The 109,664-nt window shown below is 31.2% G+C and overlaps 5 protein-coding genes across 6 annotated transcripts; 2 read left to right on the plus strand and 3 right to left on the minus strand.

Annotated features, from left to right (window-relative positions):
- Nucleotides 1-33,422: 33,422 nt before the first annotated feature.
- On the plus strand, nucleotides 33,423-37,751 carry LOC148313306 (CCAAT/enhancer-binding protein gamma-like). The gene is made up of 2 exons (XM_088263839.1): nucleotides 33,423-33,719; nucleotides 35,866-37,751. Exons 1-2 carry the CDS (start codon nucleotides 33,603-33,605, stop codon nucleotides 36,106-36,108), a joined length of 360 nt encoding a protein of 119 aa, XP_088119965.1. The 5' UTR covers nucleotides 33,423-33,602; the 3' UTR covers nucleotides 36,109-37,751.
- Nucleotides 37,752-41,174: 3,423 nt separating this feature from the next.
- Nucleotides 41,175-49,110, minus strand: LOC148313307 (stromal membrane-associated protein 1-like). The gene is made up of 5 exons (XM_088263828.1): nucleotides 48,933-49,110; nucleotides 47,343-47,473; nucleotides 45,034-45,212; nucleotides 44,165-44,276; nucleotides 41,175-43,826 (listed from the first exon to the last, which is right to left on the minus strand). Exons 1-5 carry the CDS (start codon nucleotides 49,048-49,050, stop codon nucleotides 42,846-42,848), a joined length of 1,521 nt encoding a protein of 506 aa, XP_088119954.1. The 5' UTR covers nucleotides 49,051-49,110; the 3' UTR covers nucleotides 41,175-42,845.
- Nucleotides 49,111-49,414: 304 nt separating this feature from the next.
- Nucleotides 49,415-64,943, plus strand: LOC148313308 (sister chromatid cohesion protein DCC1-like). 2 transcript variants are annotated; one of them, XM_088263850.1, is made up of 5 exons: nucleotides 49,415-49,528; nucleotides 59,823-60,013; nucleotides 60,422-61,233; nucleotides 62,693-62,856; nucleotides 64,709-64,937. In XM_088263850.1, the coding sequence occupies exons 1-5, from the start codon at nucleotides 49,512-49,514 to the stop codon at nucleotides 64,812-64,814; spliced, it is 1,290 nt and encodes a 429-aa protein (XP_088119976.1). In that variant the 5' UTR covers nucleotides 49,415-49,511; the 3' UTR covers nucleotides 64,815-64,937. The 2 variants fall into 2 exon arrangements, with proteins under 2 accessions (XP_088119976.1, XP_088119984.1); XM_088263858.1 differs by lacking the exon at nucleotides 49,415-49,528 and adding an exon at nucleotides 56,791-58,463 and having other exon boundaries at nucleotides 64,709-64,943.
- On the minus strand, nucleotides 52,917-58,908 carry LOC148313309 (mitochondrial import inner membrane translocase subunit Tim23-like). The gene is made up of 3 exons (XM_088263869.1): nucleotides 58,498-58,908; nucleotides 56,602-56,709; nucleotides 52,917-55,453 (listed from the first exon to the last, which is right to left on the minus strand). The coding sequence occupies exons 1-3, from the start codon at nucleotides 58,745-58,747 to the stop codon at nucleotides 55,188-55,190; spliced, it is 624 nt and encodes a 207-aa protein (XP_088119995.1). The 5' UTR covers nucleotides 58,748-58,908; the 3' UTR covers nucleotides 52,917-55,187.
- Nucleotides 64,944-65,243: 300 nt separating the features above from the next.
- Nucleotides 65,244-76,493, minus strand: LOC148313310 (phosphoenolpyruvate carboxykinase [GTP]-like). The gene is made up of 14 exons (XM_088263880.1): nucleotides 76,235-76,493; nucleotides 75,763-75,874; nucleotides 72,973-73,118; nucleotides 72,097-72,278; nucleotides 71,210-71,332; nucleotides 70,736-70,874; nucleotides 70,382-70,514; nucleotides 70,154-70,267; nucleotides 69,664-69,763; nucleotides 68,955-69,156; nucleotides 68,225-68,423; nucleotides 67,783-67,938; nucleotides 67,373-67,573; nucleotides 65,244-66,774 (listed from the first exon to the last, which is right to left on the minus strand). Exons 1-14 carry the CDS (start codon nucleotides 76,267-76,269, stop codon nucleotides 66,673-66,675), a joined length of 1,944 nt encoding a protein of 647 aa, XP_088120006.1. The 5' UTR covers nucleotides 76,270-76,493; the 3' UTR covers nucleotides 65,244-66,672.
- Nucleotides 76,494-109,664: the final 33,171 nt, after the last annotated feature.

Raw genomic sequence — 109,664 nt, forward strand, 5'->3', positions numbered from 1 at the left:
TGTCAATCATGGGTAGAATGGTGAATGTTACACGTGTGTAAAGTGTTAACTTAACGAGTTGTAAGCCCTGTAAATACCATGATATTCATATTCTTTTTTATCTGTGCTCAGATAAAATGTAAAAACTACTTCTATGAAAGTGAACAACGTTTTGTTAACAACGATTTGGACACACCTTTATTGTTTATTTATTTTGTAGGATGGTTGTGATTTAAATAAAAATAACTTATAACCCTTATCCGCACCCAATGGTGCATAGGGCACTGCATCGAATTGATGCAGTGTTATCTTGATCATTACTTACATGAAGGCAAGGTAATCACTCTTGCGCTTCAGGAACCAGTCCAGGGTAATATTAAATTAATATTACAGTGTAAAATCACTAATATTTATTTTCACCCCCCCTGGGAATCGAACCCGGGACCTCCAGCACGGTAGCTAAACACGCTGACCATTACACCACGGAAGCGGACACAAAAATAAAAAATAAACTTGGAAAATACCATTTTTTAAATAACTAATGTAAACGAGACTAGTTTTGAGAACTACAGATATTTATACAAATAGTTTTTGAAACCATACGTGTTTACTCAGAAAAGTGTTTTTTTATTTATTCAATTCAATAAAACACCAGCTTTTGCCAGAAAGAACTCCAAGTTTTCAGAATATCGATAACATATGGTAGTCAACATTTTAACCACGTAGCCAAGCTAACTTTTACATTGTTCTTTGTTTTATATTTTGCCTGTGTTATGTTTGTTAATTTTTTTTCTTTTTTAGTTTCTTATTTGTGCTTCAGCCATGTTCAAAATATAAGTGTAAATTACTTATTAATGGAAATTACTTATCGGGAATGTGACACTTACGTATGTGTCGGGTTGTGGTCCCGTGGTTAGTGTCGCGGACTCTTGAGTTAGAGTTTCACGGTTCGAGCCCACTCTACTACAATTTGATACCTATTTCTAATAATGAGCTGCGTAGGCTCACAGAAATAGTTTGAAATCGAAATATTTATGTTAATTATAAAACATACAAATATTCCTCTTTTTTTTAAAAAAAACTTCCAAGAATTTGTGTAGTGTGGTTGTCAATCATGGGTAGAATCGGTGAATGTTACACGTGTATAAAGTGATCACATAAACCAGCTTTTGACTGTCGTAAGCCCCGTAAATGCACAGACTTCTGTATTCTTTTTTATCTTTATTGGGATATCAAAAAATAATATGAAATACAAGTTTTGTTGAAATGAAATTAAAGTATATTAGTAAATAATAAAAACACAAATATTTCTTGTAATTAAAATGTAAAATAACAAAATTAGTACTTCAAATATAAATTAAACAAATATTTCTCTTTATATTAAAAAAGAAGTTTGTATTTTTTTATAAATAAAATTAAAACAAAACTTAAATTTAAATCTACTTCTATTCGGTTAAAAACAAAAATCAATTTTATAAAATTCAACGACTTTGATTATAACTTTGTGACGTAATTTTAGCCCCAGTCTTCTTTAATGATTTGAAGTGTTCTACCAAAACTTCATTTTCGAAACGTCTGCTATAGAAATTCAGACTGCACTTGACATATTTTCAGATTGCAAAATGCATCACTAATTTGATATTGGGAGCCGTCCGGAAACCCACAAAGGAGAATAGAAAGATACTTACATACAACTTGTAGTATACATTCAGGCTTTAAAGGCAAAGGGTGATGAAGTTTGATTGAACTTTCATTACAATATCCAAACAGGGATCTTTAATATTCGAGTATCCAACTCTCAAAACGCTATCAGATTTTTAATGAAATATCTATGAAAATAGAGTATATATTTTTAGCTTTTCTACTTTATTTTTATTTGACCAGCGACCGGGTTTCGTCGTCTGGGTGACCAGTCTGATGATGTCGGTAGCGACGAAACCCGGTCGCTGGTCAAATAAAAATAAAGTGGAAAAGCTAAAAATATTGGTTTAAATCTAATAATATATTAAAAATGCAATTCCATCACGAAGTGTCAGTGGATAATATATATATATATATATATATATATATATATATATATATATATATATATATATATATATATATATATATATATATATATATATATATATATATATATATATATATATATATATATATATATATATATATATATATATATATATATATATATATATATATATATATATATATCTTATATATATATATATAAGCTTGTCATAGGGTATCAAAAATCTTAACACACACACACATACATATATATATATATATATATATATATATATATATATATATATATATATATATATATATATATATATATATATATATATATATATATATATATATATATATATATATATATATATATATATATATATATATATATATATATATATATATATATATATATATATATATATATATATATATATATATAAATATATATATATATATATATATATATATATATATATATATATATATATATATATATAGGGTAGTTTTTTGATTTATGACGTTCTCGAAAGGAGTGAGCGATATGTGTCTACGTATTTTTATATGTACATATCTTAATGTAAGAAAGTGGTCAGGTTAGGAGTCGTAACAATCGGCGGGTATGTATGAGGAGATGCATGACCGTGGAAGAGGCGAAGAATGTTTGCAAGGACAGAGTGGTGTGGCGCTCTATTCTCTCTTCCTACCCCTACGGGTAAGCGGCGTGATGGTTAAGTTAGTTAGTTAGTTGTAGTAGTATGTACTTTAATAACCAGTCACATTTAAAGAAATTTCCGGGGAAATGGAGGTTGTCTACATAAATTATACTAACAATATTACAAATTGTAATTTTTACGGCCGACCATTTTTTACTTAATACATTTTTAAAATAATTATGTGAATACAAAAAGCACTTCTCTTTGATTAACTTGTGGTTAGTATCATGGTAGAATAAACCAGTTACAAAATATTACTGAAAACGTTCTTAACAAAATCCTCAGCATAAGAAGACTATCAAGTATTTCAAATACCTGAAAGCGGTCAGGAATAATTGGCATGTTTGTATGAGTAGATGCGTGAATGCAGAAGAGGTCAGAAATATTTGCAAGGACAGAGTGGTGTGCTTTATATTATCTCTGCCTACCCCAGCGGAGTTAGTTAGTTCATAAAAAACACTATATTGTTTAAACTTTTATTTGCGTTTATTCAAAGTACAAGTGGTAATGGGCAGGGCATGTTGCAAGTCAAGACCCCACAATGGACAACTTAAATTTTAAAATGGATACCTTGGGAGCATAAGAGAGGCGTCAGAAAACCTAAAAAAATATGGTCCGTCGACATGCCGCAATTTGATACCTATTTCTAATAATGAGCAGCTTAGGCTCACAGAAATAGTATGAAATTGAAATATTTATGTAAATAATAATAACACAAATATTCCTCTTTTAAAAAAAAACTTCCAAGAATTTGTGTAGTGTAGTTGTCAATTATGGGTTGAATTAGTGAATGTTACACGTGTGTAAAGTGATCACATAAACCAGCCTTTGACTGTCGTAAGCCCCGTAAATGCACTGACTTCTGTATTCTTTTTATCTTTTTTGAGATATCAAAAAATAATATGAAACACAAGTTTTGTTGGGTAATATATCCAAAATTACACAAGACATTATTTAACACTCAAACGTTTTGAGTGCTTGATAATGTCTTGATAAGACGAAACGCGTCACGTATTATACGCCTTGAATATTGTTTGTTGTGTATATATTATTTTTTTATTGAATAAATTGAATTAAAATTGAATTGAAATAAATTGAAATTGAAAATGAACATACACATAAATAAATGTAGAATTCAAATCCAATAAATCTTATTTTATTAAAATTAAACTCTTGAATATACCACTTTAATGAGTTTTATTTTATTTACGACTAGTTTCGAAAACAACAGATGTTTTCATCTTCTGGTACAAATTAAAACCAATGTTTAAATTAATTAATAACCGATGTTGAAATTTGTACCAGAAGATGAAAACATCTGTCGTTTTCGAAACTAGTCGTAAATAAAATAAAACTCATTAAATTGGTATATTCAAGTGTTTAATTTTAATAAAATAATCATGTCATTCCACAAAGTTAATGCCGAATAAATAAATAATTCAATAAACCTTGTTTAATTTTGGATATATTACCCAACAATTCAATATGGAATTCTACCAACTGTCTGCAGTTACAATAAATAATACAAGTTTTGTTGTACGAAACTTCTGTTGACATAATTTCATTTCGATGAAAACATTTTCTCTGTCGGCTTATCATTTTTAAGTTAATAAACCAATTACTGAGTTTGCTAACAAAGGGTCGAGGAGGATTGTGGGATTAATAATAAGAGCGCGGTTAAAATTAAGATGAATTAAGTTGATCGGACCGATATTGCGATATTCCACTGTTTCAGAGTGGCTGTTTAAATGATTAAATTCGCTCAAATTCCGATGCCACCCTCTCGAGTCTCGAGGTAGGCGCGGCGGGCAAGGGTTGGGGTAATTTCTTCCCCCTTTGAAGATTTGGCTTATCTCATTACGCCAGTGGCTGCTGTGGGACTTGGACGTCTAGATGAATTTATTACGTTTTACCCTCCTCCCCTTCTGCTCTCCTGGTGTCCTCGCGGATTCTTATATTGCATTCTTCATAAATAAGTAATGAAGCATATATTAAAAATTCCAGACCAGTCTATCGTTTACTGTTAATAGAGTCGTCTTTAATAATATGGTATTATCATAGACAGAAGGTTGAATCAAATAGTTTGAAATAAAAACGTTGTGATAGTTTATATGCTATTATTTATGTTATATTTTAGGCAAGAATAAGGGTGTCTACTTAAAAGAACTCAAAAAATATTGCAATTTAAGAAATATATATAGTTCACTTTCCCATACAAATTTTAACAACAAAATCATGAATTATCAAAACGATTCACAATACACACATACACACACGCACACACACACACATATATGTATATATATATATATATATATATATATATATATATATATATATATATATATATATATATATATATATATATATATATATATATGTATGTGTTTGTGTTAAGATTTTTGATACCCTTTGACAAGCTGCTTGAAGTTTATAGAGAATTTTAATTATATTCTTTATAATTTTTTGTAAAATGTGATACATAAAGATTATTTTTAACACGATAAAAAAATAGTTTTATGAAGAAAAAAACTCATTTCTGTTATGTCAGTCGTCTTCGGTTCATCATTTTGCTAAAAAATCCTCAATTTGTAGTATAGGTATCGCGTGTGCTTGGCGTATTAAGAGTAAAATGGCATTTCTGTCAATCATGTCAGAATGGTGAATGTCACGCAGTGTGTCATGTGTGAATGGCTAGACTTCCATATTCTCACATATACAGTTATTCCTTTCCATATATGTACAGAGAATCACTAAAGTGATTTAAAAAAGAAAACTTACTGAATAAAAATATTACTTTAAAAATTTAGATTCCCTAATGTCAATACTATTTTTAAATGTTTGCAATTCTTAAAAATAATTTATCAATTTTAAAAATTTAAATTTAAATCAATCCAGCAAAATTACGAATATTTGAGAATTAAATATTTGATTGACCTCCTATGGATATAAAAAATATAGAAGGTATAAAACAGTTAGCCTTCACCTGAGGAGTACAAAGTGGTTTCCTTCCAGTAATGAGTAAATGCTGAGACGTTCCTGATAAGCCCACACTAGATTATCCCTCCTTTTCCCGAAACAGATTTAAATAAAACATCTTTACTTAGTAATAAAATCAACTTTATAATCTATAAGCCTTGTACACAATAAGCAAGGTAAATAATAAATGCAATTACCATCTTTAAAAAAATTAAAAAAAACGGAAGCTTCTACCACCAAGACAGGTCGTAAGCCACATGACTCAGTAGGTCTTGAGAGTGAGCTATGACACAGAGGGATTAGTTACAATAAACTTAATATGGTCACAGTGACATAAGGGATCCCTTGACCTGTTATAAAAAGCACAAAAGTGTGTATATATATATATATATATATGTAGTCTTATTAGAATTCGAAACATACTGAACATCGACAACCTAAAAAGAGTTTACTATGCTGTTGTACACTCACTACTACAGTATGGCATTGTTGGATGGTAAGGTAACATACTGAATAGTACAAAAAACAATAATTAAAGTTATTTAAAAAATATATATATATATACATCCAATAAAATTATTATTTCAAGTCCCAAACATAGCAATCATTTTTTAAAAAAACCGCCGTTTTTCAATTACTGAAGGGTGACAAATATTTGAATTTTATAAAAAAGTTTATCTTCGAGATTCTTATATGATTTTTCAATTCCAAAATGGAATACTAAACAATTTCAAGAAAACTTCAAATATCTGGGAATTAAATATTTCAATAAACTCCCAAAAGAAATTAAAAAAATAGAAGATGTAAAAATTCCTGAGATTAATGCCCATTACTTATAAATCTTGGAAAAAATAAAAAAAATACTATTATTTCATTAATTATATAAAACATTAAACCTTGAGTGTAAGTCCCTCCCCAAGCACAAGAGCTCAGTCTCTTTTTTGGAGAGGCACAGCGAATCTAAAACATTAAGTTTGACATATGTATAAATGTTTAGACATATGTATAAATGTTGTACTTAAAAACGTAACAATATTTAAGAAATAAATAAAAATAAAATAAAAATATATATTTCGTTTGGGGCACAGCGAATACAATTTATTTTATACAAGTATTTGGACACACTTAATATGTATTTTTTATTGATTCGGTATTAACTTTGTGGAATGACATGATTATTTTATTAAAATTAAACCCTTGAATAATCCACTCTATCGAGTTTAATTTTTATTTACGACTAGTTTCGAAAACGACAATTGTTTTCATCTTCTGGTACAAATTAATACTTTAAATGTTTTAATTTGTACCAGAAGATGAAAACAATTGTCGTTTTCGAAACTAGTCGTAAATAAAAATAAAACTCAATAAAGTGGATTAATCAAGTGTTTAATTTTAATAAAATACACGTAATATGTTGTATCTAAATAGGTAATTGCTAAAACTTTTGACAATCACCTTGGTACAAAATGGTGATTTCGCTAAAAATCCACCCTCACCCAATTATACTTCTGCTCGCTGTCCCACGTAAACAACACAATTTACTATACAAATACAAGGAAAAGATAAATTGGAAGCAAACCCTCATAAAGTTTCTGCGAGCGGAAAGGTAGACTTTTTGGTCTCTATTTGTCTTTTTTTAATGAATATCTTATTTAAACATCCTGGACTGAGAAAATTCTTGCAGAATTAACTTGCAACGCAATAAAATATATATTTACAAATAAATGCGTTTTATTTTACACCTGTAGATGAAAACATCTGTTAGTTTCGATTTCGTCACTCCACAAAGTTAATGCCAATATAATAATATAGTAAAACCCTTATCCGCACCCCAATGGTGCATAGGGCACTGCGTCATATAAACGCAGTGTTATCTTGATCGTTTACACATGAAGGAGAGGTGATCAGCCCTCCGCTTCAAGTACCGGTCCAGGGTAATATTGAATAAATATTACAGTGAAAAAATCACTCATATTTATTCTTACCCCCCCTGGGAATCGAACCCGGGTCCTCCAGAACGGTAGCCGAGCGTGCTGACCATTACACTACGGAGGCGGACAAAATCAATAAATAATATTTACAAATATGTTTCAAATACAAATTGAAGCATACATTTAATAGAATGATAAAATCATTAATATTTCACAAAATATCATAGCTGTCTTAACTATAGGCTGCACACAGTTATTTTACCTATAGTTTTTTGGTTAATTATTTTTACTGCCAAATAAATAATTTTAAAATAAAAATAAAACTAGAGGTAAAATAACTGTGAACAGACTGTAAAGATGAATATTTTATCAATATTCTTTTATAAGCTTACTGGTAAAATTATAAGGTAAAAGTAAAAATTGAGAATCATATTTTCAAACGGTTCTCTAGTATGTGCATAAAATCCAGGATTCGGACTTTACATACAAATGGTAAGAGTCTCTGCTTAATAAGAGCCTTCCTCATTCCAACATAGATGACTGTTATGAACTCGCACATACTGTGTTACAAGTTTGATCAATATATCTAGAAGTTCCAAAATTTTGATAAGTCGCTCACTGCTTTCAACGACGTCATTTATCAAAAAATTGATTTTTCAGGAGATCGTTTTTAAAATTTAACAATAAAATAAAATGTATTAAAAATAAATATCAAGCCACTTATTGAACTTTTTAGTGTGCAACAGATCTTTTAAGGTAAAACCTGAATGTTTTTTCTCAATTTGAAAAATATTTAGTTTTAAAAAAAAATAATAAACAATACCTTTTCTTCAAAAATGCAAAACAACACTTTCTGCCCTGCAGCGGGTGAATATAAAGTTAAAAAGATGCCGCTTTTGGTGGGATATAGTACATTTTCTAGGCATTCCGAAAACATGCACAACTGAAAATTGTCAATTTTTGATATGTGACGTTGTTGAAACGAGTGAGCGAAGTGTGGTTGTCAAATATGGGTAGAATTGTTAAATATTACACGTGTGTTAAGTGATCACTTAACAACAATTAATGCAATAATAAGCAGAATGGTGAACAGGAGATGAAATAGTGATCACTTAAGCCAGCCATATTAGTTCGTATAACAACCATAGATGCTTTTTCTCAAGTAAAAGACATCTACACTTCATATTTTTTAAAGAGAGTTGTTTAATGTCGACAAAAAATAACCAGAGAGCTTTTTTTACCCTAAGACGACACCAAGGTCTTATCAAAACCATATTTCACTATTTTTAAAGTATACTTAATTAGTAAAAATGTAATAAAAATGGTACAGTATTACATTTGAAGGATGTATACAAACACGTACATAGGCTGTATGCGTCACGGCGTGAATGTAATACGTACTCTATAACAATATTCACTCCTTTTAAGATAAAAAAAGGTTATAAAAGACGTTCAAAGAATCCTTTTACGTTCAGTATCTCGCAAATGAACGACATCATTTTATCCTCTCTAGATAAATATGTGACCTTTTCTCCTATATATTTCCTTTCACCCTAAATCAATTCATCCCCATAAAACAGGCCACATCGAGCTCCTTGCGAATGCTTTCCCGGAATAATATGATTATGTGTTATTGATTTTATCTAATAATCCGAAAAGTTCCTGGAAAAATCATTGATAATACATTTCAACCCTTTGAGAAGTTTTGATCATTCAATTTTTTCAATACTTCCCTTACTAAATACTAGTACTTATTTTAAATTTAGTTTGGCACGTGTTTCGATGCATTCCGCATAATTTTAAAACTATGTTTAGCTAAGTCTAAATTTTTAATAGGATGTTGAAGGTCGAGGAACCCTTTTTGTAAAAAAAAAACTGGTTTCTTTTACGTGATCACTTCATTTACATTAAACACTTACTATTGTACCCATGACTGACAACCATAATTCTTTAATTTTGGAAGCCATATTTATACTTCAATCGAAAAAAAAAATTATGTGCTACTTCTTTGGCAATGCTTGTGGTTAAAATTAGTTCGTTGTAAAATGAATTGAGAACAAATTTACAGTTATTTTATGAAGGTTGTTTAAATTAATTTCGAAAATGTATATGCCAAATGAAACAAAGAAGCTTCCACATATTTTTCAGTACATTATTTTTTTCACGGAACAAAAGCTTTTGGAGTTACGTGAATGTTACATGTGTGTAAAGTGATCACTCAAACCAGCCTATGAAGTTAGTCAGCCCCGTAAATGCCCAGACTTACATATTATTTTTCATCTTTAATGAGATGTCAAAAAATAATGTGAATAATATATACAATTGATCAATAAATACTCTACAATAAATAATAAAATAAATAAATTCAATTAACAGTTTGCTTTAAAATAAATACTGTAATAATTAAAGTATTTGAATTATAATTAAACCACAAAAATTACATACGATATTCTGAATTTCTAAAGCCAAAGAGTGGCATGAGGAACTTGACCAAACTTTCTCCAAAAGCTTTTGTTCCGTGACTAATTACAAACTTTCAATTCCAATTAGTTTTTAATCGGAGCTTTTAACAAAAGACAACAGCTTTTGACATAAATATAAAACATTAATAATCATCACAGATTACTACTTAACATTAGTTTCAAATGAGAAAACCTTGATCTTTCAAAAAACCGTGTCTTTAATAATTTGTTATTTATAAAACAAAGTAAATAAACATAAAAAGTGTATGTTTTCTCTGCGATATTCGTAACGTTATATACTTAGAACCTTATCTCCCATATACTGTAAAAATAATAATAATTTTACCAAGGTCAAATAAATAGGCGTTTCTCTCCCTCTTTTAGGAATTTTTATATGAACGCTCTGTGTCAAGGTCTTCTCGGAATAGTGATGTACCACCTATAAAAAATACGGATACTGAGTCGGGAATGTTGTTAAAATTTAGATAATTAATTTAATATATGTTTTCAGAATTTTTCATCGGCATTTTATGATTCTCGCGAAATAAAAGGGTTCTCTCTCATTATTAACGTTTTTAGATGACAAAATATTTACATTTAATGACATAATTATACAAGTTTTTCTTTAAAAAAGAAAACAGATCTATCTCTTTTGAATATATGAAGAAAATATATTTCATGTGCTGTTCCTATACATATTTTTTTCTTGCTAAGCGCATAATTTTCCGCGTCATTTATGAGTCTAAACTTTGGAGTTATGACCTTAGGACGTTGAAGTGTGAAAATAATATCAATTCGAAAAGTCAAAAGCTGCAACATTTTGAAATAATATATGCTTATTCATAAAAAGATTTCTTTTTAAAATAAAACAAAAATTATATTTTGAATATTGAAAGCATTTACTTTTGTGGATCAAAGTGATATATTATTTAGAGAAATCAAAAGACTTTGTATTTTGATCCACTCACATTTTTACTAACAACCAACTAGTTTCGGCAACAACCTGTTGCCCTCTTCAGTGTTTATTTTATAACTTAACTCAGTGAAAATAGTACAGAAAACAATAATTAAAATTACAAAAGTCTTAAACATAGAAACCATTAATAAAAAAACGATATTTTTCAAATACCAAAAGATGACAAATATTTGAATTTAAAAAAAAAAACAGTTTATCTTCGAGATTTTAAAATGATTTTTCAACTCCAAAATGCAATACTAAGCAATTTCAACAAGATATCGCATATTTGGGAATTAAGTATTTCAATTAACTCCCTGAAGAAATTTAAAAAATAGAAGATGTAATCATTTCTTAAGAAAAAAATTAATGCCCATTACACGTAAATCTTGAAAAAATATAAAAAAAAGACTATCATACCATTGATTATAATAAAACATTAAACCATGAGTGTAAGTCCCTCTCCAAGCACAAGAGCTCAGTCTCTTCTTTGGAGAGGCGAATCTAAAACTAATAGTTTGCCATATGTATAAATGTTTAGTAAATGTATTATGTTGTACTTAAAAATGTAACTATATTAAATAAATTTAAAAATATAATAAAAAAATTTAAAAAATACTAGCACAAAGTGACTGCCAAATCAATTAATGAAAGTATTGTTGGATTTTAGAGCAGCAAAAAAATCCGGGTACCGGGCAATATCCGAATAGTCGGCACATCACTACTGGAGAGACATAGGAATTTCCGCTTGGCTAACCAAGGAGGAATAAATCAAATAAAAATTATTTACATTATATCATATCTGAAAACAAAGAAAACTGTTAAAAATAAACTATATTATCAAGTAAAGAAAAAGGGGTGATTTAATGCAGGCATTTAAAAAGCGAAGCTTCGCTCGAAAGCCGACTCGTAAAACAAAAGAACCGTTAAGTATTTTTTCTGTTAATTTCTCTACGCAATGATACGTGCTTTTCGAAAGCTCCGTAGTGTAATGGTTACCATATTTCTTCATCCAGCATTGTATTTTTGTACTTTTTTTATTCTTCTAACATTTCAAACCTACTTGTGAATGTGTTGAGACGTCATCACAAGATGTCGCTCATTTAGTTGGGTATTTCTAATTTTTTAAAATAAATATTTAATTTGGAAATAGAATGGGCAAAAGAAGGTATACAGTTGACAAAAATATATGAGGCAATAGGACATACGAATCTATGAGATTTAGTGGTGTCTGATTTAGAAAATATGACAAGACGAATAAGGAGAAATAAATGAGCTACATATATAATAAATCTTGATTCATTCATTATAAAGATATTGAATGAAAAATTTGGACACATACAAATAGCAAAATTATTATTCTTCTAACCCTTATCCGCACCCAATGATGCAGAGGGCAGTATATTGTATTGACGCAGTTTCATCTTGATCGTTACTTCCATGAAGACAAGGTGATCACTCCTGCACTTCAGGAACCAGTCTGGGGTAATATAATATCAAGTAAATATTAGAGTGTAAAATCACTAGTTTTTATTTTCAACCCCCTCCCCCCTGGAAATCGATCCCGGGAGCTCCAGCATGGTAGCTAAACACCCTTACCAATTACCACGAAGGCGGATAAATGTTTAAAGTATTATTACAAGTAGAAAAAGGAGTATGTTATAAAAAAACAAGATGCAAATAAGAGATATAAGTTTAAAAAAAGGAAGATTTATTTGCACTTAAGGAAATAAAAAAATAAGAGAAACTCGAATCATTATTGTAATTTTTTCCCACCTTTTTTTGAAACATAACAGCTGAAAAATTATAATCAATGAAGTTGAAACTCGAAGAAAAAGTACTAACGAAACTCGTCTATATAAATCGTAACAAAAATATTAAATTTTAAATATGTATGTAAAAAAAACATGGTATTGTCTTTGTCACGAAAACAAATTTACACATGAACGAATTCTAGAATTATTATCCGTGTTTTGAATTTAATCGCTCATTTTCAAAGAGGGATTATCCATATTTTAACGAAATTGTTATTTTTATCAAATTTTGTTTTTCTGTAGAAAGCTATAAAAACTCATTCCAATTTTTGCCCGAGTTTTGCGTTCGTAAAATGTATTAAAAATATTAATTATTATATCATTTTATACAACCTTTTCTTCCAAGCGGAATTAAGAGTATTGTCTTAACAACTAATCAACTTATAAAGAAAAAAAGAACTTACTAAGTAACTAACTAAGCAGAGAGAATAGAACGCCACACCACTCTGTCTTTGCAAACATTCTTCGCCTCTTCCACGTTCATGAATTTCCTCATACATACCCAACGATTATTACGACTCTCAAGTATTGGTCATACCTGATCGTGCCAAATTTTTCTCGGTCTTCCTCTGCTCCTTTTTCCAATTACATTCGCCTCATGAATTTGTTTTACCGTCCTTCCCTCACTCATTCGTTCCACATGTAGAAACCGTCTCAACGCACCGTCCTTAATTTTATCGATAACAACTTTTATTTTACAACATTTTGAGTGTGTCCAAATACTTGTTCACAAAATCTGGATTATCTCCAATTACAGGAGTTATTTTCATATTATTTTTGACATCTCATCAAAGATGAAGAAGAATATGGAAGTCTGGGCATTTACGGGGCTTACGACCGTCATAGGCTGGTTTAAGTGATCACTTTACACACGTGTAACATTCACCAATTCTACCCATTATTGACAACCACACTACTCAAATTCTTGGAAGTTCTTTATATATAAACCAATTTAGAAACCTTGTTCATGAATCACTAGAACTTCACTAGAGACATCTATTGGTGAGATGTAAATAAGATGATGTAAGCCCCGTAAATGCCCAGACTTTCATATTCTTCTTCATCTTTGATGAAATGTCAAAAAATAACTTTTATTTTAGTAACCATCACGCCACTCCCCGAAGGAGTAGGCAGAGAGAAAAGAACGCCATGCCAATCTGTCTTTGCAAGCAATCTTCGTCTCTTCCATATTCATGCATCTCCTCATACATAGCAGCCGATTATTCCGACTCCAGACCTGACCACTCCCAAGCATTTGAAATCCTTTTCGATATTCATCTTCGAGGTTGCATTTCGACTGCATTCATTCCAATTTAATTTATTATTCTTCTCAATATTCACAATCCAACAAAATAAATTCATCCAAATTATATTTAAATCAAATGTGGACGCGTCTCCTTTGATTAATTATCGTTTTAAATTTGATTTTCCTTCAAAATTTAAACGAGGCCGACCTATATATTTCGTTAGACGGAAGGCGTCGCGACGCGAAACGGAAGCGTCGTTAAAGGTGTTCCCATCTGCTACGAGTGACTTGTCAATTATGATTTATTTCCTTTCATAAATGACGTATTTATTTTGAACGTGTTCTTAATTCAAATACAGCCACATCCTTAAAAGACAAATCCGAGAAAAACGGCTATAAGTTTTTTTTTTTTATTTTAGATATTAATGAAATGCAGAAATGTTATAAAGAGGTACTTTATAGGGGGGAGTATGTGGTCTGCGATATATCGCAGAAAAATATATCGTTTTTTTTAACTCCTTACCTTTCATTAACTAATTTTTTTCAAAATCATATATTTAGTCAAGAACAAAAACGAAATTCATTCGAAACAAAAACGGTGTTTTAAGAAAATAAGAAAAACAATGACGTTAAATGTTACCTGGGTTTAATGAAAATTTTTGTTGAGGGCTATTGATATATACATATATATATATATATATATATATATATATATATATATATATATATATATATATATATATATATATAAATATATATATATGTTTATATATATATATATATATATATATATATATATATATATATATATATATATATATATATATATATATATATATATATATATTATATATATATATATATATATATATATATATATATATATATATATATATATATATATATATATATATATATATATATATATATATATATACATACATATATATATATATATATATATATATATATATATATATATATATATATATATATATATATAAATTGTAAATATTTCTGTTTTTATAAAGTTATTGGACTATTTATATACGGTCGTTTTCACAGACGACAGATTTGTGACTTCGAACAAACCAACTATATTTATGAAAATCAATAAAAATATTTTATTTATATTCCTTCGCATATTCGTTTTACAACCGTCAAAATGAATTTATTAACGCTGCAGGCTATCTATTTTTAGAGTTTGGGTAACTTTTATAAGTTATGTCTGTAAAAGTAGTATTCCCATGATAGTGAACTCTTTGCTGGTACGTTTTGCTGCTCCAGTTTTGTGAATTTAGCCATCAAACGGTTGTGAAAATTTAAGGGAGAGAACTTTCGAGAAGTTTTATGTATTTATTTCGTTGGCCTGTATATTCTGATTGAATTGAATAACGTGTTAGTGATGTGAACATCTTGATGGTTAGTTATGTTCTTCTTCTTCTTATTTTTTTAGGACTATGTCCTGTCATTCTCCGGTCCGCTCCTGGGAGGTAGAAGACCAGCTATCAGGTCCACCGTTTAGGTGGTCTTCCTGTTGGTCTGAACCCGCTTATGTTGTTTACGTGAAATTATTAAAATTTACGTTTGAGAAATAGAATGTATATATGAAATCTTTTAAAAAATATGGACCAATGATTCCACGTGCCCATAAAACACACCAAACAGTGACTTTTCATGGATGTAAGGGTGTCTCGACAAAGGCTTCTGGGTTTTTTCCACTCCAAATTAGAAAATACTGCTTTTTGACGTAGCCATTTAATAAAAAATGTGCCTCATCGGTGAACAAAATTTTGCGTTGAAAAAGAGGATCAATTGAATATTGTTTTCGGCGCATTCACCGACCTACGACGCGCATATTAGTCATTCAATCTATTCATGGCTACAAATCAACTGTCAAATTGACAGTCTGCAGAAACAATGTTGCCAGCTTAAAACCAAAAACTGTAAAAAAAAAACATTAATGCCATAAATCCAGACTTATTTATTCGGTTATATATTTATTTTCGTATCCTTTTTTTACACGGTGCGCGTGAAACGTATCCACCGTGTAAATGGGGACTTCCGTGTATTTCTAATAATGTAAATAACAATTAACAATGATTATTAGGATGCCTCAATCTACTGGTAATATTTATTTGTCATATTGTCAATTTAGAGAGATGATTTCTGGGGCCGCTAGCATTATTCGCATGAATGTCATATGTTAGGAATTTGAACTACTACAATATGTCATATATTAATATCGAATGAGGAGCGTGTCAAAGAAACGTGTGATATCATATTTTTTAATATAAATAAAGTAAAATTATTATTTACACTCTCCTTATCATTCATCGTTCACTTTGTGTAATACCACTTTTAAAAAAAAAGTTTATGAAAAAAAATTTTTTTTTTAAAGTTGTATTACACAAAGTGAACGATAAATTATAAGGAGAGTGTTATATTACCATGCTACAAAGTTGAAAATACTTTTAAAATACAAAAAAAAAATTTTTTATCAGACACTGGATTATTTGCCCTACGGATGATATAACAATATTATAAGTGTCTCAAATTCAGATGAAACACGTATCTTTTTTTTTCTTTTATGAAAAAAATGTATGTCTGAGCATCCCAGGACTTATGACCTGGCATTTGGCTGGCTTAAGTGATCACTTTATATACTTAACGTTATGTTTACCATTCTGTTCATTATTGAAAATAAATATTTTTATTTACACTGCAATAGTCTTAAATCCTTTTCACATGCGGGTAGTATCTTCGATAGATTTGGAAGCTCGGCTTATTGAGAAATTTTTGAAGTTTAAATACAAGCAAGGGTATTTATTGGTATTGACAAATAGTGTAAATTATTTGATTTAAAATATTGCAAAAAAAATATTAAAGTAGACTGAATGCAGGCGAAATGCAATCTCATAGACGGATGTTTGGCAAAACGATGTACGATAGATGTTTGAATGGTGATATAAGAAAAAATGCAAGGCAGAGGTAAGCATAATAAATAATAATAAAACCCTTATCCCCACCCCAATGGTGCATAGGTCACTGTGTCTTATAAACGCAGTGTTATCATGATCGTTTTACACATGAAGGAAAGGTGATCAGCCCTCCGCTTCAGGTACCAGTCCATGGTAATATTGAATAAATATTACAGTGAAAAAATCACTTTTATTTTTTATTTTTACCCACCTTGGGAATCGAACCCGGGATCTCCAGAACGGTAGCCGAGCGTGCTGACCATTACACTACGGAGGCGGAGGTAAGCATTATCGATAAAAATTAAGAAAAGTGTGTTGAGATGATTTGAGCGCGTGAATCGAATGAGTGAAGAAAGAACAAAAAATATATGTGAAGAATGTAGTTGGAAATAAACGAAGAGAAAACCCCTGAAAAACTTCTTCTTTTTCTAGATCCTAAGGATCTGTTTGTGCCTCCGCTTATAGCTCTTGGGATGTTGACTCCCAGCTCTCTTTCCACCTTTTTGAAGGTCTGCCTGGGGGTCTGCGTCCTTCAGGGATTCCTTGGAGGGCGATACGTGGAAGTCTGTCTTCTGACATTCTGTTTACATGATCATTCCAGTGTCGCCTTCGTTGTCGTCCCCACCTCACGATATCCTCCGTCTTACACAACCTGAAAAACTTACCATGATAAAAAAAAAACACTTTAAAGTGAGAATAATTGGAGGGTATGTATGAGGAGATGCATGAATTAGAAAAATAAGAGGTGAAGATTGTTTGCAAGGACAAATCAGTGTGACGTTGTTTTTTCTCTGCCTACCCCTGCGGAAAAGCTGCGTAAAGGTTAGTTAGTTAATTAGTTAAGGATTTAATTAAAACTTAGTGTCATTAGCGTAAAGTATTTAATTACATTCCGCGTTTCTTCACTCACCTCTCAAACTCGAGAATCTCCATTTTAGAATATAATTATTTGTGATATTGCGAACATTTTGTTTGCTTATTTATCGCTCTGTTATTTGTTTCAGATAATAAGCACATACAACATGTATGTAAATCACTTTTATGTATTTGCCCTTCACAATTAACGTGACGTGAATATCTGTAATGTATAAATAGTTCTCGAAACTAGTCGTGTTTACATTAATAAACTCAACTATGGTATTTTACAGGGCGATTCATTATGACTTTTTTTCAAAAGAGTTTAAGAGATTATTCAGAATATGATGCTTAAATACTATGGGAATAATATTTAATATGAGAATATGATGCTTAAATACTATGAGAATAGTATAAAATATGAGAATATGATGCTTAAATACTATGAGAATATTATTAAATATGAGAATATGATGCTTAAATACGATGAGAATAGTATTAAATATGAGAATATGATGCTTAAATACGATGAGAATGGTATTAAATATGAGATATGATGCTTAAATACTATGAGAATAGTATTAAATATGAGAATATGATGCTTAAATACTATGAGAATAGTATTAAATATAAGAATATGATGCTTAAATACTATGAGAATAGTTCTAAATATGAGAATATGATGCTTAAATACCATGAGAATAGTATTAAATATGAGAATATGATGCTTAAATACTATTGTCCGCCTCCGTAGTGTAATGGTCAGCACGCTCGGCTACCGTTCTGGAGGTCCCGGGTTCGATTCCCAAGGGGGCTAAAATAAATATAAGTGATTTTTTCACTGTCATATTTATTAAATATTACCCTGGACTGGTACCTGAAGCGGAGAGCTGATCACCTTTCCTTCATGTGTAAACGATCAAGATAACACTGCGTTTATATGACGCAGTGCCCTATGCACCATTGGGGTGCGGATAAGGGTTTTATTATTATTATGATTATTATTAAATACTATGAGAATAGTATTTAAGTAAAATAAATATAATAACATACAAAACATGAGAGAAAAACCCAACTGGTTAACTATAAAAAAGAGACCTATATATAATATGCTTAATTTTATTAACGATTAATTACCCAATCATTTTAAGGATAAAAAAGTTTTAAACTATGATAAAAGTATAATTTAATATAATGTATAAGGGTTTGAAAATGTTTGATGAGATGCCTGAATGTATGAAGAATGAAGAGAGTCTGAAAGTTTATAAATAAATGTTTTGTTTACTGTAAGAAAATGTAAATGCGAATCAGACTTTGGGAAGATGCAAGGGAGCTGGCAGCCGACAGAAAAGCCTGGAGACAGTTTGTGGACTTCATGTGCTCCACCTAGGGAGCGGATATGGCATAATATAATAATATATATCGTTTTCTCGTGGCGATATAAAATTATTAATATTCTACAAATTATTTTTTGACATCTCATCAAAGATGAAGAAGAATATGGAAGTCTGGGCATTTACGAGGCTGACGACCGTCATAGGCTGGTTTAAGTGATCACTTTGCACACGTGTAACATTCACCAATTCTACCCATTATTGACAACCACACTGCTCAAATTTTTGGAAGTTCTATATATATGTATGAACCAATTTAGAAATCTTGTTCTTGAATCACTAGAACTTCACTAGAGACATCTATTGGTGAGATGTAAATAAGCTTTTTACTAAGCAGAAACTCTTATATTAGTATGTGAGGTCCGAATCCTAGATTATAATCACACACATGAGAAACGCCAGAAAATACCATTTTCATTTTTATTATTTAAGCTTATAATTTGACCAGATAATTTATTTACAACATTTTGAGTGTGTCCAAATACTTGTTCAAATTTTTTCTTTATTTATTTCGTCATCTTTGATGAGATGTCAAAAAATAATATGAAAATAACTCCTGTAATTGGAGATAATCCAGATTTTGTGAACAAGTATTTGGACACACTCAAAATGTTGTAAATATTCTACAACATAAATAGTACAAACATTGTCTTTCATTGATTTTATTGTAGCTTAAAGTAGATTCTTCTCATTAATTCTTTTAACGACTTTACAAATCGTCTTGGGATCGTTTTCCAATCCCTTGATTAACCTTTTTCTATCCGCCAACTCCACACATCTTTTCTTTTTGTTCTAGAATCTTCTACAGCGTACACTCCAGACTCCAGCACACATCCACGCCTTCCTTATCGTCTGACAATGTTCACACCATTAACCAGCCTGCTCGATTAACCGTGATCGAATTATGTTTATTTAATACACATTAGAAATGAGAGATCGAATTAAAAAAAACGATTTAACCAACGACTTCTTCAACAGAATCTGTCACTTTGTTTCTTAAATCGATCATTATTATTTCAATAAATAATTCGGCAGTCAATTTGTAGTAATATCTATCCATTTTTGACATAAGTTTGACTTACATTTTTAACATCTCAACATATATGAAGAAGGACATAGAAGTCTGGATATTTATAGGGCTTACGATCTGTCATTAACTGGTTAAGTGATCACTTTACACACGATCAACTTTCACCATTCTACCCCTGATTGACAACCACAGTACTCAATTTCTCGAAACTCCTAGATATATGATTAATTTCATGACCCAGTACAAATGAGTTCACAACTGACATAATATATTTAGCAGAGACTCTTTTATTTGAATTTATTCGAACCCCTGATTATATGTACATAAATCACTTTATATGTGTGTGTATATATATATATATATATATATATATATATATATATATATATATATATATATATATATATATATATATATATATATATATATATATATATATATATATATATATATATATATATATATATATATATATATATATATATATATATATATATATATATATATATATATATATATATATATATATATATATATATATATATATATATATATATATATATATATATATATATATATATATATATATATATATATATATATATATATATATATATATTTATATATATATATGTAAATATATATATATATATATATATATATATATATATATATATATATATATATATATATATATATATATATATATATATATATATATAAATATATATATATATATATATATATGTGTGTGTGTATAAATATATATATGTTTGTATTCTATATATTAGTACCTGACCTCAAAAAAAATCATATTTTCTAAAAATCCTTGTCATACATTAAACGACGTAAATTTTTATCTGACTAAAATTAAGAAAGGTGTGTTAAAATTAAAATACAAACCATCTCAACACTCCTTTCCTAAATATTTATCGATAAAGCTTATTATTTATTGCCTTGCATTCTTTCCTTATCTTACCATTCCAACATCTATCAAGCATCGTCTTGCCACACTAAGAGATCGCATTTAGACTGCATTCAATCTACTTTCATCCTTCTTTTGCCAACTCTATGCTTAGTGTTGGAATTTTTTTAAAATTAATACATAAATAAATAAATATATTCTATGCATAGTTCAATTACGCAGAGAATGCACTGAAATCGGCTTTCCAATCCAGGATAGTGTCTGAGAAAATAAAAATAATGAACTGCATTGAATGGAGTGGAAGTGTAGACTCCTTTCTTCAAACATTCCATGAGCTAGACTAGATTCTTGAGATAAATCGCGTTTATCTGAAGAGTCTAGTACTCTTTATAGAGATTGAAGGACTTCAAACAGAATCGTAAAATAATTTAACGTAAAAAAATACAAAAGTTATTAGAAAATACAGAGCACAAAAATTTCAAGTATTCCTATATTGACAAGAGTCCATTATTTTTACAGAGATTGTCAAAAATACACTTTGTTACTTTAAATCAGCTATTCAATTAAGATTTTGTCATCTCAGCAAAGATGAAGAAGAATATGGAAGTCTGGGTATTTACAGGGCTTATGGCTTATTTATAGATCGGTTAAGTGATCACTTTACACACGTGCAACATTCAGCATTCTGCCCATGATTGACATTTTCACTACTAAAATTTTTGAAACCCCTGGATGTATTGATCAATCTTATGACACGTACATATGAAATTAAAAGTTGGCCATCCACAATGACGAGGAGCTCAACAAGCTGCTCTCCAAGCTGCGATCATCGCTCAGGGAGACGTTCTGCCCAACACCTTGGCCATTCTCCAGCGCATGAGGATCGGAACATTGGTCTGTATGTTCCCGATAGTTACCTAAGACAGCGTCGACATAGATTGTTTCACATTCCTATATACAGGACCAACCTGCCGATGGTTATGCCTGTAGGAAGAGCTACCGCTATTTTGAACAATATTATCTGTTCCATGTGTCTGAAGGAGTTTTCCGAAACTGGATTCTTCTACACCTATATCAATAGTTCTTGCATATATTTTATTTTAATGTTTTTTTAATGCATACGATTTAAATTTTTAAAGTTTGTAATGTATATATTTATTGAAATAAATTAATTTAATTTAATTGAATTGAGAGGAAGGCGTTACAATTTGTCGGTTCATCTCTTCCCCGCTCCAGACTCAGCCCACTCGACGTCCCGACATCGATTGACGACATTTTATTTTTTTATTTTTTTGTAACTATCATTATCATCACCATTCTATTATTATCCAAGTAATAAGCGTGCGCTTATGCAAAGGTTTGAAGTAATATTTGACAAAAAAAGGCGCTAAACAAATTATCCAAATAATTATTATTATCATATCCCTCACTCCTTGCAAGAACGTCATAAATAAAAAATCGTCAATTTTCAGTAGTGCATGTTTTCGGAATGCCCAGAAAATATACTAAATCCCAGCAAAAGCGGCATATTTTTAACTTAATATTTAACACAACAGGGTAGAAAGTTTTGTTTTTGCATTTTGAAGAAAAGGTTTTGTTAATTTTTTTTTTAAATATACTAAATATTCTTCAAATGGAGAAAAAACCTTCAGGTTTTACCTTGAAAGATCTGTTGCACAGTAAAAAGTTCAATAAGTGACTTTATATTTATTTTTAATACATTGTATTATATTTTTAAACTTTAAAAACGTTCTCCTGAAAAATAAAGTTTTTTGATTTCTTACGTTCTTGAAAGGAGTGAGCGATATATCAACTGCTAGGTTTGTTTAACATCAATCTTTGAAGTTGTTAATGAGAACATCTTTTGTTAGCACTTGAGTTATGTTTATTTTATTTTAATGACTAGTTTTGGAAGCTACAGACGTTCTTGAAAGGAGTGAGCGATATGAGTTCACAAGAGCCATGTATGTTGGATTGAAAAAAGCTTTTATTAAGCAGAAACCCTTCTATTTATATGCGAGATCCGAACCCTGGATTACTTTGACATACTGGGAACGCCTGACAAATTTATTTTCTGCTGCTAATAATATGACCGTCCACCTCTGTAGTGTGATGGTAAGTGCGCTTGACTACCATGCTGGAGGCCCAGAGTTCGATTCCCAGGGAGGTCATAATAAATATGGTATATTTATTATCACCGTGGACTGGTGCAAGAAGCGCAGGGCTGATCACCTTGCCTTCATGCAATTAACGATCAAGATAACACTGCGTCGCTACGATGCAATGCCCTATGCACCATTGGATGCGGATAAAGGTTAAAAATTTATAATAATATGACCACTTAAGAGTTATTTTATACAAACATGTTTAAAAAACGTTTCGCTTTTTCGAAAAACACCTCGAGAGAGAAAACAAAATACTGGGAATAACCTCAAACAGTTTGCAGCGCGATTCGTTTTGTGCTAATTAAAACTATTGCATAACATAATATAGTTTCATTTCTTTGAAATTCACAGCTGGTTTAATTTACGAAAATGTTCATACATCGAAAATGAAACTGTTTAAAAAAAAATAGAAAAATTATGTTTTCAATTAGAGTTTATAAAAATAATTATCAACGGTTTATGAAAAAATAAATTAACATAGTTTTTACATTATTTTCAATTATTGATTAATCAAAAAGGAATCGTTAGTGTATAAAATGAAATAACAAAAAAAATTACATGTTTAAATAGTAAAACAAACATTACAATACTTTTCTTTGTATAATTTATAATTGAAGCACTAACTTTGTGATTTTCTAGTTTATAATTAAAATGTAACTTTGTTTTAAATCACTTAAAATATTTTATTTTTACTTAATCATAATTCTACCGGTTTCGAAGCTAACTGCTTCTTTATCAAGAATTATCAGTGCTTATTAATTAGTCTTGATAAAGAAGTGGATAGCTTCGAAACCGGTAGATATTATAATTAAGTTATAATAAAATATTTATAGTGATTTTAAAACAATGTTACATTTAAATTATTTTTCTTTTTAATTTTTAATAAAAACACCTGTTTGTTACCACTTGAGTTAAATTTATTTTAACGATTAGTTTTGAAAGCTGCAGATTTTTCCATCATCGACTCTGAATATAAACTTATATTAATTTAATTAAGTTTATATTCAGACCCGAAGATAAAAGCATCCGTGGCTTTTAAAACTAGTCGTAAAAATAAAAAGTGGTAAAAAACAACTGTTTTCATCTACAATTTCATCATGTCTAACCATAAAATGAATAAGGAAAAAATAAATAAAACTTTTCATAAAATTTTTGAAATTCGTTAAAAACTAATAATGAATGTCACCATTTGTGAAAAACTTTACACCTTGCAATGTTTCATTGATTTTGATATGTAATAATGACATTTTCTCAAACAAAGGATTACAGTCGATGATCCTAACTGTGACTGGTTAGACAATGGAAGATAAAACTGAAATAAAATAGCATGTGCTGGTTCTATGAGGAAATATTTCCTAGGGGAACTTTCAGGGGGAAATGTGAAAGGCTTTTGTTGGTCCGAGAACGTGAAAGCTTTACTGTAAAACGGGGATACACAGCTCAAAGCTCGTTTGAAGCAAACAATTCGAGAAATGGTGTGAAAAACAGCTTTATGTTCAATTCGTTTTTTTATATGATACTGTACAGTCCTATAAATATGTCGCGTTATAATTAGCAAAAAACACAAGCTTTGAGCAATTACTATGGATATCGTGGGTGTACTGGCAAACAACTTTAACTCGAAAATATGCAATTTTGACTTAATGATGCGTATTATAAAGTTTTCAACGTTCTATAAACTGGAAAAATACATTAAGTAGTATTAAATATCATATACAAGTGGTTTTAAGAGTAAATTCCACTTTTAATTTAAAAGCGGGTATTTTATTCAGGTTAAAACCTTTTAATAACAGGGATTTTAAAGTTATATTCACGATAAATATGTATTCATAAGGATTTCGATTTATTAATTCAATGTTTTGTATTGTTTAATATAAAGTTACGGAAAAATAAACAATTATTATAATTTTTTCAATGTAAGATGTACATGGTAAATAAAACTTTTTCTTAAATTATGTTGTGACACATGTTTTGACGCATTCCGCATCATTTTCGAACACCATATTTAATCATGACATTGTTTGAAAATGATGCGAAATGCATCAAATCACGTGTCACAGTAATATATTAAGAAATATCAGTATTTACCTAGTAAAACTTTAATTAAAAATATATATATATTGCCGCTAAGTGACTGCCGAATCAATTAATCAAATATTAGTATTATGATTCTATATTTTCGAACAGGTAGATGATTTTGTATATTTGGGAAGCGTGTTTTCTATGGATAGATAAATTGATAATTATTTGGAAAAAAAAGTGAATTTTGGGAATAGAGAGAATGGTACACTGAAATCGGCGAAAGCTTCATTGGCAGTGTACAATGAAGTCTAGCAATGTGTAAAAATAAAGCATGGACTTTGAAGTAGACTTAATGCAGTTGACATGGGATCTTTCAGTACGTTTAGATATAATTATTAGAGAAAACACTTATTTTTTACCACTTGAGTTTTATTATAGACTCCATCTTTCAGAAGTTAAACTTCCATCATTTAGGTCTGTATAGTAACTAAAATATAAAATATGAAATTGTTCTATAAATAAGAAGAGGTGAAAGTTAGGGGGAGGGGGTTAGTCAAGGGGTGGAGTTTGAAAACAAAGGAAAAATGGTAAGCAAAGGTGAAGAATTTTGAAACAATATATTTTTTAATAAATTATTATTAGAATTTAGGTTTTTTTGGATTTCTAAATTTTCAAGATAATTCATAATTTGGCCTTTATATGGAACAAGGTGTAACATGTCTTACCACGAAGTTAATGCCGAAACAATAAATAAAATACGTTTAGTTATAATGATGTATGATAGATGTTCAAAAGATGATAAAAGGAATGTATGAAAGGTTGAGATAAGCATTATCGATAAAATTAAGAAAGGTGTCTTGAGATGGTTTGGGCATGTTAACGAAAGAGTGAAAAAAGAACATTAAAACAAATTTATGAGGTGAATGTGATTCTACTCGAATGTAATAGAAGCAGAGAGAGACGAAGACCTAGGAAAACTGGGAGAGACCGGAGAAGCGGGATGATGACTAATTAAATAGTTTATTTTATTCACAGAACATATTTGAAACGAACCTTTTACTGTTTTTTAAGCAAAAGACGATGAAAGTCTGAACATTTTAGAAAAAAATAATAAAAAATATTTGAAAATCAACTGGTAATATCGTAGTTATACAGGAGAAAATGACCAAGTGCATTTTTTACAAAAACGTGATCATTAACTATTTGATATCTTACTAGCTTAATATTGCCCTTAAAACTTCCAATCGATTTTAAACTTGAAAGTATTATACTGACTTGTTAAAAATAACTAACTGCGTCGATGTTTATTTTCTTACCAAGCAAAAGTGACTTAAATGGCCCTCCTGAACATTTTACGTTTTGTTAGTTGGTCACTTTCTCCTGTACGACTACGATATAACAATAGAAGTACATTTTGACATCTCAATAAAGATAAAGATGTATAAAATTTTATTCACGTTTATTCAAAATAGCCCCAAACCCAAAACATCCCCGATACTGCAAGTTCTAGGGAATTTACGGCCTACTGAGATCTACAGCACGTTGAACGAGTCCGTTATGTGTCATTACTCGTCCGCTACACGCCGTTATGGAACGTAACGACGATTGTACTGTCGTTATGCAGTGATTGAGAAAATTTATTTACTTGTTTTCCTTCGGTTCACTTTGGCCCCTTAGATAAAATCGTTTGTACCACAAAGTAAGAAATGGCGTTCCCTTTTTGTTTCTAAGATATGTAACTAAAGATTTTATCAGCTTCAAATTGTAATCCTCTAAATCAAACCATGTTATTTTATTATAATATTTATTATTTGTTCAAGAAAATTCTACTATGTAGAAGGATTTATAGCGTATTTTGTTCATATATCTTAAAAATTATTTCTTGGCTAAATAAATAAATTATTGAAAAATTAATAAGGTTTTACTTGATGTATTAATTGTTAAATCGAACACATTTTTTTTAGTCTACTTTGTTGTATTTAATTGTTTTAAAAAAACACGTAAAATAAATAATTTGAAATTGTTTTCACCTAGTTATGGCATTTTCAAACATTCATTAGAAAATGCCATAACTAGGTGAAACAATTGTCACTTAATTAATTTTTGTGTTTTTTTAAACAATAAAAAACAACTTAGTAGACTCAAAAAATAAGTGTTTGATTTAACAATTAATACATAAATTAAAATGGAATTCTTCAAATTAAACGCCCAATTAATAAATAAGTATTACTTTTCCTGTTTTCCTACTTAAGTAGGTATTATATTCATTCAAACCCTTATCCGCATCCCAATGGTGCATAGGGCACTGCATCATATAAACGCAGTGGTATCTTAATCATTAACATGAAGGAAAGGTGATCAGCCCTCCGCTTCAGATACCAGTCCAGAGTAATATTAAATAAATATAAGAGCGAAAAAATCACTTTTATTCATTTGACCCCCCCCTGGGAATCGAACCCGGGACCTCAAGTACGGTAGCCGAGCGTGCTGACCATTACACTACGGAGGCGGACATACTATTAGGACGTACTATAATATTAGATTAAAATGTAAAAAGTGAAATGTGAAAGGTTTGTATTTAACTACTGAATTGTAAAATACTATGTTTGTACTGTATTACAAATTTCCAAATCCGAACAGGCCATAGTCCCAATTGGTTCGGATTTTCGGGGTTCTACTATACCATAATCTCGAATTGGTGCATATGAAAATTCTGCAATGAGCTTATAAATGGTTATTCATTATTTATTTATTTATTTATTTAAACTCCACGTACAGAAAATAAATAAGTACATTGGCGGGCTTATTGCTAAAAAGCAATATCTTCCTACCAACCAAAAACAGACTAGTGATATTGATCAAAACGTTTGATATGATATGTAGCAGTTTGGAATCAGAGGGTTGATGGTACTTTATTAAAATTAATATAACATTAATTACAAATTGACATTTAAAATAACATAAATTACCAAAGATGATTATAAGGAGGGCAAAGGAAAAAGGGAGTTTAGGGAAGGCGTAGAGGGAAAAACTAAGGGTGGAGGTTTGATGGACAGTTAGGATTCTAATGATAAATATTAATGTCTCAGACGTTTCTTAAAAGTTATTAGATAAGGTGCATTTTTAACAAGGAGAGGTAATTCATTCCAAAGTCTGGACCTTTTTTCAATAGTCATTATGACCTTTTTTCAATAGGATTTCTTTAACAGATCACGCTTGAGTCGTGTTGAACTGACGAAATAATTTGATTCAGTATTGTTTGAATTTTCATCACGGTAAAACTTACACCGCAACAACGTTTACAAATTATTCAATTTCAGGAACCGCTGTTTTCTATCAAAATTTTGTTCAGCGATGGCTACGTCAATAAACAAAATTGCCACATTTGGGATAATGAGCAATCAGATGAAACTCAAGAACTTCGATTTCATCCACTGTAGTTTAGTCGGTGTAGGATCGGTGGAATCATCGGTCCGTTTTCTTCAAAAACGCAGTTGCAGCCAACATTTTAAAGATATTATATTCAAAAATTAAATGCCAAAAATGCTGCAACAACTTAAAATTTCATATGCGTAAACTGTTTACAGTACCGTAACGCCCGACCATATCCGACCCGCTGCCGGATGTAAAGTCATGTGAATATTTCGCGACCATATTTCTCCAGCACGACGCTACTCCGGAACGCGCGCCCCTGTCAAACGTCGGAAGTCGACATTTACTGCCTTTAAAACAGTGTATGGAACTAGGTCCCTTTTAAATTCGCCGGTAAAAGGCTTTACGGCCCACACGATACTATAAAATAAGCCATTCGTTCCCGTTAGTGGGAATAATTCACACCGGAAAGAAAACTTCCTATCCGGCGAATACGTTATCAACAGAAAACAAACTCAATTTTATGTCCACTACTTCAAGTACAGCAAAAGTTTGTTAATTGGAACAGCAATTAAAACAATTTGGCCATATTTGGGAAAATATGGCCAAATATGGATGTATGTATATGTCGCTCACTCCTTTCAACAACGTCATAAATCAAAAAAACTTGATTTTTCAGGAGATCGTTTTTAATGTTTATGAATATAATAAAATGTATTAAAAATAAATATCAAGCCACTTATTGAACTTTTTACTGTCCAACAGATCTTTTTCGGTAAAACCTGAAGGTTTTTTCTCCATTTGAAAAATATTTAGTAGATATATTTTTTAAAAAAAAACAATACCTTTTCTTCTAAATGAAAAAACAACACTTTCTGCCCTGTAGCGGGTAAATATTAAGTTAAAAATATACCGCTTTTGCTGGGATATACTACATTTTTTGGGCAATCCGAAAACATACACAAGTGAAAATTGCCGATTTTTTATATATAACGTTTTGAAAAGAGAAAGATTATTATCTCTCTCAAGAAAGTTTTTGATCGATGTAGATTGCCAACCCGAGCCGAAACACGAAAAACTATAATATATTTACTGTAACGACACCCTTACAGTGTCTGGATAAATCCAGTGTTAAAACACTTATACATCGAATGCAACACTTAGCCATTGAATTTGTAAACTATATCGATATCTAAAAGTCTCTCCCTAGGTATAAATCCATAATAATCGCAATAGGCAGGCGCTGCGCTGTGGCGCAGTTGGGTAGACGCTCAACTGCGAAATTGGCGAAAATCGCGGATTCTATTCCCGCCAATTTCAAAATGAATTCAAGAAAGATTTAATTTCAATTGGTCTGGGTGTTTGTGATGTATTATTCTCATTTACCTTCCCTATCCTTACTATCCTACCTGCAAAGAAGCTTCTAAAATAGACGCTTTGCGAGTAGTTCGTTTAAAAAATTAAAAAATAAAAACATTAAAACAAAAACAAAAATACAATTCTTATAAGTCTAGAATATGGACTTGTGAATTCTTCGCAGCATTGGGAATTACTGCATTTCGCACATAATTTACTGCACTTCGCAGAGTAATATTTCTACCGACTTAGTATTTAATAACTCGGAGATGAGCAGCATTCTATTTCACATTTTCATCATTCTTTAGTTCGAAGTAAAAAGGGGTAAGTGAACTTACTGTGTATCGTTTATTTCCTTTGTGTGATGTTATTTATGTATTTATTTATTTAGTTATTGAACGGCTAAAACCTTTAACATAAAACATATGTACAGTATCTAATACACTAACAGAGAAACAAAAAGTCTGAAACATAATATAATTATAATATAACAAATCGCTCACTCCTTTCAAGAACGTCATAAATCAAAAATTGTCAATTTTAAGTTGTTTGTTTTCGTAATGCCCAGAAAATGTACTATATCCCAGCAAAAGCGGCATATTTTTAACTTAATATTTACCTGCTACAGGGCAGAAAGTGTTATTTTTGCATTTTGAAGAAAAGGTATTGTTTAATTATTTTTTTAAATATGCTAAATATTTTTCAAATGGAGAAAAAATATTCAGGTTTTACCTAAAAAGGTCTATTGCACAGTAAAAACTTAAATAAGTGGCTTGATATTTATTTTCAAAACATTGTATTTTATGTTTGAACTTTAAAAACGTTCTCCTGAAAAATCAAGTTTTTTGATTTATGACGTTCTTGAAAGGAGTGAGCGAAATAGTAAGCACTGGTAAATACACGTCTCCTTCACACACTATCAGCGAGCAGCGAGAGTGAAACACAACGTTTAAATTTATCCATTATAACATGTAGAAGAAATGCTGAGAAAGTACAGACTTCAAGGTGGATAACAATATATTAAATAACTCTATACTACCAAAAGCATTGGCATGTTATGTTTTATGTTATATTTTTTACATAATTAGCTACAAATAGGTCCCGATAAACCTCGATTCCCGAAACCCGTATACATTATATAGGTATGTTTATTTTATAAATGGCAACATTAATATTCCGGTTTTGTTTGATAATATTATCCAGGAGTTCAAAATTATCCAGATTTATTTGATTCAATTATTTGTAAGGCAGATTAATTATTACAATGATATGCATATTGGATTTAATGCATTCTGAATGCGTAGTACATTACCAGGAATTTTCCGAATGCATGAAGTAAATGAAAATTGAAAACTGTAGAAAATTGAGGACAATTAATTAATTGTGCAAACTAATTTCTCACAATAAAATATATGTATCTTATAATTGGATCATGTTTATACACATTTATGTATCGTGACGTGCGTTCGATTCCCAAACTCAAAATAAATTATAACAAAAAAATGGACATATATCGCTCACTCCTTTCAACAACGTCATACATCAAAAAACTTGATTTCTTCGGGAGATCGTTTTTAAAGTTTAAAAATATAATAAAACTTATTTAAAATAAATATCAAGCCACTTATTGAACTTTTTACTGTGCAACAGATCTTTTTAGGTAAAACCTAAAGGTTTTTTCTCCATTTCAAAAATATTTAGTATATTAAAAAAAAAAATTAAACAATACCTTTTCTTCAAAATGCAAAAACAACACTTTCTGCCCTGTAGAGGGTAAATATTAAGTTAAAAATATGCCTTTTGCTGCAACACAACAGAAAAATTGACGATTTTTGATATATGACGTTGAAAGGAGTGAGCGATATGTAGGTTTATTTGTTTATTTATTTTTCATCCTACATATATTTATAAATTACAATTTACAATAATGCGCCCTCGCCGAGTTTTTCCGTGCCGAGGGCACATGTTTTATATTATCAATCGAATCATATAATTATTGATCGAATTTAAATTAAGTTTTTCCACGGCTTTTTTATACAGCAAAGGTACAAGAACTCACTTCATGTCAAGCTTTTTACTTAAAAAATATATATTAAAATATTATTTAAATATACATTACAATACTTTTTTATAATTTTAACGAATCACATAAATACAGATAGTAATTACGTAAGCACAAACATTGTTTTGTCTAATTGATTTTAAAAATTAAAAAAAATATATTCCTGAAAAAGGGTGCCAGAACGCCGTTCCACCGCGTTACATTAAAAAAAAAGCCATGTGTTTATCCAATACAATTAGCACTTGTAGTAATATATAAGCTAACGCCTAAACGGTTTAAAATGAATATTATTATGAAATATCCCCCCGACTGCTGTTTTTGCCCAGAACTCCTTTAAAAAACTTATTTAAGGTTTAGTTTAATATGTTATTTATTCCATCAGGTATGTACGCATAAAAAACATACCATATTTATACTTGAACGCCATGTGAGTTATATTTAACTCATGCAACCTCTTGACCAAACACAGCATGAGTTAAATATAACTCAATCATGGATTGGATTTTACATTCTGTGAATTAAATACGCTTCACGTTTGCCATATAATGTAAATACATGCACTTTTAGTGTGCTCCCCTGGACAAATTATAGAAATTAGCTCAGATTTTTCTCTGAAAACTACTTTGCATTATAAAGTTGTGGCCCTAAAGATAGTTTTTTTTTAATTTGGCAGTCAATGTGTTAATTTTTGAGAGAATACTTAAAAATTAATACCTCTGCCTCCATGGTGTAATGGTTAGAAGTCCCGGGTTCGATTCCCAGGGAGGTAAAAATAAATATTGGTGATTTTACACTCAAATATTTATTTAATATTACCCTGGACTGCTTCCTGTAGCGCAGGAGTGATCGATCACCTTACCTTCATCTAAGAAACTATCAAGATAACACTGCGTCAAACAATCTAGTGCCCGTTGCACCATTGGGTGCGGATAAGGGTTTAGAAGACTTTAAAAAAATATATGGCAATGCAAACATATTGATTTTTAAGTAAGTACTTAAAAATTTATTTACAATGGCAATGATATTTACATTATTATATTTAGTTTGGTAACACTAAATGAAAGTTGTAATAGTAAAATAGATCATAAGTAACTCATACACAAGAGCTAAAATAGTATACCAAATTTTGCCAAATTATTTCACAACAATATAGTGTTTTGACGTCAGACGTCATAGTTGTGCGTCAGATTTTATTCTTGATAACTTGATCTGTCAAACATTTATACTACATAATAAGCAAAAACTCCGTGTGTTTGTGTGATTCTTGGATAACATTCAGTTTGTTTTCATTTAATTTCTGCGGCTGACGGTGCGTGATTTACTGTCATCTAATAATTTGATGATTAAAGACAGAGGTACCGGAATGGCTCCAAAAAAAGAGGTGAAGAAAAATGTCAGTGATGGAGAAGACTACGGAAGTGATGATTACAGAAAGAAACGAGATCGAAATAACCAGGTAAAACTTGTAAACCATTCTAAATGAAAACTATTTTTTATTGTATATTAAGAACCCTACTAACTGTCATTGTCTTAATTGAACCATTGCAATGTATTTTTCATCTAGTGATCGTAACATGTATAAGATTTTTCAGTAATTTTCCAATATGAAGGCTATACGTCCTAGGCGTTTGATACCCAGGAATACTAAATACCGAAACTTCCAACAGAAAATATTAAATCTATATAAATCTGCTTCAGAGAATATTTTTATTTATTTAATACAGTTAGTTACATTTTTAAGTACAACGTGATACATTTTCTAAACATTTATACATATGGCAAACTTTTAGTTTTAAATTCGCTGTGCCTCTCCAGAAAAGAGACTGAGCTCTTGTGCTTGGAGAGGGACTTACACTCATGGTTTAATGTTTTATATAATTAATGGTATAATAGTCTTTTTTTATATATTTTTTTAAGATTTATATATAATGGGCATTCATTTTTTTTCTTAAGAATTCTTATATCGAAATATTATTATGGCAATGCAATGTCAATTATAAACTAAAGAACTTACCATCACGCCACTTCCCCGCAGGGGTAGGCAGGGAGAATAGAGCGCCACACCACTCTATCCTTGCAAACATTCTTCGCCTCTTCCACGTTCATGCATCTCCTCATACATACCCGCCGATTGTTACGACTCCTAACCTGACCACTTTCAAGTATTTGGCATACCTGATCGTGCCATGTTTTTCTCGGCCTTCCTCTGCTTCTTTTCCCACTAACATTCGCCTCATAAATTTGTTTTACCGTTGTTCCTCACTCATTCGTTCTACATGTCCAAACCATCTCAACACACCTTTCTTAATTTTATCGATAATGCTTATCTCAGCTTTGCATTCCTTCCTTATTTCACTATTCGCACATCTATCATACATCGTTTTGTCGCACATTCTTCTGAGAGATCGCATTTCGACTGCATTCAGTCTACTGTCAATGTCAATTATAAAATATAATTAAGAATGTTTCAATGGTTTATTTAATATTTCTCCAGCTTGTGTACAAGACAATATTAGTTGGCAATAAATGACCTAGTTTGCTTATTATATTACACTTGTGAAGTTACATTATCATTTTTATATGATTTTTGATTAACACATTGTTGTCAGGCGGTTTTTTCATCAATCCCGACCCTAATTATTATACTTATTAGGGTCGTATACTAATCACAAGTACCCTCAAACCCAATTCCGTTCTATACAATGTATTTTGGCATCTCTCGCGCTCAGTAGCGTGCACAGAGAATTAATTAGGATAGGCAGTAGAGATAGGTAGTAAGGTAAGTTAGGTACTACTTACTAGGGTAGGCAGTAAGGGTAGGTAGTAAGGTAAGCTAGGTGCTACCTAAGTAGTTTCTAATAAGGGGCCACACGAGCTTAAGTACTCTCTTATGGTAGAGAAAGTCCAAAAGAAGTTTCTGAGGTATCTCTACATGAGAGAGTACGGCTATTATCCTTGACTCTACCCGACCGAGTTTCTCCAGGGTATGCTTGGCTACAATAGTTTAGAGACTAGAAGGAATGTGTATTTGATTACGCATTTTTATCCATTGTTGCGCGGTATGATCGACAATCCTGAAATTATCCGGAACATTGGTCTGTATGTTCCCGATAGTTACCTAAGACAGCGTCGGCATAGATTGTTTCACATTCCTTTACACAAGACCAACCTGCCGATGGTTATGCCTGTAGGAAGAGCTACCGCTATGTTGAACAATATCTCATTGGATATTGATCTGTTCCAAGTGCCTGAAGGAGTTTTCCGAAGCAGGATTTTTTTACACCTTTAGCAATAATTCTTGCTTATATTTTATTTTAATGTATACGCTTTAAAAAAAATTGTTTGTAATGTATATGTTAATTGAAAATTGAAATTTAATAAGGTAGGGTAGGTACTGGTTGCGCTTTTATATGTCACGCGGGTAAGTTAGGATAGGCACTGCTTTTCTGCCTTTATGGAATGCACGTCCCTGCTCGAGCTCTACCAGAAGTAAGCAAATAGAATACTTATAAGCGTCTCACAGTAAAAAGACACTTTTAAGCGTTTCCCACAAACAATGTGTAAATAAACTTTTTTTTATTTCTATTCTCCCCTTATTACAGGCAGTCAAGAGGAGCCGGTTCAAGTCCAAGCAGAAGACAATGGAGACACTCGGCAGAATCAACAAGCTGAAAAATGAAAATGAAGCTCTGGAAGACAAGGTCAAGACGTTAACTAAAGAGTTGACATTTTTGAAAGAATTATTTTTGGCTCAAGCTGCTAACGCCCCCAACGGCAAACTGGAGGCTGCCAATTTGGAGAAACTTCTTGCTGATGAACCAGAAGAAAAACCCAAAAGGAAATAGACCTTATTCTCTCGTACACATTTTTAAAAAATAAGTACAAAAAAATCTCTAGTGTGGAATTTAATTAGGTAATTAGACAAAAGGATTTATTTTTTTAAGTATACATTTTTTAGAAATTTCAGGAAGCCCTCATTCATGCTTATTTGCAGGGCTTTTTTTTAAATAAAAAAGTTCCGGAAACTCAGTTCATGTCAAGCTTTTTACTAAAAAAAAATATATACAAATATCATTTAAATATTCATTTCAATGCCACATGTTATCATTTTGATAAATATATAATTATTAATTATAATTACGTAAGCACAAACATTGTTTTGTCTAATTGATTTTGGAAATTAAAAAAGTATATATCCATGAAAAAAGGTGCCTGAACACCGATCCACCGTGTTACATGGGAAAAAAAGCCCTGCTTATTTATATTTGAGGGAAGCATTATATGGATTTTAGAATTTTTATAATAATGTTAATAAATGATAATGTATAGATAAAATAAAATGTATTTCTTTATTCCAATATGACAAAAGAGTGCAATAAACACGAATAATGTTACAATTTACTGAACTATTCATAATAATATTAGAAATAAACACATTTTTTATGCGTGAATGAAAATCTTCAAAACGCTTTGGGTGCAATGGTTCTCTGTTGCATTGTTTGCAAACGTAACCAGTTGTCGTTCTACAGCAATGAATAATATATGTATATTAATAGGGTCTCTTCACAAGGTTTTACTGTAGAAAAAATGTTTAAAATATGGTGAATATCTGAGTGACTTTATACATCTGTGTGTGTCCACCGCCTATGTGAATAATATAGTGTTCTTTATATGGCTTCCATAACTGTCTATCATATTTCTAACATTATTTTCTTTCACTTTTGTACAAATATTTCTGTGGTTTCTAAAGAAGTTATATAAGGTCATATGTATCATCCCTGACACTTTTATATTGCTTATCTTTATTCAAATGATTGTTATTATGCCTTTTGTGATCCCAGATTTTAAAGATCTTCTACATTACTATTTGCTGAAACTCAAATCACATTTTAAAGGAAGTCAAAACTATTAAATATATATTTTTTTATATTAAAAACTACCCCTTGCTTGATTAGTATTATGTATTACGCAACATCACTTTGTGTATACTAGTTAAAATACTATACACAGACAAAATGTTTATTAAAATTACTTACATTAATATGTGATATGGTTAATTGCCATTTCAAATTGTTTGAATTTGGTCAATTTAAATTCACCAAGGTAGCAAAAAAGATGCTCAAGGAAACTTCAAAAAAATGTTGTATTTTGTGAGTACAAATGTAAAATTTTTCAGTTGTTCAACTTCTTCAAAAGAAGTCATTTTCAAATTCACTTTTTGGATTCAATCGTTAAAGCCAATTACGCCAACCAGTGCACAAATTTGGTTGTGTTGCATATTTCCAGGTCCTTAATAACTTAATAACTTAAATAACTTGAGCCCAGCTCAAGTTATAAAATATTGGAAATAAGTATAAGCTGAGAAAAAGTAGCGAATACTATCCCAATCGTTTTACTCAATAAGTATGAAAACAATCAGTCACATCTCTATATTGTATACATATTTATTATGTAATGTTTTTCTTAAATAAATATATTTTTGTTTAAACGTGTTTTCTTGTTCTTTTGCTTGATCATTTACTTATCTTCTCACTTCCCTCCTATACCAAATAGTTTCATTCCTTCTGGTCCTAGGTCATGTTGAAAGCAGCATTTAACCCTACACCACGGGACTTGTTTCAATATCTTAACACATTGTTTGCGGGAAACGAAAAGCGTCTTTAACAGCGTCTATTCAATATCGTTGTTATCCAGAGTCCCGGCACGGAAGTTCCGGCTCACAAGTAAATGTCGTGAAAAAGGGACTTGCCTTTTCTCTGTAGCTCATTATATGAAACATCGCCCGTTAAGAGAGCAAATTTTTCAGATTTTTTTGCTCATGCGAAATACTCGTCTGAAGGTGGAGACTGACCGGAGCATTTCGTCGTAACATAACGTCATAACATCGCTCGCGGCGACCATCACCGAGCATCTGAAATTATGGATACAGCGCTTGGCTCGGTGCACTGACTGCCTGAATGCTCGCATCGTAACGTGTTACGTTACTACTAAATTCTCCGGTCAGTCTCCACCTTGAGAGGTGCTCATTTTGAGAGATTTCACTCAATTTCGAAACAAATAAAATAATAAAAATTTCAACAAAAAAAACAGTTTTGTTTTAATTTATTTATTTCATATTCTTGTTCACATCCGATCATTTCGTTATAATAATGCCAGACAGTTGGTACCATACAAAACATTGTTTTCTGAAACATCACATATTTATTGACTAATTTATTAACACTTCCGATTCACTTTTACGTAAAATAAAAAAAATTAATATAATCTTAAGCTCTTTTCATCAGAGTGGTGTTTTATCTTCGAAATACGCGTAAAATATTTTAAACATGATCTTTTTGTAATCTTAAGGGGTATTTAACAATACCAAATTAATCTTAGATTAAAATTAACTTGTAATGAATTCTATAGTAAAAATTTAGCCATGGACAATGACAGAAAAAAATTAAAAATTATTTTGCTAAGTACGATACAATGTTTAATGTATTAAAAAAATACTCGAGAAAATAATATTCTCAGTGTTCTAATCAGTTCAAAATATGTCAAAGATAGTTAAATAATTGAATTACTTTAAAAAAAAAAACAAATACACAATTTAATTTCATGTACATACTTTACTTATATTTTAAATACATATTAGGCCCATTTTTTATTTGGCAACATTCTTTCCGATCATTTACTTTCATTCCTATCGTATTTAAATATTATCTGTATGATATTAAATTACATTTATAGATGTATAAGGAACTTTGTAATAAAAAATATGTGTTTAATTATAATTTCTAAGGCTGTCACAAGATTGAGATAAAATAAAAATTTAATTCAATTGATTTTTATTTTAATGACAGCTGTTTCGCCCTGTAAAATAAAGATCAAGCTGTATTTAACACTAGGTATTTCTTAAATACAAAATAGAACAGCCCAGATAAAAAAATGTGTTGAATTTTACAGTAATATAACAGCAATTTAAAAGTTTGTTTATTTACCACAAAATAATGGTGCTTGATTACAATTTATTATTATAACAATGTACTCCCATTCAAACATAAAGACTTAAATAACATCAGAAAATGGAATTAATTGATTTAAACTAGTATTGGCAAGCATTTTTAACCCTTAGCACTCCTTAATTTTTAACTATTTTGTAGGTGTCTAACTAATTGATAGATTTAAAAAGGGGTCTTACATTAGTTTTTTTAAGTCAATTCTTTTTTTTTATTTATACTACACTAAAAACCCCTATAACGTTGAGATAGGTACCGCATTATCAGGTGGAATGTCGTAAGTGGTTAATTTTTTCAATTGTATTTTTGTATTTTGATCAGAGGAAAATAATGAAATGAGTCATTCAAAATTAAAATACAATTTAAAAACATTAACCCCCTACAACGTTCCCATTGATAAACGCAGTATCTATCTCAACGTTATAGGAGGGTTTACTGTATTTTAGAAATTGCGACAGAAAGTCGAACCAAAGTCAGCATCGTATTTGGCATATTAAATACGATGTTGAGCCACACTCAACATAAGAGTGCTAAGGGTTGAACCACAATACGGTCATTTATGAACTGATAGCGCAAGAATAACACACTTTATTTTATTTTTCCCACTAGAAATAGGTCATTAAAACATATTTTACTTAGCATCTCAAAGTTCAGCAATCTTACTTGGCCACCCAGATCACCCGATTTAACACCGCAGATATTTTTGTGGCGCTATCTGAAAACCAAGGTCTAAATCGATTTTACACAGAATCTTGCCAATCTGAATGCTGACAATCCAGTATTTCAACAAGAATTTAGCACGACCCAAACAAGTTGAAACTTGCACCAATGCTACTGGTGACTATTTTCCAGATATATTTCTTCAAACCCTAACAAAGCAAATTGTAATGATCTTAACACACTGGACGGGAAAGGTATTTCTACCCATTCGGTCGATTGATGCTTAAGGACGGGAAGGTTATTTTCACCTTCTGCGCCAGCCTCATTTCAAATTCAGAAAAGAAGCAATTACATATTCAATGTTTTTATATGAATATGTATTATGTACCAATCTCTTTGTTAAGGTCTTAATTATATGTACATAATTATCGAATCCCGTCGCAAGCAGTCCGCAGGCATAAAAAACACCCGTCCCAAGTGTGTTGATAAAAGATATCAATCACAATTTTCAAGATTTTTACTTTTCAAACAAGTTTTTCACTAATTTACAAAAAAAAACACCATTACACGACAGTAAATTTTTGCTTTATTTTTTAAATAATATTTGAAAATGTGTGAAAACCCTAGTGACCTAATTTAACAAAAGGTGACCAGTAAAAAATATAAAACAGCATTTTTTTTAACATAAATATTTTTATCGTAAAATTAATGGACGAAATGAACACAATTGCATTGCAGAAACAAATAAAATACATTTATATATTTATTGCACACTCCTTTTATGGATTTGATGTGTAAATTTTAATTTTAAAACTATATATTTAATGTTAATTAGTGGAACTAATATCATTAAACTAATAAAAAGAAAAATACATGATAAAAATGACAATATTTTTATATACTAAAGGCAAAATATACATATTAAAGTGATCTATCTATATCTGTGGTTTTTCAACCAAAGGCTTGCGAACTGACAGTTTTTTTCTTAGCAGTCTGCGAGAAAAATCCTATTTTCAATATTAGGAGACAAAGATATGCGTATGTGAGGAGAATGGAACCATCCAGACTCCCCCACATTGCACTGTACGGCCAACCCCAAGGTAGACAACTCTCGGGCAGACCACCAAAGAGATGGATCGACATCGCAGGAGCCTAATCCCTCTTAAAAACAGGCCACAAGGTTTACACCAAGCAGAAGAAGAAGAAGATATTAATATGTAAAATAAAAATAAAATATTTTATTTCATACATTTTTGTGTACTTTCCTGGTTCATGGAATATGGAGTAAATATTATGTTTAATTTTAAGATCGGTGGATTCCTATAAATATATTTTTAAAGCAATTTAAAAATAAAGTTTTTTTGCCACGGCAACATTATTTGGCTGAACAAATAAAAAATGTAAAAGAAAATGTCTCTGCGAATTACGTTGGTGTATACACGACATGAAATAAATTACAAAAATAATTATTATTCATATCAGGAGAGGTGTTTTGCAAACCACAATTAAGAATTTAATGGTTGTACAATCAAACAAGACCTCATACATTCCGCATGAATCTTCTATCCACTTCACTATGGACAATTGACAACATTTTTAATATATCAACTGACCAAAAATACAAAATAAAAAAAAATGTGGTGGGAAATGGTTAAAACAATTTTTTCCACTTGCAACACTGATGCTAAATGTCAAATTCAAATTTCTGTTTTGCATTTTCCGTGGAAAATAATGCCAAAAACAATTCAAACCTGCAAAAAGGCAGTTGAAAGTGAAATTGAAATTAAAAATAAAATAGAAAATTATAACCCATTCTACAGATAAGCTTGTCAGAATGTTTTTTATATTTGTCGTTTTGAACACATTTTATTGACGTCTTAAAGAATGTGAGGCAAATTTTCATATATTTTTGGTCATTCTTATTTTTTATCCGAAAATGAATGTATCTCGTTCTATTAATTTTAGGATAATGTTGTCATTCGTGGCATGGATTTCCAACTACCCTTGGAGGAGTTGGAGAAGCACTATATCATCACTTTTACATCAACCGAACTTACATATTTAATACCCCTTCCCACCCATTCTGGCACTTTTGCATCTAAAACACAGATGAAATTTTAATATGTGTCATCTTGCGTAAAAAGTATTCAAAAAGTAACATGTATTATAAATAATAACCATGAAATCAATTGAAATACACATACATGGCCATCACACATACACACACACATCGTCACGAATTGAATTACATATCTAATTAATTCTAAGAATTATCAATAAGTTTTCTAAATATTAAAAACTAAAAATCACGGCTTTTTAAAAATTAAAATCATTGTTTAACCTCTCGGGAAGCGAGTTATTGCGAACAAATTGTATTTTATCCGAATAGTGAGTCTTAAATGAACCAAAAATTAACTGCATAATATTCCGAATAAAAATACAATTGATTTTAAAGCTGGTTTAGTAATGTTTCACCATCAGATTTATCTAAACAAATGGGTATTTTAATCAAATTTAAATTGTTAAGTTGGTATTACAGAAATTTGTACTACTTTAAGAAGTCAACAGATGTCACTACAAGTCTTATTTTGTCAACAAATTTGACAGCATTAAAATTGTAAGGGCGGTCGCGGCAACTGGGACCAGTTTTAACAGTCTCATCGAGAGGTTGAATCAAACAATTGATAGATTAAGTATAAAAAATAATAATTGCAATGGCTAATAAGTTTTTTTTTATATAATATATTCCTCACGTCTGAGATTTAGTTTGAAATAAGGTAAAATGGACAATTCAAGCTCCTTAAAACCAGCCGACACAATCCTATCCGATACATTTAAAGCAAACCCAATCCTGTCTCTCTACTCCGGCATTCTTACAATTTCCTAGAAAAATTATTCAGCCCGATTCTGGCGCGCGTTTCTCACTGCCAGACGCTGTTGGCCGCCATCGTCGATTGACTATTGGGAGGGAACACTCCTTGCAGCGTCTGCGTGGAGGAGAATGCGTTTAAATTATTGGCGGGCGTCGGCTGGTGCCCGAGCGACATGCTGCCAAACTGCTGCTGCAGGTTCGGCTGCATGTTGAAGAGGGACTGCTGACCGCCGGGCGGATTCGAAGGCGGGAAGCCGCCGTTCATGTGCGAGGGCTGGAACTGGCCCGAGGGTTGCGGGAATTGATTCGGGATATTCGAAAACGCGCCAAGAGGAGCGGAAAACGAATTCGGGGCGGAGAAAGAATTGGCCGCCGCAAATTGGCTCTGTTGCGAAGGGAACTGAGCGAACGGGGTTTGCGTCGGCGCTGCACCAAACTGATTGAAGCTATTTGGGAAACTGTTCTGCGGCAAATTAGAATGAGAACCGCTGCCGTTTTGCATAAACGCGCCCTGGGTCTGGAAGTTGTTAAAGCCTCCGCCTTGGCCCCCGAAGGAATTAGGCTGCTGCTGGAATTGGCCTTGGTTGAACATTTGCGAGTGGGGAAACGTGGCGTTGAATCCGCCGTTCTGTCCCGTCGCGGGAAACTGCGAAGAGTTGAGCGTCTGCGTCGGAGCCTGTCCGTAGAGAGCCAGAATGCTGTCCTTGGTCATTTTGGACTTTTCTTTCTCGCTGGGCGCCGGCTGGTTGAAGAAGCTTTCCTCCTCCGTCTTCAGATCGATGGTCTTGGCCTCTGGTTTGCCGTTTTTGTTCGCATCCGGCGTGGCTTGGGGCCCCGACAGGAAGCTACTGAAGACATCGTCCACGGGGGGGTTCTGGGTTTTAGATTCGGCACCAGCGGACGTAGTAGATGTTCCTAGAAGGTCCGCCGTTCCCCCGGACTCACGTTTCGGAGTGGTCCTTCCAGGTTTCGGGCTAGCGGAAGATTTGGGCTTGGGCAAGAGCTGTGGCACCACCTCGGACGACTTTTGCTGCAAGAGGAAACATATTCATGAGAGAAACGTATGTCAATGCCACAAAAAAAAAATCTTAGTTTACTGACCAGAGACCTTCATTAGCAGAGGCCTTCATGTTTATAAATAACTCCTGAGTGGAGATAAACTCAGAATTTGTGAACAAAGATTTGGACCCCACTCAAAACATGTTAAAAAGGAATTAAAGATAAACTAAATTATTATTGTAAGCGAAAATAATAAAATATTAGATAAGAAACAAAAAAGTACAAAATTTCTTGCATAATGCAGAATGTAAACATTAATTAAGAATAAAAAAAACTAAGAAATACATGACAAAAAATATTTCCACTCACTGCTGTCTTCTTATCGGCCGGAGAAAGTGATGCATTTCCAAGACTTGTGCCGGAGGAAGCGGACTTCTTCTTTTTCTTTTGCCGTTCGATTTCCTCATCTATTTCTTTATCCCTGCAAATTCATAAATCAAGAAATACTTTAAAGCTCAGGAAACTGCGTACAATCTTTATTTATAAAATATACTTTATCCATTATCTATCTGTGATTCAAGCCCTAATATAAAACTAGAAGGCTCTATTATCAGCTTCACAAATGCCAGTAGAAAATACAAGGTTTTTTGGCAAATAATTCCTTTTGTTCATTTCAATTTATCATTCCCTCCCCTCAGGAATGTCAAGAACGAAGTCGCTGGTCAAATAAAATAAAAGTAGAAAAGACAATAACTTGTAAAAAGGTTAATAACCTATCCAGGAGTGAGTTTCTACGGACAAAACTGTATCTGGGAAGTGAGATTTATACTTTTTATAAATTTACATCATAGTCAATGCCTTAAGTAACATATTTTCTTAAATAAAAAAATATATTTACACCATTAAACGTGATTTTTATCAAATTATCCATGTTTTATTTGATGGATTTTCTTTGAGAGTGTCATTACAATGACGCACAAACTTTGTTTTCATGGATAAAACAGAAAAATAATCTGAAGTGTAATTTTAGTGTTTTAATACAACCACAGATGGCAGTACAAGTTCCAATTTAGAAATAAATGCCACCAGGCTTTGGTTATAAGCTCGGCCGTTTATGTACGCACATACTGCTTTGAGGAAAGTTTTGTTTGGACGACCACGTATAGCCACACTCCCGGACAAGTTAAGTCGTTGTTTAATTCTCATTTAAGGATGAAGTTTGGTGCGGGACAACTCACCAGTTGACCTGGGGCGGTGAAGGCGGGACCCACTCGCGGGCCAGGTACTTGCGATGCTCGTACTTGGCCCTCACAAAGGCCTCCAGAGCCGAGTCAGTCTGCGGGCGCCTAAAGGAATCCGGCAAGTTGGCTTCGTACACGGCGCGGGCGCGCGAGTTGCCCATCTGCTGCAGAGACACCTGGAAATAAATCGTTCAAAAAAAGTTATTTCATTGTCCATTTCGACTCTTGTAATGTATTGCAATTTTAGAACCAAACTCCATTCAAACTCTTGACAAATTGAACCTTGAATGGTTATAGACAGCATTATGTATATAAATAAAAATGTTAACACATTGTTTGCGGGCGGTTTTTTCATCAACCCCCACCCTAAGGGCCTTTGTGCACTACACGGAATTTTACTGTCCTGCACTTCAGTTAGCATATAAAACGGATGATTGGCTTGTTCTTTTGTCTTTCTTTCTTCGGATCGGTGCGTGATCACGGTGCGCGTAAATTCCATTACGCTAAACCGCCGTAGTCACTTTTATTTTTCAAAACCGGCCTGCCGGACGGTAAAATTCTGTGTAGTGCACAAGCTGCCTAATTATACTCAGACAGTCTGCCGCCCGACCCTCAGTATACTAATCACAAGTAACTGCACAGCCAATTCCCATATGTACAATATTTTTTGGCATCTCTCGCTCTACCAAAAGTAAGCAAATAAAATACTTATAAGCAGCTTCTGCTCTCTACTATCAGGAACGAAAAGACTACTAAAAAAAACTACTAGAAAAAACTAACGAAAAGACGCTTTTAAGAGTTTCCCGCGAACAATGTATTGATGTTCGTTTGATCAAAATCTTAAATCTCCTAAAGTTATCCGCCAATCACTTTACAATTTTAACATAATGTTTCATTTGAAGAGGCATGTTTTTTTATCTATCTTTATAAATAAAAATGTAAATGTTTGATCAGAGTCTTTAATCTCCTAAGTTATTCGCCGATTGCTAAATTTAAATTCATTTTGTTCCCAGCATTTTACATTCCTTATTATAGCTTTATAATTATTTACATCCCTAGGAAACATACTTTCCGAATACACAAAATCATCTACCTGTTTGATTCAAAATTTCCCCATTTACCTTCTACTGTATGACAAATATGCAACTAATTTTTAATTATATAAACACAAGAAATTCGTAACATCATATAAATAATTTCATTAATTGATTCGGCAGTCACATTGTGGTAAAATCTATCCATTTTCAACTATTTTTTACTTAGTAAATATCACTATTTCTTAAAATCCACTGTGACAGGTGTTTCGATGCATTCTGCATCTGAAAATGATGCGGAATGCATCGAAACACGTGTCACAGTAGATTTTAAGAAATAGTTGTATCTACTAAATAAAACATTAATTAAAAATCATCTAAATGCTTTAAAATGATTTACATATTTTTACATTTCATCTTCAATCTGTTATCCAGATAAGATCATAGTCAATATTTCACTCTGAAATTGATAACGGCCGTAAATATGAATATTCTATTACCATGCCTATGTAGAAAGGTAAATATGAAAGGTAAAACTATTACTTTCCAAGAATGATCAGTGTTTTTGAAAACTTTTCAAAGCAAATAACATGACAGTGTTGATAATAATTCTGTTTGTTGATTCTTCTACAAACGCTTGATGAGTCAAGAGCCAGTAAATATAAGCAACAACACGAATAGGATTTTGTACCTACACCCACATTTGGAGAAATAATAGCCAACAAAACTTTTTTTAAACTGGGTGATTTGAATTTAATTCACAGGTAGGTATTTTGTACATTCGATATACAAATAAATTGCAATTTCATACACACTTTGATACTGTGTGAACAAGGGGTTTATTGATCACCAGAATACCTGCCAAATGCAAACTTATTTTATTCTTTCATTAATTGATTTGGCAGTCACTTTGTGGTAAAATCTATCCATTTTTAATCAGTAAATACCACTTTCTCTTCAAATCTACTATGACACGTGTTTCGATGCATTTCGCATAATTTTCAAACACCGTATGTGAAGATAATTTTAAATTTTAGAGACGTTGAAGGTTGAAGAGGGGGTAAGAGCTGTAAAGGCCCAGACTTCCATATTCTTCTTCATCTTTGATGAGATGTCAAAAAATAAAAAATTATGTCATCTTTATAAGTGGTGCAATGGGTTAAATAAAGTATATTTAGTTTTATGACGTCAGTCTACATATGAATCAAACTGCCCGTGTATCAGTAGCTGATCTTTATGACGGATTATAACAAAGATAAGGAGAGTACTCACAACTTGTTCCGGCGTCCATGAGTCCAGATTGACACTCTTCACTTTGGAGATGTGGACTCCGAGGTTTCGGTGAATACCGGCGCAGCGGATACACAGAAATATTCCCAAGTTCCATGATGCCCAGCGAGGACCTTCAAAAAATATTTTAAAACCATTATATCAACCCCATTTTTCTCAAGAATCACTTTACGATGCAAGACCCTAAACATGTCCGGGAGTATGGCCGGTACATGTAAGGCCGATACAAAACATGATTTATTTATATCAAAACATTTTTAAAACATAATTTACCCCAAAATTATGGATGTTTCGACAAATCATGTCTAATAGTGTGAATAAATAAAAATATCCAAGAAAAAAGGTTGCTAATAGCATTGAATATGATACAAAATAATAATAAGTTAAAAAAATAGAAAAAAAATTGACTCCCCAGATACAGTTTTGTCCGCAGAAACTCACTCCCGGACAGGTTAATCAAGCTTGCCTCTTTTACAAACGGCTTCTCTGCTCAGGACATACACTGCTGAGAATTTCGCCGACAGTTTTGTGACCAGATTTGGGAAGATGCAAAGAAGCTGGCAGCTGACAGAAGAGCTTGGAGGCAGTTTAAGGACTCCATATGCTCCACATGGGCAGTGGATATGGATTAATGAATTAATATTATACCTGTCATTTAATTAATATCATAATTAATATTGGCACAATCAGGTATGTCAAATACTTGAAAGCGGTCGGGTCAGGAGTCGTAATAATCGTCGAGTATGTGTGAGGAGATGCATGAATGTAGAAGAGGCGAAGAATGTTTGCAAAGACAGAGTGGTGTGGCGTTCGATTCCCTCTGCCTACTCCTGCGGCGAAGCGGCGTGATAGTTAGTTAGTTTTTATTATACCTGTTCTTATAGTGTAATGAATAGAATGTATAATATAATATTCTAAAGACAGACTTTGGGGAAAAAAGACTTTTTTTTAAATAATAATTTCTAAAAAAATCCTAGCATTATATGAATACTAAAGGTAAAGTAAAGATGACACAAATTCGACCCTGGGTAACGCCTCCTGGCGTCACATTTAAAACACCCTCTTTTTGCAGTTTTAATGCCATAAATTCATAAAAAATATAAATTATCCGAATTACATTTGGCCCACCCAATTGGCAGATGAACCCCTTAATTTTGATGAAGATAACGCTGCGTCAATTCAATTCAGTGCCCAGTATATCAATGTATGTGTAAAGGGGGAAAAATATGAAAAAGATGAGTAAATTTATATCAATTTGCGACGACTTAAATGCATACGATACGCAGCTAAGAGAGGCCGTTTTAAATGACTGACGGTCTTACTGAAACAAATCAGCATTTTTGTTAATAATTAGTGAATTTGAACGGAACCAAGGAGGCGTATCGAAACCGCAAATCGTTGGGCGAACATTTCAAGGTTCCCGTGTGCATCGACCGTCCATTACGAACACTTCACTACGAGAATGTGCACCAAATCACATTAATAAATCAAACATATTTATGAACCATCCAAAAAAGAACACCGACGAAAGCCTTGTACAAAATATTTTTTGACAAGAAATTTCAAACGTACCTTTGGCGTCACAGTCCACGCAATATTTATTATCCTCGTCTTTGAGTAATTGATTCAATATCGTCTGGCATTTTTCCTGTATCTGCTTTGTCCTATCTTTTTCATTTCTGGATGTCATTGTAATAAATTCGTCACTGCACCTTGCTAGCCGATTCACCACAAAATATTTGTAGGGGCCATTGACAGACGGAAATGACAACGAAGCGCTAGTGTCACGGCGGTGCAGTAACTTATTTACAAGACAGATAAAATATTTTTGGTACCTACTTAGTTTACTCTGCCTCTTGTATAATAAAATCAAAATATATCCTTGCAAGAATAAACGGAATTTTAAAGTATATGCGCACTGTTCATTTTAAGACCGTTAACATCATGATGCCTAATGTGGCGCTCTCAAAACTGTCTCTGTAGTTTTTTTTTTATTATAAGGAACGTTTTTCGTAAAAGGAAAAAAAGTTTCGTAGCTGGCAATACTAACATAAGAAAAAAGTGACATTTTAAATTCTCGTTTGCTGTCAAAGTCAAAAGTTTGGAGTGTAAATATTTTTTTAATTTTAAACAAAACGAGTGATCTCACACATGAAAATGGAAGACGAGTGAGTTATTTTACTTTTATTTTAATCATGATCTATGTGTTATTTTCCATTTTACTGTGCATTCAAAAATTATGTTAATATTCTCTCTTAATTTTTGGCGGGCTTTTAAGCTAATAAGAAAACATTTGCTCAGGACCTTTTAATCATTTTGTTTACGAATTTTTTTTACCTTTAATATGTATGAAAACATTAATTTTGAAGAGCCCCTCAGTTTTACAATGAATTTTAATTTTATAAAAATTTGCTTTGAGGTTAAAATCGGTTTCGACAACAACTGCAATTTTGCATTTGTGCAATATGTCATGTTGCAAATTTTGTGATTAAATGAAAGCCAATAAAATCGTTAAAAAATTAGCAACAAGTAGCATTATTTTTTAAATATATAAGTGATCTAGAACAGTGATTTCAGAACTATTTCACTCGCGGAATTATTTTGGAATCAACTTATTTAAAGATTTCTGAGGCTTAACCTATGGTACAAGTCAATGGTTTATTAGAATTTACTTTAAGAATTTGTTTAGTGAAACACTTGTGGTAGTATTTTAGGCTAATTTTATGAAAATTGCAATTGCAATATTTGGTTGAAAATGTTTTTTTTTTTTATAAATTGATTTATTTAATATAGTATGTAGTTAAAAGATTTTTTAGAATTTATTCATTTGCTAGACATTTCTACTTTTGACAATCTTAAAATTGATTATGCTGTTCTCTCCAATAAAGAGACTAAGCTCTTGGCTTGGAGAGGGGCTTACACTCATTGTTTATGCTTGTGAATGATATAATTTATTTTATCATTGTGTTTTTTGTTATTTTTCGATTAACATGTCGCTCACTCCTTTCTACAACGTCACATATCAAAAAACTTGATTTTTCAGGAGATCGTTTTTAAAGTTTAAAAATATAATAAAACGTTTTAAAAATAAATATCAAGCCACTTATTGAACTTTTTACTGTGCAACAGATTTTTTTAGGTAAGACCTGAATGTTTTTTCTTCATTTGAAAAATATTTAGTATATTTAAAAATATAATTAAACAATACCCTTTCTTCAAAATGCAAAAACGACACTTTCTGCCCTGCAGCGGGTAAATATTAAGTTAAAAATATGCCGCTTTTGCTGGGATAAAGTACATTTTCTGGGCATTCCGAAAACATGCACAACTCAAAATTGACGATTTTTTATATATGCCGTTGTTGAAAGGAGTGAACAATGTATGTAAGGCATTTAATTTATTTTTTAGCATTTTAATGTATTCATTTTTTTAAATATCTGTAGGAAAGTTATTGAAGTATTTGGTTCCCAAAAGTTCTGTTGGAATCATTTGGTATTGCATTTTAGTATTGTAATCATTTTGTTATCTCGATGATAAACTTTTCTTCAGATTGAAGTATGTTTCACCCTAAAATAGTTGAAGAACTGCTGTTTTTTTTAAAATGGTTTCTACTTTAGGGACTTGGTATATTGGAAACAATAATTTTGTTGGATAGGTTTATTACCTTTTTAAAACGACTTTAATGATTGTTCTCTGAACTGTTTTGATAGGGTTCAATGTAATTTACTTATTTTGGTTTTTGTTTATTTAATTTTGTTTTTATCCATTTCGATTCCTGCCCTTCTGACTCCACAGAACAATAGTTAGAGAGCAGTTTAATGCATTAACCAACGATTCTTAATAAAATAGTGCTTATCCTACCATTTAAGGAAAATGCAGCTAGTGTAGTTGTAAGTTAAATCATCAATTTCAATCATATCTTGCTATTATCTGTAGAAAACCTTTCCCTTCCAGTGCTAAAATAAAATGCACGTCCCGGTGTTGGGTAGTCACTACACAACAAAAGATTACCGTTTTTAAATCGGAAAAATACAATCATTCATAGCTAATCCCCTTAATTAATTATAAATGAAGTCAAAAATTATAATGAATTAGATTTATTTGCTGAAAACATTAAAAAACCATCTTGCAACGCTCACGAAACAAGCATAGGCCCACTCTTGTCGAAAGCTCAAGAGCTACTGCCGCTAACCCGCTAGCTAGACAAAGAACATTGAGCTTTGAGCTCCTCACGCTTGCACGGTGCAAGTATGCAAGAGTATGTCCCGTACACTCTTCACGCGCTGTTTATACGCGAATTTGTTTCCGATATTCAGAAAATAACTCCGATGTACTCGAAAAATTCTGACTATTATTTTTTAAATGAATGCGTAAATATGTTATGGAGGAATACCTAAAATCTTAGCCTTGTATTTATTATATTTATAGACATATTATGGTTATTAGAAGCAATGTGAACATAGCACATAACACCGGGAAGGGAGGGTTGAACTCATTATGAGGTATTATTAAAAGGGAAATATGGATTTTACCCTACATTTTATTTGTGTCTACAAATATCGTGTCCGCCTCCGTAGTGTAATGGTCAGCACGCTCGGCTACCGTTCTGGAGGTCCCGGGTTCGATTCCCAAGGGGGGTAAAATAAATATAAGTGATTTTTTTCACTGTCATATTTATTCAATATTACCCTGGACTGGTACCTGAAGCGGAGGGCTAATCACCTTTCCTTCATGTGTAAACGATCAAGATAACACTGCGTTTATTTGACGCAGTGCCCTATGCACCATTGGGGTGCGGATAAAGGTTTTATTATTATTATTATTATTGATATTGAAAAAAATTAATAATTAAATTAATTTTGATTTGCTTAATTAATTTTAAAAACAAATACATTTTAGCATGTTTGCGACTTGTAAGATTTTTGTGATAGTGGCAGCATGTTTTTGGAAAGCTTCACACTATGCGAATTATTAGATGTCATGTGACTTATTAGATCTTTGTGACAGTGACAGCGTGATTTTGGAGAGCTTCACACTAGGCAGGACTTCCCTTTAAATTTTTAAAAATTAAGAATCACTATGGCTCAAATCTGACTGGAAATGCTGTTCCCACATCATCACATTGAAGACAAACTGCAGAACTTGCTTTAAACAATGCTGGTTTTTATATATGCATTTTTCAGATGTATATTTTTTTAATGGCGTTCCTTTCATTTTTAAATTGCCATACCATTGCTCCGTAGTGTAATGGTCAGAACGCTCGGCTACCGCTCTGGAGGTCCCGGGTTCGATTCCCAGGGGGGGGGTCAAATAAATATAAGTGGATCCTTTCACTCTAATATCTATTCAATATTCCCTGGACTGGTACCTGCAGCGCAGTACTGATCACCTTTCCTTCATGTGTTAACGATCAAGATAACACTGCGTTTATATGATGCAGTGCCCTATGCACCATTAGAGTGTGGATAAGGGTTTGAAGAAGAAGATAAAGTTACCGGGTCCATTTCATATCTACTTGAAAAAAAAACAAAATTTTTCATAAGGTTTCAAAATAAAAATGCATTTTTTAGTATATTTTCAAAAACATGTCATATTTATTTACATGGCAAATAAAATATTATATTTCGATACAAACAATGCTAATATCGAGGAAACGTTCTGGAATAATTAGCTGACCAAGTCAAGGCGAGTGAAGTGACTTTTGCGCGACTAATCATTGCAGAACTCTTCCACATTTACCGTAATTTTTGGCAGTCTAGGCACTGTTATAAGACTGAAACTATCGCATAATTTTTCAAGAGAAAAACAAAAATGAAGAGTTTATTTTCTTAAAAATTCAAATCAGCTTTTTCTAACATTTCGTAGTCATACAGGAGAAAGTGATCAAGTGCATCTTTTACAAAAAACGTGATCATTGACTATTTGATATCTTACTAGCTTAATATTGCCCTGAAAAAATCCCAAAGGATTTTAAACTTGGAAGTATAATATATTGGCTTGTTAAAAATGACTAACTGCATTGATGTTTATTTTCTTGCCAAGTAAAAGTGACTTAAATGGCCCTCCTGGACATTTTACGTTTCGTTAGTTGGCCACTTTCTCCTGTACGGCTACGATTTATTTGGCTGTGTTTTTTTATTAATTTTATCCTGTTCACATCAAAATACAATGTCAAATTATCAACACAATTTTGAGACATAACTATCTATAACTTAAAATATATTTCTAATAAATTTAAACAATGAGGAAAAAACTAAAAAATAAATTTTATATATTTTTCTGCTTTTTAGTTTTGTTTTTTTATAAGAGCAAAGTGTATTTTATCTGCGTGACAATGCGGGAAAAGTGTCTCGATAAAATTACAATTCTCGTTATGAAAACAACCAAAAAAGCTAAATAAAATCTAAATTATGTCTCAAAACTAATCAGCTATAGTGTTAATAGGAAACCTAATGTTTGCGGTAAGATATTTATTACTCTTTCTATGGAATTAGTGAGAACTAGATGCAGTTTAGGCGCAAGCTGCATTGAAAAAGTTGATACAAAGTTACAATTCAATATATCACAATCATTTTACCTAACGTGAAGTGTTCGCCAGTTCTAATTGGTCAACTGATTGATTTTCTCTTTTACTCCAATTAAAAATGGCAAAAACCATTGTGACCTTACCAAAGAAACAAAAATGGCTGCCCTAAATTGTAATACAAAGACGAATAATATTACTTTCAAGATTTTTTTATTGAGATCTCAGATGAAAAAGATAAAGAAAAATGTGATGAAGAAGAATATGAAAGCCTATGCATTTAGAGGGCTTATGACCTATTGTTGATTGGATTAAGTGATCACTTAAACTAGGCAAGGACAGGTCGTAAACTTTGTAAATACCCAGACTTTAACATTCTTCCTTGTGTCGATTAAGTGATCGCTTAAACCAGCCAAGGAAAGGTCGTAAGCCCTCTAAATGCTCAGTCATCCATATTCTTCTTTATTTATGATAAAATATCAATAAAAAAAATCTTGAATTAGTAATCCCTTATTGAAGTGAATCCAGAATTTATAAACAAAAATTTGGACACACTCAAAATGTAGTGCATATTACAACGACTATGAGCATGTTGTTTAGTTAGATACATACATTTTATCAATTATAAAACCAAGAAGAAAAAACTTTTTTTTTGAATATTGAAAATGAAAAAATTATATAAAATCAACACATTGTTGTCGGGAAGTTTTTCTTTCATCAACACTGACCGTAATTAGTATGCTAATTAGGGTCGTATACTAATCACAAGTAACCGCAAACCCAATTTCAATCGGTGCAATATTTTTTGGCATCTTGCGCTCCACCGAAAGTAAGCAAATAGAACGCTTACAAGCGTCTCCCGCTCTCTACCAACACCATGCAAGCGTTTCCCGCAAACAATGTGCTTAGAAAGCAAATTTAACAGGCTAATATACTAATGTGCAAAGGCAAATAGCCGCAAGTTAAAAAACAGTAGTTTTAAGATAAACGAGTTTATAGCCAACTTAAAATGATGCTTTTTGCCAAAACATGTATCAAATTAATACAATTTTGCGGCTATTTGGATAGTGAATATCTCAGTAAAGGAAAGAGATAGAGCAAAATCTGTGATTGTATATGATAGAGGCCAGTTATAAGAATGTTTTGTGCCTTGTTAAGCCAAACAGCCGCAACTTGAGTTACGGCTAGTTGCCTTTACACATTAGTATAGTAATAAATATTTAATATTGAGTTTTGGTTTCATTGGTAAGTCACATTTAAATAGCGAAAGATTCATATATTCAATTCCGGTATTCCTGCACGTTTCACAGCGGAATTTGCTTAAATTTTCCCCATATCTTCTGGTCGTCAGCCGACGTGGCTATCGTGTAGACCCCGGCGACGCAGAGCCCCACGGCGGCCCCCAGCCCCGAGGCCTTCAGGCCGGCGGTGCTCTTGTACAGGGCCCCCGTGGTAGCCGCCGCCAGGAACGTGTTGAGGGCGTCTTCCTTGTCGCGCGCGTACGAGACGCCCACCCCGACGACAGAGTAGAAGGAGGCGATTATTCCGAGGGTACAACTTGTGGCAGATCCTGAAATCAAAGAGAAACTCATTAATTTATTGTAACTGCAGACAGTTGGTAGAATTCCATTTAAAATTTTTGGGTAATAATATCCAAAATTAAACAAGGTTATTAGATTGAATCCTACTTTTACAAATATATGACGATATGTGACGCGTTTCGTCTTATTTAGACATCATCAAACACTCCATTTTATAATATATATGTAAATAAAAGTAGAATTCAATCCAATAACCTTGTTTAATTTTGAATATATTACCCAGAAACTACAAATTTGCCACACCAATCTGTCTTTGCAAACAATCTTCGCCTCTTCCACATTCATGTATCTTCTCATACATAGCTGCTGATTATTCAGACTCCTGACCTGACCGCTTATAAGTATTTGAAACACTTGATCATGCTAAGTTTACCTGGGTCTTCCTCTGCTTTTATTAGCGGCAACAATTCTCCACATAAATTTGTTTTACTATTCTGTCTTCACTCATTCAATCCACATGCCCAAACCATCTCAGTACACCTGAATTTTATTGATAATGCTTATCTCAGTCTTGCATTCTTTCCTTATATCACCATTTGAACATGTATTACACAATGTTTTGCCGCACATCAGTCTTGAGAGAGTGCATTTAGACTGCATTCAGTCTACCATCATCCTTCTTTTGCCAACTTGCTTCACTTCACATTGTACATATTAAAAAATATTAACAATACTACAATTTGATTTCATAAAAATAAATATATGGTACATGGGCTTTATTCTTCTTGCTTTGAAAATATCATATTAGTAATAATAATAATAATATACAATGCCTTTATGCTGTAATAACATTTTTACAAAGGTAAAAAAATATGCTTGTCCGCCTCCGTAGTGTAATGGTCAGCACGTTCGGCTACCGTTCTGGAGGTCCCGGGTTCGATTCTCAAGGGGGTAAAATAAATATAAGTGATTTTTTCACTGTCATATTTATTCAATATAACCCTGGACTGGTACCTGAAGCGGAGGGCTGATCACCTTTCCTTCATGTGTAAACGATCAAGATAACACTGTGTTTATATGACGCAGTGCCCTATGCACCATTGGGGTGCGGATAAGGGTTTATTACTATTATTTAAAAAATATGCTAATAAGTAGAATAATTAAATGAAATATTTACCTTGTTTCATAACGTAGTTAAGTATTTGTGTTCTCCTAACTTTGCCTATTTGTCCAGCTAAGGTAGTTGCTTTTAATCCATTGTAGAAGCCAGCAGCACCACCGAGGCCTAAATACACAATAATATTAGTAACCACGAATAAAGTTACTCACCCCTTAACCTGTGCTGGAGTATAGCTGTACATGGTTCACACTAGATTATCCCGCCTGTTCCCAACGCAGATGCAAATAAAAACATATTTAACTCTTACCACTCTGTAGGCCAGACATTCTGGCCCGTATGATTCTAGTAGGCAGCTCCGTGGGCCACAATGTCTGGCCCGGCGCAGGTATAACTTTAATGGTAGAAAAACGTCGCATTTTTTTGATCAGTGTAGCTCAGCCATACTCAACCTGCAGCCCGCGTACCGAATGCGGCCCGCCAAGCTTTTTGTGCGGCCCCCAACACATTTATTATCAGGAACATGATTTACAAAATCTGGCATTCTATAAATATAGAATCGTATATCTTGAGATTTATTTCGACTTTGACGTACAGACATGGAAACCCAAAGAGGATGGTCGTTGTCGTGTCAACATCAGATCTGGTATAAGAGTGTTGCTACTGCACACGCTAGATTTATTCCCAAAAAACAAACATTTGACAGACAAATATGCGCGCTATTATTATTCTGTTTTGGTCATATTTTTATAAATCTCAAATGGTTTTCCAAAAAAACGGGGGTGGTGGGTTTCATGATATTTTTTGTCATACCAGTATAGTGTTGCGGCCCGCGTAGCTCTACAAATATATGTATGCGGCCCGAAGAAAAAAAAGGTTGAGTATCATTGGTGTAGCTGATCAGTTATGAGAAAAAATAGTCAGAGTGGAAAAGGTTAATTAGCTAGAAGAAACAAAAATCCACTAAATGATCTATAAACCTCGTACATAATAAGCAAGGTAAATAATAAATGCAATTCTCAACTAAAAAAAAAGGCATACATGTTTATCAGAACGAAACTTTCCTCAAAGGAGTAAGGGCGCACATGAATGGCCGCTCTTATAACTAAAGCCCGGTGACATTTATCTCTAAAATGACACTTGTACTTCTGTGGTTGTATTTAAACAGTAAAACCACACTTCAGATTGTTTTCCTGTGCGAATATGTCATAAGGCACATTTAGTATTTCAAGGTCAATATTGCTAGCTACCACATAGATTGATATATCAATTTTATAAAAAATATGTTTCTCAAAATATTGAATAGAATTTGCCTTCATGTAAGTAATGATCAATGTAACACTGCATCTTGCATTGCCCTATGTACTATTGGGTGCAGATACTTATTTGAATATTCAACTGGTAAATTTAGATAAATGATTTTATTTAAAAAATGGTGTTTGACTACTATACTGGTCCCTGGTTCGATTACCAGGGGGGGTTAAAATAAACATTAGATATATCTCACATTCCAGACTAACATTGAATAAATATTACCTGGTACCTGAAAGATATGACTGATTAGCTTGCCTTTATATAATTAATGATCAACTAAACATTGTGTTGATCTGATTCAGTGCCCTATACACCATTAGGTGACAATAAGGGTTAGAAGACGTTTAAGATTTCATTATAAAAACCTGAAAAATCCATCAAAAATTTGTCTACAAATTTGTGATTTTCTCTTTCTGATGTCATGTTCTCAAAGTGATGCTTATGCTAATCTACTTGATATTCAAAATGTATTATTTAAAAAAATCTTGCTTAGAAAGTGAAATATGACAATCCTTTATCGTTTTCACAATCCAATGAAAAATTTCATGTTATTTTTATAACTGTATTCTTATTTCGCTACATACGCTATTACCGGATCTTAATAATATGTAAGTAACGATGAAAAGTATTTTAAAAACCTACCAGCCCCAATGATGCAGCTCGCGCCAATTTGAGGAAGTGCTACTGAGGTTCGTTTTGTCGTGTGCGCTTTGTAATTTTCGTCCGGGTATATAAATTCAGGTTGTATTTTAGGAATATAGTGTGGATCAAAGTTCAGATAGGGCGAGAGGGGAGAAATGGCCCCCGTGCCGCCTTTGCTGGTCGTGGGGCTCATGGAACCGTCGTCCTGGCCCTTCGACGTTAGACCAAAATCGCCAAATAACGACGTCATATTTCTAAATAACTAATTGTTTTTAACACACTTAATTTTGCACTGCACGGTTTTTTGGTACAAACGAAATGTTTGCGGGACTGATTACACAACTACGGTAACTACGCTAGAATGTTTGCTGTCATTTCCAGAAATTATTTTAGGTTAGGTCATTTTTCAATGCTGCGCAAGTGCGCGTTCGTCATGTTGGTCACACTTGTCACGTGCCATAAAGCGGCAAATTTAAATTGAATTATTTTATTTCTTTAAATACAACTTCATAACCTAAAAAATCCGAAAGTTTTATTTTTTAAATAATACAAACAAATATTTGGACTTTATTTTTTTTAATTACGTTAAGTGCGTTACGATAAATATTATTTCGAATGCTATGAACCAGTCTTTACCGATTATTGCACGCATGACAATACTCACGTAGGCTGCGTTTGCCATATATAAAAAAATATTGTGGTGCTAGGTACTTTTTGTAAAAAATCACAATATGCAGATATATAAATTTATATTTATATACATATTGATATCTCAAAAAAGACCAAGAAGAAAATGCAAGTCTGAAATTTTACGGGGCCAATGACTTGTCATTGAATCAAAAATCTACATTTTTGCTCTCAAAAATTGTGTCCAAACTCAAAATATTGTGAATAAAAAAAACTGGTCAAAATGCAAGTTTGAAAATAAATAAAAATCAATATGAAAAATCATCGTACTATCGGTAACATTTTTATTGAAATCTGTAGAGAAGTGAGGGAGATATTAAGGTTTAAACTTAAGATATTTTAATAAAACGAAAAAAAAAGACACAGCTATACATCATCAAATTTTATGTCATCGGGTGTGTTGTGGGGTGTATCCCTTTAAGTATCTGGTATATAGAGCTGTATTAGTAGTAGTGTGCATTCGTTTCTGTGACGTCATTCGTTACCAACTTACGAAAACAACGTTTTAACGAAGTAACAAAACTAGTCTTACACAATCCTTAGGTTGAGTAGGTTCAATTAGATATTCCTCCCGAGTGAAAATACCCTATTCCTTAATAATTTTCTTTTCTTATATATTTTATATTACTCCTTTTTAGTTATGAGCGAACGCCTTCTGACGTCCGGGATATCATAAAGTACGCTAAACTCCACGAGTCCGAGTTGACTTCCATTTCGCAAGTTCTATGTTTTCCGGAAGAGAGTGCTTCGTTTGAGAACCTGAAATTGATTCAACTGGACCAGCATCTGATGGATGAGCTGTCTTCAGGGGGCACTGTGGTGTTCAAAGGTAATATGAAACGGGGAGATGCACCTTCAAGAAACGTCTAAAAAATTCTAACCAAATATCAAAATAACTCTTCTCTCCTGAGTCCTTTTTATCTTCCCAGAACTCCTTTACTCATCCTACTTTCCATATCTTTCTCACGCTGTCACTGTGAAATTACGAGACTGACAAGAAATTACTGACGAGAACTGCCGACGAATTGTCAGCAGTGGTCGTCCTGGGCGGCGCGAACCTGATGCCTTGTAAAAGAGGCAAGCTCGATTAAGGCTCTCAGGAGGCATGCGGAGTACATGACCAAGCCAACTGAATCGCCTTTTCTTGACGACAGTTGTGACCAAGAATAATACTTGTCTATATTTTTATGTAAAAACCTTAAGCTTTATGATTTAATAAGAATTTTGCCTTTTTTAGGGGCTCAAAGTGATAATGCCGTTCTGTGCACATCGACCAAAACATACGACATCAAAGAAGCAGAAACTTCAAACAGTCTTTTATTAATACCCAGCCTGTTGTGGGGCAAAGAAACCAAACTCGATGACAGCGCATCGTTCAACGAATCAACGGACGAAACCAACACCTCGCTCACAAAAACAACATCTCCAAACACTAGCCTCAACACATCGGAAGACATCATCAAATCACCGAGAAATTTGTCCAAGAAAGACATACTTAAAATTTTCTACACGTACCTCGAACCTCGCGTTTGCAAACCGCATTTGAGAAAGTTATACGAACTGCTGCAATTTACAAAATACTCCGGGCCGGAGTATGAATACGCAATTGATAAAAAGCTACTTTTGTCCCTCGATCAGTTGCAAGACGTCATTCAAGCTTCGGACGTGGAACTTTTGCAGGGATTAGATAATATCCAAGCCATGGAAATTGACGGGAATTACAGGGTTTTGAGTTTCGAGTATGAATTCAGGGTTGTGTCCCACATGCTGGACTTGATCGAGGAAAATTCGTGGCCTCTCGATAAAATTATGAGAGCCACGACTGTAGAGTCCCTGAAAAACCTCGTACCGGAAGCGGTTTTAGATAATTTATTCAATTTTTATACGGTGAAGACGGCTTATGAAAACGGCAATCAGTATTACAAGTATCAAGAAGATAAGGTGTGTAGGTTGTTAGCGCAGGTGTTGCTAGAGAGTGCGGCCAAGTTTAATTTGAATGATTTCATGCAGGCTTGGCAAGATTCACTGCCGGAAGGAATGTCTGCTAATGTAAGTTATAAATCTTTACACTATTTACTAAATTTTCATCATACACATAGTTACAATTTCAAATAATGTGCCCTTACGGAGCTTACCCAGACTGAGAGCACATTTTAAAATTGCTTATATTTAAAATTATACTAAAAATAAATTTGTTTGTTACATGCTTACTTATCTACATATAACCCTTATCCGCACCTAATGGTGCATAGGACACTGCATCAAATTGACGCAGTGTTATCTTGATCATTACTTACATGAAGGCAAGGTGATCACTCTTGCGCTTCAGGAACCAGTCCAGGGTAATATTAAATGAATATTACAGTGTTAAATCACTAATATTTATTTTCACCCCCTCCCCTGGGAATCGAACCCGGAACCTCTAGCACGGTAGCTAAACACGCTGATCATTACACCACGGAGGCGGACTTGTTACATGCATTCAAATACAAATTAAACTTTCATAGAGCTAACTTCTAAACATGGCGATTTAATTTAAAAAATCTAATGAAATAACGACTTCTGGATAAGGTTTTTGAATTTAATAATCAAAGCTTACTACGCCAACAGTGCTCAAATTCGGTTGCATATTGCATATATTTGATATCAAAAACATAAGCTGGAAAGAATATAAACCGAGAAAAAGTAAGGAATACCATTAAAATCGTGTAACCGAAAAAGTAACCGTTACACATTAGACACACTTCTACTTCCATTTACGAAAGTTCTCCCAGTAATTTTATATTTAATTTTCACACACAAATTTTTATTTTGCCTTCACGCTACTTTTTGTTTTATGAAGTTTTGTAGGAAGCTTTATGCCGATTTAAAATATTACACAACGTAGTCAAAGCTGATTGATGAGCAATCATTTTGTAATTCTGGCAACAATTTAAAATACAGAACTTTTGATAATTTAAAAAAATATGTCGCTCACTCCTTTCAAGAACGTCATAAATCAAAAATCGACAATTTTAAGTTGTGCATGTTTTCGGAATGCCCAGAAAATGTACTATATCCCAGCAAAAGAGGCACATTTTTAACTTAATATTTACCCGCTACAGGGCAGAAAGTGTTATTTTTGCATTTTGAAGAAAAGGTATTGTTTTATTATTTTTTTAAGTTTACTAAATATTTTTCAAATGGAGAAAAATCTTCAGGTTTTACCTAAAAAGATCTGTTGCACAGTAAAAAGTTCAATAAGTGGGTTGATATTTATTTTTAATACATTGTATTATATTTTTAAACTTTAAAAACGTCCTCCTGCAAAATCAAGTATTTTGATTTATGACGTTCTTGAAAGGAGTGAGCGATGTATTACCAAAATTAAAAATATAACTTCAAGAAAAATTTAATAAAAATTTAAAAATATATTTTTTATAATGGCCTTGTTTGTCACATGGTTCTATAGTTTTTTTATTACTTTTTTGTTTTATTACTTGATAATCATTGAGTTCTTATTTTGCAGGCTAAAATGCTGGACGGAATAGCTCTTATTGACCTGGAATCAAATCCCCAAATGATTTGGTCATTTAGTGAATCTAAACTTCCTGATAATATCAACGACAGATTAAAAGTTCTATTCCAAACAAGACAAAAGTGGACCGTTGAACAAATCGCTCCCTTTATTGAGTATGTATTTTTTCCTTTCTTGATCTTAAAATTATTCTTACTTTTTGACATCTTATCTTAGATGAAGAAGAATATAGAAGCCTGAATATTTACAGGGCTTACGACCCTAATAATAATTATATATCGCTCACTCCTTTCAAGAACGTCATAAATCAAAATTCGTCAATTTTCAGTTGTGCATGTTTTCGGAATGCCCAGAAAATATACTATATCCCAGCAAAAAAGGCATATTTTTAACTTAATATTTACCCGCTACAGGGCAAAAAATGTTGTTTTTGCATTTTTAAGAAAATGTATTGTTTAATTATTTTCTTAAATAAACTTAATATTTTTCAAATGGAGAAAAAACCTTCAGGTTTTACCTAATAAGTCTGTTGCACAGTAAAACGTTCAATAAGTGGCTTAATATTTATTTTTAATACATTGTGTTATATTTTCATACTTTAAAAACGTTCTCCTGAAAAATCAAGTTTTTTGATTTATGACGTTCTTGAAAGGAGTGAGCGATATGTACAAATATTTATTTTTCTGGTGGTCCAAATCATGTTTGTACATTTTTTTTATCATGTATGCAACTTTATTTAGTAATTTTATTCAAAATATTTTAATAAAATTGGTTTGAAATTTTAGCAAAGAAATTAATTGTACAATAAAACATGTTGCATGGGGAGGCTCATACAACAACATACTGAACTCTGTGAAAATAGTACAGAAAACCATAATTAAAGTTATTTTGAAAAAAAAACATATATCCAACAGAATTTTTTTTTTTTAAATTTCAAGTCCCAAATATAGAAACCATTTATAAATAAACCGCAATTTTTCAAATACTAAAGGGTAAAAATTATTTAAATTTAAAAAAAAATTATCATCGAGATTCTCAAACAATATTTCTACTCCAAAATGCAACACCAAGCAATTTCAGCAAAACTTCAAATACTTGGCAATCAAACATTTTAATAAACTCCCTAAAGAAATAAAAAAAATAGATGATATAAAAATACTTAAGAAAAAAATTAAAGCTCACATTTAAATCTTGAAAAAATATACAAAAAAAAGACTATTTTATCTTTTATTATATAACATTAAACCACGAGTGTAAGTCCCTCTCCAAGCACAAGAGCACAGTCTCTTTTATGGAGAGGCACAGCGAATCGAAATATAAAAGTTCTCCATATGTATAAATGATTCAAATGTATTATGTTATAAATAAAAATGTAAATATAATAAATAAATAAAAAAAATTAAAAAATTAAACCTCGACATAATGGACCTCTATTTAACGAACTTCAGATATAATGGACAAAAAATCCGATCAAATGTAAAAAAAATTAAAACGTCTTGTTAATATTATGCATGCTTAAATTCAAGTGTCGCTGTATGTAAACAATTTGTAGCGGCCATGAAATTATCAGTCGCAGAATGAACAGGAGTTTCATGGTGTGGAGACTTACCAAGAATATCTTTTATCATGACCTTGATGTCATAATAATACATACCTTTACGAACAACTGACGTAGTAACTAAACTTTCGTTAACCGGACGATGATATGGCTGTAGGTCACCTCCTAATTATCGTGTGATTGCAATCGCGTCACCCGATGAACTATTCGCACCAATCACGAAGGTAAACAAAACGTGGCGGGTGCAGGGCACGGGGAAGAATGTTTAGTTATCCAGGGTTAAACCTTTTTTTATATAACAGACTTTTTCATCTTTAATAGACGCTCCCTCCCCCCAATAAGTCTGTTATATTGAGGTTTTACTGTACTTTTTTTATGAAATGTTAAATGAAAAATAGTATTACTTGAAGAAATTCACATCCAAGTTATTAATTTTACTTATTTTTCAGACGCTTCACAACGGACAAGTTGAATGTAAATGCATTACTTACAAAATACGCCCGGGGCTCCTATCAGAATAATATCCGCTACTATTCCGCAAAACATAGCAAATGATCAACTATTTTTTAACTTATAATAAATAATTTATTTTTTCTATTTACATAGCAAATTTCATTTATTACCCATGCATGGTATACATTTTTCAGGAGAGAACACTTTCCATTCCTATACATAATTCACATCACATAATTCTTCAGTAATTCCCGCACTGTCCAAGCGGGCAGACTATGGAATGAATTATCTCTGTGATCATGGTCTATCCACTTCTTAGGAGACAATACTTTCCATTCCTCTACGTAGCACATCATTCATCAGTAATTCCGGCACTGTGAAAAATTCATGGATGTGAAAAATCCAAAGCATGTCACCTTAAGACAGATTAGTCCGAGGATCTATCATCTCAGCGTAGTTAGAATACACATTTTAAATGTATATCCTAATGGAATAGAGAATAGCACCAATAAACTCAAATAATAAAAGAAGTTCTTATTGTATACAGTCTTTATTTTTCAAAGAAATTTGTACAAAACGTCAATTTTTTTATTTATTTTTTAACATAAATACAAACAAAAGATGAATCAATAAAGTACAATTATTATAATAATGTCAATATTTTAGGAATGTTCTGATCCCAATTGTCAAAAGGTATTTAAAAAGGAATGATAATAAAGTCAATCAATGACTTGAAAACGTAAAATTATAAAAAAAAACAAGTATATTTTAATATATACTTGCCATGACTTATTTGAGATCAACTCAAATGTCACTGCATAATAATAAATTATTTAAATTAATAAAAGATCTTCAATATATGTGACAACAGTGTGTACATAAAATTATATCTAAGAATAAATGCTTTTTTTAATAGTTTAATACAATAATTTTTCTTGCTAGATTTCGGGCCATGAAATTTGTTGAACAGCAAAGTATATTTATGAAAAAAATATGTATATAACATTTTTCATTATTCAAGTTTTTGCTTATCAATAATAAAAATAAACAAAGCATTCTATTATTGAGTCGTTATTTTTTCAAGTAAACGATTTTATGGTTATGGAAATACCATTGTATTTATTTTTATTATTGCTTGAGTAAAATCGTCATTAATCAACAATTAATTAAAATAGAAATAACAAAGAAAATTTATAGTATTTTTAAATAATTACTTTTACAATATGAGTCCTGTGTATTTTTACAATATTTTTTTTAAAGTTTTGTATTTTATTTGTCAAAAGCCTTTAACGCAGGTACAATGTTGTGTCAAAATAATATATTTTTTTTAAATATTGCACAAATACAAAAGTCACATGCTAAATTTTATCAAATAGATTTCCGGAAATAACACTTTTATATTTTTTTAAATAATCTCAATTTGTTTTTATATTTTACAACGTAACATAAAAATAGATAGAATTAATAAAAAAAAATCTTTAAACTGATGAGTTTATGCGTCATTTGAAGGTTTTACACATAGCAAAATAGCTGCCCCGTAAGTTTAGAATATTCAACTATTGGAAAAATTAATTGAATCAAAACAAAACATATGAAATATACATTTTTATAATATTATGATATAAAGACATAACTGTCTTTTTCAGCTTATGTATATACATATAATATTCCACAATAGAACCTCAAAAAGAGTATAAACAATTTTTAACGTAAACGATTTTAAACGATAAACGTTTATATTTTGCAGTCATATTTGATATACAGGATGCCATGTATTTTCTGCGGCAAGTCCAAGATTTTATACAGTAATAATGTGAATATAAAACAATTTTTCATATAATCTCCAATATTTATTAGATAATCTCTCAGTGTTTGATATTAAGTATCGTCAATTCCGTTGCATTTTACGGCTTTAAACGTACCCCAATTCTTATATCTTCATTACATTCTCCCAACTCTACTAGTTGTGTAGTCTGGCACGAAGTTGCTGCAACTGCTGTCGGATTTCAGAGGGAAGGTCCTCGCCGACTTGTTCTGTGAAGTATTTGTCGATGGCATCCGCCTGCGAAAGAAAAATGCATTTATTAAATTGAAAAACCTATTTAATTTTTATGTTTGTAACTATTTCTATGGAACCATCGTCATTTTAGCTCTAAACAATTAGACCTACTTCCTACAGTGTGTAAATATAGTGGTTCTATTTATTTATGTAAAATAAATGTTACTGAATCAAGTTGTTGAAAACTGAGGGTGTGGCCGTATGACCGGTATGACCGTATTTACTGTATTTTAAAATATGTTTATTAATCTATAATTTTTGCAATTGAAATACATACAAACTAAATTCATAATTTTTCTTCTTTGACAGACTTACTTGATTTACATATAAAACATATTTTTGCTATAGAATATTGACTTTTTTGTAAAAGTGGTATTCAATCGTAATGTGCTAATAGCATTTTACTTTTATGCAATTGCATATAATTCTTATTTTTTAGGATGTTATAGCGTGTTGTTATAAAACAACATAACATCCCAGAGAAAATACGTTTAATGAATTACACCAGATTTTTTTTAGTTTCTCAAGCCTCAAAGTAGGTTTTTATATATCTTACATCAATTCTATTCTAAATTTTTTGGTAGTTTCAATTGATATTTACCTCTTGGAGCCAGAAATCTGTTGGCACATCGAAGAGCTCTTCCGTATTGATTTTCTCCGCTAGTCCCTCAAAGTTGAGAGATCCTTCACTCGGCAGGAGTCCGATTGGACTCTCCGTGTAGCACTGCTCCTCGTCACACCTCCTGAGGATCCAGTCCAGCACTCGGCAGTTGTCACCGAATCCGGGCCAAAGGAATTTACCCTGGGAAGAGAATTGGACGTTAGGCAAATCTCAACTGCTAATTAATTAGCCATTATAATAAAATAAAAACTACTAAAAGGTACACCTGAGAAAAATCTCAAAATGCCAAGGTAATGTGACTTTAACTGTAAGCTGTTACGGGGACATGATTTTTTATTATAGAATGGTATAGAATTATAACTTAAAGCTGAACAAAATCTTATCCTTACCTCCTTGCTTTTCCTGAACCAGTTGACGTGGAAGATCTTGGGCAGTTTATCCTCAGTGGTACGATCAGCCATCGACATCCAGTGGGAGAGATAGTGTCCAAAGTTGTAACCGAAGAATGGCCTCATTGCAAACGGATCGTGCATGATCACCTTACCCTGTTAAAAGAAATTCAACATTTAAAAAAACTATCATCTTGCAAAGATGCAATTGGCACCAAAAAGTTACTTATATACTTTTAAAAAAATTTCACATTAATGTAATAAAAAATAATGTAAGATGTACACAGTAATTATCAACGACTAAAATTTCTCTTTTTACAATCAAATTTCTTCTTCTTTTTATCTTTGTGATAATTGATTTGCTGAACTGTGTGCTCCAGAAAAATTACGCTGAGCTAAATGAACGTTATTTGGAAGTGAAAATAGTCATAAGGTTACTCACGCTGTGTTCTGCGGCGGCCGTGGCTTCTGATCTCATGGCCGCTCCCAGGAAGACTCCATGGGCCCAGTCCCTGGCTTGGTACACTAGAGGAACTCCTTGCGGCCTCCTGCCTCCAAACAGAATGGCGGATATCGGCACTCCGGCCGAGCTCTCCCAGGCGGGGTCGATGGTGGGACATTGCCCTGCCGGTGAACAGAATCTAGCAAAAAAAGACAAATAATGTTAATAAAGTCATTTAATCATCCATCAAAGTGATAATAAGTAGTGGATTTCCACTGAGAATCATCCTTTATCTTCTTTCGTATTTATCCTCTATCGAGCTAAGTCCGAAAATAAATCAGAGAGGGAAAAATGTAATCTGTTTAAGGTATGTTGATCAGTCTAATCAAGATTTGTACTTTTAAATGTAATAATACAAATTTCCGAATATGTGTAATATGTATAATATTTTTAAAACGTTTAATAGAAAAATTTGTGATGTCTATTCGACTATTTGATTATTTGATTAAGAAATATAAGTTATAATATAATATTATTATACTTATTTACGAGTTTTTTTTATTATTTATAAGTGAAAACCTGTACCTACTTAGAATTTTAATTTAAATTTAAAAAAAATATTATATTTTGTGATTTTTTGAAAATATTTGTTGGTTTTCCAATAAATAAATAAATAAATGCAGATGGGTGAAATTCATAGTGGTCTCGTTGAAAATTATAGTAGAATTACCTGGAGTTGGGGTGCGCAGCGGGCGTCTTGCTGTTCTTCCTGTCCCAGGGCTGACCGAGCCAGTCAGTGATGCCCACATCCTCCGGGGGACTCTCCATCCCCTCCCAGTACACGCCCCCGTCGCTCGTCTCCGCCACGTTTGTGAATATTGTGTTCTTGAGCACCGTGGTCATGGCGTTGGGATTCGTCTCGTAAGATGTACCTGTGAAAGGATAAACGGGTCAGTTGACTTTGTAAAACCAAATTACTGCCTAAGTAAAGAGACTTTTGTCACAAAAAGTATTTGGCTATCTGTGTGTGACAATTTCGGTACCATCTTGCCATGAATATAGCCACAAATGATGGCCGAATCATCGGAAGGATCATATTATAAACAGGTTCACCCTAAAAATATGTTTCGAATGTGTTTCTTTAAGCTGCGTGAGTTTCAATGAAACCTCGTAAACTATATTCATTATGTAGGTTGTGAAATACATTGCACGTTTCCTAGGCCCTTGTCTGCACACAATGGTGCAAATGGCACTGCATCTATTTGACAAAGTGTAGACTTGTTTTTTGAAATTTTAAATGCCCGCTTCAAGTACTTGTTCCCAATAAGATCTGCTTGATTACAGCATATCGAAAAGGGCAAAATTTCTTAAAATTTTAGAGTTATGTAAATATTGGATTTTCCGCAAGAAAAATACAGATTCATAAAAAATATAATCACCTGGTGCCACTCCAAAGAATCCATTTTCTGGGTTAATAGCCCTCAGTTGTCCGTTGCTGTCAAACTTCATCCACGCAATATCATCCCCGACGCACTCCACCTAAAAAAGCAATCGCGTCCAATTAACTCAAGTGTTGACTCAATCATCACAGTCGAGTGTGTGGTGAATCACGGTACCAATCATTATGGAGTGGCTTACACATATATTGGAGGTCCTCACCAAAACGTTACATTTTCATTATAAATGATTGTAAGTAATCAGGAATTCTAGGTTGTAAAATTTTTACATTTCGGTGCGATTTAATGATTTCATGTTTATGAAATTTGTCACGTTTTGTCTCAACCTTATTAAGATTTCGATAGAACACAATAAACAGAACAGATTTGCATTTAAATGATTTTTTGTGCAGTATTTGAAATGTAACTTTTTGGTGAGGACCTCCACATATAAGATAATGTGATATAATATAATATGCGTGTGTCTGCATACCTTGTATCCGGGCAAGGATGGCATCATCATGGCCAGATTGGTCTTCCCGCAAGCCGACGGGAAGGCCGCGGCTATGTAACGTTTCCTGCCAGCCTTGTTAGTGATTCCCAGAATCTGGAGATTGAAAACAAATAAGAATTGAAGACAAATCAAGGGGAGTTTCATCACCATTACTGATGATAGTATTGTATCATTCATATTTTGTTCAGTATAGAAGTGATTCCTCACCAGCATGTGTTCGGCCAGCCACCCTTCTCTCTTTGCGATGGTAGATCCTATTCTGAGAGCGAAGCACTTCTTCCCCAAGAGAGAGTTTCCTCCGTATCCACTTCCGTATGAGACTATTTCGTTGAATTCGGGCCTAAAGGGGACAAGAAAAAAACGTAAACATTTGAAAATAATTGATGATTCGTTTCTACAGAAAATATTTTCATTCTCTTCTGTTTCCTACATTTTTAAAGTTTTTGTATTATTTAATTTTTTAAAACAGAACTTATTGCATTTGTTTACTATAATAAGTGTCGATTTTGAGCACTGAACTAAACTGAACTGAACTCAAAGTGATGTGTAATAAAATATTACCTATGAAGAATGATGGTCCTCTCCGGATCACAAGGCCAACTCGGCATCTCCACAATTCCATTAGACGGAGTTCCCACCGAATGAAGGCATCGCACAAACTCAGAATCGTCTCTCTTCAGCAAATCCAAGACCTTTGAACCTGTGAAAAATACAACAATTTAATGATGCATTCTCATCCCACCCATAGATGGCTATTGTGAACTAGCGCATACTGTGTTACGAGTTTGATCAATATATCTAGAAATTTCGAAAATTTTACTAGTGTGGTTGTAAAGTGATCAGTTAACCAAACCTATGACGGTTGTAAACCCTGTAAATGCCCAAGACATCCATACTCTTCTGCATTTATGTTGAGATGTCAAAAAGTAATGTAAATTGATGATAAATACTAAAAATTCTAATGTACCTGCAAGTGTGGTGTAGTATTGTTATTGCTTTCCAAATATCACATATAATACATATGATTGAACTCACCAACTCTTGTCATAATTCCCATTGAATACACAACGTAGGCAGAATCCGTGCATTCGATTCCAATCTTTGATAATGGAGATCCGATGGGTCCCATCGAGTATGGAATCACATACATAGTTCGACCTGTAAAAACATAAAAAAATTAGTCTTATATTTCGGTGGACACCATGTTCAATGTTTAAAATCAAAATAATAAAATATTTTGTTCAAATTTAAACTGTTCGATACTAAAAACCATAAGGTACTGTATTGATCTTTAAATACAAATGAGGATGGCAGGAGCAAACTAAGTATTATCCCACAACATCGAAAAATGTGATTTTAATGACAAAATAAATTTAAAAAATATTTTTTTGTTTTTTACATTTTAAAACTGTCTCTTCTTTGGCTGTTATCTACACCCGGATGGTGCATAGGGCACTGCATATCAGATAAGCAAGGGCTGTATCATAATTATATTTATATAAAGACAAAGTCTTATTTATAAATCTAATTTCCGGGAAAATAATTTAGCTTTTAATTTAAGTTTAAGTTGGTAAATACTACTTTTTTTTAAATGGATAGATATTTCCACAAAGTGATTGCAGAATCAATTATTAAAAAAAATAGGTTTATATTGAAAAGGTCAATTGTTGAGAAAAGACATCAGCAAGATATCTCCATGTTATGTTTCGATTTTGATTAGATGCTATATATAAACCTTTGAGGCTTGCACTCTTCACTTCAATGTTTTGAATAAAGATAGATAAACAAATAAAACTTGACAACATTCAAAACGCTGTTTAAAATAATATATATTTACAGCTTTTCGTGAATATCAAAGAAATCCATAACTGTGGAATAAAAATTTTTGTATTGGCATTATGTATTTGTGTAAAAATGATTACCTTTCATGCAACCCGGGAAGCGTTCAGATATGGCCTTGGTGTAGTCCTTGGAACTGATCCAGTTTCCCAGAGAGGACTTGCCGTTGGCGACTCTCGGGACGACGTCGTTAGCTTCCTCCGTGCAGATGAACGTACGGCTCTCCACTCTGGCAACATCCTTGGGATTGGTACGGGCCAACCAACTTAAAAAAAAAAACAAACGAAAAAATTATAACTCGTCACCATATTTCATATGTAACCATGTAACATGGTTCCAACCCTAATGTATGGGAAGTGAAGGATCACGTTGGGCAAAAGAAGGATGAATGTAGACTGAATGCAGTCGGAATGCGATATCTCAGACGAATGTGCGTCAAAACGATGAATGATAGATGTTCCAATGGTGATATAAGGAAAGAATGCAAGGCTGAGATAAGCATTATCAATTAAATTAAGACAGATGGTTTGGGCATGTGAATCAAATGAGGGAAGAAAGAACGGTGTGGTTGATAATAGAAGCAGAGGAAGACCGAGGAAAACTTGACATGATCAAGTATTTAAAATACTTGAAAATGATCAGTGTGGCGTTCCATTTTATCTGCCTACCCCCACGGGGAAGCGGCGTGAAGGTTAGGTAGTCAGAATATAAAAATAGATTATTAATTAAGAATTTTCAAAATGAAAAAAATCACTAATGAAATACAAGGAAAACGTGTTAAAAAAATAAAAATTACGTAGTATTTATTGTACTGTTATGAATATTGCCTGTTTTAAGGCGCCTTTAGCATAATTTAATATATTACTTTGCAATTTACAGTATGGAAGATTTATAATGTTTTACGACAAACGAATCAAAATAAACTTTTTATCATCATGTAACTTGATCCATCGACTCACCAGTTATCATACTTCGGCAGCTTCTTGATAGCTCCACTAGCCTGCATAAGCTTCAACAAGTTGGCACCTTCGGAGGCGCTTCCGTCACAAATGTGCACAGCATCAGGCTTGCAAATGGCCACGTTCTCCTCGACGAAGGAACGCACCTAAGACAAGGGAAAAAAAAACAACATCAACACCAGAAATACTCACGAATATCAGCAATGAAATAAATAAAATAAAAAACAAATGAGAAATGTCAAAAAATCAAACGAACCGCCATTTTTCATTATTCTTTAATTTCAAATTTGGAAAATTATTCCATTTCTATGTTAAAATATTTAAGTAGGTACTTCTCGAAAATTAAGGTTGATGGGTGTTATAAAAAAATATATAAACAAAATACGAAAGTAGGAATTTGCAAAATAAATATTTTAAAGCAAGATATTTACGAAAAAAATAATTATCGTGTCGATTGGTATAAATTGTTTATATGCTTATTATGTTTCATTGGATTTCTTATCTGCTTAGCAACTCCGGGTGAATAAAGTAGTTCAAAATGTAATAATTACCTTGATACAAGATAATACATACAGCGTTTGATAATTAATTTTCTCAATATTTAATTTTAATTATATAAACAAACTAGTTCAGGGTACAAAGTTTAATAAATTCAGTATGTCTATTTATTAAATGTCTAGTATAGACCCGTTTTAACCTTGTAAAGTACCTACCCGCGTTAGATTTTAGAATTAAATCATTTTGTTTTGTTATTGTTTACATTTTGATCTGTCGGAGTCTAGACACTTGAGGTTATCATCAGTTATTCCTTCTATCGGTTCGTAAATATCAAAAAGTTAAAAGTCCTTCGAGAGATCCCCAGACCAAAGACAGCCATTATTCCGATTTTCTGTCTTTGAGAAAAAATACGATCACGCTCACAGCGACCATGACAATTGTAATGAAATGATTTAATTTATTTATTACTTCATTAATTATTATTTAATACATATAAAGCTTAAGATTTCGTACGGGAAATATGATTCAATCGTATTATTATTTCGAATCAAATTCCAATAAATTACAAGACACATAATTATCTTCACATTGGAAACAGTATATCGTTGTCTCAATGATAATAAATCTAGGCTTAACTAGAATGAAAATGGTCTTTGATATTCTTTCGCAACACAATGCATAATATTTACATAAATTACCATTTGATATTAATTTAGATCAAAGTATAAATGCCTATCATTAGAAAAACGTAAACTATTTTAAACTAAAGATATTAGAATAATGTCCATATTATTATGGGTTCCATTCCCAATCGCGTCATTTTTTTGGTTGTTTTTGTTTACATGAATCTATCGTAATACAGTTAAAACAACAAAAGAATCGCCTCGATAAACCGGTAAAAATATTGGGAGATTTCCATTTTTTTAGCTGGTAAAATGTGTTTTGCAATGCTAATAAATGTATGCGTGACTTTAAAAAATTAAACTTTCAAAATTACTCATTAAAAGAAAGAAAAAATAATGTTCTTACCGTAAAATTAAAACAACAATTGAAAAGTTGGCAACCGATTTGCTGATTTTGTTTTTTGAATTAATTTTTTTATTGGATTCTAAATTGCTGTTTGAATTCTGAATAGGTACGCACTATGCAAAACATTTCCTGGTTAAAGGGTTTTTGTACTTAAATTGAAGGTGACAGCCAAAAATAATACGCAGGTAACGTGTTATACATAGTTTTTTTTTATATATTTGGCGCTAATTTATTTAAATGTATGTAACCAATAGGACGAATATTTAAATTTTGCATAATATCCTTTTATGGACGTAGGTTAACTTTGTATTGCGTGTGAATATAAAAATAACGCGTAATATTTTGCGTCAAAGATTTACAAAGACGTAATAAGTATGTTTTTGTCCGAATCAACTATTGAAATCAAAGGCAAAATAATATTAAGTATGTTCAATTATTTAGAAAAATAATTTTGGTTTTAATTATCAACCTTACAGAGTGAGAAGTTGCGGTAACAGGTATTATGATAAATACGTAAAAAGCGGGTACCTGCATACAAGCGTACCTACTCATAAAAAAGAGGCTTCATTTTATTATAGCAAAGGGTATAAAATATTATTGTGTGGGGAACTTAAATCTTCAGGTAAAACAGATATGAAAACGTAAATAGTTTTTTTAAAATAAAATAAAATAAAGCTAAGTAGGTATGGTAAACTAGCCCTTAAAGCTATTTTATATACATACTCGTATATTAGTAGCTTCAGATACTTACATACTCATTAAAAAAAAACAATTACTTTCTTTAAAAATAAATTGGTTGAAAAAAAATAAAAATAACGTACTTCTTTTTTATGAGAAGATTATGTGTATGGGAAGCAACAAACTTCATTTTAAACTTTTAATAATTTATAAATACGGTTAAATATATTTTAATATGGATCAGTATATTTTAAGTCCAAAATGGAATATTGTGATATGAATATATATTTTTTTAAATTCATAGCGCAAACGGGAAAAAAAACAAACTTACATGTATTATACACAAAAATAACATGCGTGTATTTTAATTTGACAACATTTTTTAAAACCTCTTTGGTACCGTTTATTTTTTAAATGTTTTTTTATTCAGATTTTAATACGTGTTTTATGCTTGATAATATTTGTATTTAAAAGCGGTAGGGTTAATAATTGGGGGATACCAACAGTCAAAAACATCCCCCATTTACTTCACCTACGCAGGAAGATTATAAATTAATTAGTATAAATAACCAGGTAATCACTTACCGATGGAGACAAGCTTGAGATGTTGCCATTAACAACTCTAGCCCCTCGCAGATCATGGAAAGCAGCCAAGTGTCCTCTGAATGGAAGAGACTTCCCAATGATGGGAGCACACCTGGCAAGAAAAGAAAATACATAGTTTTAAAAACAGAACATTGCTTTAAAATTAAATATGTTTTAATAAGTTAAATGTCTTATATATTTTTTATTAAATATGCACTTAAAATATCAACATAAAAATACTTTAATTTAGATGAATTTTAGATGTGCAGGTGAATAGAAAAATCCCAAAAAAGTAAGTACCTAAATATTTTAAAGGTAGGTACTTTTAATTTAAACTTTTTCCGACAAACAAAGGAAAATGATTGATGTTTAAATGATTAAAAATAATACACTATGAGTTTAAATTGAAATAGTGTTTTTTTTTTTAATTAGGTTTTTTTTAAATAAAGACAAATAATGATAATGAACTCACGTCTGCAGCATGGTAGTATCAACGGCTTCAGGCATTTTGCTTTTTTTTATTCAAAATTTTATTCCCAAAAAAGATATGCAACTCGGCTTTCACCTCGAGAGCAATGCAAAATTACTATATAAAAATAGATTCAAATGCTCTTCAAACTCAAAGTAGACAAAAAGTATGTTAATTAATGTTATATTTCCCATCTAATAAAAGACTTCTCTGACCGTTTGAGAAATATGCTTCTGTACTTAAAGAGCTGACAAGAGCGAATGAAAATTTCGCCGGATTCGGGTAGCTTATATACGCGCTTCGCCTCCGGCGCGGCCAATCACGAGCCGGATTTATGGGTGTGTTCCAATTTCGCTCTCCGATTGGCTGAAACCGGGGGCTCGGCGCTTGAACGGCATTTCTTGCTGATGTAAGAATATCGACGACTTACACCAAAGTCCAACGGCTGTTTTGTTGTTGGTACCTTGACTTTTTTATTGCCTTGTTTTGCGCTCGGACGAGAGTGTGCGTCGCCATTTTTTATGACACGGGCCCGCTGTTTCCATGTCACGCGTGTGTGAGTGCGGTGTGACCGAAATGACACTTTTTAATGTCGAAGGGCAATTTCGAGATAACGGGCATAAATGATATTAAAAACAATACACTTATTTATTTAATATGGCTACTTCAAACCCTCATTCAATTTGGAGGTCCCGGGTTCGATTCCCAGGGGGGTGTCAAATAAATATAAGTGATTTTTTTACTCTTATATTTATTCAATATTACCCTAGACTGGTACCTGAAGCGGGGGGCTGATCACCTTTCCTTCATGTGTTAACGATCAAGATAACACTGCGTTTATATGATGCCGTGCCCTATGCACCATTGGGGTGCGAATAAGGGTTTAAAAAAAAAACAATATTACCTTGGAAGCCTGAAGCCCAAATTATCTTGTTTTCAAATAAAAAACAATCAAGATAACAATATGTTGATATGGTGCAATTCCCTATGCATTCGGTGCTAATAAGGGTTGGAAGAAATAATAGAAGATATTCACTTTACTCACCGATATTCTCCACCTGTAAATATTTTTTTCAGGATCAATTTTTTTTCATGATTCTTTCAGTATTCACTTTTCAGGACTTTCAGTGTCCAAATATTTTCCTTCTAATCAATCATATTCCATTATTTGCGAATAAAACTGACGTTTTTTACAGTCAAATTATTTTTGAAATTAATTTCTTAACTAATTATTCAAATAAATGACTGAAAAATAATCGAATACCTTGCTTATTTTCATTCGATTCATTCCATCTCTAATATGAACCTTCTTCTTATTCTAACCCTTATGCACTATTTATGCTTATACCCGTTGGTGCATATGAATGTATATATATATATATATATATATATATATATATATATATATATATATATATATATATATATATATATATATATATATATATATATATATATATATATATATATATATATATATATATATATATATATATATATATATATATATATATATATATATATATATATATATATATATATATATATATATATATATATATATATATATATATATATATATATATATATATATATATATATATATATATATATATATATATATATATATATATATATATATATATATATATTTATATATATATATATATATATATATATTTATATATATATATATATATATATATATATATTTATAAATATATATATATATACATATATATATATATATATATATATATATATATATATATATATATATATATATATATATATATATATATATATATATATATATATATATATATATATATATATTCACAACGGCGTGCTAGTACCGACACTAATGTATGAAATGCGCTCCCTCAGACGAATGTGTGGAAAATCATTGTATGACAGAATTAAAAACGAAGATATAAGAAAGGAATGTAAAGCTGAACGAGGAATAATGAAAAAGATTAGGATTAGTTCTTTGCGGTGGTATGGACATGTGGAGCAAATGGATAACGAGAGAATGACTAAGAAAATATATGTGGCGAATGTGAGAGGAAAAACAGAACGAGGACGACCGAAAAAGACTTGGCACGATCAGATCAATCAGAACCTAAAATGGATGTGAAGGAGGCGAGGAGTGTATGTCAGGACAGAAGAGTGTGGCGTTCCATCCTCTCTGCCTATCCCTGCGGGGAAACGGCGTGATGGTAGTAGTAGTAGTAGTAGTAGTAGTGTATATATATATGTATATATACATATATATATATATATATATATATATATATATATATATATATATATATATATATATGTATATAGTTATATATATGTATATACAAATATAAATAAATATATAAGCGGAAACGTTATTAAAATTCGAAGAAATGTAGGTAATAACAGAGTCGATAGCAACCAGCGTTTAGCGAATACGCGAGTAAATTTTAACATCAACAAAAAATAGAGATAAACTTTAGCTCGGTCCATTAATTAGAAATCACCCTCGTGACGTCACGCGTCGCCTGGCAACAGAGAACTAATATCTCTGCTCGGCTATCACCAAGCAGTTCTATAAACATCATGTTACCGCGATGATCCTTCTGCATTTACGCTAATTTGTTTATTCAAGCATGCTTCACGTTTATATTTGTCTTTGAATGCGTACATACATGGGCAAATATTTAGCTGGATAATACGAGTTGTTTTGATGGAAAATTCTATCCAACACGCGATTTGGGGGCCCGGTATAAAATACCGGTTTTCGAGAGTCCATATATATGTGTATCAAAATCAGACACATCACACAGAGAGAAAAAGTTTTTTTTTTAAATATAATTTATATTTGAAGCACTAATTTTATTCATATTAATTCCATTTCATTATTAAAATATAACTTTGTTTTAAAATCACTACAAAAATATATAGTGATTTTAAGACGAAGTTACATTTTAATTGTATTTTTGTTACATTAAAGTTTCAATTAGTAAAAATTAAACACTTGTATTAAACCACTTATTGAGTTTTATTTCATTTCACACAACTAGTTTCGAAAACCACTGATGTTTTCATTGACAGGAGATTTGTTTTCAGCTGTTGATGAAAATATCTGTAGTTTTCGAAACAAGTCGTGTGAAATGAAATAAAACACAATTTGTGGTTCAATACAAGTGTTTGATTTTTAATAATCAACATGTCATTTCAGAGTAAAATAACAATCAATAAATTGTTCAAAATCAATAAATAATATAAAGTTGCAATTATTATTTGCCATGTGAAAAAGGATTATTAACAATATTTTAAGTGTGTCCAAATACTTGTTCACAAATCTGTATTTTCTCGGCTTAGGAGTTATTTTTACATTTTAACATCTCAACAAAAACGAAGAAGTACATATGTGGAAATCTGGGTATTCAAATGGCTTATGACCTAGTCATAGGCTAGTTAAGTGATCACTTTACACACATGCAACGTTCACCATTCGACCCATTATTGACACCACACTACTAATTTTTTCGGAATTCCTAGATATATTGATCAATCTCATGGTACAGTACATATGAGTTTACAATGGCCATCTATGTTGGCATTGAGATGTCAAAATGTAGTAAAAACTGTAAGTGGAGTTAGTATTTGGACACACTAAAAAATAACCAATAAATAAAAAAATAACCAATGGTGTCATTAAATATGCTAAACGCCAATTTTCTATACTGTACTGAACTGAAATGTGGACTTGGCCCATTTTGAAATTGCAGAAATCGGTTGCTAACGAATCTAAATGCTAATATTGTATCAAGGTGCAAATAATCCTATCATAAAAAATCTGCGATTAGGCTGGAATGCAAAACATTAAACTTGTAAAGTCTTTTTTAATGGGGATCCTGTAGGGTATACAGTTATGCTCTTCAACTCTACGTATTCATACGAATAATCTTTTTTAAGCATGAACCTAATTGAAATAATCTTGATATATAAACATTTAAAATTACTGCTGGTACGTAAAATATTGTGGATGAGTATCATCGTTGAACAACAAACTAGACAAAAATATCGAAATCTTTTAGTACACAACCATGATACACGATTTACACACAACGAAGGTTTGATAGTCCCAAGAATGAACAGTAAATATGGGAGTCCAACACTGCAATATATCGTTCCGAACATTTTTAATTTGTTGCCGACGGATGTTAGAGGTCAAAATAAAATGTGGAACAAAGGCAAAATAAAGGAATAGGTATAAATGATCAAGAGTTTATTTTATGAAAATTGTAAAATGTTTATATTCTTAATTTTTCTCTATTTTTTGTGTGTATATTAGGTTAAAATCGTTAAAAACAATAAAAAATGTATTAAAAAAGAAATCCACCGACAAGACACACAAGGTGGCTTGGTGGGTCTCTACAAAAAAATTCTAAATGCATATGTAAAAATTGTGATTTAAATAAATGTATACAAATAATTTAAAAATTCAAAATTAAAAAAAAAGAAAACAAACCGAGAAATCGTCTTATTGACGAGGTCTTGAAAACGTGCTAAAAATAACGACAAACAATCTCGACTTGATCAAACTTTCAAAGGAGATGCAAGGACATTATTCGCAATAAGAACTGTTCTTATGGATACCTTATTATCAAATGGTTTTTTTTTATCAATTAATTAAACCCTTTTTAATTGTGAAATCAAGTTTAATTAGGTGTACCCATAATTTATTAAAGGTCTAAAAATTATAAAAAGGGTGAACTAGAATTGCATACACATTGAGAATATGTTTCAATTGCTGTAATGTGCATATTTCGCCCACTCCTTTAAAGAACGTCATAAATCAAAAAACTTGATTTTTCAGGAGAACGTTTTTAAAGTTTAAAAATACAATACAATGTATTTAAAATAAATATCAAGCCACTTATTGAACTTTTTGTTGTGCAATACATCTTTTTAGGTAAAACCTGAAGGTATTTTCTCCATTTGAAAAATAATAAGTATATTTAAAAAAATAATCAAACAATACCTTTTCTTCAAAATGCAAAAACAACACTTTCTGCCCTGTGGCGGGTAAATATTTAGTTAAAAATATACCTCTTTTGCTGGGATATAGTACATTTTCTGGGCATTCCGAAAACATGCATAACTGAAAATTGACGTTTTTTTTATTTATGACGTTCTTAAAAGGAGTGAGCGATTTGGCTTTTTAGCTAATACCACTGCTGTAGGGTTTGATTTAAAATTCCACGATCAAAACAATGAATGTCAATTAGAACAGAATTAAGAAAATCATACTTTGAGGTTTTCAAAGTGTTCGTCTTACCTTTATCCGAATACAATAGTGCATAGGGCACTCTACATCAGACCGATTACGCAATACTAACCACCACGCTGCTTCCTGATCACTTAACCGGCCTATGACATGTCATAAACCCTATAAATAACCAGACCTCCATATTCTTCTTCGTCTATTTCAAAAAAAAAAAAATAATGACATAAAATAAACATCTGACTGTCTTCGTAACGTAGGGGTTAGCACGTGCACGGTCTCAGGTTCGATTCCCAAAGTGATAAAAAATAAATAAATAAAATTATTTAAAGGCACCCTTGACTGGTATTTTAAGCGATGAACAAATCACATACCCTTCATACAATTATTAACTATGAAAGAGCTACGTCGATACGACGCAGTGCCCTATTGCAGTGCACCATTGGGCGCGAATAGGAGTTGAAAAAGGAAGAAGATGAAAAAGTGATGAAATTGGTTTTATTATATCAAATTTCCCATTTATATAAAATTGTAAACATGTTTACCGATAGAATATCGCTGGTCAAGTTGTCATAAATAATAAATAAATATTCATGAACAATACAAGTGATTACAATTTTATGAGTTTGAGACAAGATACAAAGAATTTGAAACACGCACATACGCGCATATATATGTATATATATATATATATATATATATATATATATATATATATATATATATATATATATATATATATATATATATATATATATATATATATATATATATATATATATATATACATAATTAAGAATTAAATTATTTTACATCCCCATTTAACATATACAAGAGTCCTAATACCAACCCTTACGTATGAAGAATTATGAAAGTAGAATGAATGCAGTTGACAAATTTGCTCCAAAACGATCGAATTTTTTTATTTATTGTAATTTAAATTGTTTTCTTCAGGTAAAATACCGTTATTGTATATTGAATAAGTTATTCTTCGAAATAAATATATGGTTTGAAAATAAAAGGCTTATTGACAGGTAGGGAACGAAAAAAGGATAATAAATATTTATTCGCCAAATACCATATATATATATTTTTTTAAATGTGCGTGAACAACAAGAGTGCTGAGTTTGTACATTTGAGAGTTCACCCTTAATTCGATCGCCTACGTCTACAAAAGAGTGATCAGATTTGACTTTTTTACGGAAACAAATGGGAAAAAGCCGTATTAAAGCATTCAATACTAATTTGACCCCTTGTGTGGAAAAGAGTTTGTTTATTAATATGACGTTCTTACGAAATTAAATGCGTAAAATGATAAAGGTTCACGATTTTATCGAATTAATGCTGTTACGTACTCGTACCTACCTACATACGTGTGAGTAGGTACATAAATATTCTTCAAGAAAGGAAATTACTTTTTAATCTATTTGATATATTAACCTCGTTTATTATTACTAAGGCAACAATAATTATCGGGAAACGCAGTGGCGTATCTACGAGGGGATGTTGAATCATTTAATTCATATTATATGTATATGTACATGTATATATTTATACATGAAAACAATTTTAATTAAACTCAAAACATTTCGATTTAAAGCAAGGGTGGCCAACCCGCGGCCCGCGGGCCGCATGCGGCCCGCAAAGCATTTCACACTTTTTTTTTAAGTGTACATAAAACCATCAAAAGAACATTCCATCGTGCGTAGTTTGTATCATATCCTATATATTGGAGTCTTTCACTATCCTGACAATTTTCAGACCCATAATGGCGTCAAGTAATAAAGACGCTGGACTAAAGAAGAAAAGAGTAACAGAAGAACTGAGAAGTTTTGAAGACAGATGGACTATCAACTATTTTTTCGTGCAATTTTGGAAATTTGGAATACTAAATTTTGTTTTACGGCCCGGTAGGAAACCTCATTTACTGAAAATGTTGGCCACCCATGATTTAAAGCATTCATAAATTGGTTTGTTAGCCGCAACTTAATATGCAGAGGCAAAAGTAATATTTTTTCCAAAGCTTTGTTAATTACGTTTTATTTTCCTTGAATCATGATATCTCTTGATGGCCAATTTCTGTTAATCCAGTATTTATTGTTCAGGTTGATTCAGGTATAATTCTAGGGATATATTTGGATACTTGAATTATAATTTTGAGTAGTAAATTTATATTTTATCCGTTAATGATAGATTTATTATTTCATTTGTGGCTTCTATCAGAACAAACTTCAATTAACGTGTATCCCAAAAGCTAGAGCTAATAGAAAAAATCTGGTGGCATTTTTAAAATCAGCACATTAAAAATCAGTTGTCAAATTTTCGGCACCAATTTTTTTATTATTTTGTGGTCAAGTGTAAACAATACAAATTACAAACAAAATTCTATTTTAATTTATTATTAGATTAAAACCAATATTTTTAGCTTTTCCACTTTTTTATTTGACCAGCGACCGGGTTTCGTCGTTACCGACATCATCAGACTGGTGATGTCGGTAACGACGAAACCCGGTCGCTGGTCAAATAAAAAAGTGGAAAAGCTAAAAATATTGGTTTTAATCTAATAATAAATTAAAAATGCAATTCCATCACGAAGTGTCAGTGGATAACATAAATCTATTAAAATTCTATTTATTGGCTTCGTACACTCGTCGTGAAGTGACGTTGCTGTTTGATATCGACGCGCTTGCTTTCGGTAATCCTGCTTTGAAATGAATAAAGTTTTGTGGGCACTTTTCAATTTTGCTGAAGGGAATTTCCTGTATTATATAGGTGATAGTGTATTTTAGGGCTTACAATTTACTATAGCCGTTAAAAATCGTTTACATGCGGCGATACTTGAATTTAAGCACGTATACTATTAACAGGGCGATTTTAATTTTTTACATTCGATTGGATTTTTATTATATATCTAATAAATCCGAAGTTCGCTAAAGATAGGTCCATTGTATCGAAGTTTTACTGTAGGTATTTAAAAAGACATTGTTACTTAGGTATGATTAAAATTTTGTATTTGGTACGTCACTGTTTTTTATTACGTATACTTGAATATTTTCTCATCATTTTTTTTATCACTCGGCAACGAATGTAAATATTATTTATTGTAAATTCGGTTAGATACATGTTATCAGTTTTACAAATTCAATTATTCTTTAAGTGTTAAATATTCAGATAAAGAAAAAATGTAAAAAATATGACGATACCGACGGGATTGGGAAATCAGAAAAAAACGTCACTGAAAGTACGAAATTTTACGATTATTTTGTATAATAATGTAAACAAGAAGTGATTAAAATGAAAACAAGTAAAATGTAAACACATTTGTATTGTTTACATAGATAATGTTTGTATCAATACAACATTCGTCCAATCTTCAAACAACTACAAAAAACACAAGTATATCAAAGCCCATTAAATTAAAATAAAAATTTAATTTCATTTAATGATTCGGCGTCACTTTATAGTGATATTTATCCATTTTAAATTAAAAATTTAATTTATAAATACTTACCACTGTTTCTTAAAATCTAATGTGGCACATGTTTCGATGCAATCTGTATCATTTTGTTCCGCATCACAATGTTTTAAAATGATGCTGAATGTGTTGAAACACGTGTCACAATAGGTTTCAATAAATATTAGTATTTTGCCAAATAAAATTTGAATTAAGCATTTAAATTCTATTTTTAGATTCAAATAATTGCATAAATTGTTATGAATTAAGAATTAACAAAAAACGCACTAAGAGTGCCAGAAATGAAGATTCTAAGGAGCATATCTGGCAAGAGCCTGCGAGATAGAATAAGGAATACTAGGATAAGAGATATAAGCGATCGAAGATGTCGTTAGGTGGGGAAGGCAACGAAGGAGACAATGGTATACGCATGTGAGGAGAATGGAACCATCCAGACTCGCTCCTATGCACTCACGGGCAACCTTAAGGTAGACGACTCGGGGATCCTCCAAAGAGATGGGTTGACAGCTGGGAATCGATATCGCAGAGGCTTATCCATCTTAAAAACAGGCCAAAAGACCTACACCAAGAAGAAGAATAATAATAGTTCACATGAGCGAGCTAAATGGATGGGCCATAATATAAACACCTAGGCCTTCATATGTATCGTCACCTGAATACGGAACTATCCCAACTGCACATAAGGAAATTTCACAGGAGAGGCAAATAAATATTCGAAAATGAGTATTCTCTTTATATTATTATTACTTTACAAGTGTGTTATTTTCATATTTAAATCATCATGTAATTCCACAAAGTTAATGTCAAATCAATTAATAATAAAACGCTTTTATGTTCCCAAATTTGATCAATAATTACATATACAGGGTATTGGTAACTCGATATGTTCCCGGTAGGTCACTAAACAGGAAAATTGGTCATTAAACAAAAGCGAAACAATCCAAGGAAAGCGTAAAAAGTAGCCAGACACTCTGTAGTACTTAAAATTAGTTTGTAATGTATTTTTCTAATAAAAATATACATTTTTATATATTTTTTGAAACGAGGATGTTTTTAAATAATCTGTACGTTTGATGTCATATTGTTTTTTTTTTTACATGTACGTTTTTTTAATGGAGTCACGTGAAAATATTAAATGAAAAACACTTTTAGTCATAGTAATCAAATAATAACTGTTTTTTGGTAATTTATTATTTATTAAGCTAGTAATTCACCTACCAATAAATAAAAAAATATGGCATTCACTTAACCTTTTTTTTAAATATATTATTAGATTAAAACCAATATTTTTAGCTTTTCCACTTTATTTTTATTTGACCAGCGACCGGGTTTCGTCGTTACCGACATCATCAGACCAGTCTGATGATGTCGGTAACGACGAAACCCGGTCGCTGGTCAAATAAAAATAAAGTGGAAAAGCTAAAAATATTGGTTTTAATCTAATAATATATTAAAATGCAGTTCCATCACGAAGTGTCAGTGGATAATATAAATCTTTTTTTTAGTCTGTCACCCCAAAAATTATGATTTTTTATAAAATGGCTAAATTCCAAATATCTCAAAAATTATTAACATTCGGCCATACATTGTGATACTTAAGTTTCTTGCATTTGCGTACCTCTACCTCGTCCTCCCGGGAACATATCGAGTTACCGATAACCCTGTATGTTACACATAACCAAATAGGACACATAGGTAATGATATTATTAGGTTCTTATACTATGAACCTTCTACAAACATCCAGCATTTGAAATAACATACCATCTCTTATCTATATGTCAAGATCCATCTCTTTCGTAAACACATTGATGACTCTAAAACCTGTTTATACCTATTCTGTTGACGTATAGTAATTCAAACACAATATTATTTGTCGCAGTTGCTTTCGATAATTTAAAAAACAAGATAGTAGTAATAAATTAAGAGAAACAGGAAAATTTATTGCGTAACATCATCAACATGTTTATCCAGAATCCACTACAATATACATATATTTACTATACAAAAGCAAACGGATTTGTAAACAAGATTTTTTTTAACATCTCATCAAAGATGAAGGAGAATATGGAAGTCTGGGTATTCACAGGGCTTATGACTTGTCCCATTAATGTTTTTTTTTACATAAATATATTTAATTATTTATAATTTATTTAAAAGAACAATTATAAAACAAATTTAAAATATTTTTTTGCAGAGACCCACCAAGCCACCTTGTGTGTCTTGTGGGTGGAGTTCTTTTTACATACGTTTTTTTCTTGTTTTTATCTATTTCAACCTAATATACACACAAAAAGGAAGAATTTAAAAAATATATAAACGTTTTTACAATTTTCATAGAATCAACTCTTGATCACTAACCCATTCCTTTATTTTGCCTTTGTTCCATATTTTATTTTGACCTCTAACCTCCGTAAACGTTACACGTTACACGTTACACGTAAGCTCCGTTACACGTGTACAAAGTGACCAATTAAACCAGCCTACGAAAGGTAGTTAGCTCCACCACGACGCTCTCTGTAATACATGTTATTTTTTGGCCCTCATTTGTACGCAATGGTGGATAGGGCACTGTTTAGAATTGTCGCATGCTTAATGGATGCTTAGGGCAATACTAACTACTTACTAACTAACCATAACGTCACTTCCCCGCAGTGGTAGGCAGAAAGAAAATAACGCCACACCAATCTGTTTTCGCAAACAATCTTCGCCTCTTCCACATTCGTGCATCTCCTCACGCATGCACGCCGACTTCCGACCTGACCACGCCCGTGTACATATGGTGTAGTCATGTTGCTTCACCAAGTTCAATGTACGACATATAAATATACAATATACTGACTAATAAGTACGCATCAAATTCGTCTTCCGTAAGGGGGTCACCCAAGTCATAGCTCGCATTAGTCGATATTGAAACGCACAAAGAACTACAAGATCCAAAATACAGTAACACATAAAACGAAATCTAACACTTTTGGTCAAAGAAACTTTAATTATTATGCAATAAAGTTGCTATAAAGTTGCAATAATTATTATACAACCTGCTTCTATTATCCATAAAGTTATATTATTTATTGATTCGGCATTAACTTTGTGGAATGACATGTTATGTCCATTATACCAAATATACCACTTTAATGAGTTTTATTCATATATACGACTAGTTTCGAAAATTCACAGATGTTTTCATCTTCTGGTACAAATTAAAACATTAATTAGTTTTAATTTGTACCAGAAGATGAAAACATCTGTAAGTGTTCGAAACCAGTCGTATATATGTAATAAAATACCTAGGTAACTAACTACCTATACATTTTATTAAGTACTTACAAATAGTACCTACATAAAACAGTTCTACCACCAGATGTCGCATGCGTCGCACTGAATAAAACAAAAGACATCAGATAGAAAAAATAGAATATTCTGAACTGTCAGAATCAGATAGATAGATAGAAAAATATTATTAAGATAAATTAAAAATAAACTTTAATTATAAACTTTAATTACAAAGCAACACATTGTTTATTTTATTATTATACACCCACTTTACATATTATTTACACCCAATTTACGAAGGAAAATATTACCACGTTATATATATATAAATAAAACTCATCAAAGTGGTATATTCAAGTGTTTAATTTAAAAAAAAGTAGCCATAAAGTTATTAAATAATGAAACTTAAGTATAAAATAGCTATTCATAAAAGGATAATTGAGGTGGGTAGATCCGAAATAGATCGCGTTATTCGGCCATGTTTAATTTGATTGGCATATCAAAAACAATTTATTTTAAAAGAATATGGATGTTTGGGTATTAACAAGGCCTATGACCTGTCAAAGACTGGTTCTATAATCACTTTACACACACCAAGACTTCCATATTGTTCTTCATCTATGTTGAGATGTAAAAAAAAACTTGTTGTTAGTTGAGAAAACCCATATTTGTAAATAAGTATTTGAAAATAAGTTTATACACTCAAAATGCTCTAAAATTATTTTATCATATAATTGTATTTCAAACCCTTATCCGCACCTTATGGTGCATAGGGCAATGCATCATATAAACGCGGTGTTATCTTATCATTAACACATGAAGGAAAGGTAATCAGCCCTCCGCTTCAGGTACAAGTCCATGGTAATATTGAATAAATATTAGAGTGAAAAAATCACTAATATTTATTTGACCCCCCTTGGGAATCGAATCTGGGACCTCCAGTGATCATTAACACATGAAGGAAAGGTAATCAGCCCTCCGCTTCAGGTACCAGTCCAGGAATAATATTGAATAAATATTAGAGTGAAAAAATCACTAATATTTATTTGATTTCCCCTGGGAATCGAATCTGGGACCTCCAGTATGGTAGCTGAGCGTGCTTACCATTATATAATTGTATAAATAAGTACAGTAAAATGTGCCCTTGACACGGGAAAACCCAGTGAGGGTTTTATAATTTGCAATTATTAATATTTATTCATATTAATAATTGCAAATTACAATTTATTTTAATTAATTGTAATTTGCAATTATTTGTATGATGAAAAATAAATTAAAATATATACACAAAACCAACCTGAAAATATTCATTTGATCCATTGATAATTTTTTTTAAAACACTTGTAATTATATTTTTCAAAAATATTTAAGAAAACTTTGAAAATTTTAAAATTGAGTAATCTTTACTTTGTTACGTTATCTTAAACTTAATAGAAAATTAATAGTATAATTTTCTTCTTGAAAAAATTTTGCCTGTTTTCAAAATAGATTTATTTAAAAAAAATATAATATAATTATGATGTAAAGAGAAGATTTAAAGCGTCTCTTTTTTGGTATCAATTATTTTTTGTGACGTTTATAAAACCACAACATAAAACAGTAGGTACCTACTGAAAATGAATAATTCAAAGCTATAGCAACACTCGATGCAAATTTTCTAGTGACTTTGTTTTTAATAACATACAAGTTCGGCTATTTTTATCCATAGTGATAGGGGGCGCGTCTTTCCAAGAAATAATAACTTCCAAAAACTTATCGTTTTTCATTTGTATTGTTATTCATCATCGTGACGCGATTTTCAATTTGCAATAATGATATTGTAAAATTTATCTGTCGTTTTACTGAAATTTCCTAATCAGGCGTCGGATAACAATCGTACATTGATAATTTCTCATTAATCGGTTCCAAAGATCAAAACTTGTTGTTTTAAATATTAGATATTTATAGGGATTAAAATTAAGGATCAAAGTACTTATATTTTTTATCTGTCATACCACGCGCCATTATCATAATCCTGTTGTTAAAAAAATATGTATTTCAAGTTGACTTCACAACAATTAAAGTGTGAATCACGCTCAAAAAGTGTGACGTAAAAAAATACAGTTTTAATTTCAATGTCTGCGCTAGATAAAAAAAAAATAAAATGGATATTTCAAAAAAAGAATGGATAAAACAAGAATGAGAAAAATCTATGATTTTGAAAGGCTAACAAAATGATCGCTTCAATTGCTGTATTCATGTTTTAAGAGCGAACATTTCAATATATTTTTTTAATTTGCCAAATTTGCGTCAAATGTCTATTTTTTATCTTGCCAGCCTCAGTAGAGAAGTGGTCAACGTGTTTGGCTACAGTGCTGGAAGTTCCGGGTTGGATATCCAAGAGGGGTCAAAATATCCAAATATAGATAACTCATATTTATTTTATATTACCCTGCAATGGTACCTGGAACCCAGGGCTCAAGATTGCTTATACATGCGATGCAGTACCCTATGCACCATTAGTTACGAATAAGGGTTAGAAAATTAAAATAAATAATTTCAAATTATTTAACTTCCATACAAATCGCACGCTTAATAGTAAACTGATCTAATCTGAAAATTTCGATAATCAAGGTATAAATCCACAGAAATGATATGCAGGTAATACATTCATTTAGAACAAGTACCTATGCTTTCGCGTATCGGATTGCTGTTATTATTTTTTTTCTCTTCCGAATTATTGAAACTTTCTTTTTCTCCTCCATTTTCTATCCCATATCGTAATAATTCCTCAATTAAAGGAGATAATAATGCACGATTCAATAAAATATTAATAGTTACCGCTAAAATTAATGTCCCTATTTTCGTCATTTTTTTATAATACAGTTTCTTAGAAATCATATCATAAAAACATAAATGTACTGCGCATTTAAAATTTCATCATTCTCCTTAGATACAGAAGAAAACAGCGATTCAAGAACCCCCCGCAATCTATATCTCGGGTGATAATATCATTTTGACCTGTCTGATAACACATGTATTAAGAACAGCCATAAAATATACAAACACATCGAAACAAAATTAAAAGTACCTACGTAACGTCTTTATCTGTGTTGCCGCGCGGGAATAATGAAAATAATATTCAAATTTTCAAATTCAAATGGAAGATTTTCTGTCAAGTTTGGACGAAATCCGCTAGGTGCGCATCTAGCCCAAAACCTAACCTAACCTAACCTAAAAAAACTAACGTCTACAAAATTTTGAGCGTGTCCAAATGCTTGTTCACAAATCTGGATTATCTCCACTTGGAATTTATATTTTTGACATCTTTATAAAGAAATAATCTGGAGATAATCCAGATTTGAGAACAAGTATAAACAACAACGCCCTCAAAACGCTGTTAATAAATTAACTTGTCAAATTATAAGCTTAAATAAAAAATGAAAAAAAAAAAAAAAATTCTAGCGTTTCTCAAGTATGTGTATATAATCCAGGATTCGGACCTAACATACGAATGAAAGAGTTTCTGCTTAATAAAAGCTTCCCTCATCCCACCATAGAAAACTCTAGTGAAGTCAAGCACTGTGTTTCGATTGTGATCAATGTATCTTTAAGTTTCATAAATTTGAGTAGTGTGGTTGTCAATCATGGGTAGAATCGGTAAATGTTACACGTGTGTAAATTGATTACTTAAACCAGCCCATGACGGTCGTTAGCCCTGTAAATGACCGGACTTCCATATTTTTCTTCATCTTTGATAAGATGTCAAAAAATAATAATAATAATCGTCATTTAATAAAATCGTTAAAATGTCCGATAGAAAAGAGAAAAATTAACGAATGTAACGGGTGTCTGGGTCGCACCAGAGCATCATTTTAAGGTTATTCAAATAACTATCAATGTAATTTTTAATCAAATCAAAATAACATATTACGAAATACATACTTAATTTTATACATATAGCTTAAAAAAATAAAAATTAAACAAATTGATGCATTAAAAACAAAGTCAAGTTGTGGACTGGCCTCTTAAACGCCTTGACCTGTTTTTCTTGCATGAGAATACGAGTATTAATATGTGTTTCAAAGCTTAGAGTATATTAATTCATATTTCCAGTATGTAACATTTCTAATCTACATTTAGACTGGCTGGCTTCAAACATATCGACATTACGTCAGTCTATTCATTTAAAATTCTAATCTCGGTCGCTTTTGTAACCTCCGTAGGTTGTAGATGTCAAAAAATCGACCCATCGAAGGTAAAAACCTTCAAGACATTTACACGATTATTAGGGCAGGATATTCGATAGCCCGCAACCTAATTTTCTTTGAATCCAGGTAGCATTTTGCTAAATTGAATTTTTTGCTTGAAATCCTTTGAAATTGAAATTGAAAGCAAAAGTTTTTCTTCGAAATATATGTATGGTTTTGAAAAGAGTTATTCAAAGGTAAGTGGTTAAAAAATGATAAAAATATTAAGATAGAAGAAAGGTAATTGAGATGGTATGGGCACATAGGACGCAGAGAACCTGATCATATTATGAACCAGACAATCGCCACGGATTTTCCTCGAAAGACATTCAAATGAACACCAAAAATACACGGATGCTCCAGAAAGATAACATGATTCGGAAGCATGGCCCAGGTGACGTTGGCTATGAAAGAAAAACCTACAGCCTTAGGACAAGGAGAGCTGATCTCAACAGTCTACAAATACGATATGTTGGGATTGACCCAGGAAGAAGAAGGTGCATGTATGTCTATATATATATATATATATATATATATATATATATATATATATATATATATATATATATATATATATATATATATATATATATATATATATATATATATATATATATATATATATATATATATAAATATAAATATATATAAATATTACGTTATGAATTTCAAGGCCTCCCAGAACATGAAAGTAGGAAGTCAATAAACATAAATATCTCTATTCGGTAATAGTAGATTTTCTGCCTTCTATACACACTTTGTTGTTTGTTATTATATTACATAAGGCATTTGAATGATGTATTTTAAAAATATTACTCATCTACCAACTGCAAGAAGAAAGCAAAAATGTCCCAATTAAAAAAAAATGTGCTAGTGATGGGCGACGAATTAGGTTTTTGATAGCCTGGATTGATTATTATACAAGGAAGCCTATCCACCATTTTATTTTTAAATTTTAGTTCAGTTTTTTTACAAAGTATGTACAGTTTTAGAATATTTGACAATTTACCTTAAAAATATAAGCCGAAAAGAAAATAACGAGAAAAAGTATCAGTTACTCATAAGTCACATTTTTAAATTTAATATACTAACATATTTTTAAATATAGTTACATTTTTATACAATTTGATCAAATTTCTATACATTTCTGCTTAATACAATCTTATAATTTTAGTTGCACTGTGCCTCTCCAAAAAAAGACAGAGCTCTTGTGCTTGGAGAGGGACTTTTTTCTTCTTTTTTTGTTAATAGTGCAATGTTGATAGTAGTTCTTTTTCCTGGCTCCATCCTAACTTATCGTCTTTGTAGACTGTTGGGATCAGCTCTCCTCATCTTCAGGTAGTAGGTCCTCTTATCATGGACAACGTCACCTAGGCCATGCCTTCGAATCATGTTATTTTTCTGTAGCATCCGTGGATTTTTTGGTCTTCTTCTAAATGTCTTTCGAGGAAAATTCATAGCGATAAACGTAAGATCTAAATTTATGTATTAATTTTAAATCAAACACAGAATTTTGAGTCTACTAAGTTGTATTTTATTAACAAAAACACATCAAAATTTAATACTGTGACAATTGTTTCGCCTAGTTATGGAATTTTCAAACGAATGCCATTCGAAACATTCGTTTGAAAATGCCATTACTAGGCGAAACAATTGTCACAATATTAATTTTTGATGTGTTTTTGTTAATCAAATACAACTTAGTAAACTCAAAATATCTGTGTTTGATTTAAAATTAATACATAAATTAAAATGGAGATTTACAAATTGAACGCCAAATCAATAAATAAATAGTAAGATCTAAATGTTATTAATATATTACAATCCACCATTGCTTGAAGGAATAAGGATTGGATTTCGTAATTTAATTCTAATTTGAGTTAACTTATTTCACGAAAAATGTGACTTACATCGTTTTCGAAATACATAACAGTAGTCTTACTGTGCTAGTGTAACATTTTGAAATTTCAAGGTTTTATGTAAATCCAGCAAATCTTGTTCTTGATCATTTAGTTTGGTATATCTATAAGTTTATTACATGGTGCTATTAACAATCAAATAACTAATTATATTCTAGACAAAACATAATTAGTCGCGTCGTTAGACTAGCTAAAAATATCGGCAAAAGAACTGTGACAGGCTGAAAATGAAATGGCAAAATCCATATTTTTACTTCTCTTTCGATCAGTGAATTTATTCATATTCTTACATTTCGACATCTCGACATAGATGAAGAAGAATAAGGAAGTCTTGCGTATTTACAGAGCTTATGACCTATCATAGCTTGATTAAGTAATCACTTTATACACGTGTGACATTCACCATTCTACTCAAGATTGACAACCAGTCGACTGAAATTATTGAAACTAGCAGTTTAGTGAAAAATATGAAAGTCTAGGTATTCACAAGACTTATGAGCTAGCATAGGCTGGTTAAATGATCACTTCTCGTTCGATTCTCTCTGCCTACCTTAATTTATTATATTTTCTCATTTGTTTATTTTAAATATGCTTCTAACCTTATGTTTTTCTCATTTATTTCTTTTAAATATGCTTCTTATGCATATTTATTATACCTGTTTATTGTTTTTATATTTTGCCATGTATTAGTATTAGTTTTGGTTATTTAAAAAAATCTGTTTTGTGACTTTAATATATGTGTTCCAGTCTTGTTAACCTTAATCCCATGTCCCAAAATGAGAAATAGAAATTACTCATCGGGAATATTATGTGTATATATGATTTATGTATGTAATATGTTTTTAAATAAATAAATAAATATGAAAAATTTAGTAGTGTGGTTATCAATCATGGGTAGAATGGTGAATGTTACACGTGTGTAAAGTGATCAGTTAACCAGCCAACGAAAGGTTATAATAAGTTCTTCATGTTGAGTTGTCAAAATGTGCTTACAATTGTATTTCGGGGGTACCAACATTTAGTATTTAAATTAAATGTGAAATCAAACCCTGATTTTTTGAATCTACTAAGTTGTATTTTATTGTTAACGAATGTCTTCGTTCGAAAATGCCAAAACTAGGCGAAACAATTGTCTCATTTTTTTTTTTTTTTTTTTTTTTTTAAATAATAAAATACAACTTAGTAGACTCAAAAATCAGTATTTAATTTAACATTTAATACATAAATAAAAATGGAGTCCTACAAATTAAACGCCAAATCTATAAATAATAGATAATAAGCCTTGTAACAACCCAGACTTCCATTTTCTTCTTCATCTATGTTGAGATGTCAAATTGTACTTACAATTTTTTTAGTACATATATTTTGGGGTGTATTTAGTTTTTAGAACTAATGCCGAGATTGACCTTTTTTCGGAATTTCTATTATTCGTATTTTATACTATTTCATGATTCGCATTTAGGTGCAGATAAGTGTCAAAGAAAACAAACATATCGTAGTCATACAGGAGAAAGTGACCAAGTGCATTGTTTTACAAAAACGTGATCATTGACTTTTTGATATCTTACTAGCTTAATATTGCCCTAAAAAAATCCCAAAGGATTTTAAACTTGGAAGTATAATATATTGACTTGTTAAAAATGACTAACTGCATTGGTGTTTATTTTCTTGCTAAGCAAAGGTGACTTAAATGGCCCTCCTGAGCTTTTTACGTTTTGGTAGTTGGTCACTTTCTCCTGTACGACTACGATATAAAGTCATTACACTCAGCCGCACGCACGTGGTTGGAAATACATACCACCGGCTGGAAATACATACCTCTTCGAGAAAACAATTTAAAGAATTACAAACCAAAAAACAAATGAAGTAATTTTATGCCACATGGATCGCTAACATACAGACTAGAAAAGGTATTAAAAATAAACCATGAAAAAAAACTAAAGGCTGACAGTATATCTGCATCTGGCGCATTAGGCACCTCTTGGCGCTTCGCCTACATCTGAATGAAGCTTAACATTGTCCTGAAAAAATCCCAAAGGATTTTAAACATGGAAGTATAATATATTGACTTGTTAGAAATGACTAACTGCATTGATGTTTATTTTCTTGCCAAGCAAAAGTGACTAAATTTTTTAAAATTTAATTATTAAATTTTTAATTTTACGTTCTGGTAGTTGGTCACTTTCTCCTGTACGACTACGATATCTGTCAAATATTTCATTTTCTAAGTTTGTTCCTTAAGTGATCTGAAGATGTCGGCAACGATGAAACCAACCCTTAGTAAAAAAAGTGGGAAAAACTTTTTTTTATAATATAAATGCAGTTCCACTAAGAAATGTCTCCACGTCACTTAAATGTAACAAAATGATATAAGTAACGGAAATGACTCGATCATATTGATAAGATATCAACACAATGGCCAAAAGGATTATAACGAAAAATAAAATATCGTACTTTGACGGAGTTCAAAGAATTTTTGCAATAACGAGATTATTAGCACCTATCGTAGTGTGAATTATAGCACTTGTTTGGCACAATTTTAATGGATAACAGCCATTAAAATTGTGTGTGTGTGTGTCGTATTTTTTTCCCAAATGTGTGTGTGTGTGTGTCGCTTACTCCTTTCAAGAACGTCATAAATAAAAAAAAACTTGATATTTCAAGAGAACGTTTTTAAAGTTTAAAAATATAACACAATGTATTAAAAATAAATATCAAGCCACTTATTGAACTTTTTACTGCGCAACATTATTGATTAAAATCGTCAATTTTCAGTTGTGCATGTTTTTGGAATGCCCAGAAAATGTACTATATCCCAGAAAAAGCGGCATATTTTTAACTTAATATTTACCCGCTACAGGACAGAAAGTGTTGTTTTTGCATTTTGAAGAAAAGGTTTTGTTTGATTATTTTTTTTAAATACACTTAATGTTTTTCAAATGGAGAAAAAACCTTCAGGTTTTACCTAAAAAGATCTGTTGCACAGTAAAAAGTTCAATAAGTGGCTTGATATGTTTTTTTTTAATACATTGTGTTATATTTTTAAACTTTAAAAACGTTCTACTGAAAAATCACGTTTGATTTATGACGTTCTTGAAAAGAGTGAGCGATATATCATATAATTCTCACTTCGCTTCATGCGTGAGTTGAGTTGACTCTGTCTATGGTTAACACAGATTTGTGGACAAGGATTTGGACACAACCAAAATGTTGTTTATTTTATTATAATTCTTCGTCTCTATGTATCAATGGTTGAGTTGAGCAAGCTTTTTATTTAGCAGGGTATACTTTGAATAATGCATTGAATTGACCCTATGCACCATTGGGGCGCGGACAAGGGTTTTATTATTATTATTATTATTATATTATTTGTCCGCCTCCGTAGTGTAATGGTCAGCACGCTCGGCTACCGTTCTGGAGGACCCGGGTTCGATTCCCAGGGGGAGGGTAAGAATAAATATGAGTGATTTTTTCACTGTAATATTTATTCAATATTACCCTGGACTGGTACTTGAAGCGGAGGGCTGATCACCTTTCCTTCATGTGCAAACGATCAAGATAACACTGCGTTTATATGACGCAGTGCCCTATGCACCATTGGGGTGCGGCTAAGGGTTTTATTATTTATTATTATACTTTATTGCATGGTAATTAAATTAGCTAAAAGAGGTATGTGTTAGGTTTTATTTGCCGTATATCTGTGTTTTGTATCTTGTAATTCTATGCACCTTGCCATTAAGTGTGCTTATTGTTATTCGTGTGCTTTGCTGCGAGGTGCTTTGTTGCGTTATGTGAGAGTAATTTCCAAATACAAATTCCGAAATACAAGTTATACTAAATAAAGCTATTGGAAATATATTTCGTCTACCGTACACCACTCATGTAAAAGACATTTATTTGAGCACTAACATAATACCTTTTGACATTCTACCAACTTATTATTTTATTAAAACCCTTATCCGCACCCCAATGGTGCATAGGGCACTGCGTCATATAAACGCAGTGTTATCTTGATCGTTTACACATGAAGGAAGGTGATCAGCCCTCCGCTTCAAGTACCAGTCCAGGGTAATATTGAATAAATATTACAGTGAAAAAATCACTCATATTTATTCTTACCCCCCCTGGGAATCGAACCCGGGTCCTCCAGAACGGTAGCCGAGCGTGCTGACCATTACACTACGGTGGCGGACAAAACCAACTTATGAGATTACAAATACAATGCTTCAAATAATGTTTAAAACGACTTACAGCAACACCATACTTATTTTTAACAAAGATATTCATAATCATAATACACGAGGACATAACAAAATACATGTGGAGCTGATTAACACTACTAAATTTGGAATAAGGTCCATAAAATACATATATTGCATATACCCAAATTAACCAGCTGCCTAACATATATAAAATAGAACCCATTCGAGAATGCAAAATAAATAATCTGAAAAAATACTATGGATAGATATATCGCTCACTCCTTTCAAGAACGTCATAAATCAAAAAACGTCAATTTTCAGTTGTGCATGTTTTCGGAATATGCCTAGAAAATGTACTATATCCCAGCAAAGGCGGCCATATATTCAACTTAATATTTACCCGCTACAGGGTATAAAGTGTTGTTTTTGCATTTTGAAGAAAATGTATTGTTTATTTTTTTTTTTAAATATACTAAATATTTTTCAAATGGAGAAAAAATCTTCAGATTTTACCTAAAAAGATCTGTTGCACAGTAAAAAGTTCAATAAGTGGCTTGATATTTATTTTTAATACATTGTGTTATATTTTAAAACTTTAGAAACGTTCTCCTGAAAAATCAAGTTTTTTGATTTATGACGTTCTTGAAAGGGGTCAGTGATATGGTAGTGGTTAGTCATATTTTCTTATTTTGTTTTTACCTTATATATTTTTTTTTCTCATTTGTTTATTTTAAATATTATTTCTTCTTCCCTTATTTTTTTCTCATTTATTCCTTTTAAATATGCTTCGGACTACTTCGAGAATTACTCAAGTATTGTACGTGTTTATTTATTTAAACTTCATGTACAGAAAAGAAATAAGTAGGTACCTACATTGGAGGGCTTATTGCTAAAAAACAATTTCTTCCAACCAACAAAAAACTGACTAGTAATATTGGTTTCAACGATTTGATACCTTATTTAGCTGTGTGCAATCAGAGAGTAGATAGTGCTTGAACACATAAAAAAAAACAAATTATAAATTGATGATAATAAGGAAGACAAGAGAAAAAAAGGATTTTAGGGAAGGAGGTAGAGGGAAAAACTAAGGGATGAGGTTTGAAGGACAGTTTGAAGATTCTAATGATAGATAGTAATGTCTCAGACGTTTCTTAAAAGTTATTAGAGAGGGTGCATTTTCTACAAGGATATTATGTAATTCATTCCATAGTCTGGCCGCTTGGACAGAGAGAGAATTACTGAAGAATGATCTGTTATGACGATGAAAGGTATTATATTGTTCACGTTCAATGCACAGACTATACGGCTCTCAATTAATCCTGTCTCGGCTGTTATCACATCCGTTGTGATCAATAAAAAAAACATCAAAAAAAATTGTTGCTACTTGATAAATACTAAGTGCTTTACAATTCTAATTAATTTTCACTACAGATAAGAATTTAAAACATGTCGGGAGATTAAAGATATTATAATTTGCGTACAATTCATTATTCATTTGATAAAAAAAAGTAATCCATATTTGATGTATCGTAATAATTTGCCAATAAATCGAATCATGCCAACTGAGGTAAGTCTCTAAGGAGCATTATTTTTTAACGCACTTTGTACCTTTACAACAGACATACACGAAGCAATTTATTTTTTAACAGATTCTCCTGTTTTAAAAATTAAAACTTTAAATATTTACAGGTTAGAGATTTATTTATTTGATTTATTTAGAAATTTAACAGAACATTAACATAAATACATTTACAACAATAAATAACAAATAAAACATCGCTCACTCCTTTCAAGAACGTCATAAATCAAAAATCGTCAATTTTCAGTTGTGCATGTTTTCGGAATGCCCAGAAAATGTATTATATCCCAGCAAAAGTGGCATATTTTTAACTTAATATTTACCTGCTACAGGGCAGAAAGTGTTGTTTATGCATTTTGAAGAAAATGTATTGTTTAATTATTTTTTTAAATATATTAAATATTTTTCAGATGGAGAAAAAACCTTCCGGTTTTACCTAAAAAGATCTGTTGCATAGTAAAATGTTCAGTAAGCTGCTTGATATTTATTTTTAATACGTTGTATTATATTTTTAAACTTTAAAAACGTTCTCCTGAAAAATCAAGTTTTTTGATTTATGACGTTCTTGAAAGGAGTGAGCGATATGTAATTTTAACATTCTAATTACAAAATTTCACAAATGTTTATTAAAATTAAATCCCTTACCGCACCCCAATGGTGCATAGGGCACTGCTTCATGTAAACGCAGTGTTATCTCGATCGATTACACATGAAGGAAAGGTGATCAGCCCTCCACTTCAGGTACCAGTCCAGTGTAATATTGAATAAATATTAGAGTGAAAAAATAACTTATATTTATTAAACCCCCCTGGGAATCGAACCCGGGACCTCCAGAACGGTAGGCGAGCATGCTGACCATTACACTACGGAGTCGGACAAATGTTACACAAATGTTAAATGAGTTAAAAGTAAACAGCAAGAATAAAATATGGCAAAAGTTAAGAAGATTAATAGGCAGACTTAATTTAGATCTAAAGTAAAAATAATAATAACAAAATATATAAACAGTTATAAGATGTACAAGTTGAGAAAAGCAATGAAATAAAAATAAGTGCTTAAGATAAATCTATTGTTTTAATTTTTTTTTCATTTATTTGATAAACATATACACGTACTTATAAATACATACATAAATACGTATGCATACTAAAAAATATTTAAAAAAATAAAAAGACCCACCGTGCCACCTTATATGTATTGTCGGTTGAGTTATATAAACACACTTTTAATTATTTTTATCTATTAAATCGTGGGTATACTGGCAAAAAACGATAACTCGAAAATATGCAATTTCGATTTGATGATGCAAATTATAAAGTTTTCAACGTTCTATAAACTGGCGAAATTCACTAAGTAGTTTGAAATGTATTATTTATGTGGTTTTTTGAAACCATATTTATGTATTACATATGTATTTATTACTTTTAAGTAAATTCAACTTTTAGTTTAATAGCGGGTATTCCCTGTTATTTAAAGCTCTTAGCCTGAATAAATTCAGGCTAAGAGCTTTAAATAACAGGGATTATTCTAACAGGGATTACTAAGTAAAACATTAATTAAAAATGGATAGATTTTACCACAGAGTGACTGCCGAACCAATTAATAAAATAAAGGGGATTTTAGATTTAAAAGTTTTTTGCCAGTATACCCACGATATAGTCTTCATTCACCAGGAACTAAAAGTAATCTAAAGACTCTCCACCGTGTAGATTTTGTGTATTATGTACTGGGAAGAGTAGCGAAGATTCGAGAAGCTGGTACAAAAAGAGACGATTAAGTCAACCTTACAAGAGAACAGTTTTCTAGAAGCCTAAAGATTCACAGACCAAATAGGGTAGATACCTAGATACAAAGACCTTTTTTTAATTCCGCTTGTTAGATCTGTACGAATGAATAGAGTAGTCCCAGATATCTCGGTTGATCATGACGCAAAAAGGTCCTAGTAAATCATGTTTTTTAAAAAAACAACAACAAAAATTCTGGTAAATTAAGTTATAAGACCACAAACAAGTTCTTTGCAAATAAGTAATAAGAACACAAAAAAATCCTTATAAATTAATTAATTGCCACAAAGAAGTTCCTCGTAAATTAAGTTACACAACTACAAAAAGTTCCTTGTAAATTAATAAATAATACCACAAAGAAGGTCATGACAAAGTAAATATTAAAGCCACAATGAAGTTCCTTGTAAATAAAATAATAAATCTACCAAAAGTTTCTTGTAAATTAGGTTATAAGACCACAAAGAAATTCCTCGTAAATTAGGTACTAAGACCACGAAGAAGTTCCTCGTAAATTAAGTAATAAGACCACAAAGAAAATCCTAATAAATTAAGTATTAAGACCACAAAGAAGTTCTCATCAATTAGGTAATAAGACCTCAAAGAAGTTCTCATCAATTAGGTAATAAGACCTCAAAGAAGTTCTCATAAATTAAGTTATAAGACCACAAAGTAGCTGTTCATCAATTAGGTAATAAGAAGACATATAATAAGATAAAAATAAGAAGTACAAAGAAGTACACAGAAGTTCCTCGTAAATTAGGTAATAAGACCACGAAGAAGTTCCTCGTTTGTTAAGTAATAAGATCACAAAGAAATTCCTCATAAATAAGGTAATAAGACCATACAGAAGTTCCTCGTAAATAAGGTAATAAGACACCATAGAAGTTCCTCGTAAATAAGGTAATAAGACCACAAAGAAGTCTCTCGTCGATTCTGGAATCGACTCCAATAGGCCATGTCACAAGCGTCGATGGTTGCATCACAATGTTGTTCGGAGAGCTACACAGATAAGGCCGGGGGCACGGTCCCGTCTCCGCCTTTGTTTACCAAACAGGCTATAAAGTATTATCGTAATTAATTATTATTAATGCCGAGCAGACGGAATAATCGCGCCAGATAAAAAATAACACTCGTCAATAAGTAATGGGAGCATTCGTACTCACACGTACACAGATATTGGCAAAACAGTAAACTAATATCAATACGTAGAGGTCGATGAAGGAGACGTTAAGACATAACATAAATTCAAATACAAAAAAAATATTAATAAAATATATATATATATATATATATATATATATATATATATATATATATATATATATATATATAAATATATATATATATATATATATATATATATATATATATATATATATATATATATATATATATATATATATATATATATATATATATATATATATATATATATGTATATATAATGTGTGGGTATACAATATAATTTAGTCATAATAATAATAATAATAATAATAAAACCCCAATGGTGCATAGGGCACTGTGTCATATTAACGCAGTGTTATCTTGATCGTTTACACATGAAGGAAAGGTGATCAGCCCTCCGCTTCAGGTACCAGTCCAAGGTAATATTGAATAAATATTACAGTGAAAAAATCACTTTTATTTATTTTTACCCCCCTTGGGAATCGAACCCGGGCCCTCCAGAACAGTAGCCGAGCGTGCTGACCATTACACTACGGAGGCGGACGTTTAGTCATAGTAATTATTAAGTCATAGTAATAATTTAGTCATAGTAAAGGGGATAAGGGTATAGGTACTATTGTAAGTAGAACTAGAATAATAGTGTTAATATAAAAGACAAAAAATACTCAACTAACTAACCATCACGCCGCTTCCGCGCAGGGGTAGGCAGAGAGAATAGAACGCCACACCACTCTGTCTTTGCAAACATTCTTCGCATCTTCCACGTTCATGCATCTCCTCATACATACCCGCCGATTGTTACGACTCCTAACCTGACCACATTCAAGTATTTGGCATACCTGATGCATACTAAGCACGCAGAGAAGCACTTATTAATAATTCTTCTTCTTCTTCTTCTAACCCTTATCCACACCCAATGGTGCATAGGGCACTGCATCGTATTGACGCAATGTTATCTTGATCGTTAATTATATGAAGGCAAGCTGATCATTCCTGCGCTTCAGAGACCAGTCCAGAGTAATATTAAATAAACATTAGAGTGTAAAATCACTAATATTTATTCTCAACCGCCCCCTGGGAATCGAACCTGGGATCTCCAGCACGGTAGCTAAACACGCGGAGGCGGACAAATTAAGTATAAATAATACTTTCGTAATAATAATAATAAATAATAAGCACTGCGATAACATTTATTAAGTACCTACCTAAAAAAAAACTTTTTTTTTCAACGATGAATTTAGCGCCATCTACACGAACGCTTCCTAACTTATGTGCACGATTTTTTTTATAATTATTAAATAAAGCATAGCCGTCAATCGTTAATTTTTAACAATCTCTAGTACGCATGCGTCATTTTATTTAAATTAATTTGAAATTTCATACACAGGTGTCCGTATTTTTTAAGTAGTTTACCAACACATTCGATATTTAAAAAAAAAGGTGAAAAATTTTCCATTAGCTTTTCCACCCGGCCAAATTTACCGCTTTAATACTGCATTAGTAATTTTTTAAGTAACGGTTCAAATTAAACCGAATATATTAATTGACGATTTTGTCTTATTAACGTACTTAAAACCGCATACGAAAGGCAATTTATATATATATATATATATATATATATATATTATATATATATATATATATATATATATATATATATATATATATATATATATATATATATATATATATATATATATATATATATATATATATATATATATATATATATATATATATATATATATATATATATATATATATATATATATATATATATATATATATATATATATATATATATATATATATATATATATATATATATATATATATATATATATATATATATATATATATATATATATATATATATATATATATATATATATATATATATATGTATATATATATATATATATATATATATATATATATATATATATATATATATATATATATATATACAAATATATATATATATATATATATATATATATATATATATATATATATATATATATATATATATGAATATCCCAAAATGAGTTTTGGAAATTACTAATCGGGAATATTACAAATGTATCTTTTGTATAGAATATGTTTAAATAAATAAATATGTCTACAACAAAACGCGATGTTTTGCCCATCACCCTTCGACAGTCAACAAAAAAATATTGATATCATTCATGACTCGAAGATTGACACACAATGAACAAATAAAACAAAACAAAAATAAAATTGTTATTATTGTATATATATATATATATATATATATATATATATATATATATATATATATATATATACATATATATATATATATATATATATATATATATATATATATATATATATATATATATATATATATATATATATATATATATATATATATATATATGTATATATATATATATATATATATATATATATACAAATATATATATATATATATATATATATATATATATATATATATATATATATATATATATATATATATATATATATATATATATATATATATATATATATATATGTATATATATATATATATATATATATATATATATATATACATATATATATATATATATATATATACATATATATATATATATATATATATATATATATATATATATATATATATATATATATATATATATATATATATATATATATATATATATATATATATATATATATATATGAATATCCCAAAATGAGTTTTGGAAATTACTAATCGGGAATATTACAAATGTATCTTTTGTATAGAATATGTTTAAATAAATAAATATGTCTACAACAAAACGCGATGTTTTGCCCATCACCCTTCGACAGTCAACAAAAAAATATTGATATCATTCATGACTCGAAGATTGACACACAATGAACAAATAAAACAAAACAAAAATAAAATTGTTATTATTAAAATATAACTTTGTTTTAAAATCACTATAAATATTTTATTATAACTTAATTATTATGTCTACCGGTTAGTTTCGAAACCTGTAGACATTATTATTAATGGTGATTTTAAAATAAAGGTGTATTTTGATTATAAAATATAAAATCACGAAGTTATTGCTTCAAATATAAATTATAAAAATTAGTTAGTTACCTTGTCACGAAGAACAGCAGATTGACCATTTTGATGCACAATTTTTTTAGTAACTAATTTTCAAGCACTTAACACGACACTTTCCTTAAATATAACTTATATTTTTATCATTAAAAATATTTTAAACTAGTTTAAAGTAACTGTTATAAAAATATCAAGAAATTATATCGTATTGTTCCTATCATCCTTGCGACCTGAAAAAATAAAAAGAAAGATTTTATAAAACACAGGTAAAATTAAATTTAAAATTTAAAAAAAAACAAAAACAGGTATGGTTTCTTCAAAATCGTGAAACAGCCAGGCAAGATCATTTTTTCTTCCTCTTTCTACCAATTTATTATACAATACTTTCTGTAATGCTTGTGTCGAAGATCGGCTGTCCAAACTCAAAACACAGTAAGGGACATTTCTTTTATAGTACGTTTTTTTTTGCATTTTTGAACTAAGTAGCATCTACTTGGTCCAAGAATTAAAAAAAAATCTACTACAAAAAAATGTCCCTTACTGTGTTTTGTTTGGACAGCCGAGATGATTCCTTTGCTGAACGACATCATGAAAGTATTCGTCTCGTACATAAGACAATATTGTTATTCTTGTAGTTTTTTCCGTACATAAACTAATCTTTGACATCTTAACAAAGTTGATGTAGAATATGTAAGTTTGGATATTTACAGGGCTTACGACCTGTCATAGACTGGTTGACTGAAGTGATCACTTTACACAAGTGTAACATTTATCATTCTACCGACGGTTGACAACCACACTTCTCAATTTTTTGGAACTGTACATATATTAAAAATCTCATGACGCTTTATAAATATTTAAAAAAGTGCAGAACTCATGTATAAAACAATGATTATTCCACATTATCAGCAGTAGGTCCACAATATTATTTTTAGACAGTGAATGACTTTTAAAATTGGGGATTCTTCAAAATGATTCTTCTATGAGAATAGTAATAATAAAAATAATAATAAAACCCTTTTCCGCACCCAAATGGTGCATAGGGCACTGTGTCATAAAACGCAGTGTTATCTTGATCGTTTTTACACATGAAGGAAAGGTGATCAGCCCTCCGCTTCAGGTACCAGTCCATGGTAATATTGAATAAATATTACAGTGAAAAAATCACTTATATTTATTTGACCCCCCTTGGGAATCGAACCCGGGACCTCCAGAACGGTAGCCGAGCGTGCTGACCAGTATACTACGGAGGCGGACATAGTACTTTAGAAAAATAAATATAAATATGAGAATAGTACTTTAGAAAAATAAATATAATAATGAAGAAAAAATGAGAGAAGAACTCAACTGGTAACCAATACATAAGAGACTAATTTATAACATGCTCATCTTTGTATTTATATATTTTTTACGGTAAATTGCCTAGATACTTTAAGGATAAAATAGTTGGTGTAAAAAAATCATACATATAGTACTAAAAATAAGAATACAATAATACTGCCTAGCTAAATAAGACTGCAGAGTCGTAAAATTGTAAAATGTATGAAGGTTTGAAAATGTAAGATGAGATGTCTAAATGCATGAAGAAAGAAAATAGTCTGAATGATTTTTTTTAATGTTTTGTATGGTGTAAGAAAATGTAAATAAGTATATATGAGTATGATGAAATATATTAAGCAATAATTTATTTTTTTAAGCTTCAAAAAAATAACGTAAAACAGAGTTCATCCGAACTTAAAACCAGAAAATCATATTTAAATATTTAAAAATAAATATATTAGATTGAAAAAATACCTAATGTGCGAAAGAAGGTATGCAGTTGACATAAATTTATGAGCATAATTTATTAATTTAGGGCATAAAGATCAATGAAATAAAGGCATAAAGATCAGATTTTTAAAAAACCCACCTTACACACTCGACAGCAATCAGTATTGCACCATATTTAGCAACATTTATTGCATTTTGTTTCGTAAAGCCCTAATTGAAATACGCGCCCAATACAACATAATAACACATTTATTCTATAAAGTTTAAAAAGTGAACCACACACGTTACTTTTCAACAATATTCACTCTCTTTTCGGCGGCAAAGATAACGAACGTCAACCGTGAATCCGGTACTAAATGATTCTAGTAATTAAGTAATCGTTTGAACAACAACAAATAAACATTAAATAATAAAAATTATATCGTGGTGTATTACAGTGTGTCGAAATTTTAAACTGGTTTCGTCTGTCCGATGTGTTTTAAGGCGCGACTGGGTAATTTGATTTCTCTAGAAATACTACAACTATTTAACGTACATATTACAAATATAGAGCTCAATAAATGAACGAAAATACAGCGTGGACATTGTCAATTATCTCAAGTCATTTTAGGGCACATTTTAGGGCAACACTCATCTTTTTAGGTTAGGGTTTTTGACATAAATGTATCCTCAGCACTCTAGAATTATCTCATCCAAAGCCTATACCCTTGTGTAGGGTATGCGAGAGTGATCCCTACACCCTAAAATGTATCTCTGTACGTAGTTTTCTTAATTTTTCACAAAAATAGATGAAGTAAGAAAAAAACTGCCTAAAGCAACAAAAAAACATAAAATTATCTTCAAAATAGTGTTTAGATCACTTTGATAAGGCTTGTAGATTCTGAAATATAACTTTTTTATTTCTTTCTTTATTTTACATTTAATTCAATCTATTGTTTACACTTAATTTACATTATATGTATTTACATCTCCTTACAGTAAACAAAACATTTATTTTTAAAACTACCCAAATAGCTTGGATTTTCATTTTGGTTAAAAAAATATATAAAAAGGACGAAATTCTGACAAGATGATTTCAATCAATCAATCAATTCAGCCTTCTTCTTGTATCCAGTATTGAACAAAGGCTCCCTCTTGGACTTGCACAGTTCTCTATTGGACGCGACTATCTTCCAGTGCAGGCCCGCCAATTTCTTATTGTCATCGGACCATTTTGTCTGAGGCCTACCCACGCTTCTACGTCCTGTTCTAGGCCTCCAGTCAAACACCTGCTTCAATCTATCCTCATAAGATAAGATGATTTAAAACCGTATAAATATTCATACGTTAACCTACAAAACAAAACTTTTAATTCACCATCGTAGGACCATTAATTCCCGATTAACTGGGATCTCAGAATGTTATTATAATTAATTAGTGTTATTATAATCTGTTATTAAAACAATATTAAGTATAACTGTTATTAAAATAATATTTATTGTTAAAGATCCTAAAATTCTATCCACGGAAATGTTAAATCGCAAGATTAACGTAAACATACGTTCAAAACTATAGAAAGTAAAATGACGCATAAAAAATATAATGTTTGATTTAAAAAAATATATAAGTAATTTTTATTTTTATTTACATAAATAGTATGCATTTATTTAAAGAACAATTATA

Source organism: Brachycentrus maculatus, unplaced genomic scaffold (genome assembly GCF_059751285.1).
Source record: "Brachycentrus maculatus isolate JH-2025_06_01 unplaced genomic scaffold, ASM5975128v1 h1tg000015l, whole genome shotgun sequence".
NCBI classification, from domain to species: Eukaryota; Metazoa; Arthropoda; class Insecta; order Trichoptera; family Brachycentridae; genus Brachycentrus; species Brachycentrus maculatus.

Bases quoted from the DNA above. Each gene is read 5' to 3' on its own strand.
- LOC148313306 (XM_088263839.1), top strand. From the start codon at position 33,603: ATGATTAAAGACAGAGGTACCGGAATGGCTCCAAAAAAAGAGGTGAAG. The intron at 33,720-35,865 runs GTAAAACTTGTA...CCCTTATTACAG, and splicing joins AACGAGATCGAAATAACCAG to GCAGTCAAGAGGAGCCGGTT.
- LOC148313307 (XM_088263828.1), bottom strand. From the start codon at position 49,050: ATGACATCCAGAAATGAAAAAGATAGGACAAAGCAGATACAGGAAAAA. The intron at 44,277-45,033 runs GTGAGTTGTCCC...ATGAATTTGCAG, and splicing joins TCACCGCCCCAGGTCAACTG to GGATAAAGAAATAGATGAGG. The intron at 43,827-44,164 runs GTGAGTGGAAAT...TTCCTCTTGCAG, and splicing joins CGGCCGATAAGAAGACAGCA to CAAAAGTCGTCCGAGGTGGT.
- LOC148313308 (XM_088263850.1), top strand. The intron at 60,014-60,421 runs GTAATATGAAAC...TGCCTTTTTTAG, and splicing joins GGGCACTGTGGTGTTCAAAG to GGGCTCAAAGTGATAATGCC. The intron at 62,857-64,708 runs GTATGTATTTTT...CTTATTTTTCAG, and splicing joins CAAATCGCTCCCTTTATTGA to ACGCTTCACAACGGACAAGT.
- LOC148313309 (XM_088263869.1), bottom strand. From the start codon at position 58,747: ATGACGTCGTTATTTGGCGATTTTGGTCTAACGTCGAAGGGCCAGGAC. The intron at 56,710-58,497 runs GTAGGTTTTTAA...TTGTGTATTTAG, and splicing joins GAGCTGCATCATTGGGGCTG to GCCTCGGTGGTGCTGCTGGC. The intron at 55,454-56,601 runs GTAAATATTTCA...CTTTGATTTCAG, and splicing joins TAACTACGTTATGAAACAAG to GATCTGCCACAAGTTGTACC.
- LOC148313310 (XM_088263880.1), bottom strand. From the start codon at position 76,269: ATGCCTGAAGCCGTTGATACTACCATGCTGCAGAC. The intron at 71,333-72,096 runs GTAATCATTTTT...ATGTTTTTACAG, and splicing joins CTTCCCGGGTTGCATGAAAG to GTCGAACTATGTATGTGATT. The intron at 68,424-68,954 runs GTAATTCTACTA...TTTTTTTGCTAG, and splicing joins GCTGCGCACCCCAACTCCAG to ATTCTGTTCACCGGCAGGGC.